Source organism: Canis lupus, chromosome 22 (genome assembly GCF_011100685.1).
Source record: "Canis lupus familiaris isolate Mischka breed German Shepherd chromosome 22, alternate assembly UU_Cfam_GSD_1.0, whole genome shotgun sequence".
NCBI lineage: Eukaryota > Metazoa > Chordata > Mammalia > Carnivora > Canidae > Canis > Canis lupus.
Window position 1 is genome coordinate 13,827,280 of NC_049243.1, and position 144,179 is coordinate 13,971,458.

General features: G+C 35.2%; 1 protein-coding gene and 1 long non-coding RNA gene across 4 annotated transcripts; both read left to right on the forward strand.

Moving 5' to 3' along the window:
• The first annotated feature begins 7,972 nt into the window (after positions 1-7,972).
• On the forward strand, positions 7,973-9,098 carry LOC119865128. The gene is made up of 2 exons (XR_005376319.1): positions 7,973-8,570; positions 8,696-9,098. It is a non-coding gene; the product is annotated as an uncharacterized LOC119865128 (long non-coding RNA).
• A 1,500-nt stretch (positions 9,099-10,598) lies between these two features.
• On the forward strand, positions 10,599-106,716 carry PCDH17 (protocadherin 17). Of its 3 annotated transcripts, none has more exons than XM_038569682.1 (5): positions 10,599-13,294; positions 43,628-43,686; positions 43,823-43,992; positions 85,982-86,065; positions 101,996-106,716. In XM_038569682.1, exons 1-5 carry the CDS (start codon positions 10,682-10,684, stop codon positions 102,676-102,678), a joined length of 3,609 nt encoding a protein of 1,202 aa, XP_038425610.1. In that variant the 5' UTR covers positions 10,599-10,681; the 3' UTR covers positions 102,679-106,716. The 3 variants fall into 3 exon arrangements, with proteins under 3 accessions (XP_038425610.1, XP_038425609.1, XP_038425611.1); XM_038569681.1 differs by having other exon boundaries at positions 10,603-13,294; positions 43,820-43,992; XM_038569683.1 differs by lacking the exon at positions 85,982-86,065 and having other exon boundaries at positions 10,682-13,294; positions 43,820-43,992; positions 101,996-102,678.
• The last annotated feature ends 37,463 nt before the right edge of the window (positions 106,717-144,179 follow it).

Consider the following 144,179-nt stretch of genomic DNA (forward strand, 5'->3'; position numbering starts at 1 on the left):
AAGGAGTTCCTTGGGTTGCTTCTTCACAAATGCTCCCTTAAAAATATGCAACACTTTGGGATCCCTGGGTAGCTCAATGGCTGAGCATCTGCCTTTGGTTTAGGGCATAATCCCGGAGTCCTGGGATTGAATCCCACATCAGGTTCCCCATGGAGGACCTGCTTCTCTGTGTGTGTGTGTGTGTGTGTGTCTTTGCCCCTCTCTCTGTGTCACTCATGAATAAATATATAAAATCTTTTTTTTTAATGCAATGTTTTAAATCTGTATTTTTATATACAAATGTCTTGAAAATGAGTTCTAAGCATTCAGCAGACACCTGGAAAGGTACATGACTCAATAATCTAGCTACCATGGGGTGCCAGGGTGGCTCAGTTGGTTGAATGTCCAGCTCTTGATTTCAACTCAGGTCATGATCTCAGGGTCCTGGAATGGAGCCCCATGTTGGGCTCCTTGCTTAGCACAGCGTCTGCTTGAGATTCTCTCCCTCTCTCAGCCCCTGCCCTCATACTCTCTCTAAAATAAATAAAAATAATAAATAAATAAATAAATAAATAAATAAATAAATAAATAATAATAAATCTTTTCAAAAAGAGTCTAGCTACCATTTTTGGAATATTATCAATTTATACTTGTTGAAATGGATGAGCCACAAAATAAAATTGTATTTAAATCCTCACCATTTTTATGCCCTTCTCTGATTGCTCTTGCCTGTTCATATGAGCAGTGCCCTTTACCTCTAACCAGAGAGAATTATAAGTCCATTGTTTACCAGAGTGAGAAAGATCTCTAATCTCAACAGACCTGTTGCTACTAAACATGAATAGTAAAGTGAAAGGGCTGCCCCCTGAGCAATCTTTTTCCTTCTCTGCTGATTGTGAGATTCACTTGTATCACAATAGTTATAGTCAATTGAGCTTCCACTGCAAATGAAGCTTCTGATCACAGCACAGGAAGCTTTTTCTTTTAAAAAGTGGATTTTTTAATTATTAAAATATATCTCATACTGTGCAGTGCATCACACAAACTCATCTCACCTCTCTTAAAAATTTACTATCAGTAGACAAAGCTACTTTTTGATAATTTTCTAAAAGTTACTTTAGTGTTTGTACCTGAGTATGCTAATAAAGTGCACACAATTCTTACAAGTGTTCAAGAAAATATTTATACAGACTGAATTTATAGATTACCATCACATTTATTGGAAAGACATTCTGTAACACTCAGCAGATTCTTGGAAGGATCCCTGTCACAAAAGATTTTAATTACCACTGTTCGTTATTGATATACCTTCAGAGTATTGTTAATTTATATTTCTATTTATATAAATGGCTGAGTAGTACAGTAAATTTTAAAGACTTTCTTTTTTTTAGGCTTTTCTCTGATTCCTATATGCCAATCAAATCATATAGAAGGGGAAAATAGATCATCCCAACTCATCTAATTATTATAGCCAATATATTTTAGAATTTATTTGTGTTTTCTAAGCTGAGCTGGCCAACATTTACTAATTTATTTTTAAGATTTATTTGAGAGAGAGAGAGAGTGGGAGAGAGAGAAAGAGAGAGAGAGAAGGAGCTGGAAGGGTAGAGAGAGAGAGGTAGAGAGAATCTCAAGCCGACTTGGCGCTGAGCGGGCCTCCATCCCAGGACCCTGAGATCATGACCTGACCTGAAACCAAGAGTTGGTTGTTTAAACTGGCTGCACCACCCAGCTGCCCAAAAGCTGGCCAACATTTAATAAGTACTCGAGTATCTAAGTAATTTTTGTTTTCATAGTATATTTGTTGTTGTCACATAGCAAGCTTATACTATAATAACTAGTCTTGTTGATAAAGATACCTCACTCTTTTTACTACCAAAGTTAGACTCAAGTTCTTCAATGTTTACTTTAAAATATCGAAAATTATTATATTTCCTTTAGTACTGGTAACTTGTAAATGACCATGGCCTTTTTGCTGCATATTTTGCTGTCCTCTTTTCGAGAAACAGATGACACTGACTCAGAAATCTGTGGACTCTCTAAGAATCTGAGGTTAGAACTGAGGTTTCATAGCTCCATGAATCAAACCAGCCATGGTAATTTTAAGAATGATTCAATCCAGCGATTCCTTTTACTTAACTTTTAGCATGCCTTTTAAAACATCCCTTGAGTAAGAACAGAAATAATTTTATTGGGTATACACTTGTTTATGCAGTTCTGGAATAGAGGAGACTAAACAAAGGTGCTTTACCTAAAACAAAAGTGTGCTGCTTCCACGGTGATGGACGATAGCTATTTAATAGCTCTTGGTTTTCAATTGAACTGCTCCAAATTTTTAAAGATAAGAGGTAATAATATGCTTAGCTCACTGAAAAGAGGAATTTACATAAGTAGAACATAATTATCCAAGTAAGACCTTGTCGCTGAGACTTGGGAGGGTTAATGATTATGATGATAATTAAAATGCAGGGGATTTGTAGAACACTTACTTGCTTTCTGAAGAGCTCAGTGTACTTCTCGTATATCCTTCTCATACTTCTCTATGTGATAACTATATAACGGGACATTTAAATATCTCAGAATAATAGACAAAAATGTGTGACCTGTTATACCAATAAGTGATTATAAGCTTTTGGGTTTTGCCTCACCTGAAAGGCAGGACCTCCAGTGACAAAGCTTTTTGAAACATTTCAGGTCATCGCAGCAAAACTGACTCTGAGCAAAGAGTGCCACCTACTGAATCAAGTGGCCCAGGTTCCCTCCAAGGGCTGGCCTTACACAGCTTTAGAACTGTCCTAACTTGCCCTTAGCTATAAGAAACAATGGGATTGCTGCACCATACATGAAATACTATCTTTGTTACTCGCCTGAGCTATTTTATTTTAACCATCCAGCAGGTGCATATATAAGTTAACTATTTCATTCATAAACTTTTCATTTCTTTAAAAAAAAACCTGTATACAAAGATTGAACAAGCCTAACTTTCTTAATGAAGAAAATTTTCAAAACAAATGCCTGGATGTCTCTCTTTATTGTTGCAGTGCCCACAAGGGGGAGCCAGCATGTAACTTCTCCTGGGGCAGGAACGTTGAGGTTTCACAATTAATTGAATCCTTTAATTTCTGGCTAAGTCAGGAGAAGACATGAATATAACATTTGGAATTCATGAAGCTTTCTCAGAATTACATATTGCACAATATAATCCAACTCCCCGTTTTAATTATATGTTAACTAATACATTAGATGTAACTTTTTTTCATCTGACAATCTTGTTTCTGTGTGGTCTCTCTCTCAAGTACTCTACACACAACTGCACACACAAATTATTTACACCATACCAAATGAGCTTAAATTGTCAAATTTAAATATAAAAGTGTTAATTAACTTTTAAATTTGTCTCGGTAGATACTTAAAAATAAAAGTCCTGAAATATGTATCACTGTTCAAAAATTGATCATTCGTTACTAATTTATGAGTATGTCCTTCTGACTAACATACTTAGAAATGTAAAATACATGAATACTGGTTGGAAATTTAATTCATTTCTTATGTGAATTTCAAATTAATAGAACTTGTATGTTTTTGGAGAGTTAATCCTGTAACTTTATTTATGACTTTCACTAGGAAGATACTTCACATGTGTGGGAGGAGGTCACATATATATGTATATATTATCATTTTATAACAACATATATATACAATAAAGAAGAAAAGTAAAATATATTATTTCCTAACAAATATTTTCTAATAGCAAGATTCCTGTAGTTTTAATAAAAATTAGAAAAAAATATTCAATTTAAAATACTGTTAATTTATGAAGATATTTTAGATTTTTTTCTTATTTTGCTGTATAGGAGAGATTGAGTTGTCAAAAGCTTTTTTAAATCATAAAATATTTCCCCTTAAAATTGAGGAAAAAGCCTAAAAAATTATACTTAACTCACATTTTTATTATAATTTATATTTATTATAACAGAGAAAGATGTTCTAGTGATTTTCCTATCAGTAATGTAAATTCGTCATTCGTTAAAAGAGAAAGCTTTGTTAAAAAGTTAGCAAATGGCCAATAGCTGTGTTTAGAGGAATGTCACAAATATCTCTCTAAAAGGCAATGAACTAAGAGAACTATCTATGAATGAAATACTATTACTCATTTTAGTATCCAAATATAATATGGCAACTTTTGATACTTATTCTATCTAAAACAGTTTGGCTGTTAAAATTATTTTTGAAGATTCTCTATTAACAAATAGAAATATATGTAACCTGGTAGTGAAATGAAGGTAAACATTAGGACCGAAAAGAAATAGTAGAGAGGGGATTTTTCATTCATATAAACAGTGATTGTGCTGAAAATATCAGCATCAAAATTTCTTTTAAGAGCTATATTTTATTGAGCTCAAGAATACAGCAAATAGGAACAAGTTTCTGAAGAATGCTGTAAGTGCTGCCTTTAGGGCTGCATGCATAAATTCTCAGAACTACAACTACAACCAGTAAGTAGTGAAAAACAGTCTCTCAGAGACAAAATTAAGTAACTTAAATAACATGAGATTTCATTAAAAAGCATCTTTAAGATTATGTGTTAAGAATTAAGTTATTGATTTAATGTAGAAGTATTAATAAATATTTCTTAGTCTATAATATAGACCATGATGCTTCTGTTGGTAGCTATTCATTTTTGTTTGTTTGGGTTAAGGATTTTACCTGAGACAGAGGATACGCGGGGAGAGTGGCAGAGGGAGAGGGAGAAGCAGGTGCCCCACTGAGCAGGGAGTTCCCTACTGGGCTTGATACCAGGACCCTGAGATCATGACCTGAGCAGAAGGTAAATGCTTAACTGAGTGAGCCATCCAGGTGCCCCTGTCGGTAGCTAGACTAACCTAACAATCAATTTGTTTTAAATCTTACTTGGACTAGCATATCTTATTAACTGAATACTTTTATATTTATATGTCTTTTCAAGTACCTTTTCTCAATAAGAGTACATACACATTGTATTTTGATTAAATCAGACGAAATCTTTGGATGTTCCATATATGTTTAACAAAAAAGTATTAACACAATTTTGGTTTAAGGCTGAGACTACCAACTATGATTGTAAATCATGATTATCAACCAGTCTCTTTTTGAGAAATGTGAGATCGTGGGTACTGTTAGTTATACATAACACTACATTCTTCTAGATTCCTCAACCAGATCTCATATGTCCATAGCCTACTATGGTATAGAATACAATAAAATCTTTGAACTATTTAACCATATGTATATCAATTTTTAAAATGAACTTAATATTTTAAGCATAGTTACAAATAAATTACCTAAGAACTATCAAACAAAAATATTTGGGAAGCAAGATAGAACTTATAATGATAAAATACATGTAGTGATATAAATGATAAAAAATTAGTGGTGATAATAGCTTAAAATTGTATCTGGTTAAGAAGAAGCAGAAGAATTGAAACTATCAGTTGATTCTCTATCCTTTAAGAATAATGTAGGGATGAGACATAAGGATAAAAATCAATTAGTTTGAATACATGTCAGTTTTTAATAACAGAACTCCTTACTACAACTTAAAATATAAATAGATATCTGACATAGGTCCATTTTGCTCCCTTTGGCAAATGCCCTGTGGCATGTTATTCTCTTTCTATACACTAGGGGGAAGTGTGACATAATTACTCTGGAAGGGTGGTGAGCAAATTGTCTATGAGGATGTATTTTCCTTTCACAGGTCTCTTCCTAAACATTCTTTCCCCCCTCATTTGTGTAACAGCACACTTAATCAGAGCCAGTCAATAAGCCATATTCCCCTACCCTTGAAATTTTTTCATTTTCTTGTTTTTGCCTTATTGTAAACCTCAGGGATACTTTATGACTTAGCTAGAATTAGCATATAATGCATAAAAGCCATGCTTGTCATATTTTTAAAAAGTAATGATTAATAAATGAGTGCGTAACTATTACTCTTTATTTAGGGTAGCTGTTGCTTTTAAAGCATCAAAGCCCCAGTTTCCAAGGCACATGTGTTGGGACAGATGTACCAAGCCTAAAGAGATAGAAAGGTAAAATTTCACAAAGCAGGATGGTTAGGCACCCACTCAGCAAAACATCCCAGATTTCTACAAAGCTCTAGCCTCCCCGTTTATTGAAGGTATATGCCTAAACTACTTACTGAGAAAATACAAAGACATTTTAGGATTTGAAGGTCTGGCTATAAAGAGCTCCTCTTTGAATTTTTAAATTGTTGAAGATAATCTCTCAAGGGAGTGGTGAATTTTGGATCCAGATCAGACTGTAAACTCAGACTATAGGTTATCTCATTGAATCCTCCAGGAAATAAATAGCTCCTTTACTTGAATCTTTAAGCAATTATCCCAACAACAATCATCAGAACTTTCTGTAACTGGTCTGGATTTGATTTTCTCCGAATCCTGAATGATTCATGTAACAGACTTGTACGTTAGTCATTCACAATTTATAAATGGCAACTTAACTTTAGTATTTATGAATTGCGATCAATACGCTAGCAATCAAAACACTCACCTTTTCTATTTCAATACTTGTTTTCTTTTTCCTTCTTAACTCTTTCCCAGAACCACAGGCTCAGAAGCAAATCAGTCTTCACTTGTGGATGTCTGTGATAATAGTTTGGGAAGAAAGGATCTCTGAAATTGGAAACTGAACTTGACAAAGTAAATGAATCAGGAGCCTCTGTGTGTGTGTGTGTGTGTGTGTGTGGTGGTGGTGGTGGTGGTGGTGGTGGTGGTGTTACTTACACAACATGAATCTTAACAGATCCCCCACTGATCTGCTTTGCGCTAAAGGCTCAGCTGTTATGCATAGGAGCTTTGGCAAACGTGGTTATCAACACTCATTCGGTCTTGAGATAAAATTCAGATGCCACTTAGAACTTCAATAACAAGATCCAGTAACAAAGCCTGAAAACTACTGTGTGTGTCCACGGAGAGGTGTCCGCTTCACCTTAAATCTGGACTGAGCTGAGGGTGACCTAAAAGGCTAGTGTCCTAAGTATTACATATCCAAATTTGAGCTTCCCCAAACTACAAAGCTGGAATTGACAGTGAGCCTTTTCCCTTAAAGGAGAGTTTTTCCTCTGGGGAGACACCGCCTCTCTTTCACCGGGCTTTCTGCTTTTCTTCTGAAACACTTTCATAATCAAGTGACTTTCCTTGCATGGGTGCCTGGGGACGGTTGATTTTTCTCCGAGGATAAAGAAAGTTACATATCGATTGCTGTTGCTCGGGGTTTGCACCAGCTCTGGCAGAAGCGGGCGCGCGAGCGCCCTCGCATTCACACACACACACACACACACACACACTCCCTGAAATACACATAACACCCCTAGACACACACGCACACGCGCACACACACACACACGCACGCACTCCACGCACACACATCCCTCTGCACCACATGCAGACGGATCGACACGCGGCCAGAAGATCTGAGCCTCTCTCTGCATCTGAGCCTCTCTAGGTGTGCGTTTGGTGCCAGGATGTGTGTGTGTGTGTGTGTGTGTGTGTGTGTACAGAAACCCATCGGGAAGACCGCAGCTACCTTATTCTGCAAGCACGCTGCGATTCCGGTTCCTGTGTACATGGAACCAAAAAAAAAAAAAAAATTAAATCGCTGTCAAACTTTTTTTTTTTTTTTCTTTTAAATCTCCTGCTTCTGGAGGAAGACGGTGGAGGAGCTTCTCCCCCCGGTAGCTGGAGACTCTGGAGAGCCGGCGGCGAGGCCCTGGGCGCCGCTGCCGAGGCGGAGCGCGGGGCCCCGGGCAGCCCAGCCGGTCTCCCATCTAACTGATCTAATCAATGACTCCGAGGAGCTGGGGCTCCTGGCTCCGCCCCCGCCAGTGTCTCCTCCGCCTCCTATTGGGCGTGGGCCGAGGGGGCGGGGCCTCGTTCCTCGCGCGGATTGGCTGGCAGGGAATCAGTATCAATGTTTAAGCGGCGGCGTGAGGTGCATAGAGTCAGTGAGCCAGAGGCGCTGGGGAGAGAGCGGGGACCGCGAGCCCGGCGGATGCGGCAGCGGCGGAGGGCGGCTGGGGAGACGCCGCTCCAACTGTTGAATTTTCACCTTTCGTTTCCTCCGGTGCTTTGCTCTGCGGAGATGGATTTATTTGCCTTGAAATCCGCACGTCTTTTGCAGGCTATGAGCTGATCCTGACGGGCACCAGATTAAAAGAGACCACCCGTGATAGAAGAGGAGGAAAAGAAAGAAAGAAAAAAAAAAAAAAAAGAAAGAAAGAAAAAATTAAAAAAAAAAAAAGCCCTCCACTACGGACTGCACAATTAACTATGCACACCGGTGCTGGACTTTGTGAATAGAGAACATTGAGAGGAAAATCGTGAACTATGATGCGGGGCTAAGCTGTGAACAGTCACTGGAATCCTGATATTTTTTTTTCTCTCTCTCTCTCTCTCTTTTTTTTTCCCCAAGACTCTGAAAGATTTGGGGGTTCCCAAGGAAAGGTTTAAAAAAATAAACAAAACAAACAAATAAATTACACCTAGCAAAAACAGACGCCTTGTTTTCCAGACCCTCGGACCCCGGCAGAAGAGGTAGAGTAAAAGTGCTGCTGGATTCAGCTACACCTTCCTTCCTTCCCTCCCTCCCTTTTTTATCTCCCCCCCCCCTTTTTTTTTTCTTTTCCTCCAAAACATGAATCTGGCTTTTCTTTCTCTAGAGTGAGTCAGAGAAAGCGTTAGGAAGAAGCCGCAACTAATGTCTGTGGAGGAAGGACCATGAGGCCAGAGTGAATCCGATTCGTTCCACCGCTTCTGACTCATCGGGCGGATCGGAACACCTGCATTTCTGGATGTGTCATTCCCGTATGTCGAGGTGCCTCGAGAACCCGAAATGATGTGCGGCCAGACCTGTGCCTGACAGCCCCTCGGAGGGAGCTCTCGGGGGTTGGGCACCACCCCCCCCGCTGGACCGCGGCGGCCGCAGCTCCTCACCCCCTGCCCTCCTCGAGTCGCCCAGAGCCAGACTGAGAGCCAGACTGCAGAATGCATCACGCCAAACCTTGATGTGTTTCTTCCATCCAGCCCACTCCTACCATTAAAAAAAAAAGAGAGAGAGAGAAAAAAGAGAGAGAAAGAAAAAAGGAAAGAAATTGACGGGGGGAGGGGAACACCCCGCACTTTATTAGCTTCCAATATTCACCACTTTTATTCCTCGCCAAGGTTTTCCTTTTCTAGATGAAGAGGACTGGGAGGCAGGGCCATTGGAAGGAGATGCTGAATAGAAAGAAAAGAGAGGCACTTGACAGCCCAGCCCTGTGAATGCAGAGACTGTTTCCCTTCTAGCGAGAGACACAGGGAGAGTGTGTGTGTGTGCGAGGACTTGGGAGGGTGGCTCCCCCTTCCTTTTTATTCCGCCTCCCCCTCCCCCTTCAGATCTGCACCTCCAACCATGAGTTGCCTGTTGATTTCCTCTCGCCTGGGAAGAAAAGCAAACTGGAATTAAACTGCATCGAGAGGAGTCCTTGCTCTCTCGGGGAGAGAATGGGATGGTAGCGGCGGCTACTGGCTTGGCACCGAGGAATCACAGCGTGTGTGTTCTCCGAACAGAGGCGGGGATAGAGCTATAGACCCCCCCTCCCCTCCACCGCCACCGCCCCCCCACCACCACCACCCTCCACCACCGCCCCCCGCCTCCTCCCCACAGACTCACACCGCAAACGCTGATCTGGCGGTGGCTTTCCTGACTTCGGGGGACAGCCTTTTCCGAGGAAGAGAGGGAGGAGCCTGCTGGAGGGAGGAAACTACAAATCGGGACACTAGTTCTTTGCGCTGCATTTCCTCCCCTCCCTTTGGCTGCTCGGAAAGGAGAGAGCGAGAGCGAGAGGAGGAGGGAAAAGAGGAAAAAAAAAAAAGAAAGAAAAAGAATACGCTTGGCTGGGAGATGCAGTCCGCCGCCGCCTCTGCCTCAGCCAGCAATGCGAGATTAGATCTCTAAATGCAGCAAAACACAGCCTGAAAACCGAACGGCCCGCGAAGCCAGCAGACGTTTCCCAGGGCTCCGGCGAAGCTTCAGAATACACCCGGCTCGGTCTCCTCTCTGCCGTCTCCCCGTTGCTCCTCACCCCCAGCAATTTCATCACGGGAGGCGAGACACAAGTAAGGATTGCACTTTCCCATCTGCCCGAAGACACACCTCCCCGCTCCCTCCCCCACCCGATGTGAGGAGGACCCGGGCGCCCGCCGCGGGAGTGGAGGTGCAGCGCCCCTAGCGGGAGCCGGGGACACCCGCGAAGCCAGTGGCCGGCCCTTCGAGACGCGGTTGCCATCCCCTCGCCGGCCTCGTCGCTCAACTTTGAGTGTCCCCAAGTCCCGGCGGCGGAGACAAAGCGCGGGGCTCGCCCCCAGCCGCAGGGAGCCGCCGCCTTGCTCCGCGCCCCTGCAGCCTCGCCGCGCCGCCGCCGCCGCCGCCGCCGCCGCTTCGCGCTCAGTGCGGATGCTGTAGATCAACAGGTTCGGGGAACTTGAGCGGAATACGGAGACCGGCCCCGGGGGGGTGCCGCAGCCCCCGAGCGCGGGGAAGGAAGGACCCACGGACTCGGGGCTCGCGTCGCGCGCGCGCGCTGCGCCGGGGCCCCAGGCTGGCGCGCACCCTCTCGCTCGCCCCTCCGGTGCGGCTGCTCCCGCCCCCACCGCTCCGGTCTGGGATGTACCTGTCCATCTGTTGCTGTTTCCTCCTGTGGGCCCCTGCCCTGACGCTCAAAAACCTCAACTACTCGGTGCCGGAGGAGCAAGGGGCCGGCACCGTGATCGGCAACATCGGCAAGGATGCTCGACTGCAGCCGGGGCTTCCGCCCGCAGAGCGCGGCGGCGGCGGCGGCGGCGGCGGCGGCGGCGGCGGGCGCAGCAAGTCCGGGAGCTACCGGGTGCTGGAGAACTCCGCGCCGCACCTGCTGGACGTGGACGCCGACAGCGGGCTCCTCTACACCAAGCAGCGCATCGACCGCGAGTCCCTGTGCCGCCACAACGCCAAGTGCCAGCTGTCCCTCGAGGTGTTCGCCAACGACAAGGAGATCTGCATGATCAAGGTGGAGGTCCAGGACATCAACGACAACGCGCCCTCCTTCCCCTCGGACCAGATCGAGATGGACATCTCGGAGAACGCGGCGCCCGGCACCCGCTTCCCGCTCACGAGCGCGCACGACCCCGACGCCGGCGACAACGGGCTCCGCACCTACCTGCTCACGCGCGACGACCACGGGCTCTTCGCGCTGGACGTCAAGTCCCGCGGCGACGGCACCAAGTTCCCGGAGCTGGTCATCCAGAAGGCCCTGGACCGCGAGCAGCAGAACCACCACACGCTGGTGCTGACCGCCCTGGACGGCGGCGAGCCGCCCAGGTCGGCCACTGTGCAAATCAACGTGAAGGTGATCGACTCCAACGACAACAGCCCCGTCTTCGAGGCGCCCTCCTACCTGGTGGAGCTGCCCGAGAACGCCCCGCTGGGCACCGTGGTCATCGATCTGAACGCCACCGACGCCGACGAGGGCCCCAACGGCGAGGTGCTCTACTCCTTCAGCAGCTACGTGCCTGACCGCGTGCGAGAGCTCTTCTCCATCGACCCCAAGACCGGCCTGATCCGCGTCAAGGGCAACCTGGACTATGAGGAGAACGGGATGCTGGAGATCGACGTGCAGGCCCGGGACCTGGGGCCCAACCCCATCCCGGCCCACTGCAAGGTCACCGTCAAGCTCATCGACCGCAACGACAACGCGCCGTCCATCGGTTTCGTCTCCGTGCGCCAGGGGGCGCTGAGCGAGGCCGCCCCGCCCGGCACCGTCATCGCCCTGGTGCGGGTCACTGACCGCGACTCCGGCAAGAACGGGCAGCTGCAGTGCAGGGTCCTGGGCGGGGGGGGCACGGCCGGCGGCGGCGGCGGCGGCGGCGGCGGCGGCGGCGGCCTGGGCGGGCCCGGGGGGGCCGTGCCCTTCAAGCTGGAGGAGAACTACGACAACTTCTACACCGTGGTGACCGACCGCCCGCTGGACCGCGAGACGCAGGACGAGTACAACGTGACGATCGTGGCGCGGGACGGGGGCTCGCCCCCGCTCAACTCCACCAAGTCGTTCGCCGTCAAGATCCTGGACGAGAACGACAACCCCCCTCGTTTCACCAAGGGGCTCTACGTGCTGCAGGTGCACGAAAACAACATCCCCGGGGAGTACCTGGGCTCGGTGCTCGCGCAGGACCCCGACCTGGGCCAGAACGGCACCGTGTCCTACTCCATCCTGCCCTCGCACATCGGCGACGTGTCCATCTACACCTACGTGAGCGTGAACCCCACCAACGGGGCCATCTACGCCCTGCGCTCCTTCAACTACGAGCAGACCAAGGCGTTTGAGTTCAAGGTGCTCGCCAAGGACTCGGGGGCGCCCGCACACCTGGAGAGCAACGCGACCGTGAGGGTGACCGTGCTGGACGTGAACGACAACGCGCCGGTGATCGTGCTGCCCACGCTGCAGAACGACACGGCCGAGCTGCAGGTGCCCCGCAACGCCGGCCTGGGCTACCTGGTGAGCACCGTGCGCGCCCTCGACAGCGACTTCGGCGAGAGCGGGCGCCTCACCTACGAGATCGTGGACGGGAACGACGACCACCTGTTTGAGATCGATCCCTCCAGCGGCGAGATCCGCACGCTGCACCCCTTCTGGGAGGACGTGACCCCAGTGGTGGAGCTGGTCGTGAAGGTGACTGACCACGGGAAGCCCACGCTGTCGGCCGTGGCCAAGCTCATCATCCGCTCGGTGAGCGGCTCCCTGCCCGAGGGGGTCCCGCGCGTGAACGGCGAGCAGCACCACTGGGACATGTCGCTGCCGCTCATCGTGACCCTGAGCACCATCTCCATCATCCTCCTCGCGGCCATGATCACCATCGCCGTCAAGTGCAAGCGCGAGAACAAGGAGATTCGCACCTACAACTGCCGCATCGCCGAGTACAGCCACCCGCAGCTGGGCGGCGGCAAGGGCAAGAAGAAGAAGATCAACAAAAACGATATCATGCTGGTGCAGAGCGAGGTGGAGGAGAGGAACGCCATGAACGTCATGAACGTGGTGAGCAGCCCCTCCCTGGCCACCTCCCCCATGTACTTCGACTACCAGACCCGCCTGCCCCTCAGCTCGCCCCGCTCCGAGGTGATGTACCTCAAACCGGCCTCCAACAACCTGACTGTGCCCCAGGGCCACGCGGGCTGCCACACCAGCTTCACCGGACAAGGCACTAACGCAAGCGAGACCCCTGCCACTCGGATGTCCATAATTCAGGTAAGAGACTTGTAGCCTAACTGGGACTTGACTTCATTGCTGGCGTCTGGAGCGGTCCTGACACCTTCGGACCAGGACCAGCCGCCTTGCCAGCAGCAGTGAGAGGGGGGAAAAAAAAAAAAAAGAATTTTTTTTTTTTCCAATGAAAATCGCTTTACACTTTTGCCACTACCTGTACCTGTCTATACGTGACCCCTCCCTTGTAAATAGCCTGAGATCTAAAGGATGTGAATGTTTGTACTTCTGTTGTATTTTAAAGTTTATTTTTGTAGGTTTAAAAATGTTGGCAGCCTTCAGTATTTAGAGTTCATTTTACTTGTTGGTCGACATTTCTCTCCATTACAGAGGATACCCAGAGTAGGGGGGGAAACAAAGTTTTAATTAGATTTGCTTTTTAATTCTGTGTGTGTGTGTGTTTTTTTTTTTTTTTAAATCTGATGCCGGAAATGAAAGAAGTGTATACTCAAATATTCAGAAGTTAACTTCTTCTTCAAGTACAAGATAGCAGCTAGCCTGAATTTCAGATCCTGAGTATGAGCTAAGTTTTCACTCCTCCCCCCACCCCCACCAAAAGTCCCTTTTAGATTTTAGACAGTGTGTTAAAGAACACGAGTTTTATTTCTTCTTCTCAGCAGAAACTGCATCCTAATGGCTTAGGGTAGTTTAAACTTTTAATATGTGAATTATGTTCTGAAGCTCTTACAAAAGTTTGAATAAATGTGGGCTCAGCATAATGACCATTAACTGTCCAAGAAAAGTTTATGTCTATTTTGTCCTGTAGTTTTCCAGAGCTGTTTCTTGGAGTCATTGAGGAGGGAATAGAGTGTACACAGAGTCGTTTTATATGGTTGAAAACAGGAGGCAAAGTTGGCCTGAAAGGCACTTGATGCACCAAAAAGAATTTCAGGATGCATTTAGTTTGCATACTGTATATTTCCAGTATAGCTAAGTGAGAATTTAATATATTTTAGATAGTGTAATCCAAAGTTATTGATATATATTTTTTTTAAAAAAAACCTAAATGACTGACCCATCATGGACATAGATTACAACAATAGCAGGTGACTGGACTTTGTCTGGTCGCTGCCTAGCTTCTTTTATCCATTATTAAGTTGTGTCACAGAAAAACTTAATTCTTGCTTATTATAGATGCATGTTGCTACAAATTACCCTGGATGAGCACTACTTGAAACTCAAAATTGAGTTTAACTAAAAGTGACACTTTGGGAGGAAGATTAGTTTGGGGCAAATGAAGTTGATTTGTTCTTAATTGTATGCTTTGAAAAGCAAATACCTTTTAATGACACTTGATTCAGTAATGTTTTTATTATTAAAATGAATAGGTACATTCCGTAACCTTATCCTTTCCAACATGAGTGTGACAAATGCTAAAAGAAAAACATATTTTCTTAAGATAGTTTAATGTCCTTATAAAACACTCTTGTACTTGATGCTGCTGAATACTAAAGTATCAATTCTAGTATTGAATCCCACTTTTTATGATGTCTACTGTATACCAGTAATCACGATATTTTGATGTCTATAAAAGGCTGAACAAGAAATATATCCTTTAAAAAATATTGTGGTTTCTATGAAAGTCTTTCTGTGACTGTGTAAAACTGGTATTTATGATAATCCCTTTAGGGAGATATGTTAAAATATGTATTTATAGATCTTTTGCAGTCATTTTATTAGACACATATGTTAAATACCTTTCCTCTATTTTTAGCATTGACAATTACAAAGATATCACAGAGAGTTCATGCCTCTTCTTCCATTTCAAATGCTGTTAGATGAATTCTTATTTAGGTTCCAGTAAAAATGAAGTGGGCGCAGTAGAATATCAGAAAGCCTGATTACTTGGTCAGATTAGTGAGGAACATATTCGGATGGAGGGATCCAGAGGGTTGTGAGGGGCCGGGGGGGGGGGGGTGGCTATACTGTATTCACACCATGCTGTTCTTTAAGCTGTTCATTGCTTGAGGAATGGATGATGGTGATGATGATGATGATGGCGGTGGTGGTGATGATGATGATGATGATGACGATTTCTCTCAGCAGTAAATCTTAAGCCAAAGCAAATCTCACACATGCAGGGAAAGAGGTAATTTAAAAAGAAAACAAAGGAACAAACTTCCTTGCTGTTCTCTTTCTTCTAGAATCTTAATCCATGCCATAAAAACACAGAAAAAGTTTCAGTTTTAAGTTCTGGAAATTTTCTCCAAGGTGACTCAATGTGGCATATTGCTCCTGCCCTGGAAATATCCTCGATATAAACCGTTAAAATAGGCACTCTTTCTTTCTCTTTTTTGTTCCTTCTGAGTTTTTACAGTTTTCTAGAGAATGCTTTGTAAATTCCTAATATATTACTTTCCTCTTAAATATTATCAGGTTTTTCTCAGTACCTATTGTTGAGAACAGAGTAACTATGGTGACCCTCCTTCTCTTTCTGTTTAAACTAGCATGCTGCAAACACTTTGTGCTGAAGTGACACGCTTAAATTCAAGGGCTCAGGTATCCATAACCTTGTTTCCGAGTGCATTTATTAATGTGCATATTTAACACAGCCTGCTAGGAAACACACGACTAACCTCACAAGTATTTCTGAAGGTAGTATTTTAATCCACAGAGTACCCTGGGACTAGCAGCTACTAGGTCTGCATTAGCTTTATTTTCCAGCATGTTTGTGCTGTTTAGAAGGGGCACGGGGTGTACTTCTACTGATGGAATGAAACGTACTTTGTAATTGTTTTGAAATACACTGGTACAGAGTGGTATATGAAATTTAAGGATTTCAGGATGTGTAAGACTCATATTAAAGCTTACATTAAGATGTTTCTGAGTATCAAATGACATTATGTGAGTCCAGTTTCTAAGGTTAAGGTCTGTAGGTTCTTGGGCATGAGAGTAGTTTTTATTGAAAATGAATGCAGAACAATCATGTAAGCTGATTTACACAAATAACCACTATGTAGAAACAGTGGTTTGTGAGAAGAGGATTTTATTTCAGGATTTCTTCAAGTTTCTCAGATGAAGTAGAGTCAGTCTGTGAAGTGTTTAAATAATAGACTAGTGATTAAAATATGCTCAATAATGTGAGTCATAATACAACATTGTTACAATGAAATATTTTATTCATTTTAAAGCTATAACACTGATTTTGAAAAATAGGAGCACAGATTTTGTGCTAGGTAAGGAAAAGAGATTGTCAGACAAATTTATAAAAGCACTTTTCTTAGTCATTTTATGTGACTTATTTCATATGTTAATATGAGAATCTAAAATCAAGTAGAGATCATTACTAATTGTCACGAGTAACTGCATATCGAGGCTTATCAAGAATTATTTGTTCAGCCTCATGGTAACTTCTCAACAGGTGTTTTCAACGAAGGCCTGACTGAGAAGAGGCTGGGGACTTCTTCACTGTTGGGAGAATTTCCAGTTTTGTTTGAACATCTGTGTTTTCAGATTTTTTTTGTAGCACTACTGCAAGTCATTTCAGTATGATCTCATAGAAGAAAATACATTCAGCCTGCAGAATAAGATCTACTAAAATAAATTTTTAAAAAGAATACATTCTCATGTAGTATTTTATAGTTCAATTTCAAAAGATTCACATTAGGATTGACTTTAGACTTTTTATGCTAGGAAGAGAAAATCCTTTTGATATATGTGCATGGCCTTTTCAATAAAAAGGAATTAAACACATGGTAAATACAGTCAATCCAAATATATAAAAATGAGATTGGAGCATAGAGGACTAAAGTAACATAGCATAGATGATAAATCAGTATTTTAGAAGGAAAAGGTGAAACGAAAAGTATATCTTTACTAGCAACATTATACATTGTCTGCCTTTAGTCTCACTTCTCTAATACAAGAGACTTTTGACTATAGGGACTCTGATGAGCTCCCAAGATCATGATCTTTAAAACTTCATATTCTAGTATATCAGCGATCTCAATAACAAGCATAAAACATGTGAACAATTTCTTTCTTCATATATAATTTTGGGGATATTTTTCTGCAGTGTTGTTCTAAGATGGCACGGTTTGATTAGTGACACGCACTCATTTCCATAATTATATACACCTGTATTTCTAAGGGTAATGGTGGGCTAAACAAAAAAAGAATGTGTCTTTCCTATAGGATGCCTCCAAGAGTGTCTTTACTTTTTTTAATTTTTAAAAGATGAAAGGATTAATTCCTACTCTAAGTCAATATAAGTACACAATCAAAAGGCATTTTTTTTGTTCTATCATATACTAAAAATAATATAAATAACACACCAAAAAAACACCATCAAGGTGTTTTGAATTTCTTCAAAGAAGAGTTTAAAATTCAGATTATTATCATTTTTGATACATTATTACTTTTATCCTTAGTTTTGTGTGAATCCATGAAAATCTCCACTCCAATGTAAATTTGGGTGCATTTCTTTATTTTGAAAGAAAACACAAAAGTATAGTTTTTAAAACTATATGAACTAGAAACCCCAGATCCTTATTTTTACATTTAATTGATATAACTACTTATAGGTAATAACCCCTCTTCATCTATTAGTTGTTAGTTTTCAATAAAATTTCCAAAATGTCAGCTAGGTAAAATACTTCATCATTATTTTGCTGAGATGATAATTCATCCATCTTTTAAAAATAAAGAAGTAGGATACTTTTAAATTTTTATGAGTGCATGAGTGAGTTTATAATTTTAAGTTCTATGAGTGAATTTTATAATTTCAATAAATATTATCATATCTAAGTCTACATGGAGGGTTTTGGAATTTGATTCTTGACATCTTCATGTTATTTAAGGCTGTGTGTGATCATGAAAGCTATATAATAGAAAAGTATTTCCTAGAATTCCAGTCTCAGTTGCTTGAACATATTTCTTAGTCAAGAAAAAAGTTTCCATGTACTAAAACATCACCTGTGACTATATTGTTCAAGCCACATTAAAGAAATTTAATAAATAAAAAAACATAATTTCTAGAAACCTCTCATAGTAAAGTTAAAGTTGTATATTATTTACTTTTTTACAGTGAAAATAGATTTACATGTGAGGTTAAAAAATTGGTTACTCTTAAAATAATCTCAAATATTTTTTAGCAAAGGATTAAGAAATATACATATTTTAAAATAAAAAAAAAAACTTAAAAATCTCCAGATAGGTATTTAAAACTATTTACAAATATGATTTTACTCTTTTCTTATGTTTCGCTACCACTATCAGGTTTCAATTTTTTTACTGTGAGTGCTGCTTGTGTAATACAATGCAATAGAAATAGATCTATACGAATAAAAATATATCTTTAAGAAAATATTTCATGTTTAGATTAATAAAGGGTTACATGCACTTGCTGCAGTGAAGGTTGGCTCTGCCTATATTTATGAAAATGTGAATCATAAAACTCAGCAAAGTTAAAATGTGTGTATATATGTATATATGTCTTTATATTTCCCATAAAATGTATACAAATACTCAAGAATAAATATTAGCCTATTATATGCTTTTTTAGTTCAAAGGCAGCTCTTCTCTTTTTAATGGATGTATTCAAATCTTTATTTTTTCTTTGAAAATATTTTAAAACTTGATGATTGCACTGTTTTCAAACTTCACACATTTTGAAGTTCCTTAAAGTAGAGCCAGTCGCTCTAGAGCAGAGAATTTGAGGAACTACTGGCCTTCAGTGAACAATAGGTTGGAGTTTAGGTAGATTAAGAAAAAAAAAAAAGTTTTCATCCAAGTTTCTGATTGTTTCAGGAGGCTGGTAGGATGGCTAGAGGCATTGTGAAAATATATGCCTTAATCCTGATGATGAAACGACAGGAGGAGGATAAAGCCGCTAGAGCTGCCCTTATGCCAGTTAGGAAGTAAAACTTAACTCCCTTATGCTGAGAAGTCTTGCAATACACTCAATAGTGGGTAAATTCTTACAAATGCACCTGCTAATTATGATATTAGTCATTGCTCCAGAATGTATTCCCCTCAGTGATACTTCTGTTTAATAAATCCCACAGGGCATTATCTTAAAGTCGTATTTTAGTAAAGTCATGAGGGAAGGTTTTTTTTTTTTTTTCCCCTGTACTGAATTCCTTTAACCAATGACTGTATATTTGTTAGAGAATGGCATAAAGTTCATTTTGCCTATCAATTTGAAGACTGACTTTTGCCACCCACCTACAAAACACTTTTAAAGTTCATCAGACCTACACTAATCTATTGTCAACCTATTTTAGTAAAGGAGACGTTGACAAGAGTTTCCTTCAGTGGCACACAGTATTTTACGGTTAGTCATAGCTTTCACCACCAGCTTTGACAGTGATATATTGCTATCCTTTGGTCGCCTGAAATAAATTATCTATAATAAAGAAGTCCTTAATAACATCAACATTCCCTGCTGTGACTAAGCAGAAGTTTGCTTGTACTTCCTTGCTACTGCAGAAGTACAAGTTCAATATTTTTTAGGTAAAGCAAAGAAAGACGAAAAAAAAGGCAAAAATACAGATGCAAAACTGTGGCTGTGTGGGTGGCATCCTTCTACTTGTATGCACAAAGTTCTTCCAGTGACAGACTGTAAAATTGGTTTCCGACAGTGTTTGAGAGAATCTATTGATATACATGTGACACACTTCTATCTGTTCTGGTCCTAGTGGCATTGTGATTACTGGTATCTGTAGGCCTTGCCCTGGATCTAATCCAGGCAGTTTTATTGTAGTGAAATGGCTCTTACAGTTCATTGAGCATCTAGCATAACTGTACTGAATATGATTGGCGCGTTTGCATATATTTATTCAAAAAATAAGGCAGTTAAACAGCATAATTATGGGAAAATGAATCATAACAATAAAAGACCATTTAAGTTAACAAGCTTTGTGATCAAAGGATAAATACAGGTTGGGTAAATGAGACTTTAGATGTAACTAATCTACATAAATAGACTTTGGTTTGATTAGAGGAATGGAATATATTAAAATAATTTAATGGTATTAGAAATGCATTTTGTTTTAGTCATTTTGAAATATTTAAAGACTTGTGTTATTTTCTTTACATTTCTACTCAGTAATACAGTTAAGAACCATATTTATATTGGAGGCAAAATGGGCAAGGTACAGATAAGTATAATCATGTAAGCTTGTTTGGCTCTGGAATACACCCTCTCTGAACAATATTTATTATTTTTTAAACTTATAATGTTTTTGATTGATTTTTAATTAGTGGAACACATTAAAGGGACCATATAAAGGACAATTTCTTGTTTACTCTCTTTATCAGCTAAAAGCAGCCTTTGTAGAATTTGAAAGTGAGAGTATTAAAACTCTATTTCAAGCTTTCAAAGCTATACCTTTATAATTGTTTTGTAGATATGTCTTGTTTTTAAGACACTGCGTGCTTGTTTGTAAATTATACTAATACATCATGTAGAGAATGACTTTATATTCAGAAAAATTCCAGTGCTATTTTGGTGGCAAAAAATATTTTTTAAATAACAGATTTAACTTAAAATGTGACTAAATAATTTCTTTCTAACAAGTATGGCTCTTTAGATATATTTTCTTCAGCTTCTTCTGTTGATTACTTTTAAAAAATGTAATTTAAGCATAAGTCAGCAATTGAAATACCTCTTTGCAGCATTTCTGTCTGAGTCACTAATAATCATTGCTGAGCAATGATTGGATTATAATTATACCTAGAATTTTCATGCCCTCCAATTCAATAACATTCAAGTGGAAATATACACATATTTCCTAAATTCCAATAGCTTACTTTTATAAAGCAATGCAACAGGTATTTTATTATAGGCAGAAATGTCACAGTGGCTTAAATATCTTTCTTATTTCTATAACCCAATTTTACACTATCAGTGTCTTGGATAAGTTTCTAAATATTTGCTTGCAGTATGAACACTTCCATCAGTTTTGAAAACTAAAATGATAGTTTTTATCTTCAAGATATATATATTTTTTTCAAATCATAGACCCCAATATAAATGCCTTTGCTTAAAGCTGTTTATTTTATTTTTCACACGATATAACTTATCAGAGTAAGCTGAGATTATTTTATGACTGAATATTCAATAGCTTTTTGGTATTTCACCAGAGCAATTCCAATATGCAGAACTGATATTTATAAAAGAAATTCACCTATGATTACAATGAGAAGCATTATCTTACCAGAGTATAAGGTGGCCAATCTGTGCTTTTTTGCTAATATCTCCATTTCAGTATATGACATGACAATAAGAAATCAGAATGTTTGAGATATATACTTAAAATTTCAGCAAAACTTACTAAGGAAAAACATCATAATTTAGCATTCGGGGGGGGGGGGGGAATTAGCTCCAAAAGGAAATGTTTTCCAGCTCAAAGCGATAATCGCTTAATAATACATCTCTGATAAACATTTGTCATAAAAGCTTTGCAAACAACCTTAAAAATAATTTGCTTATTTCCATGGTTCTGTCAGCAAATAGTGGAATATTGTCTAAATATTGGTGAATTTTGTTGTGGTGACTTCTTGAGGCACACAAGCCTTGCTTTCTATTTTGTTTTTGCAGTTTTGCATCTATTATAAAATAGTTTGCCCCAATTAACTTATTGCACTGAGAATGTGAATAAGGGGAGTTATAAGTCGAGAAAAATAAAAGAGAAATGGGACGCCTGGGTGACTTAGTGGTTATGTGTCTGCCTTCAGCTCAGGGTGTGATCCTGGGGTCCCAGAATCGAGTCCCACATCCGGTTCCTTGCATGGAGCCTGCTTCTCCCTCTGCCTGTGTCTCTGCCTCTCTCTGTCTCTCATGAATAAGTAAATAAAATCTTAAAAAAAAAAAGAAAAAAAGAAATGATTTATCTTTATGATCATTATAATTAAGATGGAATTATAGATTTTATAAAAACTTACCTTCATATAATTTCAAGGCAAGACACTTGATTGCTTTATTTTTATTATTATTTTAAGTTTTGTGTGACCTCGTGTTACATTAATGAATTTTGTTTTGTTTTAGGCCAGTGCCTAATTTCTTATTTTAATCTTGGTTGAGTAAACCAGAATTTCCTAGTTAAGAAAGTTTGGTGGTACACTTGACTATTGAATCTTATTTGGCTTTGTATGCCTGGAATATGTTTGCTGTTTAAAAAAAACAAAAAAAAAAAACAAAAAACAATGATAATATGTTGGTGCTAATGCATGAATCTAAGTGTAGAGTAAGATAGAGGATTATTGAGAGCATGTGTGTGTGTATGCATGTGTGTGTGAAAAATAGCAAACATTTTAATACAACACATAGAATGAAATAAAAAGTCTATAACCTTGCACTTTTAGCATTGGCATGGATAAGAATAATTATTAGCTACATTTCCAGATCCTGACCTTCTAGGAAAGCTACTACTTATCTCTAGATGATAATAAGGCAGGAAATAAGTGAACTATCCTATTAAACAAATCCCACTCAGAGGAATTTCTAAGGGTTATTGGCAAAAGCCTATTCTACAGTGTGGCCCTGCTATCAGATGTGCCAATACCAACAAATGAAGCTATATGCCTAAGTGGAGAGAAACTAAAAGAACTGAAAGACAAGGAATACATTTAAGGAGAATTTCTTTTTTCTGATTTTGAGCAATAGACTTTCTACGATTTTTTTTTTTTTTATAATCAAGACAATTACATAGTAATTTGGGTTAGAATGCATGCCCAGTTCCCCATCTCAAAACCCAATTTGTTACCACCTGTGGCTATTTCTATTAAAAAAAAGAAACATAATTACTATGAGTCTCAGCAGTCTTAGAGTAAATTTTTGCAATTACAATACCTCCCTGGGGCAGATGTGTGAAAATGGCAGATTAATTCCTGCCAGGATCTTTCTGTTCCTCGTGCGTTTTTAGGTTTGGTGTTGCCTGCTTATTAGAGTGGCTCTGTTTGCTCTGGTTAAAGGTTATGTCAGTGTTTCCATAGTAAATCTCTAGAAATAAAGATCCACAAGTCAGCCATTAAATTTTGCCTCAGGCGAAAAGTTGACATGTAACGCTTTAGCAGCTTTCGCAAAGGAGTAGATAATATTTTCCATCATGCTCCTCTTTTGCCTGGTTAAGTTTGAAGTACATGGTGGTAGGACCATTTGACAGTGTTGGAGAAAGCAGGACAGACTGGGAGGTAAAAAAGAAAAGTGCAGTCTTTTGAACTAGAAAATGATATTTAATCAACAGAAGTCAATGCAAGTATTTTTCTTCTATGCTTGATCCTAAAGCTACTTAATGCATAAGAATTTTAAAGAGCCATAATAAAGATATTGAGACTGGATGACTAACAGGAGATTTAATACCCTACCTATTTCCATTCATTCTTTCTTTGATTGTGGTATGTAGGCTTTGTTTTTATAGAGATCTAATTCATCTACACACACAAAAACATGAATATTGTTAAATCTCAACAGCTTTAAAACTCTGGATCAGTGTTATAACTGTTGGCAAAGCTAATTTGTCACAAAGCAGCTTAAATCGCTGAATATTGGAAGACAGGGACCATATACAATTTGCTTGTCTCTGTCGTTGGGGAAAGTAACAAGGTTTCTAATACATAGTAAGCACTTGAAAATATGGATCCTTTTGTAAGTCTGTGATCTGATCAGACATGAGCTAGAATTTAGATTCAAACCTAGAAATTACAGAGGCCAAAGTCTAAGATATTATTTATATAAACATACTGGCAAACAGTTTATTTGAAGGTGGTATATTTTGATAATTTTTAATTGTTACCTTCTTAATAACTACAATGAAAAATTCCTATACAAGTCTATTGGTACTATTACAAGTTCCTGGAAAAAAAAATGACCAAAGTTCATGATCATGAGCATCAAGCTTTCAATGAATTTGTTTATATTTATACACACACATATATAGGTTTATACATTAATATATATATATATACTGTATATCAAGAGCAAATAGTGTTAAGTAAGAGTATATCTTTTATCTTTTGTCCTATTCCTTGATATGCTTTACGAAGTATTAAAACTGCACAATCCAAATATTATGTCTCTTTGTTAAGGCTTAAGAATCACACAGCTCTAGTAAATTATTAAGAAAGTAATGTTATTTTTCCTATATGACTTTTTTAATGAAATGAAATTATAGATAAACCATAAATAGTAATTTTAGGATTGCATTTATTTGTATTTGTTAATATATAATTTCATGACTTAATCACTTTAGTACCAACCATTTGCCATCTGATAATGGGGAAAGAATATCACTGTGGGCAATTATCAAAGTGTATAATAATAATAACCCAACCTAACAAAATTTTTCTCAAAATTTCAAAATCTATTTTATGTAGGTGGTATGAAATTTTTATGCACATATTGAGGAAACATAATCTAAGCTTTTATACAAACAGTATGTTGCCCATTACAGTATTGTTATTTAAAATACATCTACAACCTGCAGAGTTGTTCAATCCATAGTCATCAATTCAAGTAATAAATAGCAAAAAAAAAATTAAAGCTCTTAATTGAAATAATTTACTATTTTTAAGCTATTTTAGGACTTAATTACTATTTTTCTGAATTTTAAACTTTAACTGTAAAAATGCATATCAAACAATAAGGAAGTTTGATAGAATAAAGTCTTAAAGCAGAATGAACTTTCAAGCCATATTAAAAATTTATCTCCACTTGCCAGATAGTTGGGATACAAAATCAAAGAAAAAATAATAGGAGCATAGAAATGCAAATTTAAGAAGTTTAGAATTCATTGTCAATTAACATTCAAAAGCAAGAGAAAGACTTTCTGAAAGATTATAGTGTTAAATATTGTGTAAGATAAACTGACAAATTGCAAGTTCTCAGAGGGGACGTTTATATCCGCAATTATCCAAACATTATAGTTTGAGCCCATCTGTAAATTTACTCTGGAATATTTGGTATTTTGGGAAGAGAGGCATAGCACCAATGGTGCTGCTCTCTCTGGAGAGGATGCCAGGCTGGGTCTTGCTTTTCTGTCACTAAGAAGCTTGAGTACTGGGAGCAGATACCCCCTCAGTAGATCAGAAACTGGGCCTGTAATCATCCATAATCGGTCTGAATTTTACTCATTTCTCTGACTGTGCTTTTTCTTGAGCTATCATGCATACTTTATCTTAAAGAATACAGCTTAGAAATCTACTGGAAATGTGACTTCTAAGTAATATTGGTAAAAATGTGAATGTCCTGAAGATATACCAAGTTTCGCACATTAGTCTTTACATGAAACCATATAATCTGAATACATATTATTTGTTTAGAAATTTCAAAAAGTTGTTTAGATATTTGAAAATTACCATCAAAATACAAAATTTGAAGCTAAAGGAAGGGAATTATTATTTATGACTTATACTGACTTGTTCTGATTCTTTTCTTCTTTTCATCTGGTCTCTTTTCTGTGATATCTATTCAGAAAATATATATTTTACAGAGATACCTTAAGAACACTGCACATTTACATCTAATGTAAATATTTTTAAAGAACTCCGATACATTCATTGATGAGACCATGGTGGTGTTTCTCACCTTAAGCTGTTTAACTATATGTACATTCGGACCTCAGATGCCTATGGTCGATTCCTATAGTGGAGCAATAGAGCAGTGGGTTGAATTTGAGATGGGTTGGATGAACTAATGTTATGTTTAGCATTATTAAAATGCATTTGATATATTTGTTTATTAGGTAAGCTTTTGTTTATTAGTTAAAAATCTTTTTGGATTTCCTTTCATCTAGACTTTTAAGAGATAAAATATTGATTTCTGTTACTTAAAAGCAATAAAATAAGTCTTTCCATAATTCCTTCCTTTTGTTCCTTGGGCAAGAATGTGCTCTACTGAGATATAGTAGAGATAAAATCCTTCATCTGCCACTCCTGAAAATAGAACATTTAGTTTTTTTAAGTAAACTCTATGCCCAACTTGGGGCTTAAACTCACAAACCCCAGGATCAAGAGTTTAATGTTGTGCTAACTGAGCCAGCTAGGTGCCCCTAGAACATACAATTTTTTAACCACTTAATAAACCTTCTTTATATATTAAGCTTACACAGTCCAGTGAAATAGACTGACATATCAGTTCATAACATAAGGAAAGGGAATTTATAGTTAAACTTATTCAACAAATACCTTCCAACTATTTTCATTACAGATCTCCCAATGAGCTTCAGTGAAGTTGGGCTTCATTTTAAGTATTCATCATTTAACTAGAGAAATCAAATCTCCCAGGGCACATCTGTTATTTAATGATATTAGAGTTTGGGTTTTGTTTGGTGTCAGTATAGGATGGTGATGGAAAGGCACTACGGGTGGGAGAGGAAAGGAGCTCTGATTCAGTATCCCCAGGTAATATGATATAAATAATTGGAAAATGGAGATATCATTTCAGTTGGTTAATTGTAATAAACCTATTATCTTGTTAGAGCATTAAGGTAGAATCAACATGTTGGGAAACAGATAAAAGGTGCATGAAAGCATTTAAAATTCAATCATTAGGTTTCATTGCACCCATCTGCTCCCAGGAAATATAATTGGAAATTTGATTCATTGACCTTTAGCTGCCATTTTGGGCCACAATTTCAAAATCTATGTTTTCAAGTTGGACATTTGAAGTTAATTCGGTAAGAGCCATAGTCAGTACACTTTTAACACAATTACCTTTTTGAACAAAATTTGAAAAAAATAAAATCAGACCTAATGGGCTGGTGTATATTTGACGGAGTCAGAGTAGTTGTTTAATCCTGGATCTAGTTAAAGCAACTGATGTTCAAATTCATTAAGCTTTCAATTAACTAGAGGGACTGCTGAACTTTTTACTGTTATTTTATGCACAAACTCCTGCCTCTCATTAATTATTCTTTGGGTCCATGTTATACTACTTTATACTTACAACATCCAATTCCTCTAAAATTATATACCACGCCACAAGAAAAAAAACAATATTTAGTATTTCAGGAGATTAACCTGAATTTAAAAATTTTGCACCTCTCTCAATACCTTTTGCCAAAATAAGTATGATACCACATAACTTCTCAAAGTAGTTCTTATGTTTTCACTCGGAAGAGTGATATATGATAAAATTATATGCCTAACACGAAATTCATTATGTAAATGGATCATCATTTCTCGTCAGCATCTGCGTACTGCTCTGCTCACTGAAGTTCATGTAACTTGGAAAAGAGTCATGATTAGACAGGTGTTTTTTCAGTCTATGAGATCAAATTTCTGAAATATTTATATAGTGATGAGCCAGATGTACACAGCTTAACCTTATAATCCCATTTCACAGCTTTTCCAAATACTTGGAAACTTGATAAGTAGGAAGCTGATTATTTTGGCAGCATAGCTCCATTAATAGGATTCAGCGCTTCCTTGTTTACAAGCCAGTGCTACTAATATAATCTAGTATATTAAATCAACAGGGAAACTGAAAACATAGAATCCATCCAAGGGCTAATTGACAGGGATGTCTTTTCTAAAGCTTTTTAATGTGTTTTTTATTGACTTCATACTGTCAGAACACACATAGCGCAGGTGAACAATGTGACTGTTTGGGATACTATGCTATCTTCAGTTTGGAAAGAAATAGTTATAGCTCAGATTCTTCATGCTTCTATTGTAATCTTGATATAAGCCACATAAGACTGTGCATCTGCCCTTTACAAATATTCCTTTCAACATCATCTCAATTAGAAGGCTTACTGTCATTTGACATGTGAAATTATTTTAAATGCACTCATCTTTTTTTTTTTTTTTAATGAATAGAGGCAATCCGGAGTAATGTAATAATGTGTCATGATTTTCATTATGCTTATTTATTGGTTCTACAATAATAGACGGAGAGCTTATTGTTAGGCTTTCAGCCTGAGCTATTTATGCACTGTGCTACTAGGGGCACCATTTCATATTGTGATGTTCTGTCCTCTTAAGAAAAGGGGTATCAGGAAATTTAAATCAAATTAGACTACAGGAAGAGTTTTACACTTTGTCTTTTTTATATTAAGTGTATAGCTTTTATAAACTACGTAACTCTGCTTGAATAAACTCATGCTCCCTTCAGAGACAGGAAAAACCTATTTTTCAAACTATGTATGACAACCTGATTCTGTTTTCAAAAGAAGAAAGGAGAAAGCAGGCTATCAAAAAAGAGAAAAATTCTTCCATTTTTTTCACTTCTTTTTGGGAAAAAGTATCTACTTTGTGTTTTATATTCATACAAAAATGTGTCTAATGCACATATAAGCAGAGCACATAACGTTTTTTTTAAAAAAACATAGAATTAAGTAATATATAAGGAAGAATTTTTCAAGGACAATTGAAAGATAAATATATGAGATTTTGGGGCCGTTGGTTTTTGTGCTCCATGACAGATATTCTAAAGATGAAGCTACTCCACTGAGACTGCGCTTCTAGACCTGTATAGTTGAGATTCAGGCACTGCTAGTCTATTGCCTTTTGGATTTCAACTACTCTAACATTGAACCTGGGAATTTGTAGTCAGCCTCCAGGGATGAATTGGCTACATTTGACTGCAGGGCCAGTTACTTCTTTCCTATTTGATTTTCGCCAAGTCAATAGTTTCCCTAGAAGAGATTTTACTCTCAGGAATAACAACTATTATAAAATTTTTATATGCAAAAAATCCAAGTTTTTGCATTAAAAGTAATTTCAGATTTTTTTTTTTTGTCCAGGAAATGTGTCTTTGAGTTTCTTTCTTTTTTGTTTTTTCCAAAATTAAATGATTGTACTCTTATTTAATCATTATAGTCATTAATATATAGTCATTTTAGTGATAGTCATTATATTTATCATCATTTTATATTTTAAGAGGAATTTTTACTGCAAAACTTCTACTAAAAAATCATACCTAAAATAGCACCTGGTGTATAGTACGAACTCATTATGTATTTGTGGGCTGAAAATAAATTTGTAATTAAAAAGTTTTAATTGCTTGTAATTTAGTACTCAGAGATAGCTAGCTATTGCTAACCGTTGTTGTTGAGATCCACAATCCCTTCACTAAGTACAAATCCAAAGGACTAGGACTTGAACTGATTTAAGACAATTTTTAATCTTTACATGTTCCATTTAGTGTTAATATGAACATTTTTTACTGAAGAAGTAGTAACATGTTTAAATTTGAGGTATTGTACTAGTCCCTGCTGGGATGGGTACATGTACAACAAAACATTATTCTGAAAATATGAAAGAGTTAGGGATTACAAGACACATTTGAGTGCAAGGGTTTTGAATAAGGGTTTGTAAACCTGTCTATCTTCCCATGCTGTTCTATGAACACACGTGCATGACACACAACTAGATTTTTTTTTACAGATATATACTAAACATAATACCCTAAGCTGCTTTTTCCCTAAAATGATATAATTTATCATAGGTACACATCATTCCATATCAGTGATGTTTATTCATATTATCTTAACAATGCTGGAATTCTGGGCCAATTAATGGATCATTAATTTAATCAGTTACTCTCTGACAGTTTGATCCTTTACACTGAGATTCAATTCCTAAGGTTCTTGATTTCAAAAAAAAAAAAAAAAAAATTAGCTTTTTGGTCCAGAGAAAATTGCTTGACTTTTTTTTCTGTTCTCTTATTAGATGTAATAATATTTGCTACTCATAGAACTCTCATAGGAATTCAAGATGAAATACAATTATGCATATAAAGGATATGATCAATACTAAATGTTGAATAAATGTTAACACATATGATTATTGTTGTTAACAGCAAATGACATAAAACATTGAAGCAGTTAGGGTACTGATATGCAGGCTTATTCTCCATAAAAACAATATTTCAGTTGGCCCGAATGTTAGCAGTTGTATAAGAGTACAATTTTATTCCAGAATGTTTATGATTATAAAAAAGTAATTTTACTGGAATGTTAATTTATTTTATCATACATTTCCATTTTGACCTTTCTAAACCAGGATTGGTCACTTTTATTTTAATGTTAAATAGACATTTTAAAAAGTGACCAATTTTTGATAGAACGTCTTCCAAAAAAAAATTTCCAGATATTTTAAATTTCTTACACTACTGAAGCAAACTCCGAAGTGGTAAGATGTTATTAAATCTTCCTTAAGAACTGTGCTTTTCATGCAGGGAGAACTTGTGGGAAGAAAACCTCACACCAGGTAGAAACTGAAGAGAAGTTTCCACAAAAGGGCAATGAATACCAGAAAGTTAGAGACATATGATAACATCTGATTTCATTTACCCCTCTTTTCATGTAAGAAAATTGAAGCATAAAAACGTTACTCATATATATATATATATATAGCTAGGAATAGAGAATTAATGTCATCTGATTCAGTTTAGGGTTTCTGTTCCTATACCAGTTGGGATATCATGTTTGATATGCATTTATGTTGAGTTATCTATATAACAAACATTTTATAGCATGAATAATTGCTAGTAGGAGTTACTGCAACTTAGTTCCTAGAATGCAGGTCAATTTGGAAAATAATTCTTTAAGGCTTCTATATATTACGCTTCAGAAACTCTGCTGGGACCTATGTACATATAACACATTGCCACAAGGTCTTTCAAACTGATAACCAGCAGTAGTTTCAAGAGGTTCTGTAATTTGGTCCTTTATAGTGAAAATATTTCCAAATTTCGGAGACTCCAGAAGAAACCCAGGATAGTCAGATTTGATCATAGAACCGGCTTTGATTCTCTTATTTGAATCAAAGTCGTCCAATAGACCTCATTGCTTTTATCTGTGTTTAATATGATTCAGAGCTGAACAATTATAGGAACAAAGCCATTCAAGAGGGTGTGACCTGGTATCAGAACTCTTTAGGGAGCATTGATTAACAGGCATTATTAGAATGAAAGTAATAAATCTGTAAAATACATCAGACAATAATAAATAGATTAGAAAGCATAGTACAGTACACACAAAAGGAAGATGGATCATACAGGACTTGCAGGTTTTTTATTTGAAGGAGTGCAACATTTTGAGTCAATGAAACCTTGTTCCTCTTACTTACTCTTATTGGGACCTCCAGCTAGCCTTTCATGAATTCCACAGGCCTCAGTTTCTCCATGCATAAAATAGAAATAACTATAATGGTTCCAGCTGGTGAGGTTGAAAGGGAGGAATAGTTTTGGAGAGGTTGAGAAACAATGACAAAAACACCCTGTAATACGCGTAAGGAAGCAAAGGAGACAAAGGACCAAGAACAGAAGAGTTCTTTTCTCTGGGAAAGAACAGGTTACTTACTCTTATTCTAAGTACACTCTAGAGGAACTTGTAATACACTTCAGGAAACTTAATGTGTCTAAGTGCATTTTGTTTTCAGGTGTTCCCATGATGGTACTGTTTCCACAGTTTTAAGTAGTTTGGAATTGAATATAAACATGCTACAAATCACCTAACACTGAAATTCGCTTAAAAAATATGAAAAGTTTTTTTAATCAGGCACCTTCCAAATGCAAACTCTGTAAGAGAAGTCTGTGTCACACAGAAGATGAAAACGGCATGTGTGTGTGTGTGTGTTTCTTGACTGTAACCTAATTAAAGATAGTGTATATGTGAAAATGCCTCATTAGTATTTTATCTACAGGAATGAGTGGAGTGAAAATTTTAATTATAAGGTTAAGAACGGAGACTTAGGTTTGCTCAGCCAGGATCCTGCAACTTTTTCTGTTAAGGGTCAGATAGTAAATATCTTCAGGTTTATGGGCCATACGGTCTCTGTCACAACTACTCAACTCTGCCATTGAAGCATGAAAGCGGCCATAGACAACATATAAATGAAAGAGCCCAGCTGAATTCCAATAAAATTTGATTTTCAAAAGCAGATAGTGAGCCACCAGCCAGGGTCGACCAACTGTTTTTGCAAGGCATCACTGTTAACATTTCTTAATTTCTTTCCATTTGTGTATAAAAAAGAAAAAAAAAAAAACGTACCATGCAAATTATAAATAGTCTCTAACAAGATCAAGGTATTTGTCTGTTATTTCAAAATTAGTTATGGAAGAATGCAGGCCTATTATCTCATGAATTTGTTGTGTAGGTAAGACTGATACTTTTACTATAGGATAAAAATTCTTTGAATGAAGTCTCCAAGCAAAGAAAGCCAGAGATACTTGAATTAGGTATTAAGTGTCAGTCTGATAAAGAGTAGAGATATTTCATTTCATTTTGTGCTAATGTTTAATTAAAAATCTGTTAACATTAGTAAAGACACTTAGCTTTATTTTAATTTCAGGTATGAATGCCAACCTAAAATAGACTCTTGCCATTGAATCATACATTTTGAATGTGATACTTATTCCTGTATTTCAGAGGGATAATGATAAATATTCTAGTAATATAATACTCATAAATTTGATCAATAATTAATATTTTCTCTTCAAATTTAGGAATGCCTTTTACTTTGTAATAGTCATTTCTGAGGACAGGCCTTCCAAATTCCTTGTATATTATCTCCTAAATTTTCATAACTATATTCTCACATTATTCTTGTTTTTCAAACCAGAAATTCAAATACAATGGATAATTTTTTTGGACAATTTAAATTTGCATATGATTTTTGTTGTTTTGGAAAGGGTAGTAATAAGTTATCTTTGAAGCCAATGCAAAAGACTAGGGACTTCAAAATTCCCCCAAAGTATTTACTAATTATTGTTAAATATATTGGTTGGTTAGCTGATTGCCTGAATTGTTGCTTCTGAAGATTTAAAAATTATCAAGTGTTGGAGGAAGGAAAAAAAATGAGAAAGGTGTTGCATCATTCAATTTCACCTTGAATTCCTTCTATTTTTTTAATCCCATTGGAACTCGAATATACCTTTACAGGTGACAATTTGAAAGGCAGTTTCAAAATCAGACAGGAACCTGATATTGTTCATGATTTTTTTCACTTACAAATTGAATTATCTGAATAATAATTGACTTTATCTTATAATTAACAATTTAATATTTGGGGGGCAAGATTGGTGAACTGTGTGTACCGCAATCATCACATTCATGTTTTTAATTTGAATGTATTTTGAAAAAACAAACTGATGAAATGGATAACAGACATACACTTTGGTTCACCTTTTAAATTAGATATTTGTTTTTGAGGAATTTTACATAATGATTGATTAAATATAATGCCTTGAATTTCTTTTGCACTTTAAAAGGTAAGTTTTCAGAAGTGCCTATTTTGATAATTTATATGACTATCATGATGGTAAGTAATCATACAGTTAAGCCTACTGCATGCATTAGAACATTTGATAATAAATGGCCATTATTGCCTTTTTATGTTATTGGCCAAAGGAAAGAAAATCTAGTTATTGGAGTTATATATAATGTTCAGCATATTTAAATAATTTAACATGCAAGTATAGAAAGGTAAAAGTGCAAACTTTTTCAATGGGTTGTCTTCTCATTAGGGGTGATAGTACTCTTTTTTTCTTAGTGTGTAACAGTAATTTTTAAAAACACTTCTAGGCAAGATGCCTGAATTTCTCATTAACTTCTGAACATATCTTGGTGGAGCCTTATTTTTCTCTATTCCTCAGAAAGGCGGTGCAGCAACTGACTGGGTCCTGGCAGTCACCAGCAAGAGTTATCTTTCTGCAATGAATTGGTTATATGATGGGTTGACTTTTTGAAAGTTAGTTAGCTGTAGTTTCTCTGTTAAAAAACAAAACATGTAGACAGTAACACTACTATGTCTTCTAGGGCAATTGAGAAGGATGATAATAAATATCAATAATGCTGTTTTGTAGATCCCAAAATAGGACCGCACACTCCAAACCTCCTACCACAGAAAGAGCACAATGATAGGATTTACATAAATTTAGATTCACACAGTATGGTTTCAAGACAGATCCATATTAGCTAAATTAATCTAAGTAAATCAATTTATAAAAACTTTTTTTTACTAACTTGTTAGCAAGTTCTTTAACCCTAATAAATTAAGATTTTAAGAAAATGTATCCTGCAGAAGACTCGGCATTCATAGGGATAATAAGTAAAATTATGAGTCACCAATTTGTGTCCCTCCCTTTTTTTTCTCCTTCTCTCCAATGTCAGAATTCTAGAAGTTCAGACTTCTAATGAATTGCATTGGCTGCATATAACTTTGACTGCTTAGTTTGGAGGTCCAATTGCAGAGAATCCAATTTTAGGCATTCCCTCCAGTGGGGTAATCCTTCCATACTCAATAGAGACAGAAAAAGAGCACGATAGGAGGAAAGCATAGGGGAGTCTTCAAAGACAAGAGATAGCAAAAACCAACCAAACAAACAAAAAGCAGAAAGGAATAGAACTCCTCCTCTCCTCCACCATCACCGTGACCACTGCCATAACTGGAAGAAAAAGAAAAGACTAGTTATGAGCTAGGATTCAGATGGAGAGGCTAACTATACTGAAGAGAAAGGGTTAATTGGAGATGTTGAAGTTAGCAACTTGAATTTCGGATCTTTTTCCCCAAGACAGCAACTCATGGTATAACTCTATGCAATTGGCAGTGAGAAAGCACATCTAACATTCAGTGGCACCTTGGTGGCCTATGGGCTCCATGCTTCAGCAAATATAAAAAGAGAATGTGTGCTTTTATAGATAACAAATAGCACTCCTCTTAACTTTTGATTATCTCAATTTTCTTCTTTCTTGTCCAAGATGATTTTCTTTAAGATTGATAAGTTACATAATTAAATTCTGGCATACAGGTTATTATTAAAGTTATCGGTGTCGTTTATAAAAGAGTTAACATTTGCAAAAATGTTCTAATATACAGCCACATTACTTTAAAAAAATCATCTCAGTCATCCTAATTGAGCAGTAGACTTAAAATGCTCGCTTACAGGATGTGGCTGTTCTGGTCCTCTCATTTTTAATTTAAAGTAATGCTAGTTTTTGCTAAATGTGGTAAGAATTTCTTATATTTTTGTTATGCCTTTAGTTGCAAAACACAAATGTCGACCACGCTATACTTGTATAAAATGTATTATTTTGAAAATCATTGATAAATATAGTTATTGCCATACCTCATGCACTTTGAAAATTCCAAAGCCATAGGGTGCTGTCAGATAACTTTATAAGTGGTGGCTTAAAATGCTGTTGCCTACTTCAGCAATGTAGAAAGAACCACACCATATATTCTGTTGAAGGCAAAGCTATCAGAAGCAATGTCAGTATGAAAAGGCTTAAAGTGAATTATTCACCTCTTAACACTCCCTTGTGTTCAGTCTGCTGCAAAGAGAATGCTCACTATCAATGTTAAAGCAGTGCCTTTGAAGTAAGGGAAAAGTTCAACTTGTTTGGCTTTGTTTTCAACCCAATGGCATCAATATACTTAGTCAAACTTATGTCCCTAATTCAAAAGAATTTTCAAAATTCCACTCCTCTGTACCCTTTGGGTATGAAAACACTGGCTATCTTAGTGTAGCTGAAGCTATAATGATAAGATTTAACACTATTACTACACATCCAACCCCAAATTCATTTGTCACAAGTTCTTTCTGAGGGCGTCAAAGCTCACCTTTGTGGATTTCCTCACTTATGATGTCTTGGATCAGAACCGTATGTTTGAGCCCAAGTGCCTGGATGAATTTCCAAATCTGAAGGCTTTCATGTGCCGTTTTGAGGCTTTGGAGAAGATAGCTATAACTACATGCAGTCTGACCACTTCCTGAAGATGTCCATCAACAACAAGATGGCCCTGTGGGGCAACAAGAGAATATGCTAAGCAGGAGGTGGACTTGATCTGCTTGTTTTATTCCATCTTGTGCCTAGGGAGCCTGTACTCTCTCTTCTCTGCTCTTTTCAATAAATAGCATTTAGGCTAAAAAAAAAAAAAAAAAAAAAAAAAAGACATACCTTCATTCTTCTTTAATAATTCCCATTCTAAATCAATACCTTTAGAATTAAAACTTTCTTCATATTTGTATTGAAACATTTGGGAGGTCCTTCTTTTTGTCTTTTATTTATATTTAATTAATTAACATACAGTGTATTATTAGTTTCAGCAGAATTTAGACATTCTCAGTTATGTATTATCCTCAGTGCTCATTACATCATGTGCCTTCCTTAATGCCCATCACCGAGTTACTCCATCCCCCTACCCACCTCCCCTCCAGCAACCCTTTTCTCTTAGCTATGGATTATATGTTTGTAGTTTATTGCATATGTTATAATTCCTGATCAGATCTCAGATACTGCTAATTTTACATTGTTGAATGCTGGATATTTAAAATATTGCCTGGAGTCCGAGCTAAGTGTATGTTTGTGGAATGAATTTACCCACTGAGCCTCCGTCTCAAAGGTTAAAAAAATAATAATAATAAAATTAAAAAAAAAAAACAGACATAGAAAATCAAAAGAATGTCTAGGATACTAGCAGTTTAGAAACCACTGCCACCTATGTTTCCACACCAAGGATTCTGGAAATGCCAGAGCCCTTTGGTTTGTCAAAAATTGTTCTCTCCATAGGAAATTTCCTGACTGCCCCATGAGTCTGTTAACATTCCGTGACTCTGTCACGGGAAATATAAGAGAATATTGGCAAATTAGCACCAAGGTATTGTGTATATATATATATATATATATATATATAGCACTAATCACAGATTGAATTCTAGCATTTGCTGAAATTGCATCTATGATGGTGAAAACTAACCATACAATCCATCTTTCTAATGATTGAATTATTTTTTTCTCTTCCTTTTGCAGGAATACTTTTGGAAAATAGTATTCTGAATTTTTTTTTCCTTAGAAATTAATTAGAAATGGGACTCAGAACGATGAGGTCTTTATTTTTCTTATCCCACAGTTGTCTCATTTTCTAGTAATCTAAATATTGTTTTAAAATTGCTCAGACTTTCATTCGCTTATCATTATTCCATGATTATTACAGTGCTGAATGTAGGATTTAAGTGTAAAGTTATAACAAGAATTGTCTTCGGTAACTAAGAAATATTCATATATTATCTCATATAAAATATAAAACTACACATTTTAAACAGTATATCCTAATTTTACCACCAAAGTTGCAAAATTGTTTTGAAGATATTTTGCATACACTTTGGTACATCTTAGATACTAATCATTTTATATTAAATGCCTTTAGAGGGCAGCCTGGGTGGCTCAGTTTAGCACCACCTTCGGCCCAGGGCATGATCCTGGAGACCATGGATCAAGTCCCACCTTCGGCTCCTGCATGGAGCCTGCTTCTCCCTCTGCCTGTGTCTCTGCCTCTCTCTCTCTCTCTCTCTCTCTCTGTGTGTCTCTCATGAATAAATAAATACAATCTTTAAAAATAAATAAATAAATGCCTTTAGAGTCCTTACAAAGATATTCTATTCACTTCCAATTGTAGAATCAATTTACAAGACATTTTCTAAATGTAAAAACTCACTGTTTCTGAGGACGGATCCCAGTTCTTCACAATATAGCCATGTTTGTTTTCTGCATTGAAATAAGAAAGCTGTTCCTTTGTTGGAGTGCTTGGCTGGCTCTGTCCGTAGAGCATGCAACTCCTGATTTCAGGATTTCAGGGTCACGAGTTCAAGTTCCAAGTTGGGCTTGGAGCCTATTTGAAAAAAGAAAAAAAAAAAGCTGTTCCTTCTGTTCCTTTGCAATAAATGCAGTCTGCAAACTTCGTTTGAAGTATTTATGTTATGGCTGGGTAAATGGGAACTGTGCACAAGAAAAACATCTTTGAAATAAGTGAAAATTTAGCTAAATAATTCATACTAAGGTGGCTATCTTATAGAACTGTTGCTTGGGTTTGCTAGTGTGGCTAAATAGATCTTTATATCTTGAATCCATTTGTAGTCTGTCCAAATGAATATGGAACTTCTACATAGATTTTAATAGTTGGCTCTGTGTAATTTTAAAAGACAAAGTTCAGAAACAGTCTTTATTGAAGATATTTTAATAAAAGAGCTTGTAGTTTTATAATCTTCTGTGAGATGGAAGGATCTTCAGCACATGTGATATGCAGATATCACCTTAGATTTAATTCAGAATTACCTTTTATTAGCATACAGTAATGAACCTTTTTTTGAGTGTAGAGTTCTATGTATTTTTAATCATATACATATAAAAACTTCATGAAACCACCATCACAGTCAGGATACTAAACATTCGATCACCCTAAAAAGCTTCTTTATGAGGATGCCTAGGTGGCTCAGTGGTTGAGCATCTGCCTTCGGCCCAGGATGCGATCCGGGGTTTTCATGGACTGGATCCCATATAAGGCTCCCTGCAGGGAGCCTGCTCCTCCCTCTGCCTATGTCTCTGCCTCTCTCTCTCTCTGTGTCTCTCTCATGAATAAATAAATAAAAATCTTTTTTTTTAAACTTCTTTACGTTATATCTCTCTAGTCAACCTTAAACCTTGGCATCCACTGACCTGTTCTTTGTCATAACAGTTTTTGCTTTTTGCTTTTTTGAGAACTTTTATAAATGGAATCATACTGTATGCAAATTTTTGAGATGGCGTCTTTCACTCACCAAAATGCTGTTGAGATTCATGCAAGTTGTTACATCACCAGTTTGTTTTTTTATGGCTAAATTGTTTTCCATTGCATCCATGCTCCACAGTCTATCTGTTCACCTATTGAAAGATATTTGGATTGACTCCAGTTTTGAAAAGAGAGCTCCTGTAAATATTTATGTACAGATCTTTTGTGTGAGCCTAGTTTACATTTCCTTAAGGTAAATACCAAATTGCTGTGTCAGTCTGGGTCTCTCTCTCTCTCTTTTTTTTTTTCTCTACGGATTATGCTTTATTGACATCATGTCTAAGAACTGCCAAATGTCAGGTCACAAAGATTTTCTTCTAGGTTTTACCTGAAGTTTTATATTTACATTTAGACATATAATACACTTTGACATGTAGATATATATACATATGTATGTATATATACATATATGTACACATACATACACATGTTAAGGTTCATTTCTACTGAATTATCTATTGAATTGCCTCTGCAACTTTGTCAAATATCAATTGGCCGTATTTCTGTGGGCTACTTATAGACAGTCTCTCTGTTCTATTGGTCTATGTGTCTTTGCTGTCTACAGTACTACACTGTCTTGATTAGTGTAGCTTCACAGTAACTCTGAAAATAGTGTGAGTTCTTCAACTTTATTCTTTCTCAAAACTATTTTGCCTATTATAGTCACTTTGCTTCTCGTTACAAATTTTAGTATCCTCTATAGGTATTTACAGGAAATAATGCTGTAAACATGAATGTTATTATGTTACATGTATAGATTATTTGAGGAACATTGATGTCTTTACCATATTGAGTCTTCCACTACATTAACACAATATATCTCTTCATCTATTTAGGTCTTCTTTGATTTATTTCATCAATTTTTGTCATGTTCAGGGTACAGATTCTATACTTGTTATTTCAAAATATTTAAATTTCCCCCCTCTCTTTTTAATTTACCCTTTATTTATTTTTCTTGCCTTATTGAGCTTACTGGGTCTTTTAGTAGAACTTACCCAATTTCAGCCAACATAGTTCAGTTTCAATAGGTGTTTCCTTTTGGTTTTCCTCATGGATGCATATTTTTAAAATCATGATTTGTTTTCTAGAGTTGTAATAGGATGAGCAAATTGTAGAATATGTAAATATATAGTCTGATATACTTCAGGAATAGTTTATTGACTATTGCTGAAAAAATTCTGATTTTGAATATCATTTATAAATTGACTACAGTTTGCTGAGTAATACATAGAGGAGAAATACAAAGAGAAATACATAGAGGCAAATAATCAAAGAAATGTTTCATATCATGCAGACTTATCCGCTTTGTGTGTTTAAGTGATTACTTGTTTATATCTCTGTGTTTTCAGTGCAGAGGAAAGTAAAGAATATCTAAGTTTTCATGTTCAGCAAACAAAATAACAAGAAACAAAAAAAATTAGACAAGGAGGGGGCGGCTCAGTCTGTCATGAGCAAATAATCTCTAAAAAATCCCCAAACTTTTGTCTTTGTATCTCGACTGAAAAAGAATAAAAAGATCCTCATATTCTAAAGTTTTTAAACTGTTTATTTTGGGACTTTTCTGTAACTACCTATTAATTCCAGGTACTTTAAAAAATAATAAACAAATTTTATGTTTTAAAAGTAAAAGTCACTGCATTCGAGTTGAGTTTTAAGAGAAAACATTAGTTTTAAGATTAGTTTGAACGGAAGAGGATAAAATTTTCAAGAGTTATAAATATTCATATTTAATTACTTTGCTGAAACCTAACAAGCTGCAAGTGTCTGACCTCAGATTTTACTTTTTTCTTAGACTTAAAAGTTAAGATTTAGAGATATGCAAGGTAGAACTAAATTTTTAGAGTACATTATTGGAAAATATCTTAAGGCCCTTTTATTTCTGAATTAAATGATGCTGTGGTACATATGGCTTTTGTTTTGGGTCTATTTTCATTTTTCTATGCAAATACAGTTATTTTATATTCAGATTATTTTAAATGAGTTTTCTGACACCCTTGGAGCCTGGATAATGAAAATGTTATTTTCTATATTAAAGCCAGTGTGGTTTTTATGGTGAGTTAGTTATATGTTTGTTAAAGGCCAAATGGCTATTTCATTATGGTAATTATAAGCACACACACAATTTCTCACGTTTCTACCTATTTTAGTGGGTAAATGCAAGCCATATTAGTAAACTTCTGATACTCTGCTGCTGATTAAGTTGTACATTTTTTAAAGTTGTATTTTGTGAAATTCTACAATAATAAACCAACCTTTCTTTCTTTCTTTTTTACATCTTTTTTTTTTATCTCTTTCTACTCTCATTCCTCCTCCTGCATATGTATACCTGTTTGTCTCTGTCTCCTGTTTTTCTCTTGCCTTTCTCCTTACTTTTATTTTTCTCACCTTTCTTTCTCTTCTAAAATCTCTTCCTCTTATGTTTCTATTTTCATCAGAATAACATTTGGTAACAATGCTATTGCTCAGTGTTCATCAAACACTCTGATGCGTACCTGCAAACATACACACACGTGCACATGCACACAAAATAGCTCTTCATTCGGTGGGGAAATGTATTCTAATTCTCAATTTAAGTTCTGTATTTTATCAGAGCTGTTTAGAAGTTTACTAATAGGCAAACACTTTCAGATACTGTCCCTGTTAGAGCGGAGAAAGGAAAAGTTTCCCAGTCTGTCTCTCTGTGTCTAACTGAATAGGAATCCATATCCTGTGATGCTCCACCTAATTAAAGCATTAAAATCACAAGGTAACTTGTATTTATGATAACTAGAGTTTCTACTTCCACTTTACATTTTATTCTCTCCCCAGGATTCTGTTTTTCTGAAGTGTTCTAAGATATCCATGGCTTAGTCTTTAACTGACAACAAAAATGGGTTACATACATGTTTTTGACCAAGTCAACAGATTTTATTAAGTTAAAATGTGGAATTTTAAGTAATTGAAGTTTTAAAAATTGGCAACATTCTTTTTTTTAAAGATTTTATTTATTTATTCATGAGAGACACAGAGAGAGGGAGAGAGGGGCAGAGACACAGGCAGAGAGAAAAGCAGGCTCCATGCAGGAAGCCGGACGTGGGACTCGATCCCAGATCTCCAGGATCACACCCCAGGCTGAAGGTGGAGCTAAACCGCTAAGCCACCAGAGCTGCCCAAAAATTGGCAAAATTCTTTTGCAAACATTTTGCCTCAGTGTTGTTTTCCACCTACTTTTTATTTTATTTTATTTTACTTTATTTTATTTTTTTATGAAGGCTCCACTCCCATCATGGAGCCCAGTGTGGGGCTTGAACTCATGACCCTGAGTTCAGGACCTGAACTGATGTTAAGAGTCTGATGCTTAACTAGCTGAGCCACCCAGGCACTGCCTCCCTCCCTAATATTTTTACTACATTGTTATCCTTAAGAATGGATAGTTTACCATTATAGAAATAAACACTAAGGTGCTTCACAGAATCTAAAATCTAGTAAAACATGTTAATGAAAAATGTCTGTACCAACTACTAATTAAAGTGGATTAGAAGTGAAAAATGTTTTGACCTTGTTTACCTTGGTCTTTGCACTTTGATAAAGTTCATTTGAACAATAACAAAGGACTATAGATTAAGAAATTTATGAGAGTATTTCCTGTCCCCAAACTTTTAACAGACAGTGAAACTTAGTACATTAGGCTATTAGTCTGAACATGTCTTTTTTTTTCCAGTAATAGTTCAAAAAACCCACACACACAAAAATAAAATTATAACATGAAAAAAGAGTACTAGTTGTTTAAATTAACTTTTTATAAGGAAAACACATATTGTATTACATTAAGCCTTACCTTGGGCCCTCTTCTTCATGAATTGTATGCTCCGGTGTCCCTGATTCTTGCATGCTGGGTGATCTTGTATGAATCCATAGCTGCTTCAGAGCACAATGGTGTGATATGAAGTGATGCAGAAAACAGGAGAACCTTTGTTGCTGAGTCAGCTGCAAGAAGAAGTGATGTGTATGAATGTACAGTATAGGGAGATCTATGAAAGATCTAGTATCTTTCTCCCAAAAGACTCTGTTCCATGATACAAGGAGAATTCAGTTCTTTTTGGCAGACCTCCACATCAGTTTGGAAGCAGTAAAACAACCACAAAAACAAGCCTGGTTTCTCAATGTCGTTACTCTCAATATTTTAAGTAACATTTTCTTTCTTTTTTTTTTTAATTTTACTTCACTCTGAATAACCAGAAGTAATACCCTTTTATTCTGTATAGTTTGAGTTCAATGCCATAGTCGGAATGTAGATGAGAATGAATTATAGAGATGAGTTCAGCCATATGTGCCATGCTTGTAATTGTTATTGGCAAAATTTGAAGTAAAGGCCCTGTCTCTCTTAATTGAGGAGTGGATGACTTTAAGTGATATTACATCAAGGAGGGCATAGAGTCCCAGCAGATGATGTAATTATGTTTAAAAATGAGTATTATTAAATAATTCACACTTTTAATATGGAGAAATTAGGTCATTTTTCCACTCCTCCCACAAATGTTCAATCTTAATATCTAAGTCATGAAACAACACAGACAGTGTTATCCATCCCGGTAGTAGCAGAGAATGCCAGTTATGACAGGCTCATTGTTTACTTATTAACAGGTAATTTGTGGACCGGAATCATTTAATTGTTCTGAGTACATAATTACATGTCAGCAATTTCCAATTTAATTAAAATGTCCAAATCTGAAGATTAAGGGAATTTTTGAATTATTAATCATTTTTCCACTAGGAAATCTTGTTGCTCTGCAGGAGATTTGTCCAGTGTACAACTATACGTATTTTTTTCCTTCTCTTTCGCAGACAGACAATTTTCCCGCAGAGCCCAATTACATGGGCAGCAGGCAGCAGTTTGTTCAAAGGTAAGGCCTATTAAATAACTTTCTCGGCTTCCCCATTTGCATTCGTGTCAAAATTGCTTTGCAAGAGACTACACTTCAGATTCGGACTCGTAGAGACAACACTTTCTCTTCTTTTTCTTTATATGTATTTCAGTAGCTCCACGTTTAAGGACCCAGAAAGAGCCAGCCTGAGAGACAGTGGGCACGGGGACAGTGATCAGGCTGACAGTGACCAAGACACTAACAAAGGCTCCTGCTGTGACATGTCTGTTAGGGAGGCACTCAAGATGAAAACTACTTCAACTAAAAGCCAACCACTTGAACAAGGTTAGTGAAGCCTTCCAATGCTTACAAAGTGTAAAGCTTAAGCAATCATTATAAACCTATTAGTACGAGAGTTGCAGTTTATCACGGTGGAATGGACCATTGATAATATATCAAAAGAAACAGCAAATCCTCAGCTTGTCCCAGATAGAAAGCAACTTATTCAATACCTCAGTTAACAACAGGAAGAGGAAGGGCATGGATATTAGTCTATAATCTTCTTAAAATGAGAACTTGACCTAAGTCACTAGATTGTTCTTATCTTTATGGGCATTTCTTAACCCTTCCCATTTTGTGTTTTATTAGCAAGGAAAATAGGGCATATGTTAGCTAGATTTGCACATCTTAATATACTAACTTACAAGATTAAATTTAGTAAATGCACCACTTTTAGGTAAAAAGAAAACCTGACTGGGATTTTATAACTCTTAGCAGGGTTATTTTTAGCACGGATTGTAGCTTCAATGTGGTTTTTTCATGAGTCAAATTATAGCGAAGCAACACTTTTGGCTACTTTTTTTGATTTACATCTAAATCTGCATGGATGTCAAATAGACATGTATTTGTTTACCCTGATAGAGACATAAAAAAGAAACACTTCTTATTAAATACACATATTTTTTTCCTGAAAGTCTATCTTCGATGTTTGATATGCCTCCTTTTTATTAGTTTTGATGTTTTTATCATTTCAAACACAACGAACTATTTGCTACTGATTCACCCAAAGAGAAGTAAGCAACTCATGTGTAAAACTTAGATGCAATGAATAGGTTTTTACGTCTCGTTATAAAAAATGAAAAGGACTGTTGTATAAATGGTATTTCAGAATTACAAATGCATGTTATATTTGTTAATATTAGTTTTCAAAAACTAATGGCATTTAAAATATCTAATATTTATTATTTCATTTTTTTAATGAGAAGCTACATTTATACTATGCGACATAGTCACTTATTCTTGTAAGTCATTTATTGATTGACAATTCATAGAAAATAATTTTTTTCCTGTAGTGCAATCTGTCATGTCACACATATTTCAACAGATATGATGTTTATTACTTTCTCTAATCATGTTGAAATGTTAATATACACATTCACACATATATAAATTCAATACAGAAATAAATACATATGTTCAGTATAATATATATTTATATTTCTGCACTGAATATAATTATTCTGGATTTATTTTAAGGTTGGCCTCTCCAAAAGTCTTCTTTTTATAAGTAATAACTGCCAGATATACCATAGCAATTTTTTGTCTAACAATGCAATATTCCATTTTAAATTATTTTCAGTAAAAAGTATTTGAATGCTTATGGAATATTCATAATGCCTACAGATTTGAATGTTTACTTGAAGTGGCTTAAATGATATTGATGGGTTTTGACTATAGCGTATTATAGTATGTTAATTTTTTAGACAAATTTTAAATAATGGGTTGTTGGATCTTAATACGTGAATACAGAACCTAACGTAGACTCGTCTATGTGTATAATAAAGTGATTGACAGATAATGCATTGGCTACTTTTTGTAAGGCTGCATAAAGTAAAGAGTTTGCATTTATTATATCTTCATGAGAAACTGTATTAATCAAAAAGTTGATTGCTGTTCACATTAACTCTTTAAATTTTTTTCATCAACCAAGTGAGCAATGTATTTGATGAGAAGGGGTAAGGACCCCTATGGAAAAAGGAAGTGGTTTTATTTATGTCTGAAGATGTAGTTTATACTAAAAATCTATTTTTTCAATTTTGATATTAGAAAATAATACCTTAGAAAGGTGGCTATTGTTCTTAGAAGAATATATATTGGGCATATATTTTAGCTAATACTACACATAAAAAAAATTGCTAGTCTAAGATTGAGAATGCTAATGCAAATGTCTCCTCTAAAACAAGAGTTTCCACACATCCTTATTAATAAATATGGGAAAGTTATAATGAATCTGAAAGCCACACTTAGATAATCTATGAATTATAGGAGAGATACTGACCTCTACTTTAAAGCATGATTTCGGAGGATTAGTTAAAATAGTATTTCATTGATTCGTTGACTGTTTATAAACTCATTTTTTAATAAATATCTATACATCTTTTCAATACGTGAGGAAGGTTAGATTCTTTAGGAACATCAAAAATAAATTTGACTTGGAGCCTGCCTTCAAGAAACTGTATGTAACTAGTAGAGATGGGAGATCTCTCTCTCACTTTCTCCTTCTCTCACTCTCTCTCTCCCCCTCCATCTCTCTTTGTCATTTGCCTCTGTCATCTTACCTATCTCCCTATCTATCTCCATTATCTGTATGATCTTTTTCCTCCCTTTCTCTTCTTCCTTCCCTCTCCCTCCCTCCCTTATGCTCTCTCCCTTTCTCCCTTCCTTTCTCCCTTCCTTTCTCCCTTCCTTCCTTCCTTCCTTCCTTCCTTCCTTCCTTCCTTCCTTCCTTCCTCTCTTTCTCTCTCTTTATTTTCTTTCTTTCTTCCATGTATCGATGTTTATACCTTCGATCTACCTATCTAGGTTCAAGGAGGAGACTAGCATTTACTGAGCTTTTACAATTTTCTATAAACACTGCTAGTTGCATTTCAAGTTTGGAGTTTTATCCTAGGTCTAGATATAGCCAAAACTTGTGTCTTTGATACACAACTTTGTCTCCAAATGGGAGAATTTGCTCAAATAGACAATCTGATTCACTGCTATGACTAGATATCAAACAAAATTTAAGAATAAGTTAAAACCTGAGTTCATGTAGGCAAACCTTAGGGGAGAACATTAAAATCGTTCATATGCATTGAATGAATCATTCAGTACTTAAAACTTATTATCCTATTTCGTTTTCATTGCATTTATAAATAGGTAAGTACTGTTACTCTCACATTTAGTGTGTATTAAGAAATTTTCTCAATATTCTATAGCTGTAAATAGTGAAGTTAGCATTAGAAATAAAATGACACGCCTTCAGAACCCACCCTCTTACCCAGTGCTTTATACTATTCACATAATGAACAGTTTACTCAGAAATAATTTTAAAATGTTTGAAGAAGCAATCAGCCATTGTCTTGGTCAATGTACTCTTGTTAATTTATTTGAAAAGCATCATGAGAAGCAATGCCAAATTGATTCAATGCACACCTATAAAGGATAATTTTCTTTACAGATGAAAGATGATGACAGCTGTATTTAAGCAATTATGTCAGATTTCAAATATTAAACCCAATTTTTAATACTTTTAAAAATCTCTTAAAAAACAAAAGTAAATTTCCTCTTAGGGGAAAGAAACCAAAAATTAAACAAAAAGAAAATTGTTTATGAGTTTTTTCTCTTCCAAAAATTTTGTAATAGTGCCTTAACATTTCAATTAAAAAATCAGTAGCATATTATATTTTATATTTTTATATTAATTTAGTTGGCTTCTTTCCTTGTTTAAACTTTTTTCTATTAAGAAAAACAATGTTCTGTTTCTGAATCAAAATATTTCTTTAACTTAGAAATTAGAATCAATTCCAAAAATAATCTTTACATTTTCAGTGTAAAATTCTATGCTAATCATGGTTTTCCTTTGCAAATGACTTAGGCCTTTGAGATTTCATATTACTAGTTCAAATATTACTTTTTTCTTCCCTTTTGTGCAGATTTTTCCCATTTATTCTACTCTTGATAATTGTGTTTTTTGCTACCATCAGTTTAATCACCCCAAATATACAGCACTAGTATATGTTACTCATTATTTTAGCAAAAATATTTGAAAGGGTTCAGTAGTTAATTGAATGGGTGATGAACAGCACTACAGCTAGGGATAGGTGTAAGGATTTTATATTAATAAATCCTCTAATAGAAAGAGGTTATTTTAGTTTCTTTTAGTGGGATTTTAAAAATTCTCAAAGAATGCCTTTTAGTTTCTTTATATTTGATTGCATTTTTTACCTTGCTTTTCTATTTGTCGATTAGATTTTCTGCATACTCCCTTTGCCAAATATTATAGGTGGGTAGGTAGGTAGGTAAGTAGGTAGATAAAGCAATCCAATTTGACCACTTTAAAGAAGTGCCTATACCTTTGAATTTCTGTCCTACAGAAAGTCTGGTACAGACTACAGAATCCTGGTCAAGTATTTTGTTTGTTAGCAATGACATTTTCCTTCTTTGAAAAGATTTAGTAAGCCTTCCCTAAAATTCAGTAGTCTATATTGATTCCCATATAATAAATGTGTAGAATTCATGAATGCTGATAATTTCTCTGAGCTCCTTATCAATAGCTTAGGACCATTCTCAGTTTTTCAAGGATAGTCAGTCTTCTGCTATCGAAACCAACTGCTTGAATTGAAGCCACAAGCTAGTAGAATAGCATCGCACATGGTAAGTGTTGACAGCCTTTGCTAGGGATGGCAGTGGAACATCACCATGGGAGAATCTAAAATCCCTGCTAGGTGACCAGCTGTTGGTCCCTTCCTCTATAACTGGATTCCAGTACTTTTCTGATCCTCATAAGTTGCTTCACTCAAATTCTTTCTCAATTCTCCTTTTAATTAATTGCCGTTTAATTTCTTCTTCTTCTTCTTCTTCTTCTTCTTCTTCTTCTTCTTCTTCTTCTTCTTCTTTCTATTCAATTCTGTGCCTCCCCTGTCCTCCCTCTTCTGCTAGAAAATCTGACTTCCTAAATTACATTCTGGATTCAAAACATTTCACAATGGAATCCCTGATTAAAATCTAATACAAATAAAATCAATAGAAAGTTGAGAATGATAGAAATACCAAATAAACCAGATTTGCTTCAGTGAATTCAGTTTTAAAACAAAATTACATTCTTAAGGGTTGCCTTCCTTCTTCCCAGAGGACATTCTGGAAAACTACAAAAACTAAAGTTAATGGATTTTTGTTGTTGTTATTCCTTTTTGTTTTGTTTTGTTTTTTAAGATAGTGCTTGAATTTTGCTTGTGGGCCCCTTTTTTTTTGTTTTGTTTTTTAAGATAGTGCTTGAATTTTGCTTGTGGGCCCCCTTTTTTTTTTGTTTTGTTTTTTAAGATAGTGCTTGAATTTTGCTTGTGGGCCCCATATTCAAAACAAGATTAGGCTACTTTAAAGGACTGCATATTGGTTATGTGATTTCAGAGTTTGGGGAGCCTCTGAGTCCCACTCCTTCAAATCTGCCTCCCTAATTTACTGCATAATGACTTCAGTTTCACCATATTTCTAGTTATGTTTGGAAAGGAAATGTTTAAAGTTTCCACAACCTATACTTTACCATGAAGGAATGATTTAAAAAATGAAGTAATATGAAATAGAAGAATAGAACGTGAAGCTTTTGTCTACCAAAATAGGGGTGGGGCCATATATATAGGATTTTGGAGGGAGTTATTAGACAGGATTAGGACCCTGAACACAATTTTGACCTACTTTGCAATTTCCTCTAGAACTGACCCATAATGGGAAAGTACCAGCATAGTACTTTTATATTCATTCTCAAACTTCCATTCTGTGTTCTGTGCTGCACTATGGTTACTGCAGCTCTGACCCTTCCAATCCATCGGTGTTTTTCCCCAGACCTTTCTAAAATGGACAACAGCAAATTGCTTCTACATACATAAGGACAAGGAGGTGATGGCAATGTCCATCCTCTCAGCAGCCATCTCACAATCTCTGAGAATAATCTTAAAAAGAAATGCTGCTGTAAACTTACTAATAGTCAATTTGTCTTTGGAAGAAAATAGAAAATTACTGCCATATACGGGGGACGATAAGGAACTGTTGAGTATTTAATGTCAGGAAGAAATCATTTACGAATTTTTAAAGGCACTGCTGCTTTATGATTCCAATATGTGGCATTTAAGAAATTGTATTATTTGCCAAGAATTATTATTTTCAAGCCCAATAAGTTTTCATTGGACTGCACTTATTGAAGAGGACCTTAATATCCACATTTTCACTCTCTTGTGCTGTCTTTTAGGACTTGCAGAATTCATCTGGCTTTACATTTTACTGAATAAAATATTCCCCAAACTGTGAGCAGTTTCAGCTTATTTTTGATTACCAAACTTGCAAATAGTCCCATAGTTCACCTAACTTTAAAAGTTTCAATGACATCTCTTTTACTCATGTGCAAACATCTGCTTCTAGAATCCAGCAGCTGGTATCATGAAAATAGAGAGATTTTATCACCCTCACATTTGTTCTCATCGTAAAGCCTCCTTAACAAGTGTTGCATGATTTACTATAGACTCAATGTGTTTTTGAGATTCTCTTGCTTTTAGTAAGCACAGCAATGACTTTTGCTAAAACACTCCAATTTGGATGTTGGGACAGTATTTCTCAAACTTTTAAAAACTCATTTTGCCTTGGGGGAGGGGCACCCCTCCCAGCCTTAGAATTATTTTATCTTTCAAATACTCCAATACAACCAGAGGATTTTCCTATAATAGTTTTTTAGAATGACATTTTTTTTCATTTTTACAAGTAAAATTCTATATTAATATTATGTAGACCTTTATGAATATTGGAGTATGCCTGTAAACTATGACAATCTAGAAAGGTTTTCAGTTCATCTGTTAACTGAGAAAATAATGTTAATAGGTCTTAAGCTTCTTTCAAAAATTTTCCATTATTTCACTTGAAACATATAAGCTACTACTATTGCAAGTTCTCTGTTCTTTTGAAAGCCATGTTATGAAATATTAGAGTAGAAAGATTTTTGAAGTATAATTTCCCTGTTTTGTAAGTAAGAAAGCAAACAGGTTCAATGACTTTAATAGAATCTTCAGTTAGAGGCAGAGACAGTACTAATTCCAGGTTTATAATTTGTTGGTCTGGAGCTCTTCATGTCTTTCCATTCCTATAACACTTGATAAAGAAACTTCTGTGCCTCTAAGCAGGTACTTCAGATTTGTCATCACATTTCATTTCTTTATTAATCTAAATATGTAAGCAGTTATGATTGAGAGCTTAATTCTTGATTCATATATTTTGAATAAATATTTAGTATGCTTATATATTATATATATAATAAATATATTAAATAGAAGCTCCAAAAGGTAAAAACAAACAACAACAACAACAAAAAAACTATCATACCAGATGTAACATTGACACTACTGTTATTTGTCACCAAGTACAAGGATGCATGTATTTCTTCTCTGGGCATAAGATCTACACTTCTAATTGTAGGTCCCTGATATTTTCTTAGTGCACCAAGGAATAATGACTCCAGGAGAGATTTTCATCCACTCATTTATATAATCACTTTTTTCTTTTAATGAACAACTGTGCCAAGGATGCAATGATGAACTAATGCACAGGCTGGGTTCTCAAGGAGCTCACACTGTAGTAAGATATTTGACATATAAAATATGAGGTTGGTGCAGTGAGAGATAGACCCCAGGTATACATGGAGTCATGAGAAAGAAAACCCAGCCAACGTTTGGGCAGATCAAAGAAAATTCCTGGAGGAGACTTGTGAGCTGACTTCCTTCAGAAAATGTTTATCTCACCTGGCCTAGAGATGTTGGGGAGAGAGGATGACAGGGCACTCTCAGAAACACAAGTGAAGTAAAGCAACGTATGAACACATGTGAGTAGGAAGGTGTGAGATTTAGAAAGAGGTGTATGACACAGAGATGACAAGCCCAGTAATGGGACAGCTGACGGGGAGCCATTAGAGGTTCAGGAGGTAACAGTTCAAAGTTTCATTTTAAAGAGATTATTTTTGTCAATGTCTGGGGAGACAGGGATACTCTAGGAAGCTGAGAAAGTAGTCCAAAGCAAGGTGAAATGAGGCTCAAAGTAGTAAAGAAGTAGCAGGAATGGAACTAAGTGAAAGATTAAAAATTCCTTTTTAGTATATGACACTACTTTTACGACTAAAATAAATTGCTTAGCATTCATTTGAAATTGACTTTAGGATAAAAGTTTCTAAAGGAAAGAAATCATTTTATACCCAAATAAATGGACTATAACTTGAATTATTTAAGTACAATTTAGTGTAATTTATACCACATAGGTTAAATCAACACATAAATATTAGAAACTTGCAGCATTTTCTCCAAATGAACAATGCTTATTTGTATGCTGGAACTGACTTACTAAAGAAACTTCACCACTGAAAGATGATAGGAAAAAACAAAGCAAAAAATCAGTTAACCAGATCTTTGAGAGAACTTTTAAAAAACAATGAGGTAGTATGGGACATGGGTCATAATGAATCTTAGCATTATTACTTGAGCAACTGAGTTCAGTTTACCAACGTGGCAAAGACAGGTTGAGGTCATCACTGGGAAAATATTTGGGAAATAAAAATACTTCAGATGAATATCAGAAGAGGCAACTGGAAATTATAGTTTGATAGAGTAGAAGTTAGGAGGTATAAATTTGGAAACCATTGACATAGGATGATATTCAAAGTATGTATATCAATGAGAAAGGCCATTGAGAGAAAAGAATCCAGGAGATTAGAATCCATGAGTATTGTAAGGGAAGGATCCAGGGTGGAATCCTGCAGGATTTCGAAGTTGGGAAGGGAGAAAGTTCAATAATTGTTCAACCCGCCAGGGAACATATTCAGTATGTTCTGTGACAATCCAAAATCCAGAGACCTCATAGATGAGTTATGTGACTAAAATCTAGAATTTTTAGATTTCATTTCCAGCCACGTATACTTGAGAGCCAAATTAAATCGATACATTAAGTAAGATTGGATAATGCTGTTATATTAAAAACAGGGCGATACTGAGTTCTATTTTGCAATTCAATGAACTAGTTTGGAGTAAAGGCCCATATATGTGACCTGGCATCGTGAGCATAAATATATAAATTCCAGAGTTCACTTGCTTTGAAGGAAGGACATTCATTTGGAATCAAATGTTTTGAATTTTTAATGTAATTCAGTAACACTCTGTATAGTATCATATACACACATCATATATCTTAGGTGCTATGTTGTGTATTTATTCAACAAATATTCGTTGGGTTTCTGGTATGTGCCAAGCACTCCCCCAAGTGTTGAGGATTGAATAGTAAGCAAAACAAATATCCCTGTTCACATTGAGCTTACATTCAAATGATGATAAAATTCTTAAATGAACTCTTTTGAAATTTCCAAAACCCATTTTCACAGAACTGATTGTCTTGTAATGGAAGTAAAACATATGCCAAAAAATAATGAAATGTAGAAAATAATGTGCTATTGATTATGTGCCTATAAAAGGGTCTGAGAGTTTCAAAAGAATAGAATACTGATAATTATTCAATGAAGACTTCTTACAAAAGATGAAATTTGAGCTAAGACCTAAGGGACAAAGAAGGTTTTACTTTGAGAGGTGGAAGAAATACAACAAATACATAAATGCAGTCATGGGATATGGAAAGTGTATATAATATTTGGAGGATAATGAATAGTCCAGTGTGTCCAGAGGAGAAGGGACAAAGAAGAAATGCCGATGAAAATGGGAAAGAGGTGGTAGGTAAGGGAGGAAGGAAATAGGAAAGCCATAACATTGCAGTAGCCAGAGATAGGCAGGAACAAACATTTTGATTCTTTAGAGAATCCAAGAAAATGAGGCTCAAGGAACAGCTATGCAATCTGATAACCGACAGATCACTCTTGATTTCCATGAGAGGAGTTATAATGGAGTGATGAAAAAAAAAAAAAAAAGAATTTCAAAAAGATAGACCATGAAGTAAGGTCTTCAGGACCTTCAGGAATTGGAGATAGTAATTTCTGTTATTTCAAAGAGACCAGCAAATAATGGAATGAGGGAAAGAAAAGGAAAATAGTAGCTAAGGAAGATAATATTATGAGTGAAAAATGCTGTAATTATTTAGGGTAACTAATTATTAATATACTAGGGCAGAGGATCCCATTAGAAGGAAATATTGAAGGATTGGGCCAGATAGAGGATATTCATTGGAGCATGTAATGGAGATGCTAGCTTTAAAGTAAAAATCAACTCTTTTTCTGTGAAGGAAAGAAAGGAGAAATAAATTAAAAAGATAAACAGCAATGTAGAGGTAAAGGGAAAATAATTATAGAGTTCATAATAGGTGGGCCCAATCTTCTCTATAAAGTACAAGGCAAAGATCTTTAATCTTATTATTTTACATAAGCATTTATATTATATAATTGGCCTCACTTTTGTGAAAAGCCAAGGGAGATCCAGAAATCACCAAAATATTCTATGCCAAGGTACACACCTGTCAAAAACAGATATGGCATTTATTTTATATTTATAATTATTTAAAAAAAAACAAGAAATAGGAATAGGTCATATAGCAAACTGTGTATATTTGATAACTATATAGCCAAATACATTAACATATTCAAATTTGTTCCTCACGTACTTTCCAGTTTCACAGTCTGAATAAATGTTTGAAAGCTGATGTTTTGTTATATATGCTTAAAATTCTTAGAACAAGATGCTTTCCAGAATTAAGAATTTTTCAGATTTTGGAAAGGTGATATAATACGTAAATTATATGTTGTATAACATCCCCACTGGATTGTGGGGCTGTATTCACAATCAAACACATTAAATTTTGTAGTAAAAAAGGCCGAATGTTTATGCTAAATGGACTAAATGATTACTATAAATAGCTTATATCAGTTCAAGTCAGTTTTTACCACTCTATGAGTAACCATCATTTCCAGATCTAAAATATTTTTGAGGGCAGCCCGGGTGGCTCAGTAGTTTAACGTCGCCTTCAGCCCAGGGCGTGATCCTGGAGACCTGGGATCGAGTCCCATGTCAGGCTCCATGGATGGAGCCTGCTTCTCCCTCTGCCTGTATCTCTGCCTCTCTCTGTGTGTGTGTCTCTTATGAATAAAAAATAAAATCTTTAAGTAAATAAATAAAATATTTTTGGATTTTAAAATTATGCACAAGGAATTGTACTTAATTTGTATTTTGAGGCTTTTGCTTCCTTATTAACAACCATTTATACTGTGATTCAAGTAGTAACATAATGAAAAAAAATTCTACCACTCAGAGAAATTATTTATCCAGTTTCCTATTAAATCATAATAGAAATGTGCACTTCAGGTCTTGCTTCAGACCAAATATAGGAAAAAAAAAGGTCTATCACCTCTGTAATAATTTTGATATGATAAATATTTACCTTTGGAAGCTAAAATGTAACCTGGGAACATGTAAATGTTTAATTACTTCATAAGATCCTTTTGAGTACTACTTTCCGAATCTGCAGACTGATAACAAATACACCCCCACTTCTGATACAGGGTGTATTTTTGAAGCAAAATACATATTTCATGGAGATTGATTTGTCTGCCCCGGATTTTAGTTTCTTTGAGGTTTTGAAAATTCATATTGAGGAATGAAATTATTTTGTTTTGTTTTTGTCCTGAGTCATTTCCTTCGTAATATTAATTACTGTGTTTATTACATAATATCCTTTATATAGACATATGATTTTTGCCCCTACAAATTAACATTTTTTAAGATATTTAAGAGAATGATGGCAAGAAAACTTTGATACATGCAAAGAGAACTTTTGATACATCAAAAGAAAACTGATACATACATACATACGTAGATAAGCATTGCTTCACACTGCTGAAAAATGATAGATAATAAATCTTAAGTAAATGTATCTGATCATTTTTTTAATTCATAGAGTTGTATTGTAACTGTTGCTCATAACCATTAATTAAAACATAAATACATTAATTCAATAAATATTATTTTAACACTCATGTATATGACACTCTGCATTCAAGTTGTTTAGTCTTTGAAGATGTCAATCCTCTCTATCCAACTAGCTATAATTTTGTTCGTTAATTAGTAAATAAAATTAATTCTGGTGAGAAATGAATAGGGAATAACTTCATATATTAGACATGCTTCTTAAAAGTGGAGTAAGACTATAAGACACAGGGTAAATCAAATATTTGAAACTGGGATAATAACATGATCAAAGATTGAGAGATGTGGCAGGTGACACCATAATCCAGGTATAGAAAAAAACAAAGTAGAAATATTCTTATTGGAATATGGGGTGTAGAGTTATAATGGAAAGAAATTGGACCAAATGAATAGGTTAGGGTCAGATTATGAAAGACCTTGAATGTCATACTAACGAGTTTGAATCATATTCTACAAGCAATTGAAAACTTTATTTTGAGTGGAGTTATCTATCACTTTTTTTTAGAGTGATTAATTAATAATAGACCAGAGGAGAGTTGGAAATGAAAGGAGCGCAATGGCCAAACTGATCAATCATCAAATTTCAAAAAAGCAGGGGCATGGTTAATATTTTCTAGTTTTTGTATATCAAGCCATGCAATTTAATTACTTTGCCCATAAAATTTCATTGAAATCATTCTGAGCAATATAATTCAAAAGGAAAATTACTCAGTTCAAAGTATTATCTATATTTGTTGATAATTAGCAAAGTTGTCAGAGCTGGCAACCGTATCTTAAATATAAATCCTAGCAAAATCATTAAACGATTATAAACACTGGACTGACTGTGTGAACTTACTCAGATAACAGAACATCAGCTACTAGCAATAAAGAATTAAAAAGAAAAAAAAATATTGAATACCTATATATGGCAAGCACTGCACCAAGAACTTTTTTTTTTTTTAAGAGAGAGAGAGGGAGCAGGGGAAGGGACTGATCGAGGAGAAAGATCTTAAGCAGGCTCTATAGCCCAACACAGAGCCCCACCTGGGCTAGATCCCCGCAACCCTGAGATCATGACCTGAGCCAAAATCAAGAGTTGGATGCTTAACCCACTCAGCCACCCAGGTGCTCCTGCTCCAAGTACTTTTAAACAAATTTGTCCTAATGGCCAGCTGATAAGATGCTCTTATCTCCTGTAATCAATGAAAAGCCTTTGCATCAGAGCACTGAAAGAAGTTGCCCACAGTTGAGGCCTTTAGCAGTGTAACAGTTGTCCGCTTGACGTCACGTCTGTGCTCTTTCCACTCTAGTCCCTTCTGCTTATTTAGTCTTCAATAATCGTGTGCAAAGAGAAATCCCCAAGGCAGTTATGCTGCATATATTAAACTCAAGCATCCGTGTTACTTTTAGAACTATGACAGACGACTCAGAGATATCGAAGTTACATACACACATTTAATTCCACTTTATTAATGATCTACAATTTGTAAAACACTGTAGTCTCTATGTATTAAGGCATTTCACAGTTCTCTAGGTATTTGATCAAAGGTTTTGCACAATTAAAACGGAACAAAAAAAGCTTGGATAAATTCCATTTACCTCATTTTTTTTTCTCCATCCCAAACCTGCCAGTATTTTCTATTTTCATTATGTCTCCCCAGCCAGCTCCATTCTAATCCCAGTAAGGGTTATTACCATCCACTTACTCACCCAAGTCAGAAACAAGGAATGGGACTCCTTTTCTTTCTCTCCATTGTCTCAGTAGGTATCATTAAGTCTTGTTGTTACACCACCCATTTCAATTTGAAATTTCTTCAGTTCCCCTCCTTCCAGGGTATTTCCCCTTCCCAGGTTGCCTCCCTTTATCAGAATACCCTCCCTGGCAAGTGCTCACTTGCTTCTTTTGTTGTCTGGTAGTTAAATACTATCCATTAGCAAGACAGTGTTGTCCTTGAGATGTAAATTTGATCATTGCACTCCCCCAATTACAACCCTGCAGTGATTTCCATGGAGTACTGGGGAAAGAAATCTTCAGTTTTAACCTTGGCCTATAAACCTTGCCCTTGTGTCATCCTCCTGCTAGCTTACTCTACACCAGCCAGGGAGGTCTTCTTCCAATTTCTTCTTTCATTTCTCAAGAAAGTGGCTTCTGGTGCTGAGACCTTTTTTGCACTAATTTGTCTCCCCTAGTAGTCTGCAAGCTTTGTGTTGCAAAAGAGATACCTCTCTTATTCTTGATGTACTTTCAGTATATCCCCAATGTTTATTTACAAAAAAAAAAAAAAAAAAAAAAAGTTATGGAGGATTAAAACAAGATCAAGGAGAAGATTTTAAAGAACTTGAAGTCTCAGGGTAAATATTATTGGATCTTGATTCTGGTAAATGACATGGTAGTATATTAATCTTCAGGGTAGTCAGGTCTGTTGCAGTTAGAAACAGATCCAACAAACGTTTAATGACTTCAAAGAACTGAATTATGCACATTTACTTAAATTTTCTCATTTACCATACACAATTTTGAATAATTTTATAAGATAGTTATAAGATAATTTTATAAGTTATAATTGCCTTTTCCATTTTAAATAGATGAAACAACCAGTCTAACTAAGGTCATCAAGCTTTTGTGTGGCTGAACCAAAACTTTAGCCTAGGCTATCTGATAACAATTTCATGGGTCTGTTCATTATCTCACAGTGGCAATTGCGTATGTGAGAAGTAATGAAGTTTTCGGTAGTCTAGGTGATATTGAAAATAAGAGGGAGTCATGGGGGTGCCAATATTTTGAGACTAAAAGCCTCAACATCTTGGTAAGGAGTAAGACAGGGTCATCAAGATTTCAAAATTAAAAACTTCCATCAGGTTGTAATAATATTGTTGGTTATTGAATAGTATTGGCTGGTTAAAGCAATGTGCATAGAAAGCAAGTGGTGCAGCAGGACTGAGTACAAGAAAAATGAGATGATGTAAAAAGAAAATACAATCCATTTGAAATATATGATACTCCCCTTGAAATATCTGACTGCAGACTTTTAGATTATTCTGTAATATTGAGGGAAAGATGGATAAATTTGGGTTATCTTTTTGAGTGTCTGTTACTAATATTGGACTATAAAGTATATACAAAAATTAGAGTGTGTGGATAAATCGACATGTTCGGGAAAAGAGTAAAATGAATTGTCACTATGAAACACAGGAGACAAATTAGTAAAATGAAGACTCATCTTGATTCTTAGCTGAGACAGAGCTCAGAAGCAGTCCTTCATATTACTAGACCCAGAAGCCATATTTGCAATAAAGTCATTATATTTGAACACCAGGAAAGTGGTGTTCCTTTATTTGTGAGAATACTATTACAGTTGGCCATATCCATGTACTGATTTAAAAATACATCAATAATTAGATAAGTCTATTTAGAGTGAAAGAAGAGTGGGAAAATAATGGTGAAAATGAAAGATTTGTCAGAAGGAAAAGGAGACAACACTAAGAAAAGGAAGAGCAGGAAAGTCCTCCTATACTGAAGAATATCCAAAGAGAAGTGTAAGTGTACCTCGTCAGAACATGATGTAAAATCCTCTGGAGTTTATACTTTAATAGGAACATATTTTTAAAATAGTAAAGATTAGGGGTGCCTGGGTGGTTCAGCTGGTTAAGCTTAAGCATCTGTCTGTTCAGTGAGAAACCTGCTTCTCCCTCTCCCTTACCCCTCCCCCTGCGTGTGCTCTTGCCCACGCGTGGGCACACCCTCTCTCTCTCTCAAATAAATAAAATATATAAACAAAATAAAATGGAAAAGACTAGAGAAACAACCCTCTAGAGGCAAGAGTTTTCTGGATTTCTTCCTTGCATTATACCGAGAATACCAACACTCTTTCTGCTCCCCTTTCCTCCTATAAAATATTGAGATTTTAAAACTAGGCTACATAGAATTTCAGTTCAGAAAATGCATCTCCTAGACTTGCTTTAATTAGGTATTTTGATTATCTATACATTTGATTGCTAAACTCATTTTCTGTTTTATACCCATAAGTGTGTATGAAAACATATATGAGATATATATACATGTATATATATTATTTATCTTCAAAATTTGAATGGAGAAAGCTTTTTAATTTGTTTTTAATTTTACACTTAGCCTACATCCATCAGAATATCATTAACTCCTGAAATGTATTATAATTGTGCCTGGAAATTCTATGAGGTTATTAGACACTTTAACTTGAAATTACAAAAATATTTAAACAATATATAATAATACACTTTCACATAGATTTATTAGCATAAGAATATTCAAAACCCATTAACAATATAATTATTTTCATGTTCACATGACAATATCTTATTAATAATCATTTGCAGATTTTTTTGCAGATTGTTGAAAAGAGTGAAAGAAACAGCTTTGTAAAAGCTATAAGAAAAAGTATTTTTTTTAGATTATGAGCAATATGTTTTATAAACAGAGGTTACACATTTTGTCTAATTTGTTTTTTGGGACTGTAGTGACATGAATATAAATATGTACATTCACTTCAGTATATGTATTACTTACATGTCCTCAGTTCATTTATTAATACTATCAATATTTGAGTGATACGCTATCATTTTCTTCAGATGTAACCAGTCTTTCAGTGATATCAGTTTAATAATGCTAAACTGCTCAAATTCACTTTAATAATATAGCAACAGTCATTAATTCTATCTGGGGGAACCCATCTGCATCATAAATTACTTTAAAAAGAAGTCAGATTTCTATTTTGCTTTGATCCAAAGACAACTGAAATTCAAATTGAGTCAATATTGACTCAATTGAGTATGTTGCCATATAAATCCTTATTGAAATCTTCAATGATGAATAGATATTATAGATAGTAATTAGTATGTTATCTATAATTTACTTCTAATTTATTTGAGGGAGACTAAAAGTAGTTTGTTCCTTTGGTGCTGTAAGTATCCCCTTATAATTATGTCTGTGCTCCTAATGTATAGTATCTGTTAAAATTTTGGAAAAAATAAAAAATCCATGCTGTAATAATTATACTGATGTCTAAAGCATTACTGATATTTCAAAGTGGCATACATTATTCTTTTATCTTTTCAAAAATATTTTGCAATAGATGATTCAACATTTATGTGTGCCAGACAATGTATTAGGCAATAAGGAATAAAATTATGCACAAAACAAACCTAAGTCCTGATATCTGGTAGTTTGCCCCAGTAAATATTTATGCCATTTGAAGCTCTTGAAACAACATCTAGCTTGAGTTTTTGTTATTGAAACATGCAAGTCTGAAAAGCACATCTTACTTAGATCTACCTACCATGCATGTGAAATCAACAAATATGTGAGTGTTGACTTTAAAAATGGGGGAGAGGGAAAATTTTATCATACCTGCAGCTGTGAAATCTGTAGGATGGTATTTTCATCTCTTCTGCAGATAAAAATATTGAGGAGCAATATCCTGTGTGGAATTCTTGAACAGAACAAAAATATACAGTGAAAACTAAGGAAATTTCAGTATAATATGGACTTCAGTTAACAATAATGCATCAATATTGGTTCATTAATTGTGACAAATGTACCATATGAATATAAGATAATAATAATAGGGCCAGTTAGGTGTGAGGTATATGGAGTTCTCTGTATTACCAATTTTTCCAAAATTATTCTAGAATTTAAAAGTTTATTTAAAACATTATTAACTTTGGTAGAAAAAATTGAGGAGACAAAATTGTGCCAGTTGTTAGATGTTAACCTAAGAATTTGGGCATTTTTAATGATGAGTAGGAAGCCATTAAAAATGTGTTGGTAGGAGCATAACAAAAGTAATGCAGCTACATAGGGAAACTTTCTCTGTGACTGCACAAAATATAGAAAGAGAAAGGTGGCATTGAGACCAGTTGGGCTGGGAACTTTCATACAAAGTGATAAAGATCAGCATTCATGTGGTGGTCAGTACGAATAGAAAAGCAAAGGTTTGACTCAGTACAAATAAAATAATTAACACTATTTGGCAATTTATGAGATATAAAGTCTATCAGAGAAACACAGTCTGGGTGATTTTGAACAGTGATTTATAATATAAACAGGAACAGTGATTTATAATATAAACAGGATATAACATAGGAAAGTAACATATCATTTTAGACTTAGAAACTACAGTTGTGGTTAGGTAGGGTAAAAGAAGATATATTTCAGCTCCCAAGGCTGAATGAAAGTTTAATCATTTCCTCCAGGAATGTCCTGTGTTTAAATACTTTGAATCCTCTTGAACAGTGAACAAGGAATGTTTGGAATTTCTGAGCCTAGAATGTCACTGTGGACTGTTTCATAGTCTTTGCAATAACGAATGTATTCTTATTTGAAATATTAATATTTTCTTATAAGTGCACACAGTGAGTCATACTCTCAATGCATAAACTAAGAATTAGAAGTAAAATAGGAAAATTTCTAGCTGCCAGACTATCACTTAATCAGTAATCTCTAATATGTATTCAGAATATTAATTAATGGTTTTAATAGAAGTCTAAAAATGGCACATGGCTACAATTCCAAAGTCACTTGATAAAATGAAATTTTAGGTAGTTAACTTTTATTTTATTACCATTTACATTTCTACTTTTGCTTATTAAAAGCAATTTTATGTTCCCTATCTCACAAGTGCAAAATAAATTACTTCTGAAACTTTTAAAGAGGGGCAAATGGTTGAAATGATGAAATTTGAAAGTGACCCACAAAACACGAGTAATGAGAGAAAGAGAGCTGAATTTGTTCCCATTGTGTGGAACAGTCCCCTTGATGTCAATGGAGGTTCGTAAGAACGATTTTGTAGGTAATTTGAGGTATTTAAGTTAGAAATAACTATTAGTTTAAACACAATCTCAATTGGATTTAAATTTTCATTTTATAGATGTGACCAGCTCTTTAGGGTCATTCTTATTAAAGAAACCACCTTTTCATTAAAAAAAGAATCTAACATTGCATCATCAAAAGAACAGTTATGAAGTAGTTCTCTGGGTAGGGGTGAGGGAACTCACATTCATTGTTGATTTGTACATTACTTTTTATTGGATTTAGTAAAGTGTGCCTTACAATTTTGTGATTAAAATAGATAAAGATGTATATATTGACCACCAATTTGCCATGAATACCAGAAAATAATAATGGAGTTTTGTCACACAAGAGGACAGATACCACGAAGTCTCCTGTAATGAACTATTCTCTCAAATCCCACTGTCATTGTTGTATAAGGCTGAAGCTGAGGAGGGAGCTCCCTCGGGGAAATGAAGCCCTAGAACATGATAGAAGTTTTTTTTTTTCCCCATCAGGTACAGTATTTTCAGGATGGTTGGAATCCTGTGAGAGTATATTGGTAGGATAAACCGTGCAGAGAGAGTGACTATTCATTGAGATTACCCATACTGCAATGAGCTACAAACATCTTTGGGAATTTTTTTCTCTGCTGAGAAAAGCTTGATACAATCGTCCCCCACCTTCAGTCCATTTTCTCTGAAATCTTTAGAGGTCATGGTTTTTTCTCTTTGGATCATTAGATAGTGCATTTAAAAATTATTTACAAAAAGTTGTATTTGTGTATAACAACACTTCTATTTTATACAAATCAACACATACTAATGCATTTTTTATTTTATTTTTTTGGTCAGATAAAAAGCTAGATTAGTAACTGTTATATCTAAGCTGATCTGTCTCTTTAATATAAGATTTGTTTTTGTTTTTGTTGTTTTGTAAACACTTTCTGACATTTAAGTATCAGAGGTGGTTGCATGAATATTTGTAGAAATGCTATACATTATGAAACTTTTTACATCATTGTAATGAATGTCAGCTTTGGAATTAGTAGATTCATTCCTGGTATTGGCTTAGTAATAATATCAGTTGCTTATCTCTGTCTTTCACTAGGACCTTAACTGACTGGGTCTTACCTTTAAATGAAAGGAACAAACTAGGTTATCTCTATCATGCCTCACTACTTGTAATGCTGTATATATATACTGATGTATGGACTCTGAAATGTTTTGCCACTGTAAGATTGATTTTGCAGCCTCTATTCAAATTCTACCAATTATTTCCTCAGTATAGAAATATGATTAATTCTACACATATAATATCAATAACTAAAAGGTCATTGAGAGGGAATTCATTTGTGCTGTCCCAAATTTTCAGCGGTCCTGTTGTTGCTAATAATGAGGATGGATGATAGTGTATTAATAATTAAAAATATTTCTGGGCAATAATGTTCATTCACTTAACACTTTTTCACTATCTACACTAAGCCAGATATATTGTGGAAAGGTGAGACAGGAGACCTCATGGAGAATATGCATTCTAGTCAACATATGCAAGTCAGCAGGGAGGAGAGCCATGAAGGTCCTGAGGAAGTGCAACCAGATTGCTCTCTGGCGAAGAAAGTTTCAAGCAGTGAAGGACCAGTGCAGTCCCTGCTTATCTGGCATATTGATTGAAAAGCACAAAGTCCAGGATGACTTGGGCAGAGGAGGGGAGTTTGAGGTAGAAGGAGGCATTAGGGAAGAGAGAAGGGGTAGAGAGATGGTATAGCACCATATAGTCATAGAAAATGGAAAAGGACACAATTTCTGGTTAATTATCTTACTGATGATGCTTGTGATCTGTTTATTGAAAGAATCATCTAATTTGAGTTCTCTTACATTAAAATATCCAACTTTGTGGGGATTCTAAATTATAATAAAACTTCCCTAGAGACAATCTTTGTAAACCCGTTTATATGTTTCCTTAGTGCCTTCGAATGTATCCGTGTGTGTATGTATTGTGTGTGTGTGTGTGTGTATGTGTGTATATACACACATATGTATTGCAATTGGATTCATCCCAAATATATAATTTGTGTATTTCCTTGCCACTTAGCATTATATCTTGGGCAAATCCCCAATTTGTAAATCTTCAAAAGCATTAGTTATATTCAACTCAATATTTAATCTCACTATTCAAAATTGTGGTTGAACAAGTCTTTATTGATGCATGCTTCCATTTGGGGAAAGTTATTTATATGTCATATACATATACTTTATAATTACTTTTATATATAAGGGGGAATTTGCATTAATATATCTTATTATTTCTTTAGGAATTTATCCTAGAAGCAAAATTACTAATGTTTCAAAGAACATGAATGGTTTTTAAGGTTCCTGATAAAAACTAAAACTCCATAGGAAGTTTTTTTTAAGTTTCTATTTAAATTCCAGTTAGTTAACATACAGTGTAATATTAGTTTCAGGTGTACAATATGGTGATTCAACATTTCGTGAAGCACCGGGTGCTCCTCACAAGTGCCCTTCTTAATCCCCATCACCCATTTAACCTATGCCCCACCTGCCTCCCCTCTGTTAACCATCAATTTGTTCTCTATAGTTAAGAGTCTGCTTCTTGGCTTATTTTTCTCTCTCTTTTTTCCTTTTGCTCATCTGTTTTGTTTCTTAAATTCTACGTATATGAGTGAAATAATATGGTGTTTGTCTTTTTGTGACTGACTTATTTCGTTTAGCATAAAACTCTCTAGCTTCATCCATGTCTTGCAAATAGACAATTTTCCAAAGGAGACAAACAGATCCCCATAGGAATTTAAAAAAAAAATTAATAGGCTATGGATTCCTCAAAGTTTTTACGTGGAAAACTAGCCCAGTTTTCTTAAAGGGAATATTCTTAAGAAAGAAATATAATTAATTTTTCATATCTCATACTAGGTTCTAGAAATCATATACGAAAATAATATTTTTAATGTTTAGATCAGCACTCTAACCATATTCATATTATTGGCATTATTTGAGCAAAAATGTTTTCACAAATAGCTTCAAGAATGACTATAATGTCAGTTTAATGTAATAAAGAGTTTAGGTGATTGTGCTCAAAGGTTCTTTGTCCAATTAGAATTTAAAGAGATTGTTTAATGAAGTAAAAGAGTTCAGATGTTAGATACAGCAGTTTAAAAAACCTCAAGTTATTGCCATAATATGCACACAGGAATATACTTTGTTTTATCAAATTAGGTACCTGAAATTGAATGGAAAAGACAAAAATGTGCAAAATCATGAATTTTTAGTAGGTGAAATAATATATTTAGTATGTAGCTATGATCAGAGAATATGACTTCTGAATAAAACTGAAAATTCTCCTGGGTTAAAAAAAGAAAAAAAAGATTCAATGCATGAGCCTTACAAACCCTTTATGGTATCATTTGTGTTTGATGATGTGTGATGTGTAAATTGTGTAGTCTTTACTTTGTGCCAGGTACAATTTTCAAAATAATCTAACCACAGCATGTTCACTAATTGCATTACTCTAACTAGCTATATTGTATGCCCTTCATTTGACGGTATAACTATATAACCTTTGAAAATGGTATCCCTTGTGATTTTTAAATCCAGCATCAATATTTTGGCAGAATCATTTTGCAGGCATTTAAGTTACATGGATTTGAATTAAAATCATATCTTCTGAAAAATGCCTGTAATATACTTTTTTCATCTACTCCAGCTTATTGGAAGTTTAACTTATTAATTCTTGGGTGACTGTTTATCAATTCACTTGTCAAAAGTGTTTCACAAAATTGAGTATGAAGAAATTATAGACATTGAATCATTTTAGCCAAAATTCTATTAAATAAAAAAATAGAGAGTAATGAAACAAATTTTGTGTTCATTTTAAATTAAATTCATGTGAAAAAATAAAATAAATTAACTTCATTCACCCATTAACTTATAACCATCTTAATACCACTTAGTAACAGAAGTTAGTGGGATGACCATGATTTATTATCCATAGTGGCTCATTTTTTAGGGCAAAAGGGGCACTTTTAGTACTTTCTCTGAGACTGATTTTGCACAGCAGATCAACCAATAGTTAGTTTATTGTATCGGGGTTTTTAATATAATAAGATAAACAGTGATTGTGCAGGAAAATTGAAATATAAGACCAATGGACAGATAAAAAGTGAAACATAAAAATTAATATTGTTCTTTTTGGCTCCTTGGTGATTATTTTTTAATGTTAAAGCTTTTAACATTTGCATATTAATTTTTAAAAAGAATACAAGCTATTTTTTTACTTAGAGATGTAGTGTGTATACACATCAATTAAATGTTTAATAGCTTTACAAATAGCTTTACTCATCTCCCTTGTGTATTTACAAGTGGAAATGTTTAGTTAGAAAGAGAATCCATGAGAAAGAAAATTATTTAAAATGTAATTCATAGAAACAGCTGATCTAGAATTATTTTAGTTTCTCCAAAGTAAAATATATTATCCTTATATATTTTACCTTTTCCTAAATCAATAAACATGTTAATATTATGCCAACTAACAAAGGTATTTATTTTTAAATTAAAGGCAAACCTATATTTGAATGCATATCAGACTATGACTTTTTATTTTGAATATATACTGGAGCTTATTAAATTTTAATACAAGTAAACCAATTTAAGGTGACTTATGGTTTAATAAATGCCAGTGAGAACAGGAAGTTAAAAGGCTTATAAAATTCAGGAAGATAATTTCAACTTGATAATATTTCATGCTGCAGACTGATAAAAATTTCTGTTACTATTTCTTTTCATCCTCTATTTTCTGGTATCCAGACATTGATATTTAGCATTTTCATGCTTTGAATAACAGTTCTATGCTTATTATTAAATTGTCTGTAATTTTATGGATAAATAATGAGAAATTCTCCATTTCTCAGTCATGCCCAGGAAGCATACTGCCAGCTTTCATTTCTATACAAGAACTGAATGTTTCTTTAACTAGCTGCCTTCTTCATTTATCAACAGTTAATTTTATCTGTATTAGTTTACTTTTTACTTTTGTAATATTATTAATGTTTTGAAGTTAACTAGGGTGATATTTGGCAGTCTTACAATGAAATAAAACTTTAAAAGCCTTTTATTAAAATGAATTAAGATGTGCCATAAACTAGTACAGCTAGTTTCTTCTATAGTAATTTAAATATTTTACTTAATGTAAAATAGTTACATCTGGGAATTCTAAAATGCTGTATGTATTTCATATCCATTTATTGGAAGGCATCTCTAAAAATGGCAATGCTCGATGAATTAATATAATTTATAATAGAAGGGAAGAACACAAATTAACTTGTATTTTCACATTCACTTACTCTAGATTAGTACTTTTATTGCTTTGTTTCTCTTCTTCTTTTAATCTCCTGTTCATACTGTTCCTTCTAAAGGGGAGGAAAAAAATGCTTATTTAATTTTTCTAGCTCATTCCATAAAAGAAAATCTCATTTTCCAAGTTAGCATTCCAATTAAAAAAACAAATATTATGTGTATTTAAACATATATATTCAGCGGGAAGATAATCTATGTGATACAATATCTGATTTTATCTTTATTTGAACTTGTTTTATAATTAAAGAATTTTATATCCATTTCTCTAATAAATAAACTCTTAAGAGGCTTAGGAATTTCGTCAGTTAAAGAAATAGAAACAGTAGAATTTCTCAGCTTCACCATACCCAAAAGAAATCCATGGCACAGATTAGATTGGAGGGTATAGTTCCTGACTCCTCATTTCAAGGGATGTGACTCTTGTCAATACTTCCATTTTAAGGTATGTTCACAATTTTCGAATACCAAGGAAATTACTGCTGTTAAAACAAGAAAAGAGGGATCCCTGGGTGGCGCCGCGGTTTGGCGCCTGCCTTTGGCCCAGGGCGCGATCCTAGAGACCCCGGATCGAATCCCATGTCGGGCTCTCGGTGCATGGAGCCTGCTTCTCCCTCTGCCTGTGTCTCTGCCTCTCTCTCTCTCCCTCTGTTACTATCATAAATAAATAAAAAATAAATAAATAAAAAAAATAAATAAAAATAAAAAAAAATAAAACAAGAAAAGAGAACATTTGAAATACAAATCAACATTTTTTCCTGTTTAAGTGTTATAACCTCCTGTGAATTAAAATATTATGTGAGGGGAAAAATTATTTTAAAGGAAACTGATATGTTCATTTACTTTCATAAATATATCAAGGAGTTAGGACACAGAAAACATTTTCTCAAATAATACTCAAATTTTCAAATTCAGGCCTACTAAAAATTTTTGCATTGGTCTTTCATGTTTTATCTTTTTAAAGTTTGAGCATATTATTAGAGGAATTACAGGTTGATCAGAGTAGAGATGGATCCTATATACTTTATATGGTATACTAAAGTATACCTATATACTTTAATTCACCATACTTTAATGGTGAATTAAATTGCTTGAAATCATCTGGATCTTACTATCTCAAATATCATGGTGGTGATACAATAATTTAGCATTGATGATTGCTTTATTTAATTTTCAATTACTCAGAAATATCTTTTTTTTTAAGATTTTATTTATTTATTTATTTATTTATTTATTTATTTATTTATTTATTTATTCTTGAGAGACACAAAGAGAGAGAGGCAGAGACACAGGCAGAGGGAGAAGCAGGCTCTATGCAGGGAGCCCGATGCAGGACTCGATCCCGGGACTCCAGGATCACAACCTGGACTGAAGGTGCACTAAACCGCTGAGCCACCCAAGCTGCCCTCAGAAATATCTTTTATAAGAAAGATTAAATTATTACATAGCTCTTCACTTCAGTCAAAAAAGCGTTTTCTTAATTATATAAGTCTTTTATACTACTTTCTCACATTTTGTAATCTTTTACTGTCTTTTTAGGATATACGTATTGTGAAAAAAAAAGAACACAGTTTATAAATCCCTTATTTAAGAAGAAAAAAAGAACACAGTTTATAAATCCCCTATTTAAGAAGAAAATCTAAAAACTTATTACATTTTTATAGTTTCATATTCTATATTCTTTTATAATAATTTAAGCTGTGTTTTCAGAGACTAAAATCAAAATAGTTTGTAAGAATACTTCCAATTTATAGATCATAGACGCATACATTTTAGAAGCCATATTGCAATACTCAGTGAGGTATATTTTTTAGTCCATGTGCTTAAAGAATGGCATATCAGGAATGTGCAGATAATTGATGGCAACACGTCCTGGATATTTTATAGTCAAGTTTTATATATTTTTTCTGGGTCAAGTTAGATGCAAATAAAATTGGTCCTACTCTGATGCTAGTTATTTAGATGTAAATGCTAGAAGTAGGTAGACCAGGTCAACTGTATGACTCCTCATGCTATATTTTCTCAGCCACAGGTGTTTATTACTAAAAATGGCTGTTGGAGGAGGGTTCTTTCTGCAATATTTTTGGAGTGCAATGCAATTCCTACATTATAATAGCTACTTTTTTGTGTATAAAATTATGTTCAGCAATGCCTTGCAGATTTACCATCATACAAAGCAATTGTTAGAATTTGGAAAGTAATGAATGTGTAAAGTAATCAATGAGGATGAAGGGCAATCCTGGTGTCAGTCTTCCTCTTACATGCAGGGATTTCCTCTAGAACTGAATGTTCAGTATTAAGAAAAGTGTCATGAAGCATTAGCTAATTCAGAAGTTAGAAGCAAAATTTTAACCTTCAAAATGAAGTTTTTATTGATTGTTGAATAAATACACGAAGTAGTAGTTTTAGTCTCTAAAATAAGCAATATGAAGGTAAATTTTATCATTTTTTAATGTTATCCTGAAGTCTCCTGAGATCAGCATTTGATTATTTTAAAATTTTTAACCTTTTTTTTTTCATTTTGTTTTGCTGCAAACCGAAATACAGTCACAATATATGGTAGTATAATTGTTCTATTTTAATAGAATCTATTTTTTCCCTAGTCCTCAGAGAGATCCTATGTAGGCCATTGCCAGATGTATCATTCTAGAGTATATTAATCAAGGATCTGAATCAGGATGGAACTCCTGTGTGTCCAGAGAGCTGGGTCAGGATGTTTCTGTAATTCCCTGATGAGGAGTAGAAAGATATTGGCCTTTGAGCTATATAGACTTTAGTGTTTTATATATTATTAACTAGTTGATTCCTGCTCAGCATACCTGCTAAGTAGGACACATTTTTGTTCCAGTAAGTGAAAACTTCAATTATTCAATTGAATATAATTTTGAAAACAGTTTCTTTCTGTCTGCAAGAAATGAAATCAACTCTGTTTTTCTTTTCCAAATAAGTTAAAACTGAGTGTATGCGGACGGAGAAGTTGAATTGCTTTTTCTCTGTTGTGAGCTACCTGGTATAAAACAGTGGCTCCAGGCACACTCGGTAGCAAAGTCGGTTAAGCAGCAGACTGTTGCTTTCAGTTCAGGTGACTTTCTTGAGATTGGGCTCTACACTCAACCCAGAACCTGCTTAAGATTCTCTCTCCCTTTGCCCCTCCTTTCATTCTCCGGTGTGCATGCACACGCTCACTCTCTCTCTTTCAAAATACTAAGTCTTAAAAAAAATGGCTCCAAATATAATAATAATTTACATCTTAAGAAATTAAGTAGTTCTCAAAAAGGAGGGGCATGATCACATTTAGTTAATGAAAATCTGCCTTTTATTATCAATACTAGCTCCAGCTCCTTGGTTTTGAGATGCTGATAGAAAAAAAAAAATATGTCATATAAAAACATACAAGATAAAAGTAAGATTACAAATGAGAAAGAAAGAAGGAAGGAAGAAGGAAAGGAAGAAAGAAAGGAAAGGGAAAAGAAAAGGAAGGAAGGGAGAAAGGATGAAAGAGGGAGGGCAAGAAGGAAAGGAAAAGACTGGTTTCCAAAGATAAATTATGTCTTCAGGGGAAATTGTATTTACTACAACTATTTCAGTAAAAATCAACTCATTTTAAAGATATAGCCTGCTGGTTATCATTCCCCTTCCCCGACTAAGCTTTTCTGAAATAAAGTTAATTTTGGATGGGAAAATTTGGAACAAAGCAGTAGACTACCTCTTTGCCATTTATCACATCTCTACTTTGTATTAAACACTTTACAAATATCATCACTGTCCTCACAGATAAAACTTCTGTAATTTAGATGTTATTTCCACTTTACTAAAAGAGGGATTATGGCTTTGCAATTATTCTTGTACTTTAAGTCTGCTCAGGATATCTTGGTTCATGTAGAAGTAAATAGTGAGGAAGAAAACCTGGATTCTGGATTATTTTTGCCATTTGTTCTTTTAAGGCTGGATTTCAGGATCCTCTTGAAAGAATAGCAATGCCCCCATCTTCTTTAGAGATGAAGTTCAAGCGTACCGATAAATGTGAACACAGTTTGTAAGCTCTATACATACATATATGATATTATAAGAGTTGTTCTTACCAAGACACAAGAATAGATGGTTGATCTTTATATTTTATTTTTAACTATTACCTTGGTTTTCTAAACCAGTTACCTTTAACTTTTAACAGACAACATTTTATGAAAATACAATTTGATTCTAGAACACAAAAAGAAAACTGCAGATGGCATAAAATTGTTTGAGTCCTCAGTTTTCAAGGACCAAATTCTTATTTTGTAAATTTTCAAGAATGGGTTTATAATTTCCTATAAATTAATTTATTTAGTCCTAACACTTTAAGAAAGAAAAATCATATTATGTGAATAGAAAATTGTATTAGAATACAATTAGAAAATGTCAATGTTACTTCAGATAGATTATTTTAACAGAAGAAAATAAAGATATATACTTTTTTGCAGACAAAAAAATAAGGGAAATAATTTGGCTATTTTTAAATGTCTTAAAGTTAATTCTTTGCACTCAGTCTTAAAGAGTATTGAGCAAAATATATTACATATTTCAAAGCATTAATAGTGAGATTTAAATTTATTTTTATCATTTATATTGAATAATGAAGTTAGTGGTTCTCTTTTTTAAGCAAGGTATAAGATTTCACACATTTTGAGTGTTAACAATAGAGATTAGAAGAATTATAAATTGAAATTCACATTGAGGTAAAAAACATTTTTCTTCTAAATGACAGTGAAACTGCTTAAGTTTTTATCTATGTTAATAGAAGAAAGGAGTCAAATATGAAGGTTGGCGGTGCTTTCATCTACTCAAATTCCTCCCACGTCCAGAGTTGATTGACACTCTCAACAAACTAATAATTGCCCACTTGATTTGTTTTAAATAATTCTCATTTTTTTTTTTTTTGGATTTTTAAGTAGACTTAAATCATTAGGAAATACTTGCATCAAGTGTAATCATTTGTGTGGCTTTAACTTTTATCCTTTATTTGTTTTTATTCATTATTAAAACTTTACTTTTTTAGAGGAGTCATTTGCTTTCCTTATGGTAGAGGATCCATTTTTTTATAGAGACAATCTTCCATTCATTTAGGTACCTGCTTACATTTTCAGGTGCCCCCTCTCCATTGAGCTACATGCACTTGTTTTCATTAAGTTGAAAACCGATGAATTCAGGTTGGCTTTCCACTCTTTCTACACCTCATGCCTATACAGAGTAGTTCTTATTTATTCATAAAATAAAATTATTTTATGTATATTAGCCATGTTACAGAATAGCAGTTTAGCAAATTTTTGCATGAGTGTTTCATGCTAGAAATCTAAGATGATTCTCTTTATTCCTGACAGGATATTAGTTTTACAAGCTATCTTTTCAGATTTATGTTAATGTAACATGTACTTTATACAACTCATACAGAAAAAAATGCAGAGATTTTGCCAAATAAGCAGAATATGGAAAATGTTGTTAAGAAGCCAACTGCCTCATATCCAACATGAATAGCTCTGTTACCACATTATCTGCTATTTAGGTTTATTATAAATGCATTTCTACCAGAAGTGCAATGAACCACTTGTTACCAAATCACACTGCTTGGATAAGAATGACCATCTTTATATATTCTCTATATAGAATCAAAAGTCAAGTATTCTAAATTTTTTTTAAGATCATAGAATACTAATAACGAAATAAAACACAGGGTCTATATATTTAGCATCCTCATCCTACAGCTCAAAACAAAACTGAATTTTTTTAAGACTACAAAGAAAGTTGAAAAGGGGGTCAGAAACAAAACAGAACTGATACTACAAGTCGTTGGTATTTCACATTAAATGAATTTAAGTTTTCTTTGTTATATGAAATCAAATAGATCATAATCCCACTTATCTTTCCATCATTCCTTCAAATACATGAAAATATGCTTCAGTATTTCAGGTATTCTCCAGTTCTTTCCATGCATAATCAAGTCATAACAGTGGAGCATCTAAATTCCATGAAGGTGAACACCCATAATCTTGATAAAGCAGTAAAATGTAATTATGATGTTAAGAGTGTACACAGAAATTTCATTAAGTGGATTTTTACCTTAACCTGATGTATTTTGTGGCATCATTGACCTAATAAAATGTTCCGAATTGATTGGTTTCATTTCTGTATGTATGTATAAATATGTAAAGAATGTATAAATATGAGAAGATACATATAGAAAGAGGAGAGGGTTTTGTGGTTTTTGTTTGTTTTGCTTAGTTTTTCTTTAACAACATATAATCATTCATATTAGCTACCATTACTGAGACATACTCAGAGGAACTTTTCTTGTTGACCTGATAGAGAAATCGAGATTATAGAACATTTGCCTGCACAGAGTCAAACAGTTTTGAAGGAAAATCAAGGTTCCAACATCGGTGTTTCATGTTTTATAAAGTTCATACTACTTTCTCTTAATCTTCCAGGAAACAGCAGGCAATTATTTCTGCTTATGTTCCTGAAAACACCAAAGAGCACTGTATTGTGTTTTGAACAATTTACAGTACTAATTTTGAGTATTATCTAGTGAAATGAAATCACCTGTTTTACAGAAATCATTAAATAATATGATCCTTTCGAAAAATATTCCAACATACTGCTTCTCATCCTGAAGCTGATTGATTCAGGTCATAGAGATATAATGATCAGAAATGTTGCCGTGTAGAATGGCCTTGAATACTGCCAAAGCCAGTTTTCAGAGCTGAAGAACTCAAATGAGCAGTCACCTTCACGTTATGTAGCATATTTAGGAGGGGGGAAAAAGCGATCTTTGGCACCGTGTGGAAAGTCAGAATAAAATGTACCAGCTAATCATTTCATGTCAACAACCGAAAGGGAAAAAAAAAATGGAAAAGCCTTGACATCTTTATTTCCCCACTCTGATTCAGTTCTATGTAAACAGAGCTCTGTTCTGACAACTGTTTAGCTCAAGGCGCAGATTTGAAGTATTAAAGATAATGGCAGATTTATTAGATTAACTTTTGCCAGGATCTTTTAGTGTCCTAGATAATTACTAGCCATGGTACATTTGAATGGTTTCAGCGTGTATTATTGTAATGTGTGCATTCCCTTGTAGGCATTGATGTTGTGTCAAAAGAGATATTAGAGAGTCTATATTTAGTTATGTTTCATTGATTTGTGTTTTTAAAGTTTGTGTGTGTGTGAAATTATTCATATTTCTGGTTTGTTTCTTCCCCAAATTAAAAAAAAAGGGGGTGAGGTTTCCTTTCTATTAATTTCCTGAATTTTAAAGAAACTATTCTTTCAGTTCTTTCTAATTTTAATTATTGATCTGTCATTCTTTGATTACTCAAGTGAGCACCACCAGAATCGCTTCATCAAATTTGCACATTATATTTCTCCCTTCTGTTTTGTATGATTAATTCATACAGTCTCTTTGCATACTTGCATTTTCATTCTGGATCTAGTGCCTTTTTATCCTTCTCTCTCTTTTTTTTTTAAGATTTTATTTATTTATTCGAGAGAGAGAGAGAGAGAGAGAGAGAGAGGCAGAGACACAGGAGGAGGGAGAAGCAGGTTCCATGCAGGGAACCCGACCCGGGACTCGATCCCAGGACTCCAGGACCACGCCCTGGGCCAAAGGCAGGTGCTAAACCACCGAGCCACCCAGGGATCCCTCCTCCTCTTTTTTTATTTGTTGTTTTTTACTAGCTGTTTTATTTATTTGATTTTTTTAAGGCATGTTTTTATCACTAGTCTTTTTTAGAACTCTTAATTTGGTTTAAAGGTTTTTGATTAGCTCTTATTTTGTGTGGATTTCCCTAACATTCCCTTATTTTTGTTTGTGGTATTAAGGATTTTTCTCACAAACCAGCAAAGATTTTCTTTTTTCTTTTTTTCTTCCTTTTTCAGTAGGGGGGAGGGAGGAGGGGAGGGAGGGAGGGAGGGAGGGAGGAGGGAGGGGGGGGGAGGGAGGGAGGGAGGAGGGAGGGAGGGAGGGATGGAGATGAGGTGAGGGGAGGGAGGGAAGGGGGGGATGTTTGATGGAGGGAGAGGCTGGAAGCGGAGGAGGAGGGAGGTAAGCGTAATGAACTAGCTCCTTCCTTCCTCTCTTCTCGTCCTTCATCTTCTTTCTTTCTTTCTTTCTTTCTTTCTTTCTTTCTTTCTTTCTTTCTTTCTTTCTTTCTTTCTTTCTTCTTCTTTCTTTCCGAGTAAGGGGTGGGGCAGAAGGAGAAGGAGAGGAAGAATCTTAAGTAAGCTCCGTACCCTACATGGATCCCAACACCAGGCTTGATCTCACGACCCTGAGATCATGACCTGAAATAAAATCAAGAGTTGAATGCCCAAACAACTGAGCCCAGGCACCCCATGCCGTAAGGATTTTCTACTGCACTTTTCTATGTATGTAGATGAAACATCTTTTAATACAGTCAATAAATATGCTATCGTTTTCCAGTTTTAAATAATAAAAATTCATATTAGTATCTAGAATAAATGTTAATATTACTGATCCCAAAGAAGGTTTTTATTTGTTTTATTATTTAAATGACCTTTTCAGAAACATATCAGAGGATGCTAAACTTAGTCTTTCTTTATAGATAGATTATCATTTGTCATTATTTACCCAGAAAAAATCTCTGTATACACCTGTTGTCCAGACATAATCATTAATAGTGGTCTCTGTCACTTTCAGAAATACCCTTGCTTGGACATGTTATGTGGTCATCTGTTTTTTATGGGTGACTACTACAAAAACACAACATAAAAAGAAAAATGTATAAATACATAGATTAAGGGAAAAGAACTGTACTTGGGATTAGGAGAGTAATTTTTATTTTGCTACTAACTGTTCTGAATTTAGTTTTCTTACCTGGAAAATAAGGACATTTTATTGCACAATCTCTAAGCCTCTCATCCCTAAAATATAAATTACCACACATAATTACATTTCCTTTGAGATTCAAACTACACAAAGACTGTGTATGCATATAAACAATAGTTGCTAGGAAAGAAATTTGGAGGGATCCCTGGGTGGCTCAGGGGTTTAGCGCCTGCCTTAGGCCCAGGGCGTGATCCTGGAGAGCCAGGATCGAGTGTCACATCGGGCTCCCTGCATGGAGCCTGCTTCTCCCTCTGCCTGTGTCTCTGCCATTCTCTCTCTCTCTCCCTCTCTCTCTCATGAATAAATAAAATCTTAAAAAAAAAAAAAGGAAAAGAGTTTGGATGAGTATGCTTGACTTAAAAGATGGCTTGATTGTGGGAGTGAATACTTGCTTTGTTTAAAGGTATATTGATATTGTCCAAATACCTTTGGAAAAATATAAAACAAGTGTATCAATGTAACTTATTCTGTATGTGAGAAGTAAGTCATACACGTGAAAATGTGAAATAGATCTTAAGAAAATTTCAGGCAAGCAATTCTGAAAATAAAGTTCTTTCCACAATGTTCAATTAAGAGTTAAATAAGATGTATTTTTTACTCACTATTTCTTTGAATGTTAATAAACCATATGTGAATAATGAATAGAAGGCCAAACAAGGGCTCCTAGCTGGTTCAGTAGGTACAGTAGGCTCTTGATCTTGGTTGAGGTTCTGAGTTCAAATTCTACAGAGAGTATAGAGATTACTTAAAAAAAAAACTCTTAAAAAAAAAGGCCAAACAAAAAATAAACCTTCTTCATTATTTTTTCCCAACATTAAGATGTAGTGGAAATAATTGTTCAAACTGGTATTTGATTAATTAAAAAAACCAAAGAAAAACCAAAACTAGCATCATCTTTCATAGTTTATCAAATTACCTTGTGTATCCTGAATGTACTTTCCTCTTAGAGAAGCACAGACATCATTGTTTCAGACATTCTGATTCCATTCATTCCCAAAATGCACTAGAGGAAAAAAATCATATATTTTTGACCTTTCCACTGCAACAGTATAAATTAATACCACTCCAAAAAGATTATGTGTATTACTCGTTCTATGCTTGAATTTAGGGTGAGATGTATTATATTGACCATATTAAAAATAAAAGTGACAACAGTAATGTATGTTTTGCTCTGTAATATTAAAACATTGAGCCCCAAGATGAGTGGCTTTCACTTCCAGCAAGCTCCTCATTCACACTGAGTCTGTGTACAAATTTTATTGTACTTTCTTTGACTTGCCAGCACTGCCCTGGCATTATAACTTCCTGGCATCGTCCACTGAGTTGTTTTTGTGAACTGTTCTAAGTGCTTTGCATGCATGTGCTCCTTTAATCTTCAAAACGGCCCAATGAGGATATCCCCATTTTGCAGATGAAGAATGAAGGAACGTTGAAGTTCAGTGATTTGATCCAGAATAAGTGCAGTGAGACTTCAGATCCAGCTATGGGGTTTGCCAAATTCAATCTCTGCCCTTCCTCACTATTCTTAACCGCCAAATATTATTTATATTTGTAAGAATGCAGTTTTAAAGGTTGAAATTTTCAACTTCTCACACAGAGCAGATAGCTGGAGACGAAGATGGTAGGACTGCTCTCTCATTGCCTGCATTGTGCTCTCTGAGTAGTGAAAGAACTCAGCAGTGTCATATGCAGCTGCATGTAGCAAGACAGGCAGTGCCTGATTTATAAATGACCCACATACACAGAACACTCTCCCTTCCTCATTGTCTTTGCCACATTCTGAACCCCTGCTGCTGACTGTGCCTTCAAAAAGTGGGAAAAGGAAATAGCTATTAGAAGCAGGCCCAGCCAGGGATGCTGGCAGGCTCCCATGTGACACTGGCCTTTCTGTCTCTCTATAAAAGTGTGTATGCATCTGTGTGAATGCAGGTGCACGTGTGCATTTGTGTGTTCTGCTTTGCTCGTGTTTTCATGCCCCCAGCTTACTTTGATCAATTTTCACAGACCAGACAGTTAACTAGTTTTGTAAATGTTACCATTTTTTGTAAAGACATGGACTCTTTGGCCAAGAAATTCATTAAAAAGGTCACAAAAGGTGCCTTATTTTTCTCTAAATATTGAGGGAATTAGGGGTTTATTAAGTCGCCTGAATTTGGATAAAGTTAATCGGGTTGCTTTCATGTTTGTATGCGTAACATATACCAGATATGAACTGCGTGGCCTGAAGGAGAGTTTTCTTGAGGAAGGAAGAAATCTTTAAGCAGTTTGGGAGCATAGCAAACTTACTGAGGAAGTAAATAAACCAATATGGTATTTCTTGATTGGGAAAGTAAGGGAAGTCTAATAAATTCAAAAGTGGGAGAAAGTGTGTTAAATGGAGGGAAAATACAGGAGAGAACAAAGGAGACTGGAAGAAGACAAACTCTTACTCATATATTCTCATAGAATCACTCCAGTGTCTGGACTGGAGGGAACCAGCTCTGTTCCTTCTCCACTTCCTATTATGTTTTACTGTTCCTTGTTGCTAGGACTTCAAATTAAAGCCAGAATTAGTATGCTCAGTACTATAGTCAGCCACCCTACGAGTTAAGCAAGTTTTTGTAAACTAAACTCAGAATCTATTTTACTATGGCTTTTTTATGTAATGAAATACATTTTGAAGTCCAAAGTCAGAATAAGGAATAAAGTTTCACAATATAACTCATCTGTGCTTGTGGCATATATGTAAGCTCATGCATTTTTTGCTTGCACAGCGCTCTAGTGATGTTTGCTTTCTGTTGTAATAAGAATGTTGACTTACCTTTTTTCTTTTTTACTGTTATTGTTATTGTTGTTGAATTAAGAAAATTCACAGAGAATTTTCAGATAAGACTTTCTTCTGACCTAGTTGGGTATTTTAATATTCTTAAATACCTGTCCTCTGATTACAAGACTAAAATGAATGAGAATTCAGCTACATAGGTTTGTAATTTCTGAAATTTAATCATAACCTAGCCTGTACCTGTCAGTGTGCCATTTTGTTTTGACATCAAAGTCACATGGATTAAATGATTTCCCTCTTCTCTGTAGCCATCGTCAAAGATAATGATGATTACATGGCCTATTATGCCTTCATGGCTTTTTGGTGAGAATTACAGATTATAAAATCTGCTCACTAAAGCAGTCTAATAGTCAGCTGAACTTTTGTAGAAAACCCAAAGTGTACCAAGTATTGTTTCCCTTTGATTATAGTTCTGATATTATAAATCAGTTTTGAAAATTTAATTTTGCATTCTTTTTCTGGGTCAGCATAATGATTGAGAGCCAAATAGCAAAGAAAAATTAATTTAATAGCTCTTTGCTATTGTAAAGCTCAGCTCGGTGACTCAAATCCCTACCAAGAAGCCACTGAAACCTAAGATGTAGGTATGGTACTTAGAAGACATTATTTGAGATAAAGTGACAGGGGGTAATTTGCTATGCCGCAATAAAGCATACATTGATTTTTCATTTAAAGAAACTGAAATAAAATGACAGAAATATTCTACTTTGGAACAGTATAACAAAACAGTGAAAGATAAATTTCTTGCATTTATGTGTAAGATACTAATGTCAGTTTTTATACACCATTAGGTTCAACCACTTTGAGAGATCTGTAACTTAGATCCATTCTTAGACTGTTCACTTGCAAAGCGCACATGAATACCCAATAACTAACATACACTGAGATATAATATATGTATATTATATATATATAATAATATATAATTCATTTTTAGGTGGTTCCAAAACACCAGGTATGAGATTTGGTTCCATTTCTTTGTAGAACTCTTTGATATTTAATTTTTCCCCTCTCACAGCATTTGTTTCCTTTCATGAAGAAGAGTGTGGCTATAGACTGAATGTTTGTGTCCTTCCAAATTTTATATACTGAAACCTAATGTTTAGTATGATGCTTTTGAGAGAAGATTAGGTCATGAGGGTGGGGCCCTCAAGAATGGGATTCATGGCCTTATAATAGCCCCCCTTCTCCCATGTGAGGACATAGAGAAAAGACAGCTTTCCATGAACCAATAAGTAGGTCTTCTCCAAATACCGAGTCTGCAGGTGGCTGAGTTTTGGACCTTTAGCTAACAGGACTGTGAAAATAAATTTCTGTTGTTTATAATCATTGGTCTATGGTAGTTTGTTATAATACCCCAAAAGGACTAAGGTAAGTGTTTACCAAAAAAAAAAAGATGACTTATTAATATGCTGGGACATAAAACCCCAAGGGAAACTATGTTTTTGTGCATGTGTGTACTCAATTATTAAAAAGAAATACTTTGCTAATAATTCATGTAACTTTTGCTAATGTGCAGAATCTCTTGGTGAAATGTATTATATTTCTTTTTTAAAAATTTTTATTTATTTATTTGTGAGAGAGAGAGAGCATGAGTGGGAGGGAGAAGCAGATTCCCCACTGAGCAGGGAGCCTGACATGAGGCTCTATCCCAGGACCCTGAGATCATGATCTGAGCCGAAGGCAGCCACTTAACCAACTGAGCCACCCAGGCAAGCCTCAAATATCGTATTTCTTTTTTTTTTTCTTTAAGGATTTTATTTATTTATTCGAGAAACAAGTAGAGAGAGAAGCAGAGATACAGGCAGAGGGAGCCTAACATGGGACTTGATCCCAGGTCTCCAGGATCACGCCCTGGGCCGAAGGCGGCGCTAACCAGCTGAGCCACCCGGGCTGCCCAATATTGTATTTCTTAAGGGAAATATATTTCTGCCTTATTTTTTCCCCTTAAATGAAAAATTAAGTCAAATGTCACCCATATAAGTATAAAAACTATTTTGATTTTTATGAGTTCATTTTCTTAAAAAAGTGGAAAAATTTATTAATATATGCCTTCAGATAATGCTAAGTAAATTTCTGACTAAAAACAAGCATGTATTCGAAGCCATATTTACATATGTGAAGATATGCTTTCTCCTTACAAGAGACTTCTTTTATTGTTAATCTAAATACTCATGCACCTATGTGTACATACCTACAGTCACATTTTGTTTAAAACCCCATTTATTTGCATGAAAATTTTAAGCAAAGCTGCCATACACATGGTACCAAAAATGTGATTAATATACACACAAATCAAAAGTAATAGACACTGAAGTGAGAAGTCTTAGCAATCTTAGAAAATAAGCACAGAGAGCTATTAATTTGCAGGAATTTTAAGAAAATATTCTATTTCAAAATACTTCATAAAATTTGAATAATCTCACACAAACACGCACACACACACACACACACACACATATTTTTCCTGTATGATTTCACTTAAGCCTTATACTCAACAGCATCAATTTTACTGGCATATGCATCTATCTCTTATGCCAAATTTAGTTTATTTATGAACCATAGTATAGAAGACAACATGTTAATTCATTCATATTAATCTTATTTTGCTTTTCCTGGTATCTACTTTTTAATTTGCCCTATTGTCATTCTCCACAGCGATTTTTTTTTTTTTTTTTTTTTTTTTTTTTTTACCATCTGGGTATTTTATATTTTGAAGGGTTTTGTTTTGTTTTGTTTTGTTTTTGACAATCTGTACTAGTTTCCTAGGGCTGCTGTAACAAAATGCCAGTAATTGGGTGGCTTAAAAAAACAGAAATTTATTCTCTGGCAGTTCTAGAGACCAGAAGTCCAAAATTAAAGTATTAGCAGGGCCATACTCTCACAGCTCTAGACTAAGTTCTTCCTTGCCTGTTCCCAGCTTTTGGTAGTTGCCAGCGATTGTAGACAAATCACTCCCATTTCTACTCCCATAGTTATATGGTATTCTCCTTGTATGACTGTCTCTGTGTCCCTTGTTTCTCTTCGTGTAAGGATAGCAGTCATAGGATTTAGATTCATTCTAGTATTAACTTAACTGACTTCATCTTAAGTGATTATGTCTGCAAAAACCCTATTTCCAAATAAGGTCACATTTTTTATTTTCTAGGTGGACATGAATTTTGGAGGAGCAGTATCCAACCCAGTCTACCCTCTGGACCCCCAAATTCATATCTGTCCCATTTAAAAAATCCATCTCCCCTCCCAATATCACCCAAACATCTTAACTCTTTATAGCATAACTCTAAGTCCCATATCTCATCTAAATATCAACTAAAAAAGTCTCACATTTCAGCATCTAAATCAGGTATAGGTGAGACTCTGGGTATGGTCCCCCCTGGGCATCATTCCTCTCCTTCCACAGACCTCTCAAACTAGAAAAGAAATTACCTGTTTCCAAAATGCAGCGGTGGAACAACCATAGGATAGACACTCTCTTTCTAAATGGAAGAAAATGGAAGGAATAAAAGGGTTACTGGTCTAAAGGAAGTTGAGCACAGCAGGGCAAATTCCATTAGATTTTTAGGGCCTGAGAATAATTCTCTGTGTCCTGGTGCTCTATGCTCTAAGCCCTCTTGACCCTCTGCGGCAGTAGCCTACTCTTCCTGGTCCCTGTATCTCTGGCTGCACTTGAGAGTAATTTTTCCTTCATTTTGTCTCACCTCTGTCCTCTTCGGTCCATGTTAGCAGTGTTACATAAAATTCTTGGTAACTGTTTGTCTTCTGTGGATGTTGAGGGGATCCACACCCTTAAACAAACATGTTCTCCATAGATCCATCCTTAGTAGTCTTATCTCTAATTCTGACTTCTCTAATGATGGTTGATTGGATCCATAAATCACACCCTAATCTCTATAGCAAATGGCTGTCTAGCTACACACTCATCCTTGTTTCCAGAGCATGTTATCTGGATAGGCGGATGATTTTCCAAATCAGGTGTTGGTTTCTTTTTTGCCTAAAAGTTCATTCCTCAGTTGACCTCTTTGCCCTCACATTTTACTATAGCCAGAAAGGAGAAACCAAGACCATACCTCCTATACTTTGCTCAGAAAGCTCTCTAGCTAAGTATCCAAATTCGTCAATTACAATTTCTACTTTTCATTCAAGATTGGCCAAGTTTCCTGCCTTCCACTGCCCAATAACATTTCCATCTGAGACTTTATGAGAAACACCTTTACCATTCATATTTTTATGTACTTTCTGTGCTTGATGATAAAGCCACATATATATATCCTCAAAGATGATAGAAACTTTCTCTCAAGCTCTCCTTACTTCTTACTGAGCTCTGAGCAGAATCATAAGTTTTTTGATGTCTGTATTTCTTGCAACAGGCCCCTCAAGGCAAACGAGGCTTTTAAAACTCATGAACCTCAAAATTCTTCCAGCTTATTACCATTCCTAGTTCCAAAGTCACTTCCACATTTTTAGGTGTGTAACAGCAGATCACTTCCAGAAACCAAAATCAGTTTTAGAGGGCTGCCACGACAAAATATACTGGGTGGCTGAAAATAACAGAAATTTATTCTCTCCCTATTCCGGAGGCCAGAAGTCCAAAATCAAGGTATCATCAGGGCTAAGCTCTCAAATGACTCCAGAGGAGGATCCTTTCTTGCCTCTAGTGACTTCTGATGGTTGCAGCAAAGCTAGACACAATACTCCAATGATTATTTCCATCCTAACATGGCATTTTCTCGGTGTGACTGTTTCTGTGTCTCAGTTTTCTTATAAGAGCATCATACTTTGGATTAAGGCCCACTCCAATCCAGTATGACTTCATTTTAAGTAATTACATTTGCAAGGACCCTCTTTCTGAATAAGGTCATATTCTAATGTTCCTGGTGCACAGGACTACTGGGGGACAGTATCCAACCCAGCACATAGCTTATACCTTTTTTTATTCCTCCAATTTTGATAAAATATATTTTTCTGAACAAAACAGTTCTATACCTTATATGATTCTTTTATTATTTTCAAAATATATGCTATATTTTGAATATACCTGAAATATGTTAGATTTTGGTTACTGAATTTGGATTATTATCAGATGAATGTAAAGTGCCTTTTACATAGTAAAATGATCCATGGATAGAAAAAAAATCCAATTTCTGGGGAATGAAAACTTAAGAGAATTGTGTCAAATGCAAAAATGACAAATGAGTCTGGTAACAAAATAAGAATAAATGAAGGTTGTAGACTATAAACTTTCCCTCAAATTACTTTGGCAAAAACCAGAATGTCTCTTCAGAATTTTAAATTGAACGTAGTAACAAGGTGACTTACAGATTAATTATTTTTTTTTCTGTTAACCAATATTCTGTATTCTCTATTCTGAGTTAAATATCACAATAGGCATCACTTAAGCATGTGTATGAGGCAGACTTATTTTCAGGTGTTTCCATCTGTTATGGGAATATACTCTAAGAATAGGAAAGAAACATACACAAATTAAACACAAAGCCAGGGAAAAGAGGAAAAAAAAATGAAAGAAAACATCTGCAGGGCAACAGTGTGGAAAAATGTTTGAGCTGCCTGTTATTAACTACTCAACCTGTTTTACATTGGAATCCTGCATAATTACATTACAGGGGAGGGGCAAGCAACAGATGTTGAATAAAGGTTGAAAATAAGAAAATGAGACTATTTAAAAAATAAAGCTACTTTGCTTACCAACAGGCATTTTTGGGGGGCGGGGGGCAGGACTTTCAGATAGCAATTGATTTCATATATTCACTGTGCATTTAGATCCAAAGAAAGCGTTCTCTGTTTTTCATGTGTAAGAAACTGACCAGTTGTACATCCATATATGGCTAAGTTAGAGGTGCTTAAAAGGCAAAACAAAAACAAAATGTAGCATCTCTTTAATTTTACAAAAAATAACATGTACAAAAGTTGGATTTGTTACAGAAATATGCATATTTCTCATTATTAAAGTCAGTATGCTTCTAAAAATTAAGAGTTTCTAAGTGACTGAGTCAAGAGCTAAGTTTCAAATAGTCTGTTGTTTCAAGTTCCAGACAATACACATCGAAATTTCACTAGCAGTGAACATTTCTATTAAGCCTTGTTCTCTAGGGATATTAAAGAACAGTCTGCAACTGACTTGGTGGCCTGCTTATTTATCTTCTACCCGCTATTACAGAAAGGTTTTTGTTTTATCTAGGATAAATGAATCCATCATCACAAGAGTATTTTTCCCATTGACCTAGGCATTCATATAGCTATTTTGCATTGTTTCTATCTCATCTAAACTGAAATACTCCCCCAAAGTAATTTTCTTCCAATCACACTAAGTTGTACATATCTGGGGAAATACCAATGACCGTATCTTTTAAGGACTGAACAATCTAAAGGATTTTAATATAAAAATTGCAATCAGTAGAGAGGGATTCATGATTCAATTGGCCCTTTTTTCCCACTTGGTTTTTCTAGTTGTTAACTAAAAATATTTTATTTTTCAAGCATTCCCGACTTTGCTTTCCTTTGCTATCCTCACCCTACACACCATCACAACTAGACTTCAGTCTGTTGATCTGCTTCCTCCAGGTGAGCAATTTCTTCATCTGCTAGCTTTCTTCTCTGTGATCCGAATTTTACTTGTTAGATGATGGCACTCGTAAGACTATACACACATAAATGCAGAACTTGTAGACTTGATTTCTTTAAGAGAAAGTGGTATAGTAAATAAGTAATTCTATTCTATTATATCTGCATCAGTACTATTAGTATCTCAGGAAAAGCTGTGTGGCATTAAGGATTGAAAAGAGAATCTAAATATTCATTTACATCAGAGTTTTTTTTTACATTTATTGTTCTTAAGTGAGTTGAAGTAGTTCAATTCTTTAGTTATTTAATGTAAAAAGAAAATCACCTCTTATACAAATTTCACTTTGGAGTTAGTGTAGAATATACTAGGGAGGAAATTGGTAGTCTGGACTGTGAGTTGATATAGGAAAGGAGGTTGATTATTTTCCTCTGGTGTTAGTTGTGGGTATAGAGCAAGTTACATGACTGTTGCAGCCTGAAGAAGAAACTGTTTCACCTAAGAAATTGAGTCCACAAATTCTTCTTCCACTTTGGACAGGCAATTGCACTCCATATTAGAAGTGTTATTTTATGGATATGTATCAAAGACTACTTCACGCATGACTGTAAAATCTGTACACATCACCCTATTACAGATTCCTAAAGGCAGGGCAGAAAAAAGTTCCTATCAATTGCAACAGCTAGTGAAGCTCAAAATTAAAATCCTCTGAACTTGATAAATTTTGTCAATATATTTTAATTTCGAAGTATGTTCAGAATGGGACTCAGAGACTCTGGGAAAATACATTGAAATTTGACATGACTGAATGGATTAAGTAAAAGAAATAAGTATCTCAGGTGAAATTTTAGTTCATCACATTATATTTTTCTATGTCTGGATTGTATGTAGTCCAAGCCTGAGTCATTTGAATGCTTTTGAGAGATTAGATTGGTTTCTGAGCAGTTTAACCTCTACACAAGGCAAACGAGCCAGTGGAGAAAATTTTTATATCAGGTTTTTGTGGTGCTTGAAAAATATACATGTGTGTTAAACCAATCTAACAATTACTGTTATATTCATTTGTATTGCTTTACTCATGCCAGAAAAAGAGAAGAGGTTACATTATTTCTGTATGGAAATGAATGGAAATTGGAGAGAAAATTCAAGTAAAGTCCTTAAACAGTGTTACAGTGAGGAAAGTTTTATTTATGTCTGATTCGGGGGAGTGAGGGGGAAAGTTTGACAACATGAGTGCATGTACCTACACATATACTGACACATCTATGTAAAATCATCCCTGTTATCCTTAAATAGTTGTGACTTCACATTCATTAAAATCAATTGGGAAAAAAAGTTTTATTTTTTCAATTCTGTAAAAATTGAAATTAAATTTAAGGATAACATTTATACTGAAAAAAACATTTTGGCTTTTAGAATTTAAATTTCTGAACATTATTCTATGTGTTCTTAAAAATCTCTCCCTCTTGACATAGACTCTCTGCTGGTGAGCACGTGCATGCTTCCTGCACACACACAGGTGCATGTACTCACCTATGCTTCACCATCACTATCTACTAATGTGAAACAGAGTCATCTGGGAGTTGGAACTGAGCCTCAGGAAACCCAAAGGCCTTTGCAAGGTAGATTAGGCCTTTATTTTTACATCCACTAAATAGTTCCAGAAGATTTTTGTCCTTAGGCAAGGCTCCTTCCATTCATTTCCATTTGGTATGGGAATATGTTCTTTCATCATGGGTACAAAGGGTGCATAGATAAGGATATGCATGCTTGCCTTTTAGTTGTAGTCCTTTATTGATAGTTTTCTGGTGCATTGGAAGTTATCTTATCATTTCAAAACTTCTATTTCCTTCACTTAAAGTATTAAGATGGTGAAGCTTGTGAATTTTTTCCATCAACATATATGCTACAATAAAACTCTACAATTTACAACTCACTTACTGAAGTTTCACTGACTATAATCTTTTCCTATTTTTGCACATATATATTTCTTTGATTTTTAACATACTAGAATGATTATATCACATATAATCATTTTATCTGTGTGTTATAAAGTAATCATAACTATATTTTTGTTTAAATCATGGTTATCTCTCAAATATACGGTTTACATAGACAATCTTTATGTGTATGGATAATAAGTAGTTCAATAGTTATATGTTAGACTGTGAACTTTTAAAATAAATGGTTGATCTTACAATGAATCATTCATATTTGGAATTTTATGCAAAATTATGTGCAGATATATGTTTTTAATCATAAAGCATCATTCCCAATAGATAAGAAGTTTTTATTTGCCAAGTACTTCTAACTTAATAATTTTTCTATTTTGCTATTATACTTATCACCATGACCTTATTTACAGTAATAATTAGGTAATTTTCTTTTGTGATCATGTATGTTTTTATCAATTCAGTGAATAAAATACTAAAATATATCTTTTATTAGAAATTTGCCAAATCAGGGCATCCCTGGGTGGCTCAGCGGTTCAGCGTCTGCCTTTGGCCCAGGGCGTGATCCTGGAGTCCCGGGGTCGAGTCCAGCATCAGGCTCTTGGCATGGAGCCTGCTTCTCCCTCTGCCTGTGTCTTTGCCTCTCTCTCTCTCTCTCTCTCTCATGAATAAATAATAAATAAAATCTTTAAAAAAAAAGAAATTTGCCAAATCAAATAGTTAGATTTCACTCCATTTTATTTGGTGGGGGGGGGGGTTGAGTTTTAATACTAGATAATTATAGGTCAAGGAACATACTCACCTGAACTAGTAAATTTAAAATAAGTCACCTAAAAATTTAAGGTTAGGTGACACTCTCTCAAATTCAAGTTGGTCTCTCTTTGGGCAGATACTTTGTGATCCCAAATATGTGTCCACTAGCAGGTTCCACATTCTCCAATTGTCTCAAATAATTACAACATTCTAAAGGTATTTTAGGGTTCAGTGTGAAGGTTTCTGACATTTTCCTAAAGATTGCAAAGGGATTCATTGTGAAATAAAGTATTCAAATTTGACTTGTTCACTTCACTTCATCTCATCACATAGGTATTTTATCATCTCACATTATCACAAGAAGGGTGTGTACAATACAATAAGATATTTTGAGAGAGATCACATTCATATAATTTTTATTAGAGTATATTGTTATAATTGCATTATATTATCATTAGATATTGTTAATCTCTTAGTGTACCTAATTTTTAAAATAAATTTGAAAAATAAACTTTATTGTAGGTATGTATATACAGGCAAAAATATAGCTTATATAAGGTTTGGTACATTCCATGGTTTCAGGCATCCACTGGGGGTGTAGAACATATCCCCATAGAGAAGGGAGGACTACTGTATAACCTTTTTCGGTAATGACCATGGAAATTGTTAGGCAGCTATTCAAAAATAGTTTTGGCAGCACAAAGGATCACTTCTCCTAAGACTGAGCATACATATTTTTAGGGGGAAAAATTCAAATATAGCATGCCTGAAATTAAAAAAGACTGTCTCAACGAATTCTCCTTGTGATGTCAATATGAATTTCTTTTTAGATTGGATTTAGATTACAAGTCTGAAAATAAAATGAGCTCTCATGTATTTATATTTATTTCCCTGTTAATATTACTCATGGGAAATACACTTCACTTTTATCATCTGTTCTTTGCTCCAGGTATGGTTGATTATCAATTAAATCACAGAAAGTACTCTCCAAGATAAGAAAGTATTTAAAACATCACTGTAGACACCTTTTCATGTTCATACTGCATTATGTATGGATAAGCTTTCATATCCTTTAAAAACACATTTTTATTTTTGCTCTGATTCAAGGGTAGCATCCTCCAATAGCTTTTTGACTCTCGGTTTGATTACATAGCAGGGTGATATATAGGGACACATCTCCTATCTTCCTATATATGAATTTCCTGACCTCTTTTCCCAGTTTCTCCATTGCTTCAGTGTGCTTTCATGATTACAAAATATTAAAGCTGTTACAGAAAAATGGCTTGTCATTGCCAGTAAAATCCATTACAAGAAACACTTCTGTATATTTACTCTAGAACATGCTATTGAGTGTATTGATTTTGCTTAAATTTTCATTCTTGGGATGACCCAATCATACAGGATAAAAAACATCAGCTTCCAATAAACTTACAGAACACCAAAGGTAATAAGAACAGAATGGTTTCAGAGAAATAATTCCAAGAACAGGCTTTATTTAAAATGTCAGTTATCCTTCCTTTCCTACTCTTAATGTATTTTAAAACTATCCATAATAATAGTAGCAACAATTGTTGCAGTATTAGCAGCTTGAAGGTAGGAGTTGTTTAGTAAGATCAAGGCCAAATTGTTTAGGTTCAAACTATCTGTATATTATTCTAAAGTTACCTTTGGGACACTATCAATTTTATTTTATTTTATTTTATTTTATTTTATTTTATTTTATTTTATTTTATTTTATTTTATTTTATTTTATTTATTTTTTCATGAGACACACACAGAGAGAGAGAGGCAAAGACACCAGCAGAGGGAGAAGCAGGCTCCATGCAGGGAGCCTGATGAGGGACTCGATCCCCATACTCCAGGATCACGCCCTGGGCTGAAGGCAGACGCTCAACCCAGGCATCCCAACACTATCAATTTTAATAGTTCTTTCAGACAAACTTCATTTCACAGAAGGCATTTTTGCTTAAAATACATATTTATTGTCATCTGCGTATGTGTATGCATGTGCATTAAGGACATTCGGCTTTTGTTTATATTTAAATCACAATAAAAATAGTTTTTGTAGGAATCACACTTACAGAGAAGTATAGTTTCATATATATTCCCCACTCATATATTTACATAAATGTATTTTGTATTGCTTCTTTCTTTATAAACATTGTATTTAGGCAGCCCAGGTGGCTCAGCGGTTTAGCACCGCCTTCAGCCCAGGGCGTGATCCTGGAGACCCGGGATGGAGTCCCATGTCGGGCTCCCTGCATGGAGCCTGCTTCTCCCTTTGCTGTGTCTCTGCCTCTCTCTTGCTCTCTCTCTCTCTCTCTCTCTCTCTCTGTGTGTGTGTCTATCATGAATGGATAAATAAAATCTTTTTTTTTAAATTGTATTTTTAAAAATACTGATCTGAGCAAGGTACCCCTCTATTTTTTTCAGAACTATATCCATCTCACTTAAGGTAACTGAATTGAAACTTTAGATCTGTCTCTAGAGTGGAGTTCTATGAATTTAATGAAAAGCTTTTGGAGACTAGAATGTCTTTGAAAATACAAAACATATAAAAATCTTTCTGAAAAATCTATCTTTTGGGACTCCCAAATCCTATTGGCAGGTGTTGATTACTAAATAATAAGCAGGAGAGGATTAGTTGCATCTGAATTAACTCTATTTTCTGAGACTGTTAAAAATGACACCCGATTCTGCGTACTTGTCTCTAGCAATTGAAAACAAACAAGTGCTAGAAATAAGATGAACAATGAAATTTAAACTGGTAAATAGATACACATCCCAAAAGAAATCAGATAGCAAGCCTGGGAGAAAAACGCTAATAAGACTATCTTGCCTGCTTCTTGCAAAGGGTTCGGCTTAATAGGCATGTTTTTATTGACCTTCCTTACAGGATTACCACTTTGCTGGGAGGATGACTTGAATTTTAGATGTATTCATCTGTGTCATCAAAAATGGTGTCATTATCTGAGATGGGGTTAGCTAACACAGGCAATAAAAGCATAAGAAAATATCCTTTTTAAAGATGAAGAATAGTCGCATATTTAAACAGTCGTGGGTCTGAAAATCAGACTATTTTCTAAGTTGCTATACTTTCGAATTTGCCCCTGTAAACCAAACAGCTTTTACTAACTATTGCATGCCAGAGCATAAGTTTATCGCTGCATATAAATCAGGTTCTTTTGGAAGCTGCATTAACCCTTTTAGGACTCTAAAATTACAAGGATTTATTAATTAATTCATATGTGATGATAGCTATCAGATAAAGGGTAAGATACAGATGCAGCTAACTTAAAATAAAAGGGAGAAACTGGCACACTTGACACAATGCAGTAGAGTCAAAAAAGGACAAAGGGAGAAACGTAGGCGTGAAGAAAGAAACCTATAGATGCTGAGGTGTGGGTTTTAAGGACACTCGCTGTTTTCTGTAATTTAAAAGTATAAAGAGGTGATTATTTAAATGTAGACTTTAATTTCAATAGAGGTGTCACTGATTTTTAAAAGTCCCTGAGGGGAAAATATTCTGGCCTTTGTGCTTCCGTGGATATATGCCAGGCAGGTTTGTTTATCTTATTTGAAATTATAATAAATAAATCATAAATGTTGAATTTTATAAGTTCTCAATAATTACTAGAGGACTTTGGATTTTTATGTAAACATGGTACTTAACATACAGACGTGATGTTACTTTATTTATTTTTTAAATAAGCTCTAGGCCTAATGTGAAACTTGAACTCATGACCCTGAGATCTAGAGTCAGATGCTCTACCAACTGAGCTGGCCAGGTACCCCAGACCTGGTGTTACCTTAAATCCTCTATACCTTATAGCAAACGAGAGCCATTATGCATAACTGTTTAGGTCCTGGGATCATTCTGAATGCCAGCATCACAGCCTCAAAAATGAATGGGATTTTTATTGTTTGGTTTGTTTTGGGTGTTTGGTTTCAAGTTTTTATTTCTATTCCAGTCTGAATGGTTTTGAAATAAGTAATTTGTAAGGAGTGGTCTTTCTCATCATAGATTATCAATAGTATTTGATATCTTCTTGGTGTAGTCTTCCTTTACATCAATGATAACATTCAGGTGTGAATAATGAGTTCTGTGTGTTCAAGGAATGGAGCATGAAAGCATATATAATGATATCAGTGTCTTGATCCTCAAGAGATATAAAGATCTCATGGAGGCAGACAGATTGAAAAATAAGAGTTAGGGAGCTAATGCTAGAATCCATAATTCAGTGGGGAAATGGTGGCACTATCTTCATCCAAAATAGAGTGCTTATTTTAGACAACATTTTCAGGAATTTCCTGTAGTAATTTATTCTTTATGATATCCAGAAACAACTTGGAAAAGTTTCTGAGATTCAACATCTACCTATTTGTGGCTTTCTGCCTCGCCTTGAGAAGTATTTATTACCTCTCTCCTAGTTACCTAAAGGGTCTTCTTTCTTCCAAACCTTTCCTCTTCTGGCCTTCTCAAAGAATCATTTAATCTTTCAAATATGTGATCAATTTTATAGTTGATTAATAATAGCGAATTAGAGAAAGAGTGAAAAGAGAGAAATAGATGTAAGAAGAGGAAATATTTTTTTCTAATGAAGAATTATAAATTGTAGGATTTATATAGTTAATATAAAGTACCAGTTGAATCAACATACATTAAGACTTTCTTTAGTTTAGAAGGAGTAGGATGAGACACGAGCAGAATGGGGTCACGATGAAGTTGGAATAACTATGCCAGTGAATCATGTCATGTCCTGTTGTGCTCCACTGGAGATAATCCTGGTTGGGACCAAAGCTCCAGCTATCTGTTTCCAGAAATAATGCTGATTTGAATGCATCAAAGTGTTGTATGTTAATAAGTGTTGTCTAATACTTTTTCAGTCAAGCACCTAAATATTTCAAAAATTGTCTGAGACATACAATACACTGCTCAGATACCTATCACAGTGCCCATAGCCTGCTTCATTACATTTGTTTTTATTCAGAGCTTTTCCATTCTCTTTTAAATCCTAGCAAATTTTCTGTACGTTATTATTTTACATTTTTGGCATTGCAACATATGTCCTTTGACTTATTAAGCTGATCTTTTACTACCCTGTGAAATGCACAGTCCTGTGTGGTTATTTCACTTTCTCATCCCTTTCCCTAGATCATCCTTTTCCTGCTCGCCACTATTTATTGAAACCCTGGATCATCCACTGAATTGCAGATGAAGCACCACTCCTTGTACAAAGCCTTTCACAATATCATAGTCTACACTTTTCCCTGTATTTCTGTCGCCTGACACTCCTATGACATAGTTCAAAATGTTATTGATCCTGAATTATTTCCCGTAGTTGGTTTTAAACCTACTTTCTAATTTCTAGTCAAAGTGTAAATGCCTTAATGAAGAGATAAAATTTTACAGATGGAGGATGCCTGGGTGGCTCAGTGGTGGAGCGCCTACCTTTGGCCTAGGGCATGATCCTGGAACCCCAAGATCTAGTCCCACATCAGGCTCCCTGCATGGAGCCTGCTTCTCCCTCTGCCTATGTCTCTGCCTCTCTCTCTCTCTGTGTCTCAATAAATAAAATCTTTTCTAAAAAAATTCCTACAGATGGAAGAATTTTACAAGTGGAGAGACATAGTTTTACGTACTACCAACCTTTTCTGGACACAACCTTACTGTTCTACAACATTCTATTCAAGATGCCTTTGCTTGAAAATCTCCAATGCCTTCGAAGCACAAAGTTGGTGTTTTATTCATTCTTGTGAATGCTTAAGTATAACTTCTTTAAACTAACTACTGAACTGTACACATCTAAAATTGTCACTGAATTTGAGCTGTCTTTTCTCTGCTGGCACATTAGTGTCGTATTGTTTCTCCTTAAGAGACTCTGTCAGGGTCCTTTTCTCAAAAAACAAAAACAAAAAACAAAGTTTGTTTCATTAGTATAGTATAGTATCCAGCTTCAGAGCCAGTTCTCCTCAGCCTAAGTTAAGACAGAGATGGCCCACATTTATCCGTGCCTTCGCTTCCAAGCATCTGCTGCTCCCCCAGGTGATGGCTGCACCTACACTATGGGATTGAGGGGAAGAGGATAGCTAAAAACTGAAGGCTAATCCCAGAGCAGTGTACCAGGGCACACAATTAGGTTTGTGCTATGGATTCCCAATGCATGCTCTGAAGTCTCGTTTTTAAAATATTTTTGATGCTTGCATAGCAAATCTCCTTATATCCTTTTGCTTTCATTCCTTAACTGAAGTCTCCATTTAATGTAAGTCTTCTTCATCTCGGAGCGTTATCTGTGTGTTGTCAGTATATATGCCAGAAAATTCACTCTGGTAGACGTGCTATTATGTCCAAGGGGTCACAAACACTTAAAACCATCCCTGAAGGCGTGCAGGTGCACTGAATAATAAGTGCAGGGGCTCCAAGTGCTCCAGATACCCAGCTGCAATTGGATGCAGTTGAATATGATATAGGCCAGTGGTTTCTGGTGTCTGAATGCAACCGTGGCAGTACATTGGGAGGCATTGTGCAATGCAGGTGCACGCTAGAGGATTGCTACTTCAAAGCTGCCACGGTTTGACTATTTGATGGTGTTATAATAACTTCCTCTTCAAAATATGCTCTCCACCTATCAAAAGCAGGCAGAGTGGTATTGCACAACTGAGGCACAGTCTAGAAGCCCTATTGCCAGTGGATCAACCTAAAACTATATGTGTTTGTCTCAGAGGTTTTTTATTATGTGAACTATGTTTCCACCTTCTGATTCCTTACAGCCAATTATCAGGAAGTATTTAAGTTTCTGGAGTTGTATACCCAGGGTTTAATCAGGTATTGCTGCCAACACGTAAACAGGCATCTTCATAAAATGAGCATTGGCATATTATAATGAGATTCATGGTCCCCCTTACATTAAAAAAGTAAAAGAGGCAAAAACACATCCTGCCTGTATGTATTTGTGTATGTTCCTCGATTCGTAAAACAGTATGTTCCTGTGCACAAGAAGCAGGGGAAATACAATGCAATAGATGAAAGATCACTCAGTCAAAGTGGTTAGTTTTCTGATACCACATTTTCCCTAACCTTTTCCTTTTCTTCCGAGCACGAGGGATGCACCAAGCTTATTAAAAATTGTACTAAAATTAAGCCTGGCAGTCATGTGAACAGTAGCAGAAAAAAAAAAAAAAAAGAAAAGCATGTGATAAAATTGTAATGTATTCTTTTCTTTCTTGTTCTGACACAGGGAAAAAAAAAATTTGGAGACAACTTTCCAAAGCTGTCTCTAGAAATAAGATTGAAAGTGAAATTTTTACCCCTCTCATAGTCAGAGCAAAATCAGAAGGTTTATTTTTAACTAAGAGGCTAGTAAATGGGACATAGAAATCATAAATGAAAATAATTTGAATGAATGTAGATTAAGATGCCATGTATGCGGAATAATTCACCCCATCACCCCAACAAGTATAGGGAGTTTACAGGATGGTAAAGGAAAGTAAGTGAATAATAACCCACCGCCAAAAAAAAGAAAGGATTGTTTATGTTAGAAAAGTGTCAGCTCACAGGACTTTGTGAATCATGTCAACCCACTGAAAGGAACATTTTATTAGGGATCCGTTGGACTGTATTCTGATGAGATTTCTATTTTAGCATCGATCCTTTGTATCTGATATGTTAGAATATATTTGGATTAAAATGTAATTTGCCGCACTCATAAGGGAGTGTGTGTGCATGTGTGAAACTGAGTGTGTGTGCTGAAGAACAGAAAAAGACAGCGAAAACAAGCTGTTCTTAAACAGTGAAACCCTTCAGGAGAAAACTGATACACAGAAACTGCCAGTCGAAGGTCTTGGCTTGTCATTTTTGCTGGTCTGTGATGGGTACCTAGTTTAGATTCTGTAGAGTTAATCTCCAAAACCCCAGTGCCAGCCATAAATAGAGATGGGTGCCTGGTCTCTGCTTTTCCAGACAGCTAATTAGGTGTTATGAAAGCTTACGTTGGTGAAAGAAGGTAAATTAGAAATAAAAAAGAAAAATGAGAACAAATAAAAAATGGACTTCCATTTATAGAGTTGTCTACTTGGAAACAACTCTAATTTTAAGATGCTGTTAGAAACAGTAGCAACCACCACACTAAGAGAATAAAAACTCTTCCTATTTAAAGCTGTTTACAAAGCAGAAATAAAACCATTTTGTTGACAGTCAAAAAGCAAAGAAAACTCTCTCTCTCTCTCTCTCTCTCTCAAATGCCCTTACCCCATGGCCACAGCATTTTAGAACCTTCTCATTGATACCTTGACTCAGGGGATTTTGGTTTCTGGATTTTTATGACACAGACATTTATTTCTGTATCATAAAAAAAATAAATAAATCAGACGCATATGTGAAACTCTTATGCGAGAAACTATATGCATGTTTTTGTACAAATATGTGGGCTCCCGAGGCAGCAAGCTAGTTGAAACTAGGGGAGGAAATCCTTTTATGTTTTCTAATATCTCCCTAAGTAGTAACAAATTAGTTGCCAAGTATCTCTGTTTGGGTAATGTGGCATAGTGCTTTGAAGACTGGGAAAATAAGCTTAATTTCTGATTTGTGATAAATTCCTGCTTGAGAGTGAGAGAGACTAGAATAAATATATAGATCTACTCAGGACCAAGACATTTTATGGAGACTGACTCCTTGACATGTTCCCTTTGCAGTGAGCACCACTAAAGCCATAACACACAAGGATTGGTTCCCTTGACTTTTCCCAAAATAATCATGTTTACCAAAGGCTCCCTGAATCTTTATTAGTCCTTTCTAGTTTAAATGGTGTCTTGGCTTCAAATTTTAATCTTATACATAGTAATCTTTGGCACCTTTTACCCACTGCTGAGATGGCTATGCACCCCTAGCGATACAGGGACCTTAGTTACAACGTGAGAATCACAGTGGGAACATTAAGCTATGGACACCTTTGTGGAAGATTGCTAAAACCCAATAATTTAAGAGCAGGTAGTTTGATGTTTTACCTAAATATTTTCTTTCCTCACAGAGATGTAACTTCCGCAATGACAGTTCCTTTGAAGGTGTAGTTTGGCACCCAACAGTTGCTTGCAGAATATCGCTAAGATTAAGTTAGTAAAATGCTAGTCTAGGTTAAAAAGAGAGAGAGCTTCCAGATATGTCAGCAAATATGAATACGTAGATTTCAGGCATTTATGCCTAAAACAATTTGAATTACATAATATTCTAAAATCAGGGGTAGCCAAGTTGTTAGTCCAATCATGGATTTCATACCTACAGTTGTAGGGCAAAGAGAAATTAAAATTTTGGAGATTTTAAATAAAAATATAAATACCTATATGTATACATTATGTTTGTAATGTTTTATATTTAAAAATGTGTGTATATATATGTGTCTGTGTGTGTGTTTTATATGTATTCATGTTATCTCCTAAACTATGAGTATAGAACTTTCTTGTGCATTTTATTGATTCATCTGTATTTCTCTTAAGACAACTACAGATAGTAAATTTTCAGGAATACATTGGTTATACATTTAAGATTTTGTTTGGACTATATCCCAGAGAAAGTTCAATTTTTTACACATGTGTAAAAACACACACACGTGCACACACATGCAAATAAAGATCTATATGTGTGTCTGCATGTGTGGTTTATTGTACAACTGAATTGCAAGTACTATAGTCATTTGAGTGACTTTATATCTTTTGAAAAAATATTATATAATTAAGATGAAAAGTTAAAATAATATGACTGTGTTTAGATCCCTCTTTTTGAGAGCTTGTGTAATAGTGGCTATAGATGTAGCTATAGGAGTATAGAAAATTCTTTTTTTTTTAAGATTTTAATTATTTATTCATGAGGAGCAGAGACACAGGCAGAGAGAGAAGCAGGCTCCTTGCAGGGAGCCCCATACAGGACTTGAACCTAGGACCCCGGGATCATGACCTGAGCCAAAGGTACATACTCAACCAGTGAGCCACCCAGGTGCCCAGGAGTATAGAAAATTCCTAATACTAAACAAGTATACAAATTTATCATATTATTCCATGATCCTTCAAAGAATCATGCATTTTAAAAATGAGACACTAAACTTTCCCTATAGGCAGAACTGCCCAGAATTCCAGCTGTTGGCCTTCAGAACAGTTTTTCTCTTTGCAATATAAGCATGCTTATCTCTTAGTTTCTCATCTGCATACCATTTGCGTTATGCCATCATTTTGGCAAAGGGTGCCTTCTGTGAAAAGGTAATCATGTTTTATTGAGGAAAGGGTGAAAATGCAGATAAATAATTTCTTTGTAAATCCAGATTGGTCCAGAGGAAGAAACTGAATCTTGGATCAATTATGTTTACCTTGATTTCTTCTATCCGGAGCCTCTGAATTTGTTTTCTAATACAAATATCTAATCTATGCTAATAACGGCAATCTATATAATTTGCTTCTTTTTCATTTGTGTGGTATATAATTCAACCTACTTATTCCAAGATGCATTTTCCCTAAGGTATAGGAAAAAGTTAGATTATTTACCTTGTAGCTCTAGGTCTTGAGAAAATACTCCACACTGATATTTTTATTTTTATTATACATACTTGGTTTATTGAGAGGTTTATTGAGGGGATCTTAAAAATACATAATAGAAGGTACATGTGACAGAAATCCTCCTGCACAACTGCCCCTTCCCCCTCTGTCCTTCCCTTCACTTAGCTTTCCTTCTTCCCTCTTTTTTTCTTCTGTTTTTCATTTTGTCTATTTTTATGTCTGGGTAGTCATTCGTTACATACTACCTATGTCTCTTTTTTGTGCCTACCTATTCATCTATTTATTTATGTTCTTTCAGAAATAATTTCACTTTCTCATAAATTCTTATTTGACCCTTGGCAGTAATAGTTCACTTTTTGCTCATAGTTTCTGCTGCTTGTACAAGAGTATCCATTAGATTTTCTTCTCTGTCTGGGAACTGCTACCGTCAAAATTACAGTCTAATCAGAAGGTGAAGAGCTTATAATGTATCATAATCAATACTTAGAATTTGCTCCCTAGGTCGTGACATAAAGGAGTCAAGTAAAAAGCTGCAGATTTTCAGCTGTGAAATGCAAACAATCATTTCATGTTGATGGTTTCAAATTCAAGGTCGATTTATACTTTCATACATCTGCATTATTCTATCTCTTTCAGTCTCTTCTTAAATTCATATTGAATTCATGCAGTGCCAGGCTATCCAAGTTGCTGAAATTGAAGTCCAGTCAATATTGAGATATAAAACTATGTTAGCATATTTCAAAGAGAATGTACGAGTTGTAAATGAATTTTTTAAAAGTCATGGCTCTAAAAGACACAAAAGTAATGAAATAGATAGTAAGTTTTCTACTGTATTTTTGGAGGATAAAATTGGTTGAATGAAATGATACATATTTATTTTCTAACACAGACTAACACTCATGTAGAGGTTATATTTATGGTTCTCATTCACAATACGTAGAAAAAAATACCTGATATTAAAATTTTCTGATATCCATTTTTTAAAAAAATTCTGCTCGACTTTAAATCCACATAGGAAGGCTTCCTAGCAAATTTCTATGTCTAGAGTTTTCTGCTGCTGTTCGTGTCCATCTGCCTAATAATCTTCCAAGACAGGTAGTATTTGAGTTCAGTTTGAGGCTATCTTTCACCATTCCTGCCACCATTACATAATAAACAACATATTTCATTCATTCGTCTGTAAATATGTTTTTTGAAAACATGAAAAATTAAAATAGAGGCAAGATACCTGAATACATTTTTAACATTTCACAAATATGAATGACACATGCTATGAAATACCATAGTACTTTGGTTCTATCAAGACACCATTTTGATATCTTTCTAAAAAATAATTAATCTCATAAGAAATTCTTTTACCTTTTGAGATAAATAAAGTTGTGGTTTATTTTATTTTATTTTAGGATAAGGAATTATTTATGTGTTTTAAATATGAACTCAGGTTTTATATATGACTTTAGAAAGTAACTGTATAAATTTATCAGTGGTTTTAAATTTGGTGCTTTCTATTTTAAATATCTTTCATATAGACTATTTTTTCCTTGCACAGGATACTATGAATTTGTAGGGATCCTCTCACATCAATTAAATGACTATCCCAAAGGTCTCTAAATGTGTAGGGAATTCTATTCCCATCACACAAAGGTAAATTGTAAATATCCTCTCCTGGAAAAAGAAAGTTCTGATTTAAAAAGAACCATTAAACATAAAGGGAAACAATCATTTGTAGGTGAAAGGGACAACTAGGAAGATGTAGTTCAAAGTTATTGTTTAAAATATTGGGGTGGTGGAATTATGCAGCTGTTGTCATAATGCAGGAATTTTCTTTCTTATTTTCTGTTCAGCATCTTTGAAATAGGGATCATTAAAGAAGGCTTTATTTAGATTCTCTGTATGCCTATTGGCAAAAGAGAGAAGCAAACATTCTCACAGAAAACATTATCATTTAAAATAGGAAATCATGAGTTGTCATTCATCTGAACTATATCTGTTGACTAAATCCATTTTCACCTACTTACACCAAAAACAAAAAGCTGAAGTGAAGAAAACTGATTGATGATCTATGCCCATATCTAATAAAATAGGAATGTACACTTTTTGACAAGTTTATTCATAACACATTCTGATTGAAAATTCCATTTGTTCCTCTCAGTAGGAAAAGTAGGCTTTTTAAGGAAACCTTTTATTTCATGACTGTCACCAAAATAACAATTACAAGCAAAATAGGGATGAAACATGAAAAAAAAAAAAGCAGCTTAGGACTTGTTATGGAAGTATGTGATCTAGTTTTTACCCCATTATTTGATTTGAAAAATTAATCCTGGTAATCCTTTTTGAAGTTCACTGTTTCTAGGATGGGTTATACAGAACAAAGACTAACTGATACTCCAGGAGATTAGTTTACAGTGATGTTCTATTCCACTGAGAATGATTCTCCAATGGCCACTTTTTACTTCTTCCCAGGCTATGGGAATTCATTAATATCTAGAGAATAGACTTAAATAAAACCATTGTCTCAACCAGCAGGTTTATGCAACCATCCTGAAATGTTTTAATTATTGTTTTCTTTTCCTTTTTAATTAAGAGACCAGAGGTCAAACAAGCCCACTGAGAGCTGATCGCAGCCTCAGTAGAAATTTAAAAGCAACCCTAATGATTGGATTTGCTGTTTTCTCTTTTGTTTTGCAGAACCAGAAGAGTGTGTTAATTGCACAGATGAATGCCGAGTGCTTGGTCATTCTGACAGGTGTTGGATGCCACAGTTCCCTGCAGCCAATCAGGCTGAAAATGCAGATTACCGCACAAATCTCTTTGTACCCACAGTTGAAGCTAATGTTGAGACTGAGACTTACGAAACTGTGAACCCCACTGGGAAAAAGACTTTTTGTACATTTGGAAAAGACAAGCGAGAGCACACTATTCTCATTGCCAATGTTAAACCTTATTTAAAAGCCAAACGTGCCCTGAGCCCTCTCCTCCAGGAGGTCCCCTCAGCATCAAGCAGCCCCACCAAGGCATGCATCGAGCCTTGCACCTCAACAAAAGGCTCTCTGGATGGTTGCGAAGCAAAACCAGGAGCCCTGGCCGAAGCAAGCAGCCAGTACTTGCCCACTGACAGTCAGTATCTGTCACCCAGTAAGCAACCAAGAGACCCTCCGTTCATGGCTTCTGATCAGATGGCAAGGGTCTTTGCAGATGTGCATTCTAGAGCCAGCCGGGATTCCAGCGAGATGGGCGCTGTTCTTGAGCAGCTTGATCACCCCAACAGGGATCTGGGCAGAGAATCTGTGGATGCAGAGGAAGTCGTGAGAGAAATTGATAAGCTTTTGCAGGACTGCCGGGGAAATGACCCTGTGGCTGTGAGAAAGTGAAAAAAAAAAAAAAAAAAAAAAAAAAAAAGCATTGGCATTTTCTTGTCTCTTCTGTTGATTTAAAAATGATCCCTCCTGGTGAACAACCCGTTTTACAGGGATGAAGAAAGACCAATGCTGCTTTAAGGCTTTTAGTGAACATCTGAAGTGCCCACAAGTATGTTCTTTTCACTGCTGTTTCTTTTCCAGAGATAACAATGGTTTTGTTTTGACCAAACTTATATTAGGACAGAATTAATGATGCTGAAAGAGAAAAGAAAAAGAGAGAAGAGAAAAGAAAGAAGAAAAAGGAGGATGAGGAGGCGAGTTACCTTTTGACAATCTGTTAGGAAGGTATGCAGTGTGAGAATAGAAGTATTTCTGATCACTCTTAAGACTGTCCTCCGTGATTTATGCTGACTTAACTGTTTACCTATAAACCCCATACAAAGCAGGGTCATAATTTGTGATCTGTGGTGGATTTCTAGCAGTCATCACAGGCTTCTACTTAAAATCCCGAAAAGACCTTGCAGTAGTCCAAGCTACACCAAACATTAACACATATTTGTGGTAAACATTTCTGTATAAAGTTACCTGCCACACATATAAACACAAAGAACATTCCATATCATTAGTCGGAAAAAAGTTTAAAAAAAGAAAAAAACTTGGTCATTTGTAAGACACTTCATGTCGTATAAAAGTTAAATGTAAAAAGATATAGTCCATTTTGTCCTGCACACACATAGACTAATTCACTTCATTAAAGGAGAAGAAATTTTAAAAGGTTTAAAATGCCTCTTCAGCTTTTTAGTGTCCAACAAACTGTATAAATAATGATGGATATGTTTTAAATTTGACCTGAAAAAAATAGTGACCGTGGAATGATTAATATTCAGAGGAAATTAACATGATTGATAGGTTTTATTCATTTGTGGACACTAAAATAGCTCAGGAAAGTGAAAATGTCTTAGACATACACAAATCATATGACCATTTAAATGTGCAAATGTAAGAAGATTCAATGTGTTTACATCAAATGACATATTTTTATTGATTTATTGCAGATTCAGTGCATATGAGCCAAATTGTTGAGTGTATAAGAGCTATATTGTGTATTTTATTAAATTAATATATAGTTGTGTTGCAAAAATATTTGGGCTTATATTGTAAATGGCAAGTGTTGCCTCGGTAGCTGTCGAACTCTATGAGTTTTGTTTTTTCCTGCTTCCTTTTCCCCATGGAGTGTGGGAAGCAGTGCCTCAGAGCAAAGTCTCTCGTTTAATGTATAGTCTACCAAGTACTACAGTACATAATCTGTTCAAAATGTGTTTGAGTGAGCTGATGGAGCTAACTGAAAGGTCAAAAAATACATCCGTCAGTCATGGTTATGTGCAAGTCCTTGTAGAAGCTTTTATTAAAGTCACGCTAAATCACAAGAATTACATTTGTACTGATACCTGAAACTTCTTCACGTTTTTTCAATAACATCCAGCTTCTGCCTATGTAGATATCATAACGTTGATTGGTTTCTCAAAAGTATCTTAAGTGGTTCAAGATGTGTGTTCCCATTATATTTCAAAACCATGAAAAAATGCTTTAATGCATGTGTGACACCAGAACCGGTTACTTGCATTGTGTAGTGTTTCTCAAGAGGTCTGGGTCTTAACAAAATGTTTTTCCTTTTTCTCAATGCTCTTCAGCCTCTTTTTATTGGTGTCCTTTGAGAACAATACACCTTCTATTCCTTCATTTGCTTACACCTTCTCTTGTGACATTTAGCAAGTTTCAAACTTACTTCCATGTGAGGCTAGGAAACCTCAAATTTCAGGAATTGGGAAAAACAAAATTAGCACTTGCAGAAGTAGCAGCAGATGGGAAAATGCCTTGATTGACATTTTCCTTCAGCATTTAAAATTTTTGGCATTTTACAGCTTCATGACAAACAGTTTCCAGCCCATACCTTAGAAAATGTGGTGCTGAGTTAAATAAAGGCTGTTTGTGCACTGGAGCAGAAAAATGCGTTATTTGCAAACTGGTGGAGAATTCTGTGCCTTCTTTTCTGGCCACCAAGCCAGTGTAGAAACAGCATAAATGTCATAAAATCATTAGATTTAAAACAAAAGCAAAAGCAAAAACAAACATTGAACTGAATTAAGTTTTGTAATTTTAAACCTCGAAAAATTCAGCTGAAAATATTTCCGTCAAATGCCGTCAAGAATTTAGACTGTACCTCGTTTGCAAAACTGCTTTGAAAGGGAAGAGTGGACAACTCCCATCAGCCTTATTCTCTCGAGAACTGTATTTGGTTCCTAGTAACAGCCTTTCCAAAGCGCTACTCTTGGTTTTTATTACTCATAAATGTTTAAATTAGAAAAGAAGGGATCTTGTACACGTGAAACCTAATTGACTCTCTATATTTTGGACAATTTATGTATCTGAAATGTGTTGTCTCTGTTATATGATGTTATTTTTTGCCAGGAGACTACAGGTTGATTTAGCTTGATAGCTGAAATTTGATGGAAAACTAATTTCCATTTAGTCTTACCAAGTGTTGCCTCTCTCTTATTAGACAGATAGCCACGTAGTACAATCTAAGGCAGTATGTAAATGAAATCAACAGAGAGTAGGCTTTATTTTTAAAACATTCTTAACGCTGAGTAACCAATTGTTCAATTTATTATATGTGTCTGAAGACATTAAAACACTATAAGATTTTAAGAATTGGTTGTGCCAATGTGTGAGGGATTTACCTTTAGGCTCTCTGTCACCGGTGATTTACTAGTGTTAGCTGTTTAACACATTATCTGTATTTAGTAGTGATTATTTATTTACAAGTTGATGGTAATTCAGCAGTCAGGACTCTGAGGTTTTGTAGTTGAGTTGAGGGAATCTCGCCTTTGTTCATTTGGCTGGCGACTGCCTTTATCACAGACCTCTGGTGCTTGGCTTCCAAGGAAGTCTATGAGATGCCAAAATCACCCCCCTAAGGAGCAACTTGCTCTGGGGGGGTGATATATGATCAAACAGTGATATTTCAAGGGGTTTCAGCATAATTCAGAATGTGGAAAAAGTCACGTCCTCCAAAACTAACCCCTCAAAAAAATCCCACACGTTCAAAAATGAATAACTTGATAATACTTTGTCTTTTAGGTCCTTCATAACTGAAGTCAAGCACAGAAAAAGAATTTATAGAAATTTTTGTAAGAAAGTCAAAAGTTCTCAAATTGTTCACTGGTGAACTTAAAAAAAAATCAGTAACACAACAATCTTTTCATTAAATGTTAATAAAAGATCTTTTCATCAAAGTTAAAAGTAGTGAGAATCAGTGTTAGTTATACCTATACCAAAGTAAACATTAAAGAGACATATCATGCAATTTTAAAGAATACTTTCATATTATTTCTTAACCTTACATACTTATCCTTATTACAGGCAATATACAAGGATTGGCTCACTACTCCATGAATTAATTGAATCCCTGGTTGGGAAATTGACTTTGTTTCATTTTCCCGAGATCTTGTAAAACATGACTTCCCTTTAAAGGATCTAGGCAGTGCTCAATTTAAAAAAATGACACCATAAGAAAAAAAAAGTCATGTAGCGATAGAGCAGTATATGCTTTATTAGAACTAGGTTAAAAGCTGTTTGTTGCCTAATGGAGTAGAAGTTGCTGAGGTCAACAAGTAGACTGAGGTCTGGCATAATATATGCCCACTCGTTATTGTCTAATTATATTCTTTTGACAACAGGCAGCATTTATCACAGCATTAATTCAAATGAGAGTTTTGGCTATCAAGATGTGTTGATTTGAAACATAATTGAATGAGACCTGATTAAAGTCTGACTTTCCTGGCCTCAGTGTTTTGCAGGTTGGCTATTCCCATGTATCAGCCCCATCACTCCATAAAGTTCTTAGCTGCACCAAGCAATTGGTGAACAAGGACAACAACAAAAGCAGCATACATTGTATGGATTTATCTCAACGCTATTGTTTAATGGCTGTGTTTAATGTGACCTATCTGGAAAATGAGGACTCCGAATAAAAAGCTATTACTAATAGTGGCGTTGCTTCCTTTGAATTCATTAACGCAGAAATGGTGTGTTATACTCTGTGTCCTCATCATAATTATTTTGGAAAGCAACTATGGTATCACGACTATTTTGCAAGTTATTTGTTTACCAGTAAAGTAAGATTTCTTAAAACTTTATTTAACAATAATGTCACTAGGTTCTCAATAAGAATGGGTTGACAATCTCTCGGACAGCTTCGACAAGTTGGCTAGTCAAATAATCACTATGGAGTCATGGCCTAAGCGTTTACAGCTTTTTATAGCTACAGTTGGTTTTAAAATAATTTAGTACAAGAACCCAAAGGACTTCAGAAAAGTCTTTTTTTAAAGCTTTCTCATAATCTTACATGATTGAGGAAAACACATATTTATAAAGAGCATTTTAAAGTAAATACATACTTATCATGGCATCTTAAAATAATAAGCTGCTTTTTCTACTCATTCAACAAACATCTACTGAATTGCTACTTTGTGTTTGGCATTGGCTACTATGACCCAGAAGTAGACTGTAAACAAAGCAGTGGTCCCTGGATCACAGTCTTGTGGGAGAAACAGATAGGTAAGTTCTAATACACTTGCTCTTTATAAATTGGGTTTGGTTGTTTGCATTTTTCCTCAGTTTCTCCATGTATCCCTTATTTCTCACTCTTAGTGAATGGCATCTCCTAAATTAAAAACATAACAATCTGCCCATTTGGATTTTTCTTTTAATTTTCTCCTGAAGCACAATATATATCAAGAAGCATACACAGCTTTTCCACATTTCAGAAGACCTTTATGGTTTAAGCTTATTGGGATAGACTAAATGGCTTATATAATCATTCTTTTGCTCATTTATTTGTTGAATTCTCTGTTTCTTTTTCATTGAACACCACTTAGGGGCTATACAAGGACCTTAAGTTACAAAGAACTAAGACAATTATAATTATGTTGCCCTCAGTAGTTTGTGCCCAGGTGATATATACTAACATAGGAATGGACCTTATGTTCTCTTGACACTATTCTCTTTTCATAAGGAAAATTTTAAGAATAGCAAAAATCATATGCCTACCATTCATCACTTTCAAGTGTGAGAGTAGAGCAAGTAGAGCAAGCTGTTAATGGTCTCTCCTGATACATCTGACCAGGGTTGAGGGAGCACTGGTCATTCAAATGAAGACCCTTATCTGGCAATGCTGCAATTAGAAGGAAGCCATGAATGCAACATATATCACAGGCTTATACCATGTCAATAAGCTATTATGTCCCTCAAATTAAGCTTTTTTAAATAGATATGCCCACAAAATATAATTTTTGACAATTGTAAAGAACAATTCTTGGTAGGATAGGAAGAGAATGAATTCTTAAAGGTCACTATAGCATCCATACAGCACAGAGAAATCGATCAGCAAGTTAATGGACCATCCCCAAACTCTTTATTACATGCTTTTGGAGATGGTTGCACATGGTTCACCAAGGAATATATCATTTTCTCTTCATTTCTGATCCCAGAATTAGGAAACAATCTACCGTACACCAGGGATTAAATTCTCAGTATTCTTAAAAGAGGGTGGAGCTTCTTTTATTGTTTCAAAAAGAGTAATAAGATATTTCGGAAAGAGTTATCAAAAAATAACTTTATTTTTTAAAATTGCTTTAATGATAATGAGTCTCTTACAAGGGTTGATTGAGAGAGGGAAGATTCCAGTGAGCTTTTACAAATTTTGTTTCACAGAGGTTGACTTACCACCCATTAGGTGAAGATGGGTATTCCAGTTTTTGTCTTACAAGAGAAACATTTTATTTTGAGAGGAACAACTTATTATTTGTTTCACTCCCTTTTTTCTTATACATATTACATTATCTATAGCATTTTTATAAACTAAGTTTTGGTTGTGATTTATATTTTAAAGCCTACTTTCCTGAAGTTACGTTACTCAGATTATTTCATAATATTTTTCAAAGATCGCTAATCACAAAACCAAATTTGTGAAAATTGATACTGATAAGTTCTGTTTGTAGAAACTTTCCAATTCACAGAGCATTTTCACAAATTTACAAGACATTAAAGCATTAAGAATTCTGAAACTCAAAATGGTAAAAGGATTTATCCAAGGGCAATTAGCTAGGAAGCCTTAAGCCCACAATTGAACCAAAAGTTCAGCTCTTCTGCTTGTTCCAGATTTTGTGAATTCTCTAATCTTGCCCTATTTAATATCTTTCGTCTTTAGTATATTAAATTTATTATCTGAAAAAATTAAACTCTGTAATATACCTTCCCCTTTAAGTTGACAATCATAAAATTTAGATAGTTTCTATGTTAATAGTTCATAACAGTATTAAGTAACTTGAGAAGCAGAGTAGGGATTGTAGTCTCCAAGAAAATGAAGACATCATTAGAATCATGCCTCTCTTAAGATTTCTGTCATGTTTTGTTGCTATCTGTAAAAATGTTTCGCAACATTGGTAGTATATTCTCCAAAATATTCTAAATGACTATTATCAGATATTAGTTTTTCTGTGAACTTGGTGTATAGAAACAATCATACAGACTGTAGTGAATCCCTTTATATCATGAAGTTTGACATATACTGAACTAATAAGATAAATAACTGGCTTCTTTTAAGTAATTACATAAACTCTGATAATACTGAAGAGATATTTAAAATCCTACACCTATATGTATGGATTAATATACACATATAAAGGCATGAGAGTTGACTGATTTCAAAAACCAAAATCACAAAATAAAGGTGAGAGGGAATTTAAGCAGTAGCAGTATGGCTAAGTGATGAACAAGACAGTTTTTAAGAAATCTTTGACTTGCCACATCCACATTGGATAAAATACTTTATCATTGCCTTCTTCAATGATCAGATGAAAAAGAGAGATTGCAATTGTTGTCAGAGTCATTTTCAAGCTGGTTAGTCAAAAGTGAAATTGTTCTGATTATGCCTGAATTTAACTTATAAATTGTTTAATATTTCTCTACGATTTATAGAAAACCAACTTTGTTTCCAGAGGTCTAGAAATAAATATTAATAGCCCTTTACATCAACCAACTAGTTTATGTTTTGAAAATCTAAATTCAAATAGGTGGGATGAACAAATATGCATTTGTTTTATTGATCTGCTGAATATCTCAGTATTACTTCTTTAGCAATATTAAATGGTATTTTGATATTATTCTTTCCTACATTGCAGTTGAGAGACTGTCTTCAATATAATAATTTGCTTTGTGATAACACTTTTAATATGTAATCCTTTTTTAAAATTAGATTTTTGTCTACATTCATAGTATCAAGCACTGTAGTATCAAATAGCTGTCGTGCATGTGGCTGTTCTCATATTTTCATCCTTATTTCATAATTTTCTCTCAAAATCATCTATTATTTAGTCTTTCTTGTTCTATTTTCTTGTTCTATTTTCCCATTAAAAAGGTCCATAAATATCCTTATGTTTTCATGCTTATGGATCAATTATGGAGGTAGTGATGTGTCTTCCAATAATTATATCAACGTGGAAATTGTCCAAACTGCTTTTATCAAACTATAAGAAAACTGATAATACTTTTTAGATGTAACTTACACGGAGTGTTAAAATGGACAAAATGTGTAGTCACATATAACAGGTGTATGTGAAGTAATAAATAGGTTAGGATACAGGATCTTAGCTACAAATCTTTATGTGAGACTGCCTAGCTATTTTATTGAAAGGTTGAAAAAGAGAAAGTGAATCATCTCACTCTATTATTACTAATTCCTATATGTGAGGAAATCCTCATTTTAATATCTCATGTGAAATGTTTGGCTTTGATTGAGGATAAGAAAAGACCCTTACCTCTGAGATTATATGCTTATAATTTCTCAATCTGCATCTATTCCCCAAACACCTTTGAAATTCAACTACTATACATATTTCATCATTTCTTTCATTTTGGATAACTACTAAAATTTACTTTCTGTTCATAGTCCAGAGGAGGAAAAGAAATAAATGAGTGGGTCAAATGTGGCTTCTCTGGTGGTTTTCCTCCTTAGAATATGACATCCCAATTCAATTCACCACTAATGTGTGGAGCATGTATCATGTTTCTGAATACAATGGAGCATACAGATATTAATAAAATACTGTCTCTGTCTCTATAGAATTTAAAATGTACTGGGAAATGAAGATATTTACCCAAATACAGATTGTAGTTGGCACTATGAGAGAAGTGCAAGTTGCAGTGGACCAGAGAGAGAGAGAGACAGAGAGAGACAGAGAGAGACAGAGAGAGAGAGAACAAGTACTTTCAGCTGAGGAAAAGAAAGGTGGGGGAGGAAATCTTTGCAGCTTCTTGGAGAGAGCAGCATTTAGATTGAGCATGCAAGATGGGGCAGGATTGCAGTGGAGATGTACAGGAAACGCATTCTGGAAGAAGACAGAGGCAGTGTGTGCAAAAAGATTTAAATGAAGTCAGAATATTTTTTAATTAGAAAGTTATAAAGGGTTAGAAAAGTGGGTTAGGTCAAACTGGGAATTGTAGTGAATTCTGAGCTTGGATGATATCACTCGAATGCTTAGACCAAGGAAGAGGAGGCCCGAGGACACCTGAATTAGGTTCACCAGCTGGGAGAGCTCTGTGAAAGGTTTGCCAAGTGGAATGCGAATTTAGGAAAATAATTCTGAGACAGCTTGCTGCTGCCTGGTGATCCATTCTTTATAAGATGCTGCCTAATAGCACCTTGTTCTTGGGGCAGATCCAACTATCGAGAGGCAATGCCAACTTTGCTGAATCTTGCAATCCTCAGCTTCAAGCCCTCGGCAGAGTATTTATGTGTATATTTCCAACTTCCCAGAAATAATTCTTCCTTTGAAATCTGTAATCATGTTGGAAGGTTTGGGAAGCAAAGAGAGATAGCAGAGAAAGACAAAGATCAAATCATGGATGATTTTCATCCCTGGAAAAGTGGTTTTTCAGCATTTCCCTATTCTTCAAGCATGTCCTGGGTATCTGCTGTGTAAATTTTGTCAGGCAGATTAATTCTATTCCTAAGAATTTTTGTCTATGTCTCCTGTCCCAGGAACCCCCAGGCTGATAGAGGGGTTCCATATCCCTATCCACCCCTATCTTATTGCTTCCATAAGGTTCTATGCATAGTAGTAGAAGAGCTTATAATTATTGATGATTTAGAAACTGAGATAGGGAATAATGACTTAGTTTAGTGATCCCCAACTGGGGGCAGTTTTGCCCCCAAGGATTATTCGGCAGTATCTAGGGACAACTTTGGTTGTCAGCAGGTAAGGGAGTTGGGTTGCTACCGGTACCTAACAGCTACTAAACACCCTGTGATGCATAGTACGGACCTCCACAACAAAGATTTACCCCATCAAAAATGTTGGCAATGCCCAGGTTGAGAAATCCTGCCTTGGAGAGAAAGAATGAGTTAAGAAAAGAGGGGTGAACAATGTTGGGCTTTGGATAATGGGTACTGAATCCTAAATGGATTGGCATGTCTGTCTTCTTCCATAGTTTTGATAAAAGTCCTGGAAAATCTTCTGAGTTACTTAGCATAGGGCTCTTGTTCAGCTTCTTGAGGGTATAGTCTGCTCGGGAGGTGGGAAGGGCCAGTGTCTTTCTGCAGCTGCAAATATCACAGACTCTAATCAATACCAGTAACACAGGTAGTTGGAAGAAACTCAAAGAATGAAAAGGAAAGGTGTGAGAAAAAGAAGGAAAGAAAGCAAGAAAGCAAGAAAGCGAGAAAGAAAGAAAAGAAAAGAAAGAAAGAAAGGAAAGAAAAGGAAAGGTGCTACTTGGGATGACTGTTTGCTTTAGTTCTCCTGAAACAGTCTGAAACTGATTTCTTAAGAAGGTCAGGTAAAACAAAAACCCCAACTTAAAGGGAAGGAAAAGATTCCGCCCCTGGGACCATCTTGAGGGTCTAGTCTACTGTTGCCTTGTAGGTCAATTGGCATGATCAACTTGCCTCCCAACTGAAGTCATCTGTACTTAATGTGTATGTAGAATCTGTCTCTACCGTGACCCTGGGAGTTTGGGGGAACCAGATTTTAGAAAAGGTGATGACACTGAGAACTGGTGGATCAAGAAATGGCAATGTTCGAGCAGAAGCTAGATGACCATAAATGTGCCCAGATGCTGTAGAATGAATGCCTCCATTGATCTCTTAGGTATCTTCCTACCATAAATACTGATTTTAATTCTTTCAAAGTAATATGTGGAATGCCAAAAAATGTCAGATTGACTTTCTAAATGAGGTGAGGGGAAGGTTAGTGCAAATGGTTCCTTAAAAGTTTTATTTCTCTTGACACATTCTGTTTTACCCATCTGTAATGCAGGGTGGGCGGTTCCAATGCACATTTTATGAATTTGAACTTGAAATGACTCTGGTTTAAAAATAATAATGATAATGTGTTAAAAGGGTGACAGGAACTCCAGTGGCAAAGTTGAAAGTCTGCACACTGACAGGCCAATTAATACAAATAGTAATTACCATAGCCAATCCACATTTGAGATTTTATTTGGTATGACTTGGCTAGATGGGCATTAAGCATGTTAAAAAAAATAAGGTGATTATACACTGTAGTGAGTGCTGGTGTTAGCCATGGACCGGGAACATGTTCCAAATCACAGTCGCTGCCTCCAGAGGCCTCTTTCCAGTGAAGGCTCAGTCACCCACCCAGCTCCTATACAAACTTGCTGGGTTTTATTTATGCTGAAGTCTCTCCATATTAAAAAGCAATATAATTGCTGAAATACCACTACTGTTCAAGCTAATTTACTTCCTAATGGTCTATTTGCATAGTGGAATTTGCATTTTATTTCACAGCAAATGTTATAACTCCACCTGCCCTATTTTAGATAAAACACCAAAACTAAGAGAGAAAATCGAAACAGTTAAAGAAGAGAATGAATATACAAACAGTCTCACTCATCCATCCTTGCTTGGCAGCACTGAACCCAGGGAGGGGACATGAAGAATCCTGGTATTTTCTACCCTCACAGCTAGTGTACTGGCTTTCTGTTGCAATCTTCTCTCTGTGTCTTTGCTGTTGCAGTTCAATAAAGGTAATTTCCACAGGTGATGCTGAGCCAGGCAAAGTTCATTGCGAGGGTATATTCATTTTGAGAAATGTTAAAGACAAGTGAGGAGTTACAAGCAGACATCGAATGTCTTACCAAACTTCGACATCACTCCTGCTCGCCTGACTCTTATTGGCCTCAGACAGACGGGAGATGCAAACTGTACATCACAGCCTAATATAACAAAGCACTGCCTTCTGACCCCCTTCTGTGATCAAGAGCATGAAATTTGGGAATATATTTTCCTTTTTCGTTCAATGACATGCATCTTTGTATATATAAATATGTTCTCTTTTTTTTCATGCTTCAAGGTTCATATCGTAGGGTGACAGCTGCCATTTTAAAGGTGACTCATTACAGTCATTGAGAGAGTCCCCTAACAGATGGATAGGACTTTGTTTCCCAGGGAACACTGACAGGTTACAATTCTCAACAGCTTTTAATCATTTCAACAAACTATACACATCTGTCAATTACCCTATTTGGTAATGTTAATAATACAGCAGTCTGAGGGTGACAAAGTGCTGGATTCAAAAAAAGAAATTATTCCATAACATTTTTACATAAAGAAAATAAAATGTAGGTCAAAATACATTTGGTAGCTTATTAATTTTTTTTTTGTAGGATAAGACTGCTTTTATTTTCCATTATACATTTCCTATGTAGGTTATTATTCAAAAGAATCCTTAAGTCCTTCGTACATAAAAGCATTAGGTAGAAAACAATGAACATGTAAAGAGTAAAACAAAAAATATTTTAAAGCACGTAATTATGCAAAGTTGTTTTTCTCTTCGAAAACTTTAATCATTGCATAATAAAGATTCCCCCATGAATGGAATTGGAAGTATTTCCAGTTACAAAGTTACAGAGAGGAATAGAGGATGCTAGTTTATTTTTTTTTATTTTTAATTTTTTAGGATGCTAGTTTAAAGTCATAGAGTGAGCAGCTGAATTGCCTCAATTAGAGCCATAACTGTCTCCACCGCTCTAACTATGTGACCTTCTGTCAGGAGTGGACAAACTATAGCCTTTGGGCCAAATCCATCTCTCTAGCTGATTTTCGTAAATAAAGATTTATTGGAAGCCAGGCATACTGATTCATTTCTGTACTGTTTGTGGCTGTTTTCCAGTACAACAGCAGAGTTGAGTAGTTAGGACAAAACTGGATGCCCCACAAAGCAGAAAGTCTTTACTATCTGGTCTTAAGGAGGAAACTGGCCAGCCCCTGCATTATGTAACTACTGCATATTTCACCTCTCCATCTATGAATGGGAATAAATGAGGCAATCATAAATACATTGTAAGAAATAAATGAGATACTACATAGAAAGTGTAGAAGCACTTTGGACACGTAGTAAACTTTCAAAGAATACCATCCATTGTTGCAATGGACTCATTCTGGTGAATAAATCCATCCGCACACAAGCACAATAACAGAGTCTCAAACTCTTGTTGACAGTCCTTGTCAGATGAATTAGTCTAAAAACACAACAAAACAATAATAACAGAACGGTTCAAGGCTTTACTCAGTTTATTGGAGTTTCCTAGTCATTACCAGCAATTGAATTTCTTGCACATTAATAGCCAAGAAGTCACTTACCCACTTACCACTATTTCACCGGAACCCTGGACTCCTTTACCTTGTTTGCTACTAGCTTTTAGAAGTATGTAGTCCATGGTCAAATGCTTCTCAGTAAAGTTAAACAAGTGGCAGCTGGCACCATACAGCTCTGTTATAATGAAAACATGAGGTGGCTGCCATTACACAGTCCTGCACTAATGAGAACAGTGGGAGGCTAGCATTACAATGGTCTAATGAAAACAGGAAATGGCTGGCATTAAATTGGTATAATAAAAACAGGAGGTGGCTAGCATTACACTGGTAAAATAAATAAATTAAGAGATGTCAGGCCTCCCCAATCTCATCTCCATTATATATGACCATGGTACCCCCAATTTAGACCAGATCCACTCAAAGTCAAACCAGTGTTGGATGCAAATAAGATTTTTTTCATACTGTGCTTCCAAAGTTTCTTTGGTTTCAATTAGTGTTTCCCTGAGGCCAAGCAAGCATGTTGTAAAATAACAATATAATTTACATTGAAATCTTTTTTTCCTCTTGATTCCAAAAAAAAAAAAAAAAAAAAAAAACAAAAAAACAAAAAAACAAAACAAAACCCAGTAACATTATTTCTGACTCAGAAGAAAATGGCTAGAATAAAAGCCAACGATTCAAAAGGAGCTTCTAATTTAGTCCTTGTCTTTCTTCTCCTTTCTCTTTTAAGTATCCAATGGTGACTAAAGACTCAGAGTTGCATAAAGCACACTAAAAAGAAACAGAAACAAAATAAAATACTGTAGAAAAAAAATCAGCACAAAATCAATCATTTAACTAATGGACTTTTCCCCCTGAATGAAAGGTCAGGATTTCTCATACATTGGGTGTGTTTTGTTTTTTTTTTTAATTATTAGTATAGATAGAAGACTCTTGTGTATCGCCCTCACACAATAGATTTACAAGAATCTTATGTTTTATTGTAACTCACAGAGCCAGCTGTATCTGATTCATCCTGGTCTTTTCAATCTGGGCTGAAAACAGAGCAAGTTGGCACAGATCAAGGTCAGCACATTAAGACAGTACATCAAACCTATCGGTGGCTCCAATTCCCATTAAAAACAAAAAAATCTCACATGATGAGATAAGCACTGGGTGTTATACTATATACTGTAAAATTTAAATACAATTTTTAAAAACCTACATTAAAACTTTAAAAAATGTTTACATTTAAAAATACATTCGTATATATATTCACAACTGATTCAAATAGGAACAATGCCAGACGTACTTCTATGCCAAGGGTGGAGTTTCTGCAGGTTCACAGACACTGCAAGTGTTAACTTCCTAGTATAGAAAACACAAGGGGAAACATTCTGGTAAGGTAGCCAGGTGAATAAATAGCCGTGTGATTCACATAAATGTGACAATATTATAATAAAATAAAATCTCTTAATCTAGTTTCATACATTGACATTTAGTTTTCTTTGCTCCATAATTTTTATTAGTCTTTCTCTAAGACTTCTGAATTAGCTTAATGAACAAATCCAAATGCATTATCCAATATATACTAAAGAACAAGTAAGTAGAAGGGGAAAATAATCTTATGTTATTCTCACCATACTTTTATATTTATGTAAGATCGGGTATTTCTTCTTGAATACACCTTTATAAGAAATGACCAAAATTGATATTATTAAATTTTAAATAATCATGGACGGAAAGTCGTTTAACATGCCTTATTATTTTTTTTCAAAGAGATGGAATTTATAATGTAAAAGAGGCAATTTCTGTCACATGTTTAAGGCCAGAATTCAATCTATGATGTGCTGAACACTAATACATGCGTTGCATAAAATCTGTTGCCGGGCTTGCATGGGATTCACAGACATGGCTTAATCGAGACACAAAGTGATGTGTGCCATGCATTCAAAATTAGCATCTGGCCCAGGGCCACTAAATTTGGCATCCCAAGAACTGATTCTATCCTCTGCCAAGTTTCTGCAGAGACTAGACTCACTGAATTCTGAATCACAGCCTCTAATTTCCCCTTCAACAGACTCTCTTTGAATTGTGGGACCAGAGAAACTTGCAAGTGAACATAAAAATTGAATGTGAAATATAGAACTCTCCAAAGAAGAACATTCTAGATAAAAGATGGATACAGAACATGAAATATTTCCAATTAATCAATTGTAATGTGGACTGCTTACTAGCCAGCTCACCCTCCATTCAATTTGTTTGTTTCTTACACAAACAGAGAGCACACCACAGGCTGCCTGTACTGCCAAAGTCCAAAGAAATACTTGAGAGCTTATGAATTTTGCATACCATAAATTTACTTGACAGGTCTCATCACATTGGAAGCAATATTTTTTATTAGCCAACTTTGTGGAAGAAATGGCATTTTGCCCTAATATCAAACTAACCAATTCTGTCATGGTTGGCATCTTTATTACATTATTAAATACATCAGTCAATACCACCTGGTGTAATTGAGTCTTGTTATGTAACTCAGATGGTTGTTAAAACTACAGAGGCTTTTTTTTTTCAGTCAAATCAACAGGCAGACAAGAATATTGTTTTATTGAAATTTCAGAAAAATACGCATCACCACTGCAACTATTTCTGACTTAAAATAGTGAATTGACCTTTTCTCAGATTATGCTCAGAATCATTTATAGTTGTGTTACTGTGAAAGTTCTATGTTAAGTCCTTGATTATACATGATTTCAGCTTTGTGTGGCATATGCAACCCACGAAACCGAGCATGAGGAAATTACAAGAGGATCACAAATGAATGAGGTGGCAAATGTGAGAAAATCTTGAAAAGGCTTGCTTAGAATTGAAGATAGGAGAGAGTGAAAACACTTAAGAGACAATAGAAGAAAAAGGAAGCATCTTTTATTTTATATTAAAGAAAATAACTTTAAAGAAAGAGCTTTGTAACTTTTCTCAGCGGTTAAGAAAATTATTTTTAAATAAGTAGAAATAATGCCAAGGGAGAGAAAACTCAAGGAAAAAATTGCAAGTGTTTAGTTTCCTTTTCTCTCCAAGCTCATGAAAACAGCTTTAAATGCCTATAGAAAGCAATGGCATAGGATTAAGTTAAATTTCCATATGCAGAGTCAGCATTATTTAAAAAAAATATATCAGTTTCTAATCAGGAAAAAGCAATTTAATTTCTGATCTCTTCCGAATCTTGAAACCTAACACCTGTTCCATTGTGTTTTTCAAAGAGAAGTAAAATATTCTTCTACTGTTATCCAGAAAGAGCAAAATTCCCATGAGAAATTTCTTGTATTTTTAGCACATCTGAACTTTTAGGATTCCACAAGAAGAAATCTTGGTAATAGCCCACATTGGAGCAATTTATATGTGACTCATTTTAAATAAAAATGAAAAGTTAATGAAAGATTCTTTAATCCGGACATAACATTTAATATAACCATGCACTTTCAATAGTATTTTGTAAAAGTATATCAAGCATCAAATGCAAGCCTCAGAAAATGTGAAATATAACTTAGGTTTAAGAGATACAGATTTTTAATAATACTCCTACTCAATAAAAATAGTCCTTTTAATTTCTTTTAAGATCAAATTACCCTTTAAAAAATGTCTCAATGTATATGTGCCTGCAAGGCCAATCCCAAGGTTAATTTTTTTTAAATGACCACTTGAGAAAACTAATATTCCTGGAAATATTCCCCTTTAATTTGTACAATGTTGTCATCGCTGCCAACAGAAAAACATTACTGAACCCTGGGGGAGGGGGAGAGAGGGTTGTGTCACAGAGTAAAATCAGAGCTCCCACATCTTATCTCACAAAAATAGGCCCTGCATGTTATTGCACTTTTAAATATCCACGGATAGACTCTACCGAATGCTCTGGTGACATAAGAGCCATTTACTACAAAGCTCATATTCTCTATCTCACTGAACATTAGATTTTGTTGTATTTCTTTATTCCATTTTGGTTTCTTTGCTTAGGCTTTTCTCAGGAAACTATGCCTGTTCAAGTGCTCATTACTGTTTCATTTCAGAGATCTCAAGAAATAATAACTAAATTTGACATGCAGTTCATAACTTAATATTAAATACTTGAGAACTTACTGTATTCACCTTTGGGAGATTAGTTGAAGGTGTGAATGTAAATTCAATGCTGGATCTCCCAGTAATTAGATTAGGTATATGTTAAGAACACAGTAAAACAAAGGTATGAAAATAAAGAAAAGGTTTTAAAGTGATTTTTATATTTGACATTTTTTAAAGGCTCAAATTGATTATGAGGACAATAAGACAATTATTGAAGCTTCTCACAAATGTGTTTTATATTCATAACACTTTTATTTTGAATTCCATACAGAGTGCAGGGTTTAATTTTATGTGTCAATTCCATGTAATATCAATCTATCATCTATATCATCTATCTATCTACATCCTATTGGTTCTGTTTCTCTAGAGAACTCTAACTAATGCAAGTGGTATGTCATATTATTAGTGTTTAAGACGGATCTGTTTAATGGTAGCTTTGGTTTAGGACAGTTGAGGACCACACTGGGAAGTGGAACCTGAATTAATTTTGCATCAAATGCATGTATAAGTTGATTCTCCCAAACATCTTCATCGAAAGAGTGGCCACAGGAAGTAACTACTTAGCTGCTTAAAGGTTAAGTAGAAGTCTATAGTGAGGGACGCCTGGGTGGCCCAGTGGTTGAGTTATTGCCTTTGGCTCAGGTCGTGATCCTGTGGTTCTGGAATGGAGTCCTAGATCAGGCTCCCTGTGGAGAGCCTGCTTCTCCCTCTGCCTATGTGTCTGCCTCTCTCTGTGTGTCTCTCATGAATAAATAAATAAAATCTTAAAAAAAAATAAGTCTGTAGTGAATGGAGGGATAGAGAAACTGGTGGAAAGAAGGGAATTCTAGAAAACGGAAGCAGCACATACAAAACCAGGATGCCTGAAAGATCATAACTTGTTTACAAAATTTTATTAGTAGGAAACTACGCTACAATGATTGGTAGCTGTCAAAACGTTCCAGCCCATTGAGTGATTTCGTGGCAAATAGAGGAAGACTTCTCAATATTTCCTTGGAACTTCTCTATTTCCTTAAAGTTGAATATATCTAAAAGTCTTCAATTATTAACAAATTATTTGCATTATTATATTAGTTGTGTACAAGAATAGAAGCAAAACTAAATATGAATTTCATTCATTGAGAGTTCTTGACTGAAAAAAGAACAGAAGAAATCTAAAATCATATACAAACAGGAATACAAATCTAATAAAATTCAAATTAACCACAATTAATTTAAGGTGGTGAATGTGTTTTGTTGAAGCTAAATTGCCATTTGAAACATGAACAGGATTATGGCATAATGCTCTGTTTAGGGACTGATTGCAGGTGGTTTTGAGTTAGGTATCGCTAAATTCCGTCTTATAATGACATAAATCTCCTACCACTTTCCTCTTTTAAACCTATTGTAAAACATTCATTAGTACACACACCCTGATGTCTTTTTAATGAATGCTTTATTTACATATTAATTGTCTCTATTCTGTTGTCTTTAGCCTACTGCAACCTAGTGTTGTATAGGTCTTAATAACTAAAATTTCTTACGACTTAAAAAATGAAAACCTACACTTTGAAAGCTCTCATAGAAATATTCTGACACTCAAGGATTTGTCTGCATATCACAGAGAACATATGGGCCCTGATTAAGAGAAACTCTTACAGAAAGATTTTTTATAGTCATTATTTATTATCCTAAGACTTCTTAAGGTTAGATTCATTTTGTTCTCTTTATCCCACTCCTAATCTTTTTTTTTTCTTCAGAATAAGCATTAAATGGTGAGATGGCAAAAGGATGTGCCATATAAACATAATGACATACATGATCCAACATTATTAATTGTATTTGGTTTCATGAATATAAGTAGAGTTTATGCCTTTATCCATAACTCAGTTATAAGAAGCTATCATTGCCATCCAGGGAACCTCCCCAACATGGCAACGAGTATAGGTGAAGTGATAATCTTCCAAATGAAGGAAGGTCAATGAGATAAGGCATTGCTTAACAAATCTTTACATTTCTCCATTTTGGCAAAGTTCCTAAGAAGGAAGCAAGAAGTGGCATTGAAGTGTTTCATTCTCACCTTGATGAGCCCTTAAAATGTAATTTACTGTTGCTCTCAATTACTATATATTCCACAAGTGTTGACTATTTTTGGCTTACAGCAGCCTAACAGTCAAATGATGATGAATGAATGTAATGATCTGTTCTGTTTTAACAAAAATCTAGTGTTAAGCAAAATAAGATATTTAGACTAATCTGTATGACTCCCACGTGAAGTTTTAATAAACTGCCAAAACAATGTGCTAAAACCAGAATGAAAAATTTTATTCCAAGAAGACAGATATTTTCCCAAGGAAAATAAGTGATTTCCTTCAAAAGGAAGTGATAGTTCGGTATGCTTCCAAATGTGTTATTTGTATTAATTATCTAGATTCTAGAAGGTCTTTCTTCACATTGCTAAGAAACTTCGTAACTAGTGAAGAATTCAAATGTCCTGATTATGGCAAGCATTCCCTAATATACTTTTACTGACACTACATTTTTTGAAGTTATATCATATGTGCCATATATACTTCATAATATGTATGCATGTGTGTGTGTACATGTATTGGTTGTTTAAGGTCTACATGGTGGCCAAAAGCAAAACAACAAAACAAAGCAAAAACTAACTAAAAAACATTGGCAGGGAAGATGATACATATGGATGTGGGTGGCAGTGTTTGAACAACAGATCTGGTCGTCCCTAAGGGAACATTTTAGGGGAAAAAAATATTTATACCAAACTAGTGCATTGTGTTACACTGAGTGAGGGTTTCTACCAAATATTTGTGAGTTATCAAAATTATAACCCTTGCCATTTTGGGCCTGATGCCCTTGGATCCCATTCATGAGACAGAATTTTAGATGTTATCTAGTTGTCTCTTTGCCCTACACATTTAACATTTTGTTTATCTTGCAGAGAATTAGTTTAGAAATATTGAGCTTGTATTACTATGTATATTGAACAACATGAATAGCTCTCTAAATTTATTTCATCAGGTCCATCATTTGGGCTAGAAGCAAATAAGCAGAACATATATATTTAAGATTCATTCTGTAATAATATTATTTTTCTTAATTTTTAAAACTAAGAAAGATTACTCATAGAGAGGAAGGTGATGTAATACATAAAAAGTCTCAGTGTTTACTTGCCTAGAATTAAAATACTTTTTCAGCAGAAATTCTCAGGAATTACTGTGCTCTACTCTTGTTTTTTTAGGTCCTGGTTTCGGCCCTTCCTCATTTCAGGTTTCAATCTTTTGTACAGTTTTATTGATTTCTTCATTCAGAAGGTCATGCATTTATTCAGTCACTGTTTACATTAGGCCGACTAATAGTCAGACACTGTTCTAGGCCTTGGGGATAAAACTGTGAACAACACAAAGCCCTTCTTCATGGAGTTTAGATTTTAGTATGTCCAGATAATAATCAAGTAAACAGCAAAGATACATCCAGATGGTGATACATGTGATGAAGATAATAAAACGGGTGATGTAAAGAAGAATAATTTGGGGAATGGGATTACCATATTAGAAAGCTAATGAAGTCAGCATCTCAGAGAAGGCAGTATTTGAACTATTATTAAAAGGGAGAGAAAAAAACACAAAACAGATAATCCATGACAAGAATGTGTTTTTCGAAGTGAGAACAGGGTTGGCAAAGTTAGAGAAAAACAAAATAAGTCAATGAATTGGAAGTTAGTGAACAAGGAGGCAACTGATAAAAGACATAATTGGAGAAGCAAAACAGTAACAAAGGGTCAAAATCTTAAAAATGATTTTATTTTAATTTAATTAAATTCTAAAAAGATAAGGATGCCAGAGTGGTGCAGTAGGTTAAGCCTTTGACTCCTGGTTTCATCTCAGGTCATGATCACAGGTTCAGGAGATTGAGCCCCACTTTGGGCTCCGTGCTCAGTGAGGATTCTGCTTGAGATTCCTTCTCTTCCCCCCCATCCTACCCCATCTAAAATAAATAAACAAATATTTTTTAAAATTATAAAAAGATCATTCTGCTATTAGATGAATGATTTGTTTGGCCTTGAGAGTATAAACAGGGACATTACTCTATAGGCTATTGGGGATCCATGGGAGAAATGATCATGGCCCAGATTAGAGGAGTATTGATAGACTGAGAGACCTGGACATATTTGAAATCTGTTTTGAACCAATAACTGATTGATGGATTGGATGAAAGGATGAGAAAATCATGAAGCAAATAAAATGAAAAGATTCAAAGATAATTTTTCAGGTTTTTAGTTGAATAACTGAGTATAGTGTGGTGTTTTTTGCAGCAGGGATAATAAGGTAAGACCAGGATTGGGTCATAGGTAGTAAGAGTTTTCAACATGTTACTTTTGAATTCTACATTGAATTATTAAATTCAGCCCAGTAGAGACAGTTTAAACAGACCAATTTCCAGTAATGAAGTAAAGAATGGTACCAAAGTGCTACCCTCACCCAAAAAAGCAACAGATTTATATGGAACAAAAACTTCAAATTTCTCGTTACTTTTCAAACTGTACAAAACTTTACACTTATGAATGTTATTTAACCTTTTCTGAAGCATTGTAAAAGTATCTAATTCAAACTGATACTAAATTGCCTAGCCCCCAAAAGGCTGTATATATTTTATTCACAAATATCCATGTAAAGAAATTCTAAAGAAAATTTTGGAAAACAATTAAGCAAAATATAATGTCATGCTAAAGCGGTTTTTATTCAAGGATTGCAAGGATGGCTCAATATTAGAACATCCTTTATTGTAATCTATTATCATAATAGATACGGAGAAGAGTGTCATCTCCTTAAGAACTGAAAATATATTCAACAAAATTCAGTATCCATTCCAAATTTTTAAAATGTTAATGTTAATATGATTGATGGATAACCCTTAATATTATAAAATGTTGAACCACGAAAGCTTTCCTACTAAAGTCAAGAACGAAATAGGATCCCAGTATGTCCATTCCTATTTAAAATTATATTTGATATGATCAAATGCAATCAGAAAAATAATCATTTAGGCATATAAGTAGTGAAAGGAAAAAGGTAAATTCTTTGTGTTTGCAGAGGGGATAATACCTAACCTAGAAATGCTAGAAGAGGAAAGAAAATATCAAAACCAAAAACAAAATTAATATACTGAATAAATTCATTTAGTAAATATACATAATATAAAATAAATAAGAATCAGGAGATATAGTGGGAGGACTCATTTATAAATGCAAAAAGAAAAAAAAAAGAGTACTTTGAAGGGCACCTGGGTTGCTCAGTCCCTGAAGCGTTTGACTTCAGCTCAAGCATGATCTCAGGGTCTTGGGATCGATGGAGCACCTGCAGCATGGCAGGTGCTGCACTCAGCTCAGCAGGGAGTCTGCTTCTCCTTCTCCTTCTCTCTCTGCCTCTGCCCCTCCTCCTGCTCATGTTTTCTCTCTCTCTCTCTCTCTCTCTCTTTCAAATAAATAAAATCTTTTAAAATAAGACAGAATATTTTGAAATAAACTTAGGAAATGTAGGAAAATTCTAGGAGAGTAAAATACTTAGAATCCTTGGAATTCCAAGGAGGGGGAAAACCTTGGAATACTTCTGAAAGATATAAAAGTAGACTTGAACAAATGGAAAGGACATATCATGCTTTCATGGGACCACTCAGCTTCATAAAAATGTCCATTCTACCAAGTTAATATGAAACTTAATCCAATACCAATATTTTAATTTTTTTTAGATGTAAGCCATTAACTCTATAGTCCAAATGGAAAAGAAGTTATTTCTTCTTAACTCTGAGGATTGAAAGAGTCTAGAAGCAATGATACTACACACTGGGTGCATTGACCTCTCTACATCTTCGATCTTGGTTTCAGATCACCACTCCTAACTAAAGGAATCAGGGGTTCCTGATGAAAGATTTAGACCCCTGTAGACCCAGTAGATTCCTGTTGGCTAATTTCAGGGCAATCTGACTTCCAGAAAGAATCACGGATTCCAGTAATTAATGTCAACATGTTGAATAAACAAAGTCCATGGGACCATGGTGATTGCAAAAAAAGTAAAGAAATAAGAGAAAGAAGTAAAGAGTTACCATTGGAGGTGTAACTGTCACAGGAACTTTGAAAATTAGTAATTATGTTAGAATTAAGCATTTACCCAGACCTGTCTTTTTTTTTTTTTTTTATGAGTAACCTTAGTGTATCCTCAAGGTATCAGAGAAGCATTTATCTACAGACGAATACTAACAGATATAGAAGAAAGGATAAAATTGATGAAAATAACTTCACAATCTGCAATGAAATGATTTATTCAAGTGAGAATCATTAAAATATATTTCTACAATGAAAAATGCCATCTCACAGATTAGTTGCTACTTGCAAAGGGGGGAACAGAGATCTTCTGGTCACAGCATTAACTGAGTGATCAAACTTAGCATCACTTAGTGAGACAACCTGATGTCATGTCCCTCCCGACACATACAATATAAATTGTCTAGAATTATGCAAGATATATTCTTACCTCAATTTTTTATTTGGATTTAAATAAGATCTCAGAATTAACATTCACTTTATAAAAAATACCAGGGATAGAGAAACAGATTCAATGAAGCCATAAAAATTTTTCAGATAAATTCAGCATGTGGGATATTTAAAGGTAACTAGCTTAATCTCTTTAAAATTCAATACCCCGCTTAAAAAATTTTAGTGAGATTTTCTGTCAAAGAGAGGCCAAAGAGACAAAATAATCAAATGCAGTGTGATTATGTTTCAGATTTAATGTATACTTAGAATTAAATGTTAAGATGTCTGCAGTTTATTTTTAAAAGATTGAAGACAGATGATAGATGGTAGATAGATGATAGATATTAATGAAATAATATAAAATGTTAATTACTAAATCTAAAGATATGGTGCATAATACACTATTCTTTGAATATTTTTCTGTTTCAAAAATTTTAAGATTGCAAGTGGTAGGTAAAATGGCAGACAGTGAGAAACCTGGAGATATAAGAGTGGTCAAACAATAAGCAAGCCATGACTTGGAGTGACCAACTTAGTACCTGACTTTCCATGCACTGGGAAAGCTCCTCTCGTATATTATTTCATGAGTACAAAAATGCTTCTCCTTTTTCCTTATAGTAACCATTAACCTTGGGAACTTTCATACAAAGACAAAAAGGGCTATAATTTCTGCCTCAGAAATGGATTTTAGAGAAACAGTGTATTGAGTAAGACAACAACCTGGTAAATAAAAACGGGTTATTATTTAACAAAATACCTATATTATTCACTTTCCCTAAAAAAATAAATAAATCTTTTGAAGGAATGCGGAACAATATGAAGGAGATCTATTTATGCCACTAAAGTAGTGACTTTAAAAATGAACATTACGGTAAGTGTTAACGCTTTCCAGAGTATTGAAAATAATTGGTGTTTTTAAATAAATCTTTATAGCATTTAAAGTTCTATAAAATGTTTCTGCACAAACATATTTGTTGGAATAGAAAGAACAGACATGGTGATGCATATGCTTAAAACCTAATAATCTTAGAATAAGAAATGTTTGTTCCCATAACCCTCCAGCTGTCCATTCATCTCTTTCCTAAACCTTCTATTTATCTAATGTTATCATATAAAACAGCAAATGCTAAGTGAAGATTTCCTATGTACTGGACACTATTGTAACTGCTTTATCACTTTTCAGCCATTTTTTTTTCCTTACAATGCTCCTATGTGGTTATGTATTATTGTTACCTTAACTGTATCAATGAGTAGAATGGAAGTTTGAATATATATACATACATATATATATATATATACATATACATATATATATATATTCCATCTTCAAGGATATATAAAATAGTGAGGGTGAAACCTCAATCTGAATCTAACCAGTAAAACTGAGAAGGCCACACCCTGAATGGCTCTGTTTTACTACCTTTATGGAAGGAGAGGCAGTATAGGATTAGCCTTATGATAACCAGTTTCCACTAACAAGCCAATAAAAGGAAAAATGGTAAATAAGATGGCAGGCTTGGATTTGGGACAGATTGTGATCAGATTCTCTGCTTGAAGGGACAAAACTGTAGAATTAAGGAGAAAAACCCAAGGTCAATGTAAGTGAGCCCTCAGAACTCAAGGTGGAGAGCTACCATGCCCAGGGCCATTTTGTTACTTACTAATGCGATGGACCATAGTGCTGTGTACACAAAGAGGGTGATGTGGTCACTCCTCATCAGAAGACTACATTTGTCTGACCTTGGGGGCCTCAGGACCTTGATGGCAGTCTTGAGAGTGAGCACAGGAGATGGTGTGTCATCTTGCTTAATGTAGATTTTAGAAAACAGGATTTTACAGTTCAGGGAGAGTTCTAAAAATTTTTATCCCTTCCAACCACTGTATTTTGCATTTGAAGTTGAGATTTAGTGTTGTGCTGGTACTTTAAGATTAATTAGGAAGTAGGGTTAGAAATACCCTTCACGGCTTCCTCCTTCCTTTTGCTAAGTATAACACATAATAAAATTTGTAATGGGGTCAGTTGACATTTATCTGTCTTTTAATATTATGTCTTGAATGTAAAAAGCAAATCTGAGTAGCTGAGGATTATCAGCTACCTTTCTTCAATAACAGAATGTGTGTTTACTACTTACGATTTTGCAATAATCACTTCATCCCCAGTTTGCCTGTGTAGACACAGCCAGCATTAACTTTTATGGGGTGTGAAATCAAGCAAACTGGAACTAATTGAAGTGTTAGTCAACACTGTACTCAAATTGAATAAAGCAAGATTAATATGGCTCAGGTAATAATTGAAATACACATCTCACTCCAGATAATCTCATCTTCAAAGTAATCAATGTTTTCTATGTCCTAAGACATGGCGATCAAATTATGTTTCTGTTTACATACACGAATGTATATCTCTATCTCTACAGATAAGCATACCTATGAGCATAGATACATTATCTAAGAATCTGACTACACCATGGGCATATAATACTACAGAAGAATAGCGTGGCATAATGTTGAATATGGCTTTTGAGTCAGATAGATTTGGGTTCAAATCTTAACTGTGTGACTTTCTGGCAATTCATTGTCTGCAAAATAAAATGGTGATACCTATTTCAGGGCCTAAAGGATTACTGTAAAGCACTCAATATAACATTCAAAGAGACAATGAACTCCATAAACGGTGCCACATTAAGAAAATAAAGCAGTGACTCAGCCAAATAAAATACGCAACCTGTATCTATTAAATATATTCGGTTACTCTACCTATCACACTTCAATTCCTCATTTTCTTGTCGGAGTGTAGTCCAGCCAATCTAGTAGTTCTCAATGGGGGACAATTTTGCCTCCCAATGGACATTTGGCAGTGACATTTTGGATTGTCATGATGTGAGGAAAGGGGTTGCTACTTGCATCTAGTGGCTGGAGGCCTGAGATAATTCGAACTATGCTGCACAGGACCATTGCACACAGCAAATAATTACCGTGGCCAAACTGTCCATAGTCCGGACATCAAGAAACCCTGGGCCAATCCCATTGTCCTTGGAATTTGTAATGATCGTGTTTATCAACAATCAGTAATTCAATATTTATTGTCTACCACACGTCAGATGAGTATTGGCAATAAAGTGTTTACTAGAAGGCAAGGCCCTTTTCCACAGTTTAGTTTCTTTGTTCTTTTTTTTTTTTTTTTTCTGTCCATCTTCCACCCTCAAGTTCTGTCAGACTAGAGCCATCTTTTCAGAACTTCCAGAAAGCCCTCGGCAATCCTCACTAACATTCTTCCCTCCAGCCGTCCATGGCACTACTGGCTTGTGTGTGATATGTGATACACACATTTCAGTTTCTACTCATCCCCCGCGGTGGGTTGTTCTCACTGTGTGATACACGCACATTTTACCTCTAAAAAAAAAAAAAAAAAAAAAAAAAAAAAAAAAAAATCTTAACTAGGAATCACAGCTATTTTTCAAAATCCCTATTTACTGATTAATTCACATGGTAAATATAAATCCTCCATTCATGCACTTAGATGTGCAAAAATGTTTTTTTTTCCTCCAATGGAAGTAAAATTTATAATTTACCATTTTATTTGGTAATGAATAAAATTAATGTCACTCACTCAGGGTAATTTGAATTGCTGGAGAGTTTCTCTAGTTGTGTCAGGATAAAATTTGCTCAATGGCAGCCTCACACCTGTTCAGCCTGTCCCTAAGAAGTGATGGAGATTCTGGGATATTTATGTGACCTGGGGGGTAGTTGTCTGATCATCTCATGGCTTCTTTATCTCAGCTGAAAAGACATAGTCTTCTAGTTCAGGTCACATTCAGACATAAGCAGGAGAGGGCTCTCCTTGTTCCCCATCGAAGAGCAGAGAGATTGGGACACCTGGGTGGCTCAGGGGTTGAGCGCCTGCCTTTGGCTCAGGGCATGATCCTGGAGACCCAGGATCAAGTCCCACATCGGGCTCCCTGCATGGAGCCTGCTTCTCCCTCTGCCTGTGTCTCTGCCTCTCTATCTGTGTGTCTCTCATGAATAAATAAATAAAATCTTAAAAAAAAAAAAAAAGAGCAGAGAGATTGCTTGAAGCTGCCCTATACCCACCTTCTCTTAAACTCTACTTACCTGTGCCATGGTTGACCCTTCTCCAGTGGGTGGGTGGGCACATGCTCTCTTCTCAGGGACACTCCCCAGCACCTACTCATGTCATTTTACTTTCCCCTCGAATTCTCATTCTATTTGAAGTGATTTTCAAATGTCCTATATGTGTCTTATGTGTCTGAGGCGGGAGGTAAGGGCTGGGGGGCAGATAGAGGATTGACAGCAAAAATTTGTGCTGCCTATCTCCTAGTCTTTTTCTACATCTGAAGTGTCACTTTTTAAAAAATATATACTTTATTTATTTATTCATGAGAGACATAGAAGAAGGCAGAGACATAGGCAGAGGGAGAAGCAGGCTCTCTGCAGGGAGCCGGAGGCAGGACTTGATCCCAAGTCCCCAGGATCACGACCTGAGCTAAAGGCAGATACTCAACCACTGAGCCATCCAGGCACCCCTGAAGTGCCACTTTTGAGCCTAAAGTCCAAAAATGTATATATTTACTTTGGGGTCTGCTTCAACAGCTTGCCTCCAAGCAATGGATAGAGCCCAGAGTAATCAGAAGCATGGGAAAATCCAATCTTCAGATACTCCAGGTCGTCCCTTGTAGCCAATGCAGCATAATAAAGAAACTCGATTATAGCCACTCCCACCACCATTCCTCCTCCCCGATTATTCATGCAATTGGTTTCTGTGTTTTACCTTTGGAATCTTCTGTATACCTGAAACTATTAGTGTTTCTTTCTCCCTTCAAAATTGACTTTAATGTATATTCTTATATGTAAGAAATTGCACATAGATTATTTCATATCTAATGAAAACAAATGATAATTTTCCATTTGAAGTGAAAGTCCCATGAAGTTTGTTTCTTTTCAAATAGTAAATTTCTAAAATCAGAGCTCTTTATCCAACTACACAGTAGCAGTTAGCACACTGTGAGAATACAGTAATCAATTGCCTTTATGGTTACATGTGTAATAGATAGAAGCATTTATACTTCTAATATCCTTGTTCTGTGAAATATGAAAACACTTGAATTAATTTAATATGCAAATTTAATACAGCTTGGGCAATGTTGTAGTTACTTTGTAAGTGTCCAGTACAAATATGAAGCTAAATATGGAGGAAGATACATGGTGACAGCAGTTCTCTTATTTGAATATGTGCTTTATGGGCATTCCATTCCCGCATTCTCACTGTACCCATTGTCATAAATATTTGAGTACTACTCTGAATGTGTTCATCCCTTCGTATAATCAATTTCATTTTCCTTTGCTTCCTGGGATAGTACCAATTGCCCATCTTTGCACCTCCAAACAAACCAATCCAATCTCCCACAATTTTTCACCTGATGCTAGTCAGAAGCAGCCAGAAAAATGAAACCTTCCTGTTAATGTCACCATTTGCATAGCTATTAGTATTCCACTGCACCATTGCATCACAGGATGAGAGAAAAAGTAACATCATATTTTATTCAATCAAGAAACAATCAGTGTCAAAAACCTGATGTCCAAACCTAACCTTTTAATTATGGCTTTCTTCCATTTGGGATTGTACTGTGAGGTACAAAAGCTTATCCTTCAATAAAAACAAAGAGACCTTGCACTGTACAGGAGAAATCCACAACAGAACCACCTTTGAATACAAGAAAAGAAATTATGTGAGTGTTTCTCCAGGGAAGCTTTGGTCCTGCACACTCCGGAAATCAAATATTTCTATGAGTGTTCACTGAGGATGTGATTGCCTGCTTTACTGCTAGATTAGGTCAATGCTGCCATTGCAATCTGCTATCACTTTACCAGCAAGGCAATTTCACACAATTAATTTCTTTCTTTAAAGGAAGCTATAAAGGACAGGCAATTGGAAACCCTACAACTTATAATGAGCATCCTTTCCTAACTAGTGTTCACATCTGCAAATGCAAATACCCTTCTTTCTGTATGCTTACACTCCTCCATTCAATTTTTGAATGACGATGGGGTTTTCAAAGATTCATTGTGAACTTCCCAGAAAACAAACACATAAACAAGCAACAGAAGCAATAAAATAGTGTTGTGAAAAGCGGAGAGCTCAGACTGACTCAGAGGTTTCAAACTCCTCTGAAAGTACTTGTGTATTCTTTGGAGATTTAAGAGTGGATTGTAATATCTGAAGGTAGAAAAAAAAAAAATAAAGCACCAGAAAGTAACATAGTGTGAAGACAGAGTCTCATATCTAATTCATGGGTTGGCAAACATTATATGCATTGATTTCATAATTATTTTCTATCTGTTTTTTTTTTAAGTTAAAAGGCCACTTACAGTTTTTCTAAACTAAAGTTTAAAGTGCTGTAAAGTATAACATAAGCTCTCTTTTTTCTTATGTGGACATACTTTGCTTTTTGGACATCCTTTTACTGTCAATACTTACATCTGTTGTTTAAAAAGCTATTCGTGGTGCAATTGCTTTTTAAATGCAAACCCATATGTGTGATCTCTAGAGGAACTGGTAAATTTCACCAAATGGGCATTCCTAAATTACATGCCATCTGTAGCTAGTGAAGAGAGGACTAAACCTGCTCAGCTGTGATTTTGCACCAATGTTTCCATCATTTTGATTGGCTCTAGGGAAATCATCCGTTTTTGGCATGAACTTTTCTAACCCCAACAGGTTATTATGGTCTGCTTGGGTTGCATTGGCTTGAAAAATATTATATTTTTGTATTTTTGGCACATGTTAGAACTTATTTGGCTTTTTGCTTCGGTTTCTTTACCACATTTTACCATTATGGCTTAAAATTCCTTTTTTTTTTTTTTTTTTTGGTTTCAAACTAATAAGGAGATGGTGAAGGTAATTCTATTGCCTACATAGGGTTATTTAAACCACTGAAAGAAAAACAAACAAGCCCCCAGATTGCACATTCCAACAGTTGAATTACCTTAGTAAAAATTACCACATTATACAACCGAGGCTGAAAGATCATGTAAGAAAAAATACAAAACAGAAGGTAATCTCTAGTATATATTTATACCAGGGTTTCTCTGCAAATAAAGAAGAAAGAATATTTAATTTTTTTTTCAGCTTGCAAATACAATTTTTCACATTTAATTTCTTTTCTAGCCAAAGGCTGTTTTGGGTTTATATCTATTAAATGGTATAAAGTCCCCAAACATCAATGTACAGTAAAACACTCAACTGACATTCTAGGCAGTCTTTTGATGTCATCCTAGGTTGTCATTGAAGTTTTAGCTATAAAATAATTCAAAGTTGAAGATTGCTGTCATCTATGTGACATCTATGTGACATTAGGTTCATCCTAATGGTCTCACTTCTTCCCTCTTGCTTTTAATGGATCCTAATGTTTTTGTAAAGATGTGGAAACATGAACAAAGTCAAGACATGAGCAAGATGTATATTGTGCCTGTGTATCACAACCATACACAAGATACTTTCCTGCTCCTTTCTTGTAGCCATTCCTGAATATTCTCTTTTGGGTCCTCTTAGATCAGAACAGATGACTGGCGTGTGTACAGAGGAGAGAAGGGTCCTGTAGCAGAAGACTGGGCAGTAGGAAGCTTAACATGGTTCACCGTGAGAAATGTCAACACCAGGAAAATGGATTGAAACTTACATCTGTAATCAATATGGCCTGATAGCAGGTAAGAGAGAAATAGAGAAGAGAGAAAGGAGACTGCATCAAAAGTCAAGGAATAAAAAACTAGTATAAAGGGCCAGGAGAAATGCAAGCATGAGATTCAACACTACTTAGAAGCATGTCATTTCTCTGACGTCTTTTTGAAATTCTAGTCTTTGACCTTTCTTTAAATCTCTCAGTTTTCAAAGAATATCTATCCAGGGTCAGTTCAGAGAACTGGCTGACCAGGGTTGCAATAGAGTAACAGAATATGAAGAAAAATTCTAGAATTAAAAATTTTAAAACCTAAAAAAAAAAAGTTGGTACCATTAATTGTGCCAAAAACCCAGATCAAAATATACTTTGATTTTTACATTTTTATGTTCATCTTTACATAGAGTGGTATCAATATATTGAATAACACTGCTGTCACCTCTTGTATGATCTTAAAAATTATGGCATAAATTGCATAGAAATATTTTGATGGAATCTGGGTTGAGAACTGGCAGGAAGAACAAACAAACATTGCCAGGATGTGTGGAAGATAGTTTTAACCAATGACCTCTTTCTTTCAGTTATAAGTAATGGGGCAGTGACATAGGGTCACTTTTCAATCAGGAAATCCTGGACTTGTAATGTGATTCAAACCACTGGATGCTGTATTGGAAATTTAAGACCTTGTAGCAATAATTAGCAAATACTGCAATTTTGGTTTCACCCATGTATTCTTAATTCCTCTAATGGAAAACTCACACATAATGTCCAATATTAAACAAAAACTTCATACAGAAAAAAAGAATGTGGCTTATTTCCAGTTGTTATCTTCAAAGGTTCTTGAATTGGTTCCCACAAAGCATTCATAAGGGAACAGCCAGGTGTTCTGATGCACACACCTATACATAAGGGAAATATTACAGTATTCCATCTGACTTAAATCCTGTTGAAGCTGGATATGTAGAAGCTAGATATTCATGGCTAGATAGAAAGCAGAATAGAGAAATATTTAGAGCAAAGGCGTAGTAGTAAAGAATCCCATAGGAGAAATGCAGGAAAGACAGAGAAGCAGGACCTTGCCTCTTTGATCATAGATCATGTAGCTGACCTCTCAGGATCAGAGCCATGGGAAGGAAAGAAAAAGAGGAAAAGAGGGTGATAACATTATTCTGATCTTTTGAAATATGATATTTATATTCTGTAACACCAGCGACCAGTATTTTGTGTAGGTCTGTTTTATAATCTCTCCTAAACTATAGGCAGTCATTCAAAAGTAGTTTCATATCCCTAAATAAGCAGCAAGTGAAAGAATTGCCAACTGGGATAGAGGAAGTGCAATAATCAATTTGTTTATTTTCTTGCATAAAGGAAATTATGGATATAGTAATAATCACTTAAAATACGTTTGGCCTTCTTCGGGAAGGAATTATCAGAAGAGTCAGATTTGAGAAACTATTATTGAAAAAATACAAAGCAATCTAGGGCAAAGAACACTGTATTCTCATTCTTTTTTATTTTCTTTTTTCTGTGCCTGGTTTGGTTTGATTCTATGGCCACTTTTATTGTTAGAAAGTCCCAACTACAAGAGAAAAGGGTGTGGTGTGATACTATCTTACGCATAAAAAACACAAATAGACATCTCTATGTGGTGTGTGTATTTGTGTGATGCAGATTTAAAATATGCTGTGCATACTGTTAGTTTCCTGAAGTAGAATTGCTAGAAATTGTCATAAGAAATATATATGAGTCCTTTTTAAATATCCAGTGACAAGTTCACATCTGGAAAATTATTTTCAGTTCTGGAAACAAATTATTAAAAATAATAGGAAAAATTGAAAAGCACTCAGAGAGAAGTAATCAGGACATTAAAAGAGTAAAAGTGACCAATGGCTGAAGACAGAGATTGGGATGGGTAAGGGAACACTAAACATTAAGCTGTTGTCAGTATTTGAAGGATTTTGGACCAAGAACATTATTTTATGTTGCTCTATTGGATAAACCTAAAGACAATAGAAGACAATATATGGAGGTCGATTTTAGTTATTGTATGTGAGACATTTATGACATTCCGAACTGTTGTCAGTCAACAGAGGTATTTTAATGTGGGGACGTTTTGTCGAGTTTATTTATTTAGATTTATTTATTTATTCATTCATTCATTTATTTGTTCATGGAAGACACAGAGAGGCAAGACATAGGCAGACTCCCCACAAGGAGCCCAATGTGGGACTCAATCCCAGACCCCAGGATCATGCCCTGAGCTGAAGGCAGATGCTCAACTGCTGAGGCACCCAGGCATCCCTGTCGAGTTTATTTAAATATGAAATGAAAAGATGTAATAAATTAAATTTAGTATCTTTTCTACGCCTGAGAGATTATGATTCTATCATGGAGCCATATGAATCAGCATCATTTTAAGGGTATCTTACTTTGATTCCTTAAGTCCTGTACAAGTATATCTTATCATATACAGGAGATACTTTGAGGGAAACAAGAATGAGAGGGGTTTGAAACAAAAGCTTCTAGTTTACTGTTTTATCTCACATAGATATTCTGATGGAAATATTTGAAAGATTGCACTTGAGTCATAAAAGTGAAAGAGGGATATTTTGCAAAAGTCAAAGCCAGAATTTCATGAACAATGACATCTTTAGAATTTTAGCAAACATAGCATAAATATTTTTTCTTGTAAAATGAACTGAGTTCAGTACTAAATTCTTTTCCAAGCAATGTAATTTTTATCTAGGTCATCCTTAAATGTGTTAAGGAAAACATTTGGATTTCTAAGGAATCGTCCTGCCCATGTGTTTCCATCAGGATATGCATTATGGTTCTCAGATAGTTTTTTTCCCATTATTTTTGCTTATTATACTTATAGAAATATTTATCTTTCATGTCCAGGATATAGGATTGTTAACTATCTGCAGCTGCAGGCTCCTAGTGATTGACATTTTAAGGCTATTATATAATAGTAGTATATAAATATACTGAATTTTACCCCAAAATTAGAAATACATTAGCCTGGAAACAGAAACTTTATGAATACTTATTGTAGGATTTATAAAAACAAACAATAGTGTTTTACATCAGGCTCACACTAGTTTGTACCAGCTTGTGAGAAAGCTGATTTTGTACATTTTGTCTCAACTGCATGGTCAATGACATCATATTGGTAGGTTGAAATGAGTCTCTGTGGAAGTATTTACACTATGGAAATTGGCAAATGTTATAAATCAGGGCTCTTTTTCCTCCCTTAAAATCCAGTTAGTAAACATTTACTGACATACTACTGATAAAATTTAATCATAGGATCAGAGATTTTTATATATTGAAATTTATGTCCCAAGCAATAATATTGTCATTTTTAAAAAGATTTTATTTATTTATCCATGAGTGACACAAGAGAAAAAGAGAGGTAGAGACACAGGCAGAGGGAGAAGCAGGCTCCATACAGAGAGCCCAATGTGGGACTTGATCCCAGGACTCCAGGATCACCCCTGGGCAGAAGGCAGGAGCTAAACTGCTGAGCCACCCAGGGATCCCCATATAATGTCATATTTTAATTATATGTCTACTCATTATTAACAACATATTACCACTTTTTAAACTGAGCTATTTGTGACTTATCTAAATTAATTAAGGATATATATCTAGTCATTCTTTCCTTTATTTGCTAGGATTGTATTTATAATGTTTTAAATTATATACCATGCTATCAGAGAAAATAAGTTAAATATAAGTGAGAGAATCTAGATAAGGAAAAATGCAGGTAGAAAATAATAATACAAAGCCAGTCAGTTCTGGTTATACTCAGGAGAGAGACTACATTTCCCAGTGGAAAGAGTACATATATGAAGAAGGATAGTCTACGGCCATACCACCCTGAATGCGCCCGATCTCGTATGAAGAAGGATAAATTGCCATATATTTATTTGAAAAGATGATCATCATCTTTATTTAAGAAATCTCACAACCTCGGCTCTATGTAGTAGAGAATCCCAGCTGTATCCACCCAAGCAAGTCCAAAGTACCCATTCATGTCTTGAGGATTTATGGAATAAGCTACCAAGAAGTACCTTGGTGTTTCTCTACCTAGAAGAAAAGTCTTCCTAAGAGAAAGACGTAAGGTAAGAAAGCTAGCAGAATAGCAAAAATAAACTCATCAAAAAGAAGTAATTTTAAATACAATATGGTTTGTCTAGCACTCAGATTTGTTTCTGAGCCTGCTGTTGAATCCATCAGTAAGATCTGAGAAAGCAGTTGCTATTGGAATTCTGAAATGGTGTAGAGGAAAGCAGTATAGCTTTAATCATCCTCAGCAGACAAGATAAAAAAGAAAGTGTTCCCTTCTCCTCGCCATAATAACCAAACAAAACTGAAACAGTGAGGATGCACTTGTATTAATCAGAAAGAGCATTTTGTGAACAGGTGACAGGTAAATGTACTTTCTTATGAGCAAATGTAAACCTCTGTTAAATCCCAGTCTGCAAGATATCACAGAAGGTTAGGTCCTGCAATAGGTGAAGAACATGGAGCAGTGAGATCAGGGTTACAGTGGCATGGCAACACTTATCACCAGCTCAGTGAAAATCATCCAAAAATATTTGTTGGCATTTTTCACCAGGTATCCAATTTTATTGGCTAAAATCGTAACCATATAAGCAGTGAGTTTCATTGTCATTTGATTAAATCACCGAGTCAACTGGTTAACAAAATAAAAAACTGAAAATAAAAAAGAAATCAAAAACAAAATATTGAGTTGACTGAATTTTTTCACCTTTAGCAAGTAGGAAGCCAAGGATGCCAATGAATTAGGCAAATCCTAACTGTTCCCTTTTCAATCAATCGAATACAGGGAAAGTGACAGAGTCATAAAGAATGACAGCCTCCATGCTCAAACTTGAAGTCCCAAAAAACCCAACAGTTGTTTTTCTGTGTGTGTGTGTATGTATGCTTGTAGGAATATTAGTTGTATAATTCCTTTTGTGATGATCTTATATATATGAGTAATTATCACCACCCACAACAATATTTTTAAAATACATATCCCTGGGATGCCTGGGTGACAGCGGTTGAGCATCTGCCTTCAGCTCAGGGCGTGATCCTAGAGTACGGGATCGAGTCCCACATCAGGCTCCCTGCATGGAGCCTGCTTCTCCCCCTGTCTATGTCTCTGACTCTCTCCCTGTGTCTCTCAAGAATAAATAAATAAATCTTTAAAAAAATAAAAGTACATATCCCATATAAAAGATAAATGCATAAATCTATTACATAAATAGGTAAAATAAAATTTAAAGTATTATTTTCAGTAAGTTAGTGGGAAATCATTATTTAATGCTACTATGGATAAGGGGAATTTTTCACCTTACTTTTTTGGTGGACATTTTCTTTGGAGAGAAGAAAGAGTCAAAGATGAAAAACTCGTATTTCCATCTCTCTGGTTGTCTCTTGAGACAGAGGCAAAGGAAGCAATAGAAACAGAACATTTATACTTTACAAAAGAAGAATTTAAAAGCCTTATTTCGTTATGTGGAAAATTGAAAAGACACCAGGGTGTAAGTGAAAATATAGAATATAAAGAACAAGCATATGAAGGATTTCGTGATATGTTATCTTTTGGCTCTTTTTCCTCTTATTTTTCTGTGTTTGTATGTGAGTGGTTGTGTGTGTGTGTGTGTGTGTGTGTGTGTGTGTGTGTGTTTTCTTTGCTTGCTTTTTCATCTTGGGGAACATCAGATAGAATTAGATCCATACTACATAGTGTGTACAAATACAAAGATACATATATAGCGTGTTTTCTCCCTGCTTGTCACATGCTGAATCAGGGCTGTTCCTTGGAGCCTTTCTTTACCTTGTTTCCTCAGCCTAGTGTCAAAAAGGATAATTCTTAAACATAATACTGAACTTGAAATCTGTAACTCTACTAAATTTTGCTTTGTTCTCCTAGATGCTCAGGACCTATGCAATCCTTCCAAGGAGATCTATGGCTTAAAGTTCACTATTGTCTCAACTCATTAAAGTATTATATGTATGATTAAAATACACCTCAGATTTTATTTTTCTTTCTTTTGTCTTTTTTTTTTGGGTCTAGGATATTAAATAATCTTCAATAAGAAGTGACACAAATTTTATTCATCCTCAAAATAAAATAAGAAATAATCTCTAAGAGTGGTTCTGTTGGTTAAGCGTCTGCCTTTGGCTCAGGTCATGATCCCAGGGTTCTGGGATAGAGCTCCATGTCAGGCTTTCTGCTCAGCAAAGAGCCGGTTTCTCCCTCTCCATCTGCCTGCCACTCCCCCAGCTTGTGCTCTCTCTCCTTCTCTCTCTGTCAACTAAATAAATAAAATATTTTTTTAAAAATACTATTTAAAAATACATTTAAAGACTTAGACGTTATAAAGCATTTTATTTGTACTATTCACATGAGAATGTATTAAAATATTTCAAAAAATTACTTGCACTCAATGCAGTTAAACTTTTCTTAATTAAAACTTAACTTTTAAGAGCAATTTTAGGTTCACAGCAAAATTGAGGGCAAGGTGCAAAGATATCCCGTATACTTTCTGTCTTCACACATGCATAGCCCCTCCCGTTACCAACATCCCCCACCAGCGTACATTTGCTGCAACTGATGAATGTACACTGACACATCATCATCACCTAAAGTCCACGGTTTAAATTACAGTTCACTTTTGGTGTTGCACTTTCCATGTTTTTTTTTTTTTTAAGATTTTATTTATTTATTCAAGAGAGACAGAGAGAGAGAGAGAGAAAGAGAGAGACAGAGACAGAGATACAGGCAGAGGGAGAAGCAGGCTCCATGCAGGGAGCCTGACATGAGACTTGATCCTGGTTCTCCAGGATCAGGCCCTGGGCTGAAGGTGGTGCTAAACTGCTGAGCTCCCCCTCCGGGCTGTCCTTACCGTGGGTTTTAACAAATGTATAATGACATGTATCATCATATGGGATGTTTCACCCGAAAAAATCATTTGTGCTCCTCCCCAACTCTTGGCGGCCCTTCATCTTCTCACTGTCCCCATAATTTTTCCTTTTCCAGAAGGTCATATAGTTTAAATCATATACTATGTAACTATTTTCACATTGGCTTTTTTCACATGGTAATACGCACTTAAGTTTCCTCGGTGTCTTGTCATGGCTTGATAGCTCATTTACCTTTAGCACTGAATAATAGTCCATTGTCTGGATGTACCACAATTTATTGGCCCATTCACCTACTGAAGTACATCTTGTTGCAATTATAATTAAAGTGGCTATAATCATCTGAGCGCAAGTTTTTGTGTGGAATACAGTTAAAACTGAAACATCAAAGAATCAGCCAAGTAGCATGGCTTTATTATAACAAACAACCAATATGAATAACTTAGAAATGTCTATACATTTAAACTTTTATAATTTCCCTTGCTAGTGTCTGTTCACAGAAAATGCCAAATAATGTCGATTATTTACTTACAGTGTATATATAAACTCTGTAGATTTACCAAATAGTTATAGGCATTTATTTATTTGCTTATTTATTTATTTATTTTTACTAATAGAGAGTGACTTGAACAGAAATGTCTTGTTAGATTCCCAAGTTTTAAAAGATTCTGCAGATTCAATATTAGCACTTTTTTGGCTTATTTCTTATTTTCAACTTTCTCTACCCATTGGTAGTGACAAATAGCCCATGACGTTTGAATATTTGACCCACCAGTGGCACTATTCAGTTTGTAATTCATGACTCAGTAGAGAGGGTTGAAGGCCATGAGCTCACATTTTTTCTCTCTGAGTATTTATTTCCTAAGATATGTTAAGTTTAAATAATTGATTTATTAAATAAACAACTTATTTAATAAACTAATAAAGTCCACATGAGGGTCTACTAACACATTTATTAGTATCTTTATTACTCCTGATTATAAAAGAATTCATGGGCATTTGGGAATGTTGACAAAATGTAAAAAATTATGAAAGGATTATTCTATCTATAAAAAAGTGCAACAGCTAAACAGTGTTATGTTTCATTGCTCCATTCTCTTGATTCCCATTTTCTACTTATTTCTATGTTCCTTGCACTGCTGGCTAAGTCACAATTTGTTCTGTATAAAGTGTGAGTCGCTCTTATTCTAGTTGACTTTTTGGATTAATTTCATTTTTCTTAAATTTTCATTTTGACTGAATGCATTAAAATATCATCTTAAGGGAAAGACACTGCTATCTGAAACCAAACTAAAGACACTTGTTTGTTCCAGAGGATTGTAACACAGGGAATATTCGGTTACAACTCGGGCAACACTTTCCTTGGAAGGTGGTTATCTTTCTTAGGGTTTCTGTTGTTATAAGGAGAAGTTTCCCAAAAGTATCACAAGGTAAACGAGGTCCTTCATAATCAAGTCCAACACTGACATTTCCAGATTCATGTTCCACAGTTTCCAAAAAGTACTCTGCAATTCAGTCTTGTTATACTTCTAAAGAATGTGTTTGGTGTTTTTTTTTTTTTTTCTTTTTTCTTTTTTTTTTTCCAATATTGTACCCAACACCAGTATTTCCCACCTTCTTCTTTGGTGAATTCAAGAGGGACACTCTCTGATCCTGTCCATAGTTATATTACAATATACACCAGAGGTGCCTGACAAAGAAAAAAGATGACCTGTCATAGAGGAGTCACATCATAAATATCTGTAAAATGAGTAAAAGTACCATAATACTTTCAAACCGTTTCTGGTCTCCTCAGGTGAGGTAGATTCCAAACATTTTCCATAATATTACTTGCTGCAAATCTCTATTACAGAATTATTGTATTTTAGGGGCACGTGGGTGGCAGGTCAGTTTTGCATCCAACTCTTGGTTTTGGCTTTGGTCTTGAGATCAAGCCCCTCGTTGGACTCCATGCTGAGTGTGGAGTCAGCTTTCCATCTTCTCTCCCTCTCCTTCTATCACTCCTGCTCGTGTGTGCACTCTCTCTCTCTCAAATAAATCTTCTTAAGAAAAAGAATTGTTATATTTTAGCATAATCACTGAGGTTCCTTTTATCTCTCAAACAATATTCTTAGTTCTTAGGGTCTGAGACTTCAGTGGATGTCAAGGCCATGAGATAGTGAAGTAAGTAACAGCAGGAATAGAGAAAACGAATCTCTTCAGTTTAAGGCAGGTGTGGCTTTCCCTTAAGAAAACACTTTAATGCATTTAGTCTGACTGATAACAAAAAAGTGATATTGACCTAAACAACTCAACTGGAATAAGAGTGGAACTCATACTTTATGCATTAACTAGAGATACTAATTAATAGAATTGGCATGATTTAATGAGAATTAGATACAGAGAAAAGAATCTAGGAGAATTCCATTGTTTTTGATTTTCAGTGCATATCAGTAAGAGGGTAAATTTAGAAAGACAACCATATTTTTAGTGATTGGAACAATCAATTCTATTTGTAGCAATAATGGCTTTTCAATGCCTAGTAGATATTGGATATTTGAGCTCAAAATTCAGCCAAGAAATATAGATCTGAATTTAATATTCATCCAAAGTACCGTTGATAGCTGAAGCCATAAAATTAGGGAAAGGTCACTCAGAGTGCAGGTGGTGTGAGATTAGAGTCACAGATGAACCCTGAAGATTTCATCACTTACCGGAGAGAAAATCCAGAAGCAAGTTTTATTAGAGAAGGCATAATTACATATGATGTTTTTTTTTTTTAAATTCTGAAACCAGTTATACATAGATGGGAACTGATCACATCTCTATAAATGATTAGTCTTAACCAACTGGAATTCTAACCCTGCTGTGGGGCTAGGAAAGGAAGGCAGGATCTCTGTGTGCAGTAGTAATAACTACCAGAGTTTCTTCTTTTGTTTACCAGATACTCAGTTTACTCTCATTTCCAAACAAAAATCCCTCTCACCTTTGTATAAGACAATCCAAAATTTTCAACTAGCTATAGCATCAAGCTTAATGTTCGGGATCTGTTAATATCCTTTTTATCAGGGATGATGAATGGAAATCTCTGGATAGTTCCCCATGTGGATCCCCTTGAGAATTATAAACAAAAAGACAACTTATTTATCTCACATGTTCAATTTACAATGGATCAAGAGTTCAGGATAATCACAATAAGCACTTACAGAAAAGAGAAGAACAGGAGACACATAATAGTAATATCAATTGCAATATCCTTCATGGCAGACATTGATGAGGGCATCCCATCCTGGATAATTGGAGTCCTTTTTTTGACCAGACTCAATTCTGCTCCCTAGAAAGGGTGGACCTCAGTTCATTGTTCTAGGAAGGTTTGCCTTTCTTATTATGTTCCTTGACTATAAGGGAATTGAGTACTGTGGACTATATTCTCCTTGAGAACTGAACTGCTTTCTGCTTGTAAAAGATGGAAGACCTGACAATGGCTTTATTCCAAAAAAGTCACAATCTTTTAGTTTAGGCTGGTGCTCCTTTTGGCAGAATGACTCTCTAAAACACTTGGCTTCTCATCTATTTGATTCCAGTCGGCTTCATGTGC

What these genes read in the sequence shown, in the direction of transcription:
- PCDH17 (XM_038569681.1), top strand. Translation starts at nt 10,682, where the DNA reads ATGTACCTGTCCATCTGTTGCTGTTTCCTCCTGTGGGCCCCTGCCCTG. An exon ending in AGGCAGCAGTTTGTTCAAAG is followed by an intron (nt 43,687 to 43,819) that starts GTAAGGCCTATT and finishes TATGTATTTCAG; the next exon opens with TAGCTCCACGTTTAAGGACC. An exon ending in TGTTGATCTGCTTCCTCCAG is followed by an intron (nt 86,066 to 101,995) that starts GTGAGCAATTTC and finishes TTTGTTTTGCAG; the next exon opens with AACCAGAAGAGTGTGTTAAT.